Below are 103361 nucleotides of genomic sequence, written 5' to 3' on the forward strand. Positions count from 1 at the left end.
GTTTCTGCACTGAATATGGTCCATGGGTTGCCACTTTGCAACCTCAGCTTTAGGGCTTATCTCCTCCCAGGAAACTGATTTTAACTTTTTAAGTTAAAAATGTGTATATAAGTAATACATGTTTATTTTGGAAATTAGAAAATACAGGCCAGGTGTGGTGGCTCATGCCTGTAATCCCAGCATTTTGGGAGGTTGAGGCGGGAGGACTGCCTGAGCCCAGGAGTTCGAGACCAGCCTGGGCAACATAGGGAAATTCCATCTCTACAAAAAATTAAACATTAGCTGGGTGTGGTGGTGCCCACCTGTGGTCACAGCTACTCGGGAGACTGAGGTAGGAGGATAGCTTGGGCAGGGGAAGTTGAGGCTACAGTGAGCCATGATCACACCAATGTGACAGTGAGACCCTGTCTCAAAAAAAAAAAAGAAAGAAAATATAGGTAAACATAAAGACAAAAAAGCAGGGCATGGTGGCTCACACCTGTAATTCCAGCACCTCGGGAGGCTGAGGCAGGGGGATCACTTGAGGTCAGGAATTCGAGACGAGACCAGGCTGGGCAGCATGGCGAGACCCCATCTCTATAAAAAATACAAAAATTAGCAGGGCACGGTGGTGTGCACCTGTGGTCCTGCTACTTGGGAAGTTGAGGTGGGAGGATCGCCTGAGCCCTGGAGGTTGAGGGTGCTGTGAGCCATGATGGCACCACTCCACTCCAGTCCAGGTGAAAGAGCCAGATCCCGTCTCAAAAAAAAAAAAAAAAAAAAAGTGGCTGGACATGTAAACTTACCAAGGAGACATGTCTTGAGATAAAGGAAGGCAACTCAAAGGATGGACTTTCAAACACTTGCAACCAGCATTGGGAACAGTAGTAGGTTGGAGAAGAGGGAAGTCTAGAACTCATGCCTGAAAACTGCCAGTCATCCAGCCCATTTTTCCTTACAGACATTTGGAAATAAGTTAATGGAGCCATTTTGGTGAGAGCCCTCTGTTCCCTTCAGGAGGCCTTTGTCAGGAAGAGGGTGGGGCAGGGTACTCATCCCCCCACCCAAATCTGGAACTGAAACCAGCTTCAAAGCCGAGTGCAGAGCCAGCGAGGTGGCTCATGCCTGTAATCCCAGCACTTTGGGAGTCCAAGGCAGGCCTCACTTGAGGTCAGGAGTTTCAGACCAGCCTGGCCAACATGGTGATTGCACCACTGTGCTCCAGCCTTGGATGACAGAGCAAGACTCTGTCTCAAAAAACAAAACAACAATAAAACAAAGCAGAGTGCAGGAGTGGCTGTGGACTCTGGATGCCCTGCTAGGATTAGGATGGGTGTTCCTGGCTCATGGGCCTCACTGGTTCTTCTGATGCCCTGCCACCCCCACCCCAGACTGGCTTTGAGCCCCGGAAACCTTGACAGCTTTCTAGAGGTGTCTGTCAGTGAGGTTGTGCCACGCGAAGTTGCCGTTTCTGCAGGTCAAACAGTGGTGGACTATTGGCAATTTCTAGGCACCTCTGGTCTGGTTGATCCAAATCCTCCAACCTGTGGCACATTTATTTAGCGCTCATTTTGTGCCAGCCTGCCTGCTAAGCAACTTATAGCTATTTTTATTTGTATTTATTTTTCTTTTTGAGACAGGGCCTCGCTCTGTCGCCCAGGCTAGAGTGCAATGGCGCAATCTCGGCTCACTGCAACCTCCACCTCCGGGATTCAAGCGATTCTCCTGCCTTAGCCTCCCAAGTAGCTGGGATTACAGGGGTGCACGACCACGACCGGCTAATTTTTGTTATTTTTAGTAGAGACAGGGTTTCACCGTGTTGGCCTGGCTGGTCTCGAACTTCTGGCCTCAAGCGATCCACCCGCCTGGGCCTCCCAAAGTGCTAGGATTACAGGCATGAGCCACCGCGCCCCACTATAGCCATTTTTAAACTGTCGCAAGTTTCTGAGAAACCGGGATTGTTCACCATTTGACAGAGAAGAAAACTCTGGCTCAGATACTCCCCTTTTAGAATTGTTTCGGGGGCTGGCTCGTCCGTCAAACTTTAAAAAAATAACAACAGCATGCTGAGTTGAAGTTAAAAGAGCTGGGGTCTGGAGGTCGCTGGGCTCAGGGGCGCTGCCACTCAACAGCTGCGCCGAGCTGGGGACGCGCAGGGGAAGCAAGTTCCCAGCTCTGTGGACTCCAGGTCTGAGAAAAATCCTGTCGGTATTCACCCACCCAGTGTTCCCATCAATACGATGAGAATAATGGGGACAACAGCCACCAGGTCCGGGAAAGTCAGGCGTGAGCTGCGAGGAGTCGGTACCGCCCGGCAGGGGAAAGCAGGGCATGGAGGCCGAGGAGCCCCACCCGCACCCACCACGTGGAGCCGGCCGGGCCTGCGGCGACGCCGCAGGGCGACTCCCGGGGCGCGGAGCGGGGCGGGGGCGGGACTAGCACGGCCCCACTCCGCCGACGCCTCTCCCAGGCCGCGACACCGGCGAGCCGCTCCCCCCGGCCACCGTGTCCCTCAGCACCCGCGGACGCCGGGAGAGGAGGAGGTGGCGAGGGGCACGGCCGGGAGGCGTGGCCTCCGCTTCCCTTTTTTTTTTGGTCCGCCTAGCTAAGGAAAGGTTCCCCTGCGCCTTTAAGAGGCCGACGCGGGCAGCCGATTGGCCCAGAAGCCTCGGTGACGTCACGCCGGGGCCGGAGCCCTCCCCCTCCCGCCGCGCCGCGCGCTCGCGGACAGTCGGCGCGCGGGCCGGGCCGGGCCGGCGCCCCTCAGCCTTGCGGGCTTGTAGCGTTGCCCCGGGCTCCGGGGGATGCCCCCGGCCGAGCCCTTCTCATGGCCGCCGACGTCTTCATGTGCTCCCCGCGCCGGCCCCGCAGCCGGGGCCGCCAGGTGCTGCTCAAGCCCCAGGTGCCCGAGGACGACGACGACTCGGACACGGATGAGCCGTCCCCGCCGCCCGCCTCCGGCGCGGCCACCCCGGCCCGGGCCCACGCGAGCGCCGCGCCACCGCCGCCTCGGGCCGGGCCGGGCCGCGAGGAACCTCCGCGCCGCCAGCAGATCATCCACAGCGGCCACTTCATGGTGTCGTCGCCGCACCGAGAGCACCCGCCCAAGAAGGGCTACGATTTCGACACGGTCAACAAACAGACGTGCCAGACCTACAGCTTCGGCAAGACTAGCTCCTGCCACCTGTCCATCGACGCCTCACTCACCAAGCTCTTCGAGTGCATGACTTTGGCCTACAGGTAGGGACCCCCGCGACCCCCTGAGGCCCCGGCCGGAGGCCCCTGTTTGACAAAACAAGCGTGGAGGGAAGGGCCGCCTGGCAACCCCGTGGCTTCGTGTATTCCCTTTGGGTCTTCCTCCTTCGGGAGGGTTTATGGATCTGGGGTTCCCCGCGTTGCCAGAGGGGCCGGGGTCCTGGCCTCTTCTCCTGCCAGCGGTGCCGGGGTCCTTTCGGGTTCACGTTCCCCATCCAGGCCCTCCCCTCCAGTGTCCTGGGGCCACCGATCTTGGACGAGGAAGAGGTATAAACACTGGCTGCATCTTGTGTTACCCGACTCTATCGACTCCTTCCTCCAAACGCTTTATGTGTTTCCCCCATATCCAGCAGCGGTCAGGACCACCTGTTCGGGGTAACTGGAGGCCGGCTCTGCTGTTTAATGGTGTTGTAACACCTCGGAGCCTGTTTCCTCCTTTATAAAAGGGGAATGACTGTAGTGTCTGCTTCCAAGGGGCTGTTGTGGGGATGGAGTGAGATAGGTAAATTGCTTATTCCAGTGCTTGGCCAGACTTAGGTGTCCCTGCACCTGGAGGCTGGCCCCCTTACGACCTCATCGGGAGGCCCTCCCCCATCTCGGGAGGGCCTTGGGTGCCTCCTAAGAAGACTTTTGGTGCCACAGCTGTTGGAGGTGCAGTCTGTCCTTCTGGCAAGTTGGAGGGTTTTCTGGCCGGTCCTGAAACATTATATGAGGGAGATGTCATTGTTGAGGGCAGATATCCCAGACACCATTCTGACATGTGGATTCGGCTCTGGGCAGAGATTCCTCTTTTCCAAGTCACAGAAAATGCCTGGCCCTCAAAGATTAAAGCACTTTTTCACTCTCTCTCCCTTTCCCATTATGAATATTAGGTATTTGCTGCAGGTAACTTTTCTGTCTGCGCAACAGAACTTCTTTGGACCGGCAGCAGCGGCCTTGAGCAGCTTGGCCCTGCAGAAAGCTCATGATAGGATCTCTGCTGAGTTAAGCTTATTGCATTAGGAGCTGGACTAGCGGGGGCTGTCTTAGGTCTGCTCTGGAGGCATCTCGGGAGAAGTTTCCTAGGAGACTCCATAAACAGCGTAATAAAAGAGCAGGAATATCTTGCCCCCCTCACCTCACCTTTTTAAGAGAGCTGTGAGCCCCAAGCATATCCAGGTTTAAATGTTATGCTTTTACCTGGAGTTAAAATATTAGATACTTAGCCCTGGATGGCACCCCCCTCACCGCCGCGGTCCCTGGAATAAACGATTAGTCAACTTGTTCTTTGTTATGTTCCTGAAACACCCCTATTTCCTCTCTTGAAAGTTTCCCTGATGATCTGTTCCCGTAGCTCCTCCTCCGATCCCCCTTACCCGGCACATTGGTCAGTCTGTGCTGATTCTCTGGTCTTGCCAGTTTGAGCTGGCACTGAGCCTGTAAAGATGTTCTGCTTTTTAAAAAACAAATGGTGTTGAGGCTGCAGCCCTGTGCGCCCTCCAGTCTGATTTTGAGCAGTTCCATTGGAATCAAACCTGACTGGATCGCAGCATATGCTATGCCTTGAGAGAGCCTTTTCAAACAAAGCTCGAGGTGAAAGACTGGAATGTATCTTATTAAGAAACTTAATCCTCTTCTTTATTTTAATATAAACTTCTACATATACAGTGAGAGAATGGATGAGTCACGGGGGGCATGGACTGGAAAGGTCTCACTTAAGTAAGCTCTGCTAAATGAAAACTAAGTCAGTCTCCCCTTTGCACTCTGTTTGGATAACCTAAAGGCTTATTAAACAACACCAAAGAATTTTAGTAATGGCATTTTTTTTTTCATTTCTCTCAAAAATATTTTGGCAGCTGGCCATTGCTCAGTTAACTTTCTTGATTGCAAAATGCACCATCAGTTTGGTGCAAGAAGGTTACCTTGCTGTCTTGGCTCTCTCACTTTCGCTGCTTTTCCCTGTGCCTAAGGTCTCCTGCTGTCTAAGGTCGGCCACCTAAGGTCTAGCACCACAGGCCCTCAGATGGGATCTGTCCAGTCATTTCTCATGAAGATGCCCTTTGTCTGTCTGTGTGAGGCTGGTTTGTCCAGCGCTGGGTTTAGTTGGCAGTGTAGAACTTTGGTATGGATGACAGACGAATGACTCAAAACCAGTTGTCTGGGCTGTAGTCTGTGGCACAGAAAGAAGCTAGAGGAAGGTGAGTTTCTGACCCCAGCTCTCCTAGTGAGGACTGCTACCTGGCTTTCAGGGAAGGAAGGTTGAGATTGGAGGCAACGTGGGGCGTGGTGGCTCATGTCTGTAGTCCCAGCACTTTGGGAGGCCGAGGTGGAGGATTGCTTGAGCCCAGGAGTTCAAGATCAGCCTGGGCAATGTAGCAGGACCCCCATCTCTAAAAAAGAAAAAGAAAGAAGAAAAAAAGGGATTGGGGGCAGGGCAGAAAGAAGACTTAACCTCAGAGCCTGTCTGGCTTCCATCCTGGTGGGGTTCGTGCCTTCCCTGCTGGCTATCTGGGTCCTCCCCTCCTGCCCGAGCTGAGGAAGGCCAGCTGGGTCTCCTCTTCTGTGTGACTGTTTCTGGCCTAGGTTCTTTCTAACTTCAACTTCCTGTCTGTCGCCTGGCCTCTTCGTTCTAGCTGTCTAACTCTCCGTGGTACACTCTGCTTTTTTTTGTTGTTGTTTGATTTCCTGTTAGCTGCCGCCTCCCAGCTGTTTCCAGATGAGGTTCAACAGCTCTTTGGGGAGGAACCAAGTGCAGGGGAAGTTGTGGTTATTTTTTACCGAGTCCTGAGAAGTGGCCTAGGGATTCTGACTGTGATCCATTCCTGAACTGGCAGGGCTTCACTTCCTGAAGGGTCTTTGCCCGGGGCTGACTTTGGGTGGGGAACAGGGTGTTTGAGGACTTGGATGTGAGTGTGCCCAGGGCCTGCTGGGTAGGGAACCGTGCAGATGGGATTCCTTGTCCTTCTCACTTTGTTTTGCTGAGAAGCCCTGTGGCGAAGGGTCTTGATTTGGTCCAGAAACATGTGCTCAATTATTGGGACATTTTGGAGAGAAGGGGTTGCCTTTCCCCGAGGCAAACCAGGTGTTAATGATGGAAAAAATCCCTAAGCATACATTTTCTGAAGTCTAAGAATGCTATTCAATGGGAAAGATAAAATTTCCCTGCAAGGTGGAAGTGAGGATCAGCAGAGATAACCTCTGGGAATGCAGCTGGGAATGGGGCTAGTGCCTGGCAAGTAACACACAAGAGGAGGGTTTAACGGGCTCCGCATAGCAAGTGGGTTATGGCAGAATTTTAGTTCTGCATCTGCATTCATCAGTTCTATGAACTGAAGGAAATAGTGTATCTAACCAGGGTCTTAGCTGAGCTTTCGAATGCCTGCTTGACAAATACTAAATAGAAGCATTCTTGATTTGGCCGGGTGCTTTCTGAGGCTCTACAATGGAGCTATGTACTGTAGAACATAGTTCATGGTTCTTGCCCTCTTAACACTGTAAGGAATGTCACACATGTATATCCTCCACACAGAATTTCCTTTTTTTGAGATAGGGTCTCGCTCTGTTGCCCAGTCTGGAGGATAGTGATGTGATCACAGCTCACTGCAGCCTTGACCTCCCAGGCTCAAGCAATCCTCTTGTCTCAGCCTCTTGAGTAGCTGGGACTGTGAGCATGCACTACTATGCCTGGCTAATTTTTTATTTTTTGTAGATATGGGGTGTTGCTATGCCTCTCAGGATGGTCTTGAACTCCTGGCCTTAAGCAGTCCTTCCACCTCAGCCTTCCAAAGCGATGAGATTATAGGAGTGAGCTATTGTGCCCAGCCCCCACCTACAGATTCTGAACACTTGAGTGTGTACCTTTTTGTGGTTGGTTTTGGTTCCATTTCTTTGCCTTTTTAGAAACTCCTTATTTCAGGGAGCGTTGGTATGAATATTTCCGGTGGTGGGGGGAAGAGATAGTCTTTTTCTGTATTTAGAGATAAGCAGTTTCTGGAAAATAGGTTTCTGTTTAAGAAGTGGGTGTTTGGAGAGACTTAAATTAGGGCTTGGAAGATAGCCTTGGGATGTAAGTTTCTAAAAAGTGGCCCCCTCCACGAATGCTTTGTATAGTAACCCTTCATTCTTTTTTTTTTTTTTTTTGAGACGGAGTTTCGCTCATGTTGCCCAGTCTGGAGTGCAATGGTGCGATCTCGGCTCACTGCAACCTCCGCCTCCTGAGCTCAAGTGATTCTCCTGCCTTAGCCTCCCAAGTAGCAAGGATTACAGGCATGCACCACCACGCCCAACTAATTTTGTATTTTTAGTAGAAATGGGGTTTCTCCATGTTGGTCAGGCTGGTCTCGAACTCCCAACCTCAGGTGATCTGCCTGCCTCAGCCTCCCAAAATGCTGGGATCACAGGCGTGAGCCACTGCGCCCGGCTAACCCTTCATTCTTGATCAAAGCGGGAATCTATGCCAGACTTAAGGAGTAGCAAGGGCTAAAGGTTAGAGCGCTGTGTCCTCCAAACTTTGAGTTTTCAATAGAGGTACCGTCTAATGCTAGGCACAGTTAACCAGTTGTAAGTGGAAACCTTTCATGCAAATACTAAATTGGTTTTTCTCTTTTGCAGTCATACCGAAGATAAGCAGTGTTTCTTCTCCTGCATTCTTCAGTCTTTAACCATTAGATAGTGTGCCATTGCAGGGTGTGCACTGAGGTGGGAGCCGGGGCTGCAGAGATGAAACTGAGTTGGGAGCCGGGGCTGCAGAAATGAAAAACACAGTCTCTCTCCTCAAGGGGCTCACAGGCTAGGCGTGGGGACAGATAGACAGTTATAAAACAGTTAGTAAGGGCTGTGATAACTGTGACCAGGTCTTGTGACACTACTGAGAAGGATGTCTCAGCCAGATTGTGTGTGTGTGTGTGTGTGTGTTGACATGACCAGGAGCAGTGCGGATGGTTTTCCTGACATCAGGGTTTAATGTGTATCTCCCCTTTAGCTGTTAACTCTCAAAGATTACCGATTACATTACCCAACAGGAAGCCCCAGTGCTCCCCGCTTTAGTGGTGCGGGACCAAACTTCCATTGCTTGTAGACGCTGGTTGGTTCATTGCCCACATGCTGGAAGGGGAGGAAGGAGAGGAAGGGGAGGAAGACTTGGGGAAAGAGTCCAGGTGACGAGGTTAGAGGAGAGGATGGAGGGAGGTTATTTTCCGGGTGGGAGAAGAAAAGAGAATTCATACAGACTGAACATTTACTATGTTCCACATTCTCTTTCCATGACCTTTTTTGTTGTTGTTTGAGACGGAGTTTGGTCTTGTCACCCAGGCTGGAGGGCAGTGGCGCGATCTCGGCTCACTGCAACCTCCGCCTCCCAGGTTCAAGCGATTCTCCTGCCTCAGCTTTCCAAGTAGCTGGGATTACAGGTATGCATCACCACGCCCAGCCAAGTTTTTGTATTTTTAGTAGAGACAGGATTTTGCCATGTTGGCCAGGCTGATCTCAAACTTCTGACCTCAAGTGATCGGCCAGTCTCAGCCTCCCAAAGTGCTGAGGTTACAGGCGTGAGCCACTGTGCCTGGCCTCTTAACATGATCTTAAGCAACTCACACAACAACCGTCTCAGGTAGGTGGTGGTGGAATCCTCATTTTAAAAAATAAATAAGTAAATAAAAAATAAAAAACCAAAGCTCAGAAGTTAATTAGCTGTGTTGCCGAGAGGTTACACAACATGTCCACGGAAAAGTGTCTCGAGGAGAAGAGTGACCTACCTCATCTGCCCACAAAAGCCCGGCTTCTGTTAGAGGAGAGTGCAAATGCCAGTTCCTCTCCAGAGGGGGAAACCCAGATGGGGAAGGTGGATGCCTCGGGCCACTCCATGTCTCTCTGTGGCTGCCCTCCCTGCTGGTGAAACCGTGTGCTTCCCAGAGTGCATGAACGTCACATCCCCCTGGAAGCCACCCTGATGTCATTCAGCCTGTGTCATTATGTGATCCTGGCTTATCAGAATCCCTGCCGTCTTCACCTTTGACTTCCCCGCTAAGCCTAACAGCTTCAGCACATCCTAGGAGATTAAGAATCATCTGTGGATTGAAAGGGACACTCAGGGACCTGGAAGCCAACTTTATAATCTGTAGCTAATTTTTTTTTTTTTTTTTTGAGATGGAGTCTCGCTCTGTCGCCCAGGCTGGAGTGCAGTGGCGCGATCTGGGCTCACTGCACTGCAACCTCCGCCTCCTGGGTTCAAGCGATTCTCCTGCCTCAGCCTCCTGAGTAGCTGGGATTACAGGCACATGCCACCACACCTGGCTAATTTTTGTATTTTTGGTAGAGACGGGGTTTCACCATGTTGGTCAGGCTGTTTTTTTGTTTGTTTGTTTTTCTTTTCTTACTTGCAGGCTAACAAGTTAGGTGAATTGTGTTTATCTTGAGCTCTGCAGAGACAAACACAACCTTTATGGAACGGTGCTTTAGGGGACATTGGTGTGGAGTGGGACAACAAGAGAAGTGCTTTTGCTGGATGGTGTTTGTATCGTGGCTTGCTTGGACAGGTGTGGTGGGCAGATTAATGGCCCCCCAAAGATGTGCACATCCTCATCTACAGAACCTGTGACTGCGCTAGGTTATATGGCAAAGGCGAATTAAGGTTACAGATGGAATTAAGGTTGCTGGTCTACTGACCTTAAAATAGGGAGATTATCTGGATTATCTGAGTGAGCCTGGGTGTAATCACAGGGGTCCTTAAAATTAAGAGGGAATCAAAGAGAGAACCAGAGAGTGAGCAGCGGAGGAAGGACGTCAGCTGCTGTTGGCAGCTTTGAAGATGGAGGAAAGCCACGGGATTGGGAATATGGGCCCCTCAGAGCTGGAAAAGGCGAGGGGACGGGTTCTCCCCCAGAGCTTCTGGGAAGAACGCAGCCCTGCTGAATCTTGTGAGACCCAAATCAGACCTCTGACCTCTAGAACTGTAAAATCATAAAGTCTGTTGTTCTAAGCCACTAAGTTTGCGGTAATTTGTTACAGTGACAACAGGAAACTCATCTTCACTCTTCTCCCACCACAGGAGAGCAGAGGAGCCCACGCCGGGCTTAAGATTGAGCTATGCCGTGGGTCCTCGGCACCAGCGAGGGGATCTAGTGATAGGAGGGCCCTGGTTATAAAAGGAAAGGTTTGTAAAGTGGATCCTTGTTCCCTGGTATAATTTCTATAATAGGGTATTGTAGAAAGTTAATTTTCCTTTTTTTAAAGGATTTATGTGATGGCTGATGAGAGCCTGAGCTCGCATTCCCTAGAATCAAATTACTTCTTGGGTGTAAAATGTGCAGTCCAGATAGCCAGTGTCTTAGGTGATTACTTTCTGTATTTTGTTGGAGTTCTCTTGTCTGTGATTAGAATTCAGGCCACAGGGTGTGTGTTTTTGGCAGAGTTCTCTGGCCGCGTGGATCAGGGACCCTCGTGCTGGCCTGTGGAATGGGGGTGCCGGTCACCTCATGCTAATTCCAGGACTGTGAGGACTGGCCGATTTCAGTGGAGACTGGTCCTGGGTTCCAGGCAGTGCCAGGTCCCCCGCAGGGGAGATGCTCCTCTTCACTGTCCGGCCAGACGCCTTGAAGAGACTGGCTCTCACAGGCCAGCCCTGCCGTCTTTGCAGCCCTGCTTCTTGCGCTGCCGCCGGCTGTCACCCACCACCCTGTTTCTTTTCTGGTACAAAGCTCTGCTCCTGGGAGCTTCTGGATCCGCCCAGCTTGAGCCTGCCATGGCCTGTATCTCACATATGGACCTTGCTATGAGCTTCCTGGGACCATCAACACTCTTGGCGGTTGTCTAATTGAATTAGCCCTATGAGGGCTAATTGAGAGGGAGCCTGGCTGGCCGGGCCCTAGAGCATGAGGCTGGCTATGAGCTGGGTTTGGCCGCACCAGCACGAATGCTTTTTCCCTCCAGAAGTATTAATCAGGCACATCCTGTTGTGTGCAGGCACGGTTCTAGCCCTTGGGGATACAGTGGTAAGCAAGGCGGGTTAGTCCTCTCCCCTCATGGGACTTCCATGCTAGTGGGGGGATTGTCAGCACATCAGGTCTTATATTGTGAGTGCAGGCAAGAATAGAAGATGAAGGCTTGAGAGTACTGGAGGGTGGGTGGCTACTTTAGGCTGGGTAGAGAAGTCCTCTGGAGGAGGTGACCTTTCTGGGTGAACTCTGAAACCTAAGTGTCAAGTAGGAGCCAGGCACAATGGTCGTTCCAGGTGCGGGAAGAGGCCCAGGCAGAGGCCTTCGCTGGAGTGAGCTTGGCGCATCGCAAGGTTAGAAAGAAGGCCGACTTGGCCAGAATGTTGAGGGCAGGAGTGAGTGGCAGGAGGTAAGATAGAAGAGGCAAGGGGCCTTGTGGGCCAGGGTAGGAAGTTAGGAGATGGTTTTGGTGGCACTGGGGAGTACTGGTTCATCTCCACAGGGCGGCTTGGGCCAGTCTACAGGAGACGGGTCTAGGGAGGGTGAGAGCAGGAGTGAGGCTACCAGTTGGGCGGTTGTGGAGCTCCAGCCTCAGACTAGGACGGTAGCAGCGAGGTGGTGAGGAGCTGGATTCAGGGTGGTTTTTGGACTTGCTGGTGAATTGGACCTGGCAGATGAAAGGAAGAAAGGAATCAACAGTGACTCTGAGGTTTGGCCTGGGCAGCCGGGGCCATTACTGAAATGAAGAAGGCTGGGGAAGGAGCGGTCAGCTGTGAAGCTGGGGTATGTCACGCTGAGGACACCACAGTGCACAAAGCTCGGCTGCCTGGGGGCTGCCCTGACAGCCAGAGCTGTGGGCGGGCAGCTTCCCTGAGAAGGGCTGAGGGCTGTCAGTGTGGTGGACATCACAGCCGCCTACTTTGCCCTACCCAGGTGCCCTAGGTTTCTTCTTGCTCCCCTGCCCCTCCCGCTCTGCTGTCCCTCTCCAGGGGAGGCTTTGGAGTTTGGAGCTTGCGTTCTGAGTGGCGTGGAATATGCACCTCCTGCGGGCTGTTTCTGCTCAGCTGAGTCTGGTGGTGCTGGAGAAATACTGTCTGCTTTGAATACCCTAGAGACCTCTCCAAGCCCAGCATTCTTGATGTATTTGGGAGTTGACTGCACCATCAGAAAAATCTCCTAGAAGGAGGCAGTAGAGAAGGGGTGATTTTGGTAGCTCCAGAAGGGGCTCCAGCATCTGGAGAAAGAATTCTAGGAACAGGATTCCATGTCATCCACCTTTAAGTCTCGGAAGTAAGCATGAAGAATCCCAATGGTGAAGAGGAAAGACTGAGGAGTCAGAAAAAGCTCCTACAAGAAGATGGAGCAGCTCCTGCAAAGAGGTGGCTGTGGGTAGAAGCAGCCACCTGGGGCAGTTTTCAGGCATTGGAGAGGAAAGCAGCTTCTCTGTTGAGGAATATTCTACGAGTGGGCGATCCACTATGAAAGCTGGTTACTATTCCTTCCTTCTAGGCCTGTGGGCAGGGAAGGAGGGCGGCCGTGTTTGCTCTGCTCCCATGAGGCAAATTCGGTCACCAAAACAAAAAACAGCTTCTTATGTAGAAAGTAGGGGAATTAGCCTGGTTTTCGGATATTCACCCAGTATTCTAGCTTTTTAAAGAACAGCCTGAAGAGGCTGGGTGCAGTGGCTCATGTCTGTAACCTCAGCACCATGGGCGGTTGAGGCGGGAGGACTGCCTGAGCCCAGGAGTTTGAGACCAGCCTGGTCAATGTAGCGAGACCCCTATCTCTACAAAAAAAAAAAAAAAAAAAAAAAAAAAGAAATTAGCTGGGTGTGGTGGTGCCTGTCTGTAATCCCAGCTGCTGGGGAGGCTGGGGCAAAAGGATCCCTTGAGCCTAGGAAGTGGAGGCTGCAGAGCTATAATCATACCACTGCACTCCAGCCTGGATGACAGAGCAAGACCCTGTCTCAAACAAGCAAACAAACAAATAAAACAGAACACCCTGAAGAACCTCTTCATATGGTTACATGGTCACATGGTAACCAGCACGTTCACAATGGGCTGCCTCATTTTAAGACTGGCAGTTGGGACCTGCCCAGATAACTTGATACTAAGCTTTTTAGAGAAAGTGAATCAATAAATTCCTTTTATTTATTAAAAGGAAACGCTTTCAGTGCATTCTTAAAACAGTATATAATTATCCTAGCTTGGTGTTTTAAACAACTGTTTTCTAGTTGAGTAGCAGGGTCTTTTAAATTGCCTCTTTTGTCTTTAAATTATCAAGCAGATCTTTCTCTGCCTTGAAGCAGAAAACTCTTTCATCCGTTTGTAGTCAGGCTTTTTTCTTTTTAACACAACTTTCTGTAAGTGTAATTTACATAGCATAAAATGCACCCATTGTAAGTGTAAGGTTCAGTGATTTTTTTTTTAGTTGTGCAGTCATTGTCACAGCCCAGTGCTGGGACATTCCATCACCTCAGTAAGATCCCCAGAGTACATCCATGTTGTAGCACACATCAGGTATTTAGTTCATTTTAATGCTGAATAGTCTTCAGTTTTTTGGATGTACCACATTTTGTTTTCCTGACATGTTTTTGAGGGGACACCTAGTACCTTTGTGATTCGCGTATTGACTTCCCATTTCCTATAATAAGGCTCTTATAGAATCAGCTAGGAACTTCCTTACAGGATGAGAAGAAGGAAATGGCTGTGAGGTATGTGGAAAGATGATGGGATTGGAAGCCACAAGACAGTGGTGCAGCTGATTAGCATGTGCCCCTTAGCTCCTCTAAGTCTTGGTGCCCATGAGGGTGGAGGATGCAAGAGAGAGGCTTAGACTGGAGCCATGGTTGCCAACCTTGCTCTTCTTCCATGGCTTTCTGTTTTGAAGGATGTTACCTTAGGAACAAAGTGCACTCCGTAATGTAAAAAGAAACAAACTACCAGTATATGCCACAACATGGAGGAATCTCAGAAACATTATGTTGAATGAAATAAGCCTTACCCAGCCGGGTGTGGTGACTCACACCTGTAATCCCAGTACTTTGCGAGGCCAAGGCAGGCAGATCATTTGAGGTCAGGCGTTTGAGACCAGCCTGGCCAACATGGCGAAACCCTGTCTCTACCAAAAATACAAAAAATTAGCTGGTGTGGTGGCACACACCTGTAATCCCAGCTACTCGGGAGGCTGAGGCAGGAGAATCTCTTGAACCCAAGAGGCAGAGGTTACAGTGAGCCGAGATCTTACCACTGCCCTCCATCCTGGGCAACAGAGCGAGACTCTGTCTCAAAAAAAAAAAAAAAACAAACACATAACAAAATAAGATGGATTAATGGATGGAGAGATGGCTTAGTGGTTATAATTGTAAGAATTCAGGTGGTGGGTACTTGAGTATTCATTGTACAGTTCTTTCAACTTTCCCTGTATGTTTGATAATTTTCTTAATAAAATGTTAGGAAAATTGCATTTATTTGAAGGATGACCATCATGGCTTTATCATGAGCAAGTAAATACTTTTAAAAACATTGATCTACCTGAAGCTATCTTCCCAGAAATAAAAAATATTGAAAACAACTTTTGCAGTGAAGTACTGATACATGCTGCAACATGGAAGAACCTTGGAAACGCTGCACTAGGTGAAAGAAGCCAGACACAAAAGACCACGTATGTGATCTATTGATGCGAAAGGCCTAGAGTAGCAAACTCATAGACACAGAAAGCAGAGCAGTGGCTGCCAAGGGCTGGGGAAAGGGAAAATGGATAGTCACTGCTAATGGGTTTTTTTTTTTTGAGGCTGTGATGAAAATATTCTAAAATTAGGGTGGCGATGGTTACACAACTCTGAATATATACTGAAAACCACTGAACACTTTTAAAGGGTCACTTTGATGGTATGTAAATTATGTCTCAATAAGCTGTTATTGTTTAAAAAATATTGAAAACAGTTCTGATTTTCAACATTATCTTTAGGAATCTGACTTGGGAAGTGCAAGATCAGATGATCTTGGAGATCTTAACTATGTCAGTGTCTAGAAATTCCATGATTCTTTATCTTTACTGTGTACAGTAAGTGGAGGAGTGTTTGGGAAAGTGACCTCTTTGGAGCATTCCTTCTAGACTGAAGATGACGTGGGAATTGGTTTCTCCAGCTTGCACCAGAGCTTGCCAAATCACTCTCTGTAAAGTTAGTTTGTTAAGACCTTTATGGCCGGGTGCAAGTGGCTCAGGCCTGTAGTCCCAGCACTTTGGGAGGCCAAGGCAGGTGCATTGCTTGAGCTCAGGAGTTTGAGACCAGCCTTAGCAACATGGCAAAACCTTGTCTCTGTTTAAAAAAGCAAAACAAAACAAAAAAAGACTTTTTCTTCTTTTATCTGGGTCAAGGGTCACAAACTTAAATGCTCACAAGGGCCAGGAAATAGGATATCTGTAAGGCTAAAAAGACCTTTTCTGTTATTTATTTGCCTCCTTTTCATGAAGTCATGGTGATGGAGAGGTCTCTCTTTGTTATGGAAACTGTAAGCATAAACTGCAGTTGACTTGGTCTCAATGACAGGCAGTGGGGAGTAGTGGAGACTGTGGTGGTGAGCTACAGAGTGTTTGCTGAAAGAGCAGCTGTCACTCAACTTCAGGTGATTCTTGCCACGTGGGAATGTGAGCCTAGCGTTATGAGATTCGACATACTTGAAAAACTGGAGGAAATCTGGCTTTAAGGTCTGAATTCAGCTATTAGGTATTCTGGGGGTGTGAGTTTAATCTAGATTGAATCTAGTTTAGAAGTGAGTCTTGGCCTAAGCGATGAAGGCGGTGTGCTGTTTGCCACAGAACGGCTCTGGCACAAGAAATATTTTTTTTTCCTTTTCTTTTTCTTTTCTTTTCTTTTTTCTTTTTTTTTTTTCTTTGAGACAGGATCTCTCCCTGTCACCCAGACTGGAGTGCAGTGGCGCAATCTCAGCTCATTGCAACCTCCACATCCTGGGCTCAAACTGTCCTCCTGCCTCAGCCTCCCAAGTAGCTGGGACTACAAGGCATGCACCACCATGCCTGGCTAATTTTTGTATTTTTTGTAGAGACAGGGTTTTGCCATGTTGCTCAGGTTGGTCTTGAACTCCCGGGCTCTAGCAACTCATCTGCCATGGCCTCCCAAAGTGTTGGGATTACAGGTGTGAAGCACTGAGCCCGGTCCAGGTAGATTTTTTTTAGGTGTTCTTACACTATGTCTACCTTCTTGGCCCTGCTCTGTTTAAAGTCACAGGACCATAATCTTCTGAATACCAAATCTAAGACTGCCTAGTACACCCCAGAGGTATGCATGTGCCTAGGAGACAGTTAGTTACTCTGAGTTATGAGGAGCTAGGGTGATGATTTTAAGTATTCTTGTTCTGGGAATGGAGGGTATATTCTCCATTTTGTGAAATTCTTGGACTATAGGTTACATTCCATTTTAAGCTATCACCCCTCAGCATCACCACCATACTTGACTAAGGTGGGACTGTTTGCATAGGGTAATTTTGGGATGGGGGAAAGGGACAATACTTTGAATTCTATAAACAGTTGATTTGGCTGGAGTTGAAACAAAATTACAACATTAAGTTAGACTGAGGAGGGCTCTGTCTTGGCTCTTGTTTAGTTTCTGACCTGCACATTTTATGTTATGTTACATATCTTCGGCTTTGCTTCCCCAGTGTATGTGTTGTTGTGTGGGATGTGTGTGGGGTCTGTGTTGATGTGTGTGTTGGCGTGTGGGGTGTGTAGTGTGTGGGGGGTGGGTGTCTGTGGGGGGTGGGTGTTGGTGTGTGGTGTGTGTGTGAGGTGTGTGGGGTGTATGTGTTGGTGTGTGTGCAGTGTGGGTGTGGGGTGTGCGTTTGTGCTGTCTGTATGTAGTGTGTGTATGGTGTGGGTGCGTGGAATGTGTTTGCAATGTCTGTGTATTGTGTGTGTTGGTGTGTGGTGTGTGTTGGTGTGTGTGGTGTGTGGGTGGTTATGTGTGTGGTGTGTGTTGGTGTGTGTTATATATGTGGGGTGTGTGTGTGTTGGTATGTGTGGGGTGTGTGTATGCGGTGTGTGTTTGGTGTGTGGTGTGTGTGGTGTCTGTGTTGGTGTGTGTGGAGGGTGTGTTTGCGGTGCCTGTGGTATGGGTGTAGTGTGTGTGTGTGTGGTGTGTGTTTGTGGTGTGTGTGTTGGTGTGTGGTGTGTTGGTGTGTGTGTGTGTTTGCGGTGTTGGTGTGTGGGGTGTGTTGGTGTGTGGGGTGTGTTTGCGGTGCCTGTGTGGTGTGTGTGGTGTGGGTGTAGTGTGTGTGTGATGTGTGTGTGGTGTGTTTGCAGTGTCTGTGTGTGTTGTGTGTGGTGTGTTGGTGTGTGTGTCAGTGTGTGTGTGGTGTGTGTTTGCGGTGTCTGGTGTGGTGTTGGTGTGTGAGGTGTGTTGGTGTGTGTGGTGTGTTGGTGTGTGTGTTGGCATGTGTGTGTGGTGTGTGTGTGTGGTGTCTGGTGTGGTGTGTGTGGGGTGTTTGGTGTGTGGTGTGTTGGTGTGTGTGCGGGGTGTGGGTGTGTGTATTTGCGCTGTGTGGTGTGTGTGTTGGTGTGTATGGTGTGGGTTTGTGGTGTCTGGTATGGTGTGTTGGTGTGTGTGGTGTGTTGGTGTGTGTGTGGTGTGTTTTGTGTGTTGGTATGTGTGTGGGGTGTGTGGGATGTGTGTGTATGTTTGCAGTGTCTGTGTGTGGTGTTGGTGTGTGTTGTGTGTGTTGGTGTGTGTGGGGTGTGTGGGTGTGTGTATGCGGTGTCTGGTGTGGTATTGGTGTGTGTGTGTTGGTGTGTGGGTGTGTGTTTGCGATGTCTGTGTGTGTGGTGTGGTGGTGTGTGTTGTGTGTGGTTGTTGGTGTGTGTGTGGTGTGTATGGGTGTATGTTTGCGGTGGGTGTGGTGGTGTGTGTGTTGTGTGTGTGGTGTGTGGGTGTGTTTGCAGTGTGTGTTGGTGTGTGTGGTGTGTTGGTGTTGTGTGTGTGTGGTGTATGTTTTCAGGGTCTGTGGTGTTGGTGTGTGTGGTGTGTTGGTGTATGTGCAGGTGTGTGTGCGGTGTCTGTGTGTTGTGTTGTGTGTGTAGTGTGTTGGCGTGTGTGGTTGTTTGGGGGGGTGTGTATGTTTGCGGTGTCTGTGGTGTTGGTGTGGGGTGTGTGTTGTGTGTGGTGTGTTGGTGTGTGTGTTGGTGTGTGTGGGGTGTGTGTTTGCAGTGTTTCTATGATGTGGTGTTGGTGTGTGTGGTGTTGGTGTGTGTGGTGTTGGTGTGTGTGTGGTATGTATGGGGAGTGTGTGGGTATGTGTGTGCGTTGTCTGTGGTGTTGGTGTGTGTGATGTGTGTGTGGTGTATTGGTGTGTGTTGGTGTGTTTGTGGGGTGTGGGTATGTGTGTGCGGTGTCTGTGTGGTGTGGTGTTGGTGTGTTGTGTGTGGTGTCTGTGTGGGGTGGTGTTGGTGTGTGTTGTGTGTGGTGTGTTGGTATGTGTTGGTGTGTGTGGGGTGTGGGTATGTGTGTGTGGTGTCTGTGTGCGGTGTGGTGAGTGTGTGGTGTGTTGGTGTGTGTGTTGGTTTGTGTGTGGGATGTGTGGGTATGTGTGTGCGGTGTCTGTGTGTGTGGTGTGTTGGTGTGTGTGGTATGTTGGTGTGTGGGGGGGTGTGTGTTTGCAGTACACACTCACACACATGCACACTTACTGCTTGTGTAGCCACCTTGCACAGGTTCCTTAGGATTCCTGGCTCTGGCTTTTGGATCTGATTTGGAAAGGTGTTGGCAAGTAGCTTTATGGTTCTTAAGTGCTTTAGCATAGGCCTCTAATCCAGATTCAAATAGCGTTTGTATTTATCCGCGACACAGTGCTTCCTCTGCGGAGACATGTTTGCTGAAAAGTTGGGGAATTCTTTAAAGCTTAGGACCTTACTTTTTGGAATTTGTCCACATCTTTCAGGCCTCCTTCCAGATTTTACTCACTGTTATTTCTCTATGTTCATAGTATAGTTTTTTTTTTACATTTTAAAATTAAAGTTAACCTTTTCAAGTTGCATTTCAAATTATCATAGAAATTCAGAAATACAGGTAAAGCTAAAAGAAAGAAATAAAAATTACAACACCCAGAGATAACTTGTCAGTTCTCTAGTGTTTATCCTTATAGACCTTGTTTTTTAGTTTTATTTTTTGCATGGTGAGTATATATATTTTTTCCTTACTTTTATTTTTATTATTATTATTTTTTTGAGACAGAATCTCGCTCTGTCGCCAGGCTGGAGTGCAGTGGCGCGATCTCGGTTCACTGCAACCTCCGCCTCCCTGGTTCAAGCGATTCTTCTCCCTCAGCCTCCCGAGTAGCTGGGACTACAGGCTTGGGCCACCACGTATTTTTTCCATTTAATAGAGTGTGAACATCCCTCCAAGCCACAAAATATCCATCTGCAATTTTTTATTTTTTAAAGATAGGTCTCACTTTGTTGTCTAGGCTGGGCTGCAAATGTGTGATCATAGCTCACTGCAGCCTTGAACTCCTGGGCTCAAGCAATCCTCCCGCCTCAGTCTCCCGAGTAGCTGGGACCACAGGTGTGCACCGCCACACCTGGCTTCTGCAGTGTTTCTTAATGGCTGGATAGTATTTCATTGTGTGGATGCACTACTGTTTATTTTCTCTCTCTCTGTTGATCACTGAGAATATTTCCCTGGTGTTTTTGGTAACCCCTCCCGTGTTTCTGGGCCCCTGTTCCATTCATCTCTGTTTTCATACCCCTGGTTGGCTACTTTCTCTGAAAATATCTCTGCTTCCTCCTCCTTCCTGACAGGAGCCTTTACCCTGGGAAGCTTTCAAGTCTCTACAAATGGCAGTAATTCTTATCACCACTTTAGGCACCCCTCCTTGTCCCACTCTCCCACCCTCCCGGGACAGGCGTGTCTAGGGGAATGGTGGTCAGCAGGCACGGAGCTGAATGGTGGCCTGTTTATTCTGAGTCCGGGACTGAAAGCTCCTGCGCTTTCACGTTTGTCCAGCAGCCTGCTGTGGGGCAGGGGTAGAACGCACAGTCAGCAGCATGCCCGCAGGACTGATGCCGCAGCTTACATGCCTTGTGGTGCTCTGCTGACAGACCCCCGAGGCTGTGACCGCAGTGTCCCCGAGGTGACTCCTGCCCTTGGCTGTTTGTTGTGCCTGAGGTAGGCAGAGCAAGGCTCTGTGAGAGTTGTGATTCCAGGTGTGAGTCCCCCCAGCCGGCGTGAGCTCTCACGTGGAACTGGAATGCTGCGGGTGCATGTCCCTGCGAGTTACAAAACTGGGGAATGACTTGGTACATGGAAGGAAGAGCTGACTCAACGCTCTGAAAAATGATTTAAGTATTTTTTATCAGATTGTGTCCGGAGATGCCGCTCTCTGGCTTGGCAGCCTTGCTTCTCAGCTGCTCGCTTGTGGTGCTTCTGTGGGTCTGTCTGTCCTAACACTTGCATTGTCAGGAGAGTGCTCGGCAGAGGAGCTGTTGGACGAAGGTATGAGGACTTTGGTTATGGGTGTGTTTTTTGGGCGGACAGGGTCTCGCTCTGTTGCCCAGGCTGGAGTGCAGTGGTATGATCACAGCTCACTGCAGCCTTGAACCCCTGTGCTTAAGCAATCCTGTCACCCTGGCCTCACTACAGGTGTGAGCCATTGCACCCAGCCTCAATTTTAAAACATAACCAGGGCCAGGTTCGGTGGCTCACGCCTGTAATCACAGCACTTTGGGAGGCTGACGTGGGAGGATCACTTGAACCCAGGAGTTCCAGATCATCCTGGGCAACATAACGAGACCCTATTTTTACAAAAACTAAAAAATTAGCCAGGTGTGGTGGCTCACACCTGTAGTCCCAGCTACTCAGGAGGCTGAGGCGGGAGGATCTCTTGAGCCCAGAAGTTGGAGGCTGCTGAACTATGATCACTGCACTCCCACCTGGGTGACAGAGTGAGACCCTGCCTCTAAAAAAAAAATTAATTAATTAATTAAAATTGCTCAGGCCCAGCTGTGTGAAGGCCGGTGTCTCCACACTGCCCGCCATCCTCCTGCTGTGTTCTTGCTGAGAGCTCCTTACTGAGGGCTCCATTTCCTGGCCCGGTGGAATGCCTGCTCCCAGCTCCCTACTCTCCCAGGCTGCTCCCTTATCTATTGGGCCAGTCTCTGTTTCCCTTTAGTTTTGGAATCCATGGGTTTCTCCCCCGCTACGAGAAACCTTGGCAGAAGGTTTTGTCCATAGGGAAGCAAAGAACTCAGCAGCTCAGCTCTGGCCTGGCCTTGGCCTTGACCTTGCACAGTACTGTGAGCCAGCAGGTAGGTAAGCTCACCGGTGCTATGCACGGCCTCCTTCAGATCCTTCTCAGGGCAGCCTACCAGAGACTGTACTTGCAGAGGAGCTGGCAGGGCCTGTGTGGAGCCAGCTGCGCTGCGCCTGATAAGTTTGTTTGCTTATCTTTGTTTGTGTGCTTGTTGCTGGCTCCTTGGAGCTATGGGTGTGTTTGTGGGGTGTTGGAGATGACTGACCCTGATTGGTAAAATAGGGATGAAGCGAGCAGGGCAGGGTGTGGTGTGAGAAATTATGTCATCTATTCTTCCGGTGCCCCCCACTTCTTCCCCACAGAGAGATTTTCCTTCTGTTCCCTGTCCTAGAGGGCCCTGGGGCAGCAGCTTTTAGGTTGTTGGAAAGATGGGGAGCAGCCACCCCTGCTGAGCAACTCAGATTGAGATTGGGGTGTGCTACCCTCCCAGACGACTGGAAGATTGACACAACAGTGCTGTGTTTCAGCTCTTTGTTCTTTGTTGGCTGGGATCACTGGAAATAGATCAGTGAGACTTAAATGTGTCCTGGGAGCTTGAGCTGCCCAGTAGGCGACCCATGGCTGCAGAACAGCCAGCTCCAGCAATGTGTCATCCTGGAAGGGCAGCTGGCCTGCCTTCTGTCAGGTCACATGGGTTGGCTGATGTTGGTTTCTGTGTAATTTTTTTCCTCCTTTTTAACATGGTGCCTCAAAGTCACGGGGACTTGAGGGTAGAAATTAGGAGGGAAGGGCAGGTTTTTCAACTGGCTCTTGGGCTGTGCTTGACAAAGCCATCATTGTTTTGAATAAAGTGCCAGTTGGTGTGGTTTGCGTCGCTCCGGTGCTCTGAAATTGGCTTCTCTTCTTCCACCTCTGCTGCTGATCCTGGGGGTGGGCTGGGAGGAGGACCACTGGTTCCAGAGGAGAAACCACTTCCCTTTGCCTCCCTGCTCAGCAGGAGCAGTGGGAACAGCGTCTTAGGGCAGTGAGTTAACTACTGCAGAGCACCTGGGTGTGGTGGCTCGCGCCTGTAATCCCAGCACTTTGGGAGGTCAAGGCGGGAGGATCACTTGAGCCCAGGAGTGTAAGACCAGCCTGGGCAACATAGCAAGATCTTCTACAAAAATTATTTTAAAAATTAGCCAGGCATGGTGGCATGTGCCTGTGGCCCCAGCTACTTGGGAGGCTGAAGTAGGAGGATGGTGTTAGCTGGGGAGTTTGAGGCTGCAGTGAACCATGATCGTGCCACTGCACTTCAGCTGGCCTAGGCAACAGAGCAAGGCCCTGTCTCCAAAAAAACCAAACCAAACCAAAACAAAACCCCAAAACAAACAAACACAAAGACCAAACTATTGCAGAGCAGATTGCTGTCTCTTGGTCCAGTGGGCATCCTGGACCCCAGCTGTTGCAAGCCACCCTTGCCTCTTGGTAATACCCTGGGGGCATTGCCCTTCCAGGCATCATGCTGCGTGCTGGTGGCCCCAGCCTCACTTGGCCCTTGCCTGTTCCAGACATGAGACCACCTGCTCTGGTCAGGTTCCCCACCTGCTGTCCCTGCAGCCCGGACTGATTTCCCCAACGACCTTTTTGGTCTGATGTCTGTCCCTATCATGTGTATGATGCCTCAAGCTACAAATAACAAGCAAGAGAGAACAGTTCCTCTGCTGAACTCCTTCCGGGGGAGAAGCAGAGCCTCAGGGCTTTGGCTTTCTGATGCCAACTTAGGTTGCATTATCCTACCTCTGCGCCTCCTTGGTTTCCTATTTGTGTGGCTATATGAGGAATATTCCTCATATCCAAATATATTTGTGGAAATCCCAGCCCTGAAGGAGTTTAGGGCATTAGGAGAACTCCCTTGGTGGGTGGGAGGGTGGAGGCGGCTCACATGGAAAGGTGTTTGTAGTGAGAAGATGGAGACTCCATTTCCTCCCCAAGTCAGGAACTTCGTTTTTCTGCATTTGAATCAATAGCTCTCCAAGTGCAGTGTGGTTATACCCCGACATTTGAAGAGCTAGGAAGGAGGAAATGCAGAGTGCAAAAACATGTCAGGTCTCTGCCCCAGACGGCCAAGTTCAAGTGGTTTTTTTTTTCTCAAAGATGGAGCTGCAGTGCAGGAGGAGTGTAGACCTGGTGGACAGAGCTGGGTGGTCAGGTGGCAAGATGAAATGACCTTATCTACAGGGTTAGTTATTCAGACAGACTTGGGAAGCACCTCTGTGGTACCATTTGAGGAGCACAGAAGAATCTGTGAATGGATCTAAAATGACTTCTTTAGGTCAGTCCTTTGAGTTTTATGGGATTAAGGTTGGCTTGCTATTAAAATGTGTTTGCAAAAATACCTAATTTGCCCCTCTGTTAAGGAATAGAGCTTCCTTTGATATTAACCAGTTTTCTAGATCACTGTTTATTTTGTTTAATCATCTCTTTTACAAAATTAACCATTTTTAATGGGAAGTAGAAATCTGTCTCAAATGCATACTCATTTTTGCTGTTTTCTTGAACATATTGAACATAACTTTTGATTATTTAGAAACATATTTTTGAATATTATTTATTGCACTATTGTGGTAATCTTTCATTGTTAAGGTATATTGAATTCTCTGTTTAACAGTCCCAGACTTTCTCATGAGTTAGGTTTTCAACTTGAATAATCGTCTCCTCTAGGCTTTTGGCTGTCACTTGCTCAGCAGTGAGTTTCCCTTTTTGTCTGGTGTCTCCCATTTTCTATTGGTTTGCATAACTTGTTAAATTGAGTGTAAAATAAGGGTAATTAACTTAGTGAGGGTTTAAGACTCTCCTCTGAGTCAAGTGCACAGACCTTTGTTATCTATCTTGAATTACTTTTACTTACTTCTGGATAACTAAATTAAGCTCCAGATAATTGTGAGATAATGGTATACATACAGACTCCTTTTACAGAATACTCCGAAGCCATTATTGGCCAGTTATTAGCCAGTTACATCAGTGAATGTTGTTCACCAGATTAACTTGTATGTGTAATAGAAATTATCTGCAAATCTTGTGAAAGGGCAAAGATCCTAAACTCTTCAAAAAAGTATAATATATTCTCATTTTTGAAATCTGGCAAATAAGTAAACTCAATCAACAGGGCAGACTGTGTCCCCGGGCTAACTGAATTTTACTTTTTCCAATTATGAGATGGACATTCACTTCTTCGCCTTTGCCAAGAGGAAATCATTCTGTGGAGGTTTTTTTCCTTCCTCCTCCCTCATCACGTAGAGGTGCATGCTCATGGTCGAATGCAGGATTCAGACATTTCGGAAAGACAGGAAGAAAAGAGCCCTGGAAAGCTGCTCTTAGAGTTACACCCTGTTGTTTTGTCACTTTGCTTTTTTTTTTTTTTTTTCTGTGCCCATGTAGGTAAAATTAGACCTGCAGCATCGTTTTCAGTTGTCTTTTGAAGAACAAAAGTTTTTAATTTTGAGAAAGTCTAATATATCTGTCTTTTTTTTTCTTTTCATGCTTTTTGTGTTGTATTTAAGAAATCTTTGCCAATCCAAGGCCTATAAGATTTTTCTCCTGTATTCTCTTCAAGAAGTTTTATAGTTTTAGCTTTTACATTTAGGATGTGAACCATTTTGAGTTAATATTTGTGTATGGTGTGAGGTAAGGGTTGTGATTCAGTTAAATAGTCCTTTGATGACTATCCTTGTTTATAGCTCTTCTCATTACACTTCTTAAATTATTTCTTTGAGATATATTCTTAAAAGTGAAACTACAAGGTCAAAATAGGTATTCACACTGAAGTCTGATATACATTGCAAGAGTAGTTTTCAAAAGTTGTATTAATTAGAAAAGACAGCCCCTAGAATGGGAGAACATATTGGCAAATTATATATCTATTAAAAGATGTATATTTAGAATATATAAAGAATTCTACAAATTAAAAAAAAAACAAATAACCCAATTTAAAAATGGACAGAGGACTTGAATAGACATTTTTCCAAAGAAGATATACAAATGGCCAATAAACATGTGAAAAGATGTTTAATACCATTAATTGTTAGGGAAATGCAGCTCAAAACCACAGTAAGAGGCTACTTCACAGCATTAGCCTATGGAAAGTGTGGGAGAGCATCGAGATCCATTCCCTCTGCGTGCTGGTGGGAATGTACAATGGTGCAGCCGCTGTGGAAAACAGTCTGGCAACTCCCCAACATGTTAAACATGGAGTTACCATGTGACCTATCAATTCCCTTCCTAAGAATCTCCCCAAGAGAAATGAAAATATAGTTCCTACAAAAACTTGTACACAGATGTTCACAGAAGTATTAATCATAACAGCCAAAAGTTGGAAATAATGTAAATATCCACCAGCTGATGAATGGATTAAACAATGTGATATATCCGTGCATAGGAATATTCAGTGGCAAACAGGAATGGAATGCTGACACATGCTACAACATGGATGAGCCTTGAAAACATGACGCAGAGTGAAACAAGTCAATCCCAAATGGTTACATATTACATGACTCCACTTACGTGAAATATGAAACGTCCAGAATATGCGTTCATGTAGAGACAGAAAGTGGATCAATAGTTGTTTAGGGTTGAAGTGGAATAACTAAAGAGTGTGGGCATTTCTTTTAAATGCTCTAAAGTTGTGATGGCAGTTGCATAGCTCTCTGAATATATTGAATATATCTGAAACACGATTGAATTGTACACTATTTTTTGAGACAGGGTCTCGCTCTGTCACCCAGGCTGAAGTGCAGTGGCATGATCACAGCTCTCTGCAGCCTCGACCTCCCAGGCTCAAGGCATTCTCCCACCTTGGCTTCCCAAGTAGCTGGGACTACAGGTGTACGCCACCACGCCTGGCTAATTTTATATGTATGTATGTATGTATTTATTTTTGAGACAGAGTTTCGCTTTTCTACCCAGGCTGGAGTGCAGTGGTGCAATTTTGGCTCACTGCAACCTCTGCCTTCTGGTTTCAAGCGATTCTCTTGCTTCAATCTCCTGAGTAGCTGGGATTAGAGGCGCCTGCCACCATGCCTGGCTAATTTTTGTATTTTTAGTAGACACGGGGATTTACCATGTTGGCCAGGCTGATCTTGAATTCTCGACCTTGTGATCCACCTGCCTTGGCCTCCCAAAGTGCTGGGATTACAGGCATGAACCATCGCACCTGGCCTTTTTTTTTTTTTTTTTTTTGAGACAGAGTCCCGCTCTGTCGCCCAGGCTGGAGTTCAGTGGCACGATCTCGGCTCACTGCAACCTCTGCCTCTCGGGTTGAAGCAGTTCTCTGCCTCAGCCTCCCAAGTAGCTGGGATTACAGGTGCCCACCACCACACCCGGCTAATTTTTGTATTTTTTTTTTTTTAGTAGAGACAGGGTTTCACCATCTTGGTGAGGCTCATCTTGAACTCCTGACCTTATGATCCTCCCGCCTTGGCCTCCCAAAGTGCTGGGATTACAGGTGTGAGCCACTGTGCCCGGCCTAATTTTTTTTTTTTTTTTTTTTTTTTTGTAGAGACAGGGTTTTGCTGCGTTGCCCAGGCTGGTCTCTAACTTCTGGGCTCATGTGATCCTTCCGCCTTGGTCTCCCAAAGTGCCGAGATTACAAGTGTAAGCTACCATGCCTGGCCAAATTGTACACTTCAAATGAGTGAACTGTGTGGTATGTGAACTATATTCCAATAAAGCTGTTACAAAAAGCATGTGGTACCAATTTATAGTCCCACTAGTGTTATTTAAGAGGGTCCAACTCCATATCCCCAACCCTGGGTATCATTACTATAATTTAAAAACTTCAGTCAGCTCTATTAAGGTATAATATGTAAACAATAAAAGTCACCCTTACAAGTGTACTGATCTATAGTTTTGGCAAATGTATGCACACATGTGACCACTGCAATGAATATACAGAACATTTCCATGACCCCGGAAGGTTCCCTCGCGCCCTTCCCAGGCATCCTCTCCTTCCCTATCTGTGCACTATCACTGTGAATCAGATTAGTCTTTCCGTGTGTTTTGTATAAATAGAATGAGACGGTTTGTATCCTTGTGTCTCGCTTCCTTTGTTGGGCATGTTTTTAAGACTGATCCATGTTGCTGTCTGCACCTGTAGTTAATATTCTATCGTGTAGATATAGCAATGTGTTTTCTCCATTCATCTGTTGGTAGATGTATTTGACTTATCTTCAGTTTTCTTGTTTTTGGCTTTACCATAATTACTTTTTTTTTTTTTTTTTTTTGAGACGGAGTGTCATTGTCTCGCCCAGGCTGGAGTGTAACGGTGCGATCTTGGCTCACTGCGACGTCTGCCTCAGCCTCTCGAGTAGCTGGGACTACAGGTGCCCGCCACCATGCCCGGCTAATTTTTTTGTATTTTTAGTGGAGATGGGGTTTCACTGCTTTAGCCAGGATGGTCTTGATCTCCTGACCTCGTCATATGCCCACCTCGGCCTCCCAAAGTGCTGGGATTATAGGCATGAGCCATCGTGCCCGGCCAGCCTTTTTTCTTATAGAAGAATTCTTCTGCCTTCCCCCCGTGGCTCTGACCTTTTGAAGGGTCTGGCTCAGTCGTCTTGAAGTTCATCCCACAGTCTGCATTTGTCGTTTCCTGGTGAACATGTTTCCTTGCTCCCCGTGTTTCCTCTAAACCACTAAATCACATGAGTCCTGAAAGGCTTTGTTAGATTTAGGTGAAACATTTTTGGTGGGTGCTTCATGGGCGATCACATCAAAGGTCCATACTGTCAGGTGGACTCACTGTTGGTGGTGCTAAATTGGGCCATTTGGTTCAGACCTTGACAGCCACATCCTTTTTATCTCTACAGTTAGTCATTGGGGAAGCTTCACTGATTGTGGAGCTCCTTACACCTTAAGGACTAAGCTTTTTTCCTAATGCCTCTCTCAGTTTGACACTTACCTTCCAACTTTGCTTATTGATTTTTTTTTTATTTAGAAGAGATTTTTCACGGTTTTTTTTTTTTGAGACGGAGTTTCACTCTTGTTGCCCAGGCTGGAGTGCAGTGGTGAGATCTCTGCTCACCACACCCTCTGCCTCCCAGGTTCAAGCGATTCTCCTGCCTCAGCCTCCTGAGTAGCTGAGATTACAGCCATGCCCGGCTAATTTTGTATTTTTAGTGGAGATGGGGTTTCTCTGTGTTGGTCAGGCTGGTCTAGAACTCCCGACCTCAGGTGATCTGCCTGACTTGGCCTCCCAAAGTGCTGGGATTACAGGAGCGAGCCACAGCACTCGGCTGATTTTTCACTTTTATGTGGTCAAAACACCCATGGTACAAAAGAGGTATCTCTCAAAAACTTCCCTTTTACAAGCCCTTCCCCCCCTTCTTTTCCTCCTCTCTCTCTTGTTCCCTTCTTTCTCGGTCTGCTTTACTTTAGAACCTGGTGTGACAGATTAGCTTTGATTCCTATTCTGTCATCTTTTTGGACTATAGGTTCAGAAAATTACACTTAAGTGTGAGATGTTGGCCAACTGGCATTTCCATGGCTTCACTTGCCCTTCTTTTTCAAGGACTTGCCTGTTGCCCAGGCCAGCCCCTGGCTGGGAAAAGTAGCAGCAAGGTTGGGACTTTGATCCTAGGCTCTGCACCATGGGTGGTGTTATCTCAACTTATCCTCTGTCTTCAAAGCTACAGACCCATTTATGGTGGTGATGGAGAAGGGAGAGAAGAGCATGGGCCAGAAGCCAAAGCTGCTCGTTTCTGGAGAAGGCCTCCTGATTCCGTCTGCCTGAAACCCTTTTCTCTCCTTTCTCTTTCCCTGGTTAACTCCTGCCCATCCTTGGAGACTCTGCTCAGGCATCCTAATTAAGGAAAACACCACTGGGTGCCCCTCCATTGCACTTCCGTACACTCCACACATGCCTTTGCTCACTCAAAGGAAGACCTTTCTGTCTTCTGCATATCGGGCTTTTGGTAAGTGTTGCTGGGATGTTCCACTCCCTGGCCTGCAGAGGGTTTCTGTATGGTGTGGATGCATTTGATTCCTGGTGGTGAAAGCAAGATGGAATCGCAGGTTCTTTTTTTTTTTTTTTTTTTTTTGAGATGGAGTCTCGCTCTGTCATCCAGGCTGGAGTGCAGTGGCGCGATCTCAGCTCACTGCAACCTCCACCTCCCAGGTTCAAGTGATCCTCCTGCCGTAGCCTCCTAAGTAGCTGGGACTACAGGCCTACACCACCAAGCCTGGCTAATTTTTGTATTTTTAGTAGAGATGAGGTTTTACTATGTTGGCCAGGCTGCTCTCAAACTCCTGACCTCAGGTGATACACCCACCTTGGCCTCCCAAAGTGCTGTGATTACAGGTGTGAGCCACTGCACCCGGCCTTCACTACTCTTGATTCCCATAGATTCATAGAGCTGAAAGAGATGTAGCAGCATCAGCTGCACTAGCTGCCGGGTGCAGGATTCCAACTGGGCCCGTGCCTCTCCTCTGAGAGCACTGGCAGGGGTTCACACGTCACCAGCCCTCTTCCTTGTGTTCTCCTCTGTCTGTCGCCCTCTCCCAGGTTGTCCACTCTCTAGCTTGACTAAGAGGCACTTGATAAGGGTCACCGCTGTGAAGTGTGCCTGAGAGCTGATGCTGCAGGCAGTCATCAGGCCCTTGGTGGCATTTCCTCACTGCAGGAGCTGGGGGTGCAGGTGACAGGACAGCTGTGAAACCCCCAGCTGCGAATTCCTGTGTAAGGGCTAATAAAGACATTTCTGCCTGTGCTGTCCCTCTTGGTGGGATGCGTTTGCATTTTCCTGGATGTACCTAATCTCACAGCTCTGGTGCTCTCCAGCTCCCCAGCACCTTTGTTCAGCATCCCCCCACAGTCGTTCCCCCTCTTCCCATCCAGAGTCATGGTGAGGCTTGGCCACAGTGGCCTAGAGGCTTTAATTGTGCATTCCCACAGCACAGTGAGTCACACAGCCCTGAACGTCTTGGGAAGCATCAGCTGAATTTATGAATTCTTTTTACTGAGAACCTCCTGTGTTCCAGATAGAAAGTCAGTCTGCTCTAAATACCTGGCTTCATTTCATTCTTACCACAGCTCTGTGAAGTAGTTTTCTTTTTTTCCCAAAGAAAGTGAAGTTCTGAAAGGCCAGGTGTCTGTCTAAGGCTGCAGAGCTGGCAGGCGGTTGGACACTGACTGCCCTCTCCCGGCTCTCCCGTGGCTGGTGGTGACGGGGTGGTTAGAAAAGTGTCTTTTCCGAGTTGGCCCTGATTGAAAAGGGGGATTTCGGGGGACACTGTCCTCCCCCAGCTCTCCTGTGACCAGTGGTGACAGGGTGGTGATAAAAGCATCTTTCTGAGTTGGCCCTGATTGGAAGGTGGGGGGTTGCAGGGACACTGCCCTCTCCGGCTCTCCCCTGGCTGGCGGTGACTAGATGGTAATAAAAGCGTCTTTCCAAGCTGACCCTGATTGGAAGGTGCGCCATGTGTCCCCTGCGAAGGGCAGCCTGGCCTGTGATGCTGTTGATGGAGAAGATGAATTTTTGTGACATTAAGACAGAATCAGGGCCAGGAGGGGTGGTTCACACCTGTAATCCCAGCACTTTGGGAGGCTGAGGCGGGTGAATCACGAGTTCAGGAGATCAAGACCATCCTGGCCAACACGGTGAAACCTCGTCTGTACTAAAAATACAAGAATTAGCCAGGCATGGTGGTGGGCATCTACAATCTCAGCTACTCAGGAGGCTGAGGCAGGAGGATGGCTTGAACCCAGGAGGTAGAGGTTGCAGTGAGCCGAGATCACACCACTGCAACTCCAGCCTGGCGACAGAGCGAGACTCCATCTCAGAAAAAAAAAAAAAAAAAAAAGACAGAATTAGATTTCCTCAGTAAAATCAGGGATTTTGCCTTCAGAGGAATCATATTATCATTCTCCCTTATGTCAGAAAAGGGTAGCAGGCCCTTGTACATAACACGAGGACTGAAACTTTATAGTAAAAAAATCAGCATAAATGGTTAGCTTCAAGTTTTGTTCATAATTACTCTCTCCCTGCTCAACTCCTCCCCACCTCTAAATGCACGCTGGCCCCCAAAGATCTGCAGGAAGGAGAAGACACAAAATCTCCTTCCCATGTGGGTCACGCCCTTTCATTAGTCTGTGAGCTCCTGCAAGGCCTGTGTTTTGGTTTCGTTTGTGTGTGGAGGGAACCAGCAGTACATCAGGGACTTCAGTTTTGAGAATCAGTGCCCATCACTGTCCAGGCAGACTTCTTTTTCCTGCTCTGTAGTTTTTCTTAAATTATCTGTGTCTTACAGATTCTCATTCCATTTTAGTCTATTCTTCCAGGAGGACTTCAAGCAGGGGTAAATGAAAGAGAGAGACATTAGTCACTCTGACCTTGACTTTTAGTGACTAAACGCGTGCTCACCCTCACGTGAAACTATAAAAAAGATAATTTCCTTTTTAGGTGGCACAGTCTCAGCTCACTGCAACCTCTGCCTCCCAGGCTCAAGTGATTCTCCTGCCTTAGCCTCCTGAATAGCTGGGATTACAAGCGTGCACCACCACACCTGGCTAATTTTTGTATTTTTAGTAGAGATGGGGTTTCACCATGTTGGCCAGGCTGGTCTCAAACTCCTGACCTGAAGTGATCTGCCCACCTTGGCCTCCCAAAGTGCTGGGATTACAAGGTGTGAGCCACCACGCCCAGCTAATTTTTGTATTTTTAGTAGTGACAGGGTTGCGCTGTGTTGGCTAGGCTGATTTTGAACTCCTGACCTGAAGTGATCTGCCTGCCTTGGCCTCCCAAAGTGTTGGGATTATAGGCATGAGCCACTGTGCCCGACTACTTTTTGTATTCTTAGTAGTGATGGGGTTTTGCCATGTTGGCCAGGCTGGTCTTGAACTCCTGGCCTTAAGTGATCCACACTGAGATTACAGGTGTGAGCCACCGTGCCTGGCCCAAATTGTTGCTTTTCACAGACAGGAAAGAAATGTAGATATATGGAATGCTGACAAAGATGTAATCCATTCATACGTCTCGGGAGAGACAGAAGGGCTGTTTGACCTCAGATGGGTTGGCTGAGGAGATTTGCAGCATGTCTGAAATAAAAAAACTGTTTCTATAGCTTGCCTTTGATTTAGAGTAGGCTCCAACTCTTCTGCCCATCCCAAACTCCTCTGCTACTTGGAAGGTTAATAAGTTGACTAAAAAACACCCATGGGAAGAGGATGAAAAGGAGAGATTTAGGGTGACAACTGATTCTCAGTAGCAGATGGGAGAAATCATCTTTAGCAGGCAAAGGAAAAATGGATTTTATTTTGGAATTTCTATTATGTGATGAGGGCAGTACAAAGTTGTTCGTATGCTTTTTTGAATCCTCTTCCTCAAATAAGCCAGAATCCTGTGGTTGTAGTGGGTGTTACAGGATCCAGCTATTCTTCCTTTTGCCGAATGGAAGTGGGTGTGACCCCAACGCATCCCTGCTCTGGGTGCCTCTCATTTTTATTCTTTAGGGCCAGGAACTCTCTTTCTGGGGAGGAATACAATTCCAGACCCTTAAAACTGAAAATAATTGGGAACAATCTTTATTGAATTATCTCTTGTCTCAAAAAGGGAAAAACCTATTTAAAGCCTATTTAGGTTTAGGGTCAGGCACGGTGGCTCACATCTGTAATCTCAGCACATTAGGAGGCCGAGGCAGGAGGATCGCTTGAGGTCAGGAGTTGGAGACCAGCCTGGGCAGCATAGGGAGATGCTTATCTCTCTTTTTTTTATTTTTTGAGACAGAATTTTGCTCTTGTTGCCTAGGCTGAAGTGCAATGGTGTGGTCTTGGGTCACTGCAACCTCCGCCTCCTGGGTTCAAGCGATTCTCCTGCCTCAGCCTCGTGAGTAGCTGGGATTACAGGTATGTGCCACCACGCCCGGCTAATTTTGTATTTTTATTAGAGACAGGTTTCTCCATGTTGGTCAGGCTGGTCTCAAACTCCCAACCTCAGGTGATCCACCCGCTTCGGCCTCCCAAAGTGCTGGGATTACAGGTGTGAGCCACTGCACCCGGCCTGGGAGATGCTTATCTTTACCAAAAAAATTAAAGTTTAGCTGGGCATGGTGGTGCATGCCTGTAGTCCCAACTTCTTGGGAGGCTGAGGTGGGAGGATCACATGAGCCCAGTAGTTCAAGGCTGCGGTGAGCTATGATCATGCCACTGCACTCCAGCCTGGGCAACAGAGCTAGATCCTGCTCTTCAAAAGAAAAAAAAAAAAAAAAAGGGCTGGGCGCAGTGGCTCACGCCTGTAATCTCAGCACTTTGGGAGGCCGAGGCGGGCGGATCACGAGGTCAGGAGATCGAGACCATCCTGGCTAACATGGTGAAACCCCGTCTCTACTAAAAATACCAAAAATTAGCCGGGCGTGGTGGTGGGCGCCTGTAGTCCCAGCTACTCAGGAGGCTGAGGCAGGAGAATGGCGTGAACCCAGGAAGAGGAGCTTGCAGTTAGCCGAGATTGCGCCACTGCCCTCCAGCCTGGGTGACAGAGCAAGACTCCGTCTCAAAAAAAAAAAAAAAAAAAAGGCTATTTATAGGTCTTGGCTACCTGGCGAGTGTTACCTTATCCTTTTAAATGCATCAGACAGCTTCAGATTTCTTTGACTTGTAAGTAGGCTGTGTAGCTGGCAGTGCCTTGAAATGACTAATAGTGGTGATAATATCAAATTTGTTTTTTGTCAGTCTTCGTAGGTGCTTAGAAACATTTGCAAGTATGATCTGTTTTTATTACATCTCTGGTAGCCAATTTCTAAAGTCTCGACTCCAGGTGTGTACTCTGGCTAGAGAACGCTGTTCCTTGATTTATTTCCTCTTTAAGCCAGGTGTCTGCAGTTGGGTGGAGTTTTTCATTCTTTACATAAACATTTTACCTTGGTGAATATTTAAACCAACTACCAACTGAATTACCTTCTTATGAAGGTGCTAGGGAAAAGCTGTATTCTTTGGGGACAGTCATGCTTAGTACTGAATATAATGGAAACCTTTCCCTGCTGCCTGTGGCTTAGCCACTTGGTCAGGGTGAGGGTGGCAGTTGCCATATCAGCTAGGTGGGGCTATGTCAAACACAATAAAATGTGGATAGTGCTTGTGTTTGAGTGGTATAACTGCGTAATTTGGTTTTGTTTTGCTGTTTTTTCTTTCTAAATTTCCTTTTTATATTATTTAGAAATGTTAGAAAAATATGATCAGAAATGTGAAGGAGGTTCATGAAGCAAATTATAGCAAACCAGATAGCTTTGGATTTTTCTTACTTTTTAAGTAGGTTAAGTAGTGTAAGTAGAGTAACATTCCTTAATTTGGTATGGCGATGGCCCAATTTGAAGTGGGGTACTGCCTACATTAATTGATTTATTAAACATAATCCCAATCAACATATTAAAATAGTTTTCTTTTTTCTTTCTTTTAGAATAGTTTTATTTTGAGATTTGTCAACATGGTCATAAAGTTCACTTGAAAGAATAGTAGGCAAGAATTCTAAAATTGTTTTAAAAGATGATGGGTGCTAACCTTACTTAGATAGTAAAGTATATCACAGAGTTGTGATGATTAAATTAGTGTGATAGCAGCACAGGATTGGACACAGGTCAGTGGTGATGCAGGGCCCAGAACAAGCCCTGGTGTAGGTGAAGATGCAACATATGTTCATAGAAGTGTCGTAAGTCATTGTGGGAAGATGAGACAATGAGATAACTAGTTGGAATTTGTTTTTGTGAGCTGTGTAAAGAACTAAATTGATTTTCTCCCCAGATGAATCAGAATTATGTAAAAAGTGAAATCATTAAAAATGTATGTACAGGCCGGGCGCGGTGGCTCACGCCTGTAATCCCAGCACTTTGGGAGGCCAAGGCAGGCAGATCACAAGGTCAGGAGATGGAGACCATCCTGGCTAACACGGTGAAACCCCATCTCTACTAAAAAAATATTTAAAAAAAATAGCTGGACGTGGTGGCGGGCGCCTGTAGTCCCAGCTACTCAGGAGGCTGAGGCAGGAGAATGGCCTGAACCCAGGAGGCAGAGCTTGCAGTGAGCCAAGATCGTGCCACTGCACTCCAGCCTGGGCAACAGAGCGAGACTCCATCTCAAAAAAAAAAAAAAAAAGTATGTACAAAACCCATAAGAAACAACATCCAGAAGTGGTCCCAAATTATATGTATCTATGGGAAGGGGGTGTATGATGAAGATGGACCTTTAGTTTAATGGGGAAAGATGGATTATTTAGGAAATCTTACCTAAAGTAGGATCCCTACATCATCCCTGTACATTCATTCCACCAAATAAATCCCAGTTGGCTTTATTGAATTGCATGTAACAAGGGAAGCCGTGAAAGTTCTAGAAGGAAATAGTTAAGTGTTTTCAAAGTCTTAGGCTAGGAAAAGCCTTGTTAAGTACGACACAAAAAACAGAAACATAAACGAAAGGACTTTTAAATTTTGACTATGTTAATGAAAATTAGTGTTTATCACAGTGTTGTTTATTTGAAACAGCACGTCTGTTAATATAAATGTATGTCTATGGGGAAATGGTTAAGTAGATTATGATAAATATGTACAGTGAAATATTCTGTATATAAAAATAAAATAATATAAAACTTTATTGGCATAAGATGTCTGTGACATATAAGTGAAAAATGGGTTATAAAACAAACCTGTTCCTACCTATTTAAGCATTATGTTATTCATATATATATATATGGATTTTTTGTTTTTTTTTTTTCGTTTTGAGACAGGGTCTCACTCTGCCACGCAGGCTAGAGTACAGTGGTGAGTTCACAGCTCACTGCAGCCCTGCAGCCTCCACCTCCTGGACTCAGGTGCTCCTCCCACCTCAGCCTCCCGAGTAGCTGGGACTATAGGCATGTACCACCACACCTGGCTAATTTTTGTATCTTTTGTAGAGATATGGTTTCGCCATGCTGTCCAGGCTGGTCTCGCTCTTCTGGGTTCAAGCGATCCACCCACCTCAGCCTCCCAAAGTGCTAGGATTACAGATGTGAGCCACCACATCCAGCCTATTTATATATTTTTATCTTTATTTATATACATACATAATCAGATGAATATGTATTGCCAAGACTTAAGGGCCAACTACAGAGTTAGAACAGTCTGTATAACTGCCTTCATTTCTTTTTTTTTTTTTTTTTTTGAGACGGAGTCTCGCTGTGTCTCCCAGGCTGGAGTACAGTGGCACGATCTCAACTCAGTGCAAGCTCCGCCTCCCAGGTTCATGCCATTCTCCTGCCTCAGCCTCCCGAGGAGCTGGGAGTACAGGTACCCGCCAACACGCCCGGCTACTTTTTTTGTATTTTTAGTAGAGACAGAGTTTCACCGTGTTAGCCAGGATGGTCTCGATCTCCTGACCTCGTGATCCACCCGCCTCGGCCTCCCAAAGTGCTGGGATTACAGGCGTGAACCACTGCACCCGGCTTTTTTTTTTTGAGACAGAGTTTCACTCTTATTGCCCAGGCTAGAGTGTAATGGCGCGATCTTGGCTCACCACAACCTCTGCCTCCCAGGTTCAAGTGATTCTTCTGCCTCAGCCTCCTAAGTAGCTGGGATTACAGGCATGTGCTACCACACCCAGCTAATTTTTGTATTTTTAGTAGACAGGGTTTCATCATGTTGGCTAGGCTGGTATGGAACTCCTGACCTCAGGTGATCCGCCCACTTCAGCCTCCCAAAGTGCTGGGATTACAGGCGTGAGCCACTGCGCCTGGCTGACTGCCTTCATTTCTAATACCAAATGCAAGTTGGGGAGTTCCCAAAACCACCCTCAGTTTCAATAATTCACTAGAAAAACAGAACACACTGAAAAGTATTATATTCATGGTTGCAGTATATTATAAGGAAAGGATTCAAATTAAAATCAGCCAAGACGCAAGTTTTTACTGGACTTGATCCGTTCTACCCCTGTGGTTGACCTTTAGTCTCTAGCCCCTCCCAGACGTCTGGCTAAGACCTTTAGTTAGCCTCCTCTGGAGGCTGGAACTGATACCCTGTGCTCCAGGCCCCCACTATAATTCAGATTGGTAACTGTTCTGTGGCCAAAGCCCCCAGGCAAACAAAGACACTCCCATCAGGCAGAACTAATTTCTAATTCCAGGGGCCTAGAATTCACCTCCCAGCAGCCCAGGGCAAAGGCTGGACCTCTCTTTGGGAAGGTTACTTCTTTTTTTTTTTTTTGGCAGGGGGACAGGGTCTCACTCTGTCGCCCAGACTGGAGTGCAGTGGCACGATCTCAGCTCACCTCAACCCCCACCCCGGGTTCAAGCGATTCTCCTGCTTCAGCCCCCCGAGTAGCTGGGATTACAGGCGTGCGCCACTACTGCCCGGCTAATTTTTTTATTTTTCGTAGAGATGGGGTTTCATCATGTTGGCCAGGCTGGTCTTGAACTCCTGACCTCAAATTATCCACCTGCCTCGGCCTCCCAAAGTGCTGGGATTACAGGCGTGAGCCACCCACCCAGCCAGGAAGACTACTTCTTTGCTACACAATATTATCACCAAAATGTAACAGGTTATTTCTAGGTGGCGGAATTGAAGGTGACTTTGCTTTTGTTCTGTGCACTTTTCCTTTTTGTTTGAATTTTCTTTTATTATGGATATATATATATATATTTTAATCGATAAAACTACTAAAGCTTAAAAGATAAAAGTGAAAACTAAATCTCTGAATGGGTGGGAGGGCAGACAGGGAAGCAGTACAAGAAATTCTAAAGAAAAACCAGTAGCGGCCAGGCGCGGTGGCCCACGCGTATAATCCCAGCACTTGAGGCAGGTGGATCACCTGAGATCCGGAGTTCAAGACCACCCTGGCTAACATGGTGAAACCCTGTCTCTACTAAAAATACAAAAAATTAGCTGGGCATGGTAGCGGGCACCTGTCATCCCAACTACTCAGGAGGCTGAGGCAGGAGAATTGCTTGAACCTGGGAGGCAGAGGTTGCAGTGAGTCAAGATCGCACCATTGCACTCCAGCCTGGGCAACAAGAGTGAAACTGCTTCTCAAAAAAAAAAAAGACCAGTAGAGATGACTACACAAATATGTAACCTACATTCAAAAGACATGCCATAAAAACAAGTAAAAGACAATGAAAATCCTAGGGGAAACATTTGCAGAAACATCGCAAAGCATTAGTACCACTAATATTATAATATTGCGAATATAAAATAGCATGGGAAACAATGGCTGACACCTGGGCACAGCTGTAATCCCAGCACTTTGGGAGGCTGAGGTGGGCAGATCACCTGAGGTCAGGAGTTCAAGACCAGCCTGGCCAACATGGCGAAACCCTGTCTCTACAAAAACACAAAAATTAGCCAGGCATGATGGCAGTACCTGTAATCTCAGCTACTTGGGAGGCTGAGGCAGGAGAATCGCTTGAACCCGGGAGGCAGAGGTTGCAGTGAGCCAAGATCATGCTGCTGCAATCCAGCCTGGGTGACAGAGCGAGACTCCATCTGAAAACACACACGCGCACACACACACACACACACACACACACACACACAACGTTGACATTTCAATGACTGTAAATGACGTGTAGTCTGTTTACCAGTAATGTCCCAAAGCCAGTTTCCCGGCTTTGACATTGCTCCAGCGATACAAGAGCCACCACTGGGGAAAGCTGGGTGAAGGGTACATGGAGCTCTTTGTTCCATTTGTGTGACTTCCTGTGAGTCTATAATTACTTCAGAATAAGTTTTTTTTTTAATTTTATTATTATTATACTTTAAGTTTTAGGGTACATGTGCACAACATGCAGGTTTGTTACATATGTATACATGTGCCATGTTGATTTTTAGAAAAGGCAAACAGGCATGGGCAAACAGCTCAGAAAATAAGGGGCACATGGCTAACGCACAGGTTTTTAATTATGAAATTTCATTAACAAATGATGCAAATTGAAGTGAAATACAAGTTTGCCTCTTGCAAATCTGGTTTCATCTCCAGTCCGGAGGAGTGGGGAGCACCTTGGGGTCTGATTGGGGTTTACTCTTCTGGCGAGGAAACCTAGGACTCTGGCTTTAAATGGTGCCCTGCCCAGGGGTCCCTGCCCCTGCCTGAAAGTCCACTTATGGCTTGAATCTGACAGGAAACTTAAGAACATGCCCAAGAATCTCCTAAAACTCAGGAGCGTGCCTCACCATGCTCAGCATTGACCGTGTGCTGGGCCCAGGCCCTCATATCTGCAATGGCCGACCCAGCTGTCCAGTGTGGTGGATGTGGTCACTGTTTTGCAGAAGGTGGGCTGGGCCGGGCCGGCCTGGGTGACGAGGCCAGAAATGGAGCCACTCTGCTTTCTTTGTTGGTTAGAAGTGGTCTAGACGTGGTGGTGTCTGTCCTCTAGTGGAAGGCCTGGACATAGCCCATCCCAGGCAGGGTGAAGTCACCATTGCAGGCAGGCACATCTTGCCTGGTATCCACTCCCTCAAGTTGCTCTGTTTTTGGGTGGTCATGGAAATGATTACTCCCTGCTTTTCACACAGAAAAGACAAACATACACCCTCACAAACAAACTGGCACACATGTGGGCGGAGCACCTGCAGGCACTCGAACACTCGCACACTGGAGTGTGCACCAGCCTTCCCGCCACAGCCCTCGGAGCCTGCTTCTCCAACAGGATGTTCTTCGAATGTAAGAAAAAAGATGCCAAGAGATCCACGAGGAGGACGGAGCAGGACCTGAAACCCCCCGGGGTTCCTCCGTAGGAGGCTCTCTGCTCGGGCAGGTGGCCCGACATGCACACTGCCCCTCCTGCCAGGCCATTGGCTGTGGCCCCTCCCGCGTCCCAGCTCCTCAATGAACCTTTGTTCGTCTGTAGCCTGTTAGCTTTGGCTGCTGGCAGCCTGTGGGACCAGGCCCACATCCCAGGACTAGCCGATAGAGACTGTCCTTTTGAAGCAAGTGAATTGGACTCCTGGAAGAGTCATTCCTCCACTCCCTCATTGAAACCACCTAATAACCGTGATCCTCGTATCTGGATCTGGTGCACAGAATTGACTAATTCATAAGTTATATCTGTTTTTGTGATGAATTGCCTTCCGCAATTATCTAGAAGCCCTGGAATGTCTTGGACCTTGCCTGGTCTTTTTCCTTGTTTATTTTGAAAAAGTAATACAGTAGTCCCCCCTTATCTGAGGGGGTGTGTTCTAAGACCCTAGTGGATGCCTGAAAGCTGAGATAGTACCAAACCCTGTATACGGTACATTTTTTCACATATTAGCTATATACTTGTGATAAAGCTTAATTTATAAGTTAGGCACAGTTAAGAGATTAACAACAATAATAACATAGAGCAATTATGACAATCTACTATTCACAATTGCACAGATAGAAAATCTGTTTTTACCATAGATCTTAGCAACCTCAGCCTATGATTTTTTTCCTTGTTAAGTTGAGAAGTTTCACCTTTTCACTTAATGAAAGCACTTTAAGGCTTCTCTAGGGCATATCTGAATTGCCAGCATCACTACTCTTATGCTTTGTGGCCATTATTAAGTAAAGTAAGGGCTACCTGAACATAAGCACTGTGATACCGCAACCATGGATCTGATCACTGAGATGGCTGCTAAGTGACTTAGCAGACAGGTGGCAACTACAGTGTGGATCTGCTGGACAAAGGGATGAGTCATGTCCCAGGCGGGACAGAGCGGTACGGCATGAGATTTCATGCTCTTCCAAATGGTGCACGGTTTAGGATTTATAGATTGTTTATTTCTGCAACTTTCCATGTAATATTTTCAGACAGCGGTTGATCATGGGTAAAGCACAATACTGCAGGAAAGGGAGGAATGCCGTACATTCCAGTGTTATATTTCAACAATACAAAACGGTGACCAGTGAACACTTCTTCTCACTGGACCCCTTGCTTCTCCAGCTCATCTCTGCAAAGGGAAATCGCTATGGCACTCTTACTTTTTCTTGTGTATCCATCCTGGCTGCCTTTTCTCCTCCCTCCTCTCCTATGTGTCTGTGTGGATATCTCTGAATATAAAAGGTAGCCATACCAGGCAGGGCGCGGTGGCTCACGCCTATAATCCCAGCACTTTGGGAGGCCAAGGCAGGTGGATTGCTTGAGGTCAGGAGTTCGAGACCAGCCTGGCTAACATGGTGAAACCCCGTCTCTACTAAAAATACAAAAATTAGCTGGGCGTGGTGGCACACGCCTGTAATCCCAGCTACTCGGGAGGCTTAGGCAGGGGAATTGCTTGAACCCGGGAGGCGGAGGTTGCAGTGAGCTGAGCTTGCCACTGCACTCCAACCTGGCGACAGAGTGAGACTCCCATCTCAAAAAAAAAAAAAAAAAAAAAAGATAATAAAAATAAAAAACAAATGGGCTGGGCACAGTGGCTCATGCCTGTAATCCCAGCACTTTGGGAGGTCGAGGCGGACAGATCACGAGGTCAGGAGATCAAGACCATCCTGGCTAACATGGTGAAACCCCGTCTCTACTAAAAATACAAAAAATTAGCTGGGCGTGGTGGCGGCGGGCACCTGTAGTCCCAGCTACTTGGAGGCTAAGGAAGGACAGTGGCGTGAACCTGGGAGGTGGAGCTTTCAGTGAGCCAAGATCACGCCACTACACTCCAGCCTGGGCGACAGAGCGAGACTCTGTCTCAAAAACACAAACAAAACAAAACAAACAGAAAAAAGAAAAACAAAGGGTAGCCATACCATATATCTTGCACCTTGGTTTTATTTTTGTTTTTTCACTTAACAGTGCATCTTGTAGGTCTTCCCTATATGTTACCACATAGAAATGTGTTATTTTAAAAATTACCCCGTAGTGTTCCACTGTGTAGATATGCCAGTTTTTGTTTTTGTTTTTTTTTTTTTTTTGAGATGGAGTCTCGCTGTGTCGCCCAGGCTGGAGTGCAATGGCGCAGTCTCAACTCACTGCAAGCTCCGCCTCCCAGGTTCACGCCATTCTCCTGCCTTAGCCTCCCAAATAGCTGGGACTACAGGCATCTGCCACCACACCCAGCTAATTTTTTGTATTTTTAGTAGAGACGGGGTTTCACCGTGTTAGCCAGGATGGTCTCGATCTCCTGACCTTGTGATCCACCCGCCTCAGCCTCCCAAAGTGCTGGGATTACAGGCGTGAGCCACCACGCCTGGCGATATGCCAGTTTTGACTGGTTCCCTGTGATGAATATCTAGGTTATTTCCAACCTTTTGCTGCTGCAAACAGTGCTGCAGTTTAATGTCCTTCTCTTCACGTCTTTGTGCCCATGTGAGGTGGATCTGTCGAATCACTTCCTAGGAGTGGGCTTGTGGGTCACAGGGATGTGCAGGTACAATGTTGATGGGCAGTTGTCAGCTTGCCCTTCAAAAAGGCTCACAATTGTTTTTGCCCATCATTCTATCCCCAGCACCAGCTCAGTGATGAGAACTCTTCCCCACCAGAGCTCTAAACTGATTGGGAAATAAAACGGAGGAGTCACTTTGTAGCAGCGCTATTCGCTGTAGCCCAAAGGTGGATACGACCTGTGTCCTACTGATGATGGATAAACAGAATGTGGTCCATCTATACATGGAATATGATTCTGCCTTGAAAGTAATGAAGTTCTGAGAATATTTTTTTCTTTCCCCCTCCCTCCCTTCCTCTCTCTTTCTCTCTTCCTTTCCTTCTCCTTCTTTCTTTTCTCTTTTCTTTTCTTCTTTTGAGACAGGGTCTTGCCCTGTCACCCAGGCTGGAGTGCAGGGGTACAGTAGTGGCTCACTGCAGCTTTGACCTCCTGGGCTCGAGCGATCCTCCCATCTCAGCCTTCTGAGTAGCTAGGACCACAGACACCTACCACCAAGCCCAGCTGATTTTCTAATTTTTTGTGGAGATGGTGGTGTCTCACTACGTTACCCAGACCAGTCTCAAACTCCTGGGCTCAAGCAGTTCTCCTGCCTTGGCCCCTCAAAGTGCTGGGATTACAAGTGGGGAACTAGTAATGGTGCTGGTTATAAAACATTGTGAATGTTCTTAATGGCACTGAATCATCTACTTTAAAATGGTTAAAATGGTAAATTTTATATTTATTTTACTACAAGAAAAAGAGTCAGCAGATGGTGGCCAAAATATTACCTTTATTGTTGACCAAGCTGAGGATATGGCTTGTAAGAGAACCCCAGACTGACCTTCCACCTCCACCCCCTCTTCAGGAGCAGGGGAAGGAGGGAATGACCCCAGCCCAGGTTCTCCTTCAGCACTCACTGTACCTGTCCTGCAGCACTCACTGTGAGATGCCCCACTCTACCTATCTGTCAGGGAGTAGGGAGGAAGCCAGGGATGTTTTGCTAAGGGGTGTCCCTCTAAGAAGCACCAGGAATGGCGAAGAAACGTTGCCCCATGACAAACAAATATGGTTGAATGAACAAATGAATGGGCTCTACCACTGTTCTGAGACCTATAACGACAGCCCCAGAGCCCTCTGCATGCTTGCTTTTTTTTTTTTTTTTTTTTTTTGAGACAGTGTCTCTCTCTCACTCTGTTGCCAGGCTGGAATGCAGTGGTGCCATCTTGGCTCACTGCAACCTCCGCCTCCCAGTTTCAAGCGATTCCCCTGCCTCAGCCTCCCAAGTAGGTGGGACTGCAGACGCGTGCCACCATGCCCAGCTAATTTTTGTATTTTTAGTAGAGATGGAGTTTCACCATGTTGGCCAGGATGGTCTTGATCTCTTGACCCCATGATCCGCCTGCCTCGGCCTCCCAAAGTGCTGGGATTACAGGCACGAGCCACTGCTCCCGGCCTTTTCTTTTCTTTTTTTTAAATTGAGACAGAGTCTTGCTCTGTTGCCCAGGCTGGAGTACAGCAGCGAGGTCTGAGCCTCCTGAGTAGCTGGGATTACAGGCACGTGCCACCATGCCTGGCTAATCTTTGTATTTTTAGTAGAGACAGGATTTCACCGTGTTGGCCAGGCTGGGCTCGTGACCCTCCTGACCCTCGTGATCTGCCCACCTCGGCCTCCCAAAGTGCTGAGATTACAGGTGTGAGCCACTGCGCCCGGCCTCTGGCTGCTTTCTTTTGGAGAGAATGGTCTGAGCAGGAGTCAGGAGTTCATCCCAGCCGGAACCAACAGAATTAGGGACCTCTGACCTGGCCATGCCTGGCCTGCCCTCTCTGCCTGCCCCTGTTGTTACTTCCAGCTTGGTCTGTGCAAGGCTTGCAATTTAATTTCCTTCCATTCCACAGCAGTCTCTTGCCAGACCTCTGAGGAATTCATAGTTTGCTAGTTTCATCCAAGAAAAGTTTTGAGAGAGACTTTTGTTGTACTGTGAATTTCCTGTCTCATGTCAAGAACCTGCCTTCTAGGAAGGGCAGCCGTGGCAGGGTGGTGTAAAGATTGTTCTTCATGGAAAATTTAGCATTCATTTAATAACTGCATATTTAAAACACCTCCCACGTGCCAGGCCCTGTGCTGGCGACCCTAGGCAATGGCCTTCCCACAGAGGGGGAGGAGAGGGCTAGCGAATGAGTGAGTGCAGTCGGCCTTCTCTGTTCTGATGGGCAGATGGCAGGGGCGCGTTCAGGAGGTGGAGGCCGGAGGAGGATTGCGTGTCTTGGGGGAAGCCAGTGGTCTTGCAGAAATGGTCAGAACATGTTTCTGGTCTGCTTTAAAGAAGGAATGGGGCATAATCCAAGTTAGACTAAGAGGTAGCCCAGTCACCTTTGTCTGGAAGATGTTGAGCTGGCAGTGTGAGTTAGGGGAGCAGAAGTCCCCCCAGTCGCAGATGCTTTCTGGTGGTGCTGCCCTGGGGGCTCTGCAGGGAGGGCTGCCCTCCACTGCTGCAGGCTCCCTTGTGGGCTTTTTTAAAAAAAATTTTAGATAGGGTCTCTCTCTGTCACCCAGGCTGAGGTGCAGTGGCACCATGATAGCTCACTGCACCCTCCCAACTCCTGGGCTCCAGGGATCCTCCCACTTCAGCCTTCCAAGTAGCCAGGACCACAGGCACAGGCTACCACTCCCTGCTACTTTTTTTCTTTTTTTTTTTTTTTGGGACTGAGTCTTGCTCTGTCATCCAGGCTGGAGTGCAGTGATGCGATCTCGGCTACTGTACTCTCCGCCTCCCGGGTTCATGCCATTCTCTGGCCTCAGCCTCCCAAGTAGCTGGGACTACAGGTGCCCACCACGACGCCCGGCTAATTTTTTTTGTATTTTTAGTAGAGACGGGGTTTCACCGTGTTAGCCAGGATGGTCTCAATCTTTTGCGTGATACACCCGCCTCGGCCTCCCAAAGTGGTGGGATTACAGGCGTGAGCTACTGTGTCTGGCCTTCTTTTTTTTTTTTTTTTTTTTTTTTAAGAGACGAGGTCTTGTTATATTGCCCAGGCTGGTCTGGAACTCCTGAGCTCAAGTGATCCTCCCGCCTCAGCCCTCCAAAGTGCTGGGATTACAGGCGTGAGCCACTGTACCTGGCCCATTGTGGGACTTTTACAGCAGCTTTTCCTGAGTACCCTGTGAAGAAGGGTCCCCGTGGATGTCTGCATAGGAAATGTCCCCGCTCCTCTCCTTGAAGATTGACGGCGCACAGCCTAACAGCCCTGCCAGGCCCATCAGGAGAGAAATCTACACGAGCCTGCCCAGGGTTTCTGGGCATGAGTCGTCCAGGGCGTCCCTTCCTTTGTGACACCTGAAGCATTCATTGCCACCTTGCCACCTTCTGAGGCATCACAGAACTTAACGCGTTGCCTCCTCAGATCTTGACTTGAAATTGCCATGGGGGCGGGCTGGGGATGCGGGCGGGCTGGGGATGCGGGCGGTCGACACTTTCCGGCCCGCCGTGGCTGGTTTGTTTGGATTTTGAGTTGGACGCCCTTCTTTGTGTTTGTTGAGCGCCACCTGTTGGTCATAGAGATACTACCGAAACTCGGGGTGGAGGGGTGATCCCAGTTGGGAGTTCTGGTCTCTGTGTTGCTGCTGGACTGTGTTTGACGTAAACACCAAAGAAAAGGGAAACATTTCAGCTCACGGAGAGGAAGAAGAGGGGACCCTCAAACTAAACTTTGAGGTTTCTAGCCTGTAAGGCTAAATTTCCCTGCGTCTTGCCACTCCCCTCATCGTGTGTGATTAAAGCTGTTGGTATGACACCCTCTGCCCTCCAGCTTTGTCTGCTGCTACCCCCTGCCTTCAGACTCCCGTTTTTGGTTGGTTGTTTTTGTTTGTTTGTTTTCTGAGATAGGGTCTTGCTCTTTCACTTAGGCTGGAGTGCATTGGTGCCGCCATGGCTCACTGCAACGTCAAACACCTGGGCTCAAGCGACCTTCCTGCCTCAGTCTCCTCAGTAGCTGGGACTACAGACGTGCGCCACCATGCCCAGTTCACACATTGAGGGCTTTTCACTGCCTCGATCAGGCTGAGTTCTGCTCACTGGGGCCACCACAGGCCAGGCAGAAGGAACTGTGTGGGCTTCGTCGAGCTGGCTTTCCCTATCTACTAGGCCTTTGCTTAAACGCCACTTCTTCCAGAAAGCCTCCCCTCGCTGCTCTGGCCAGGTTGGTTATCCACCTTGTGCCCACAGCCATCTGCCCTTCAGGATGCTGAGCGTGGAGGCATGATGTGTGCTCCCACCCAGGGCGTGCTGCATGAGGGGAACCTCCCCGCCTCAGCCGCCCCCGCCTCAGCCATCCCCCACCTCAGCCGCCCCCCCCGCCCTCAGCTGTCCCCCTTCTCAGCTGTCCCCCTCCTCAGCCGTCCCCCGCCTCAGCCGTCCCCCGCCCTCAGTCCTCGGCTCTTCACAGTGCAGAGCAGGTGAGGCTTCTGCAGCTACGCAATCCCACCCTCAGGGCTGGCCTGGCACTCGGAGCTGACGTCTGCCCAGGTCTCTGTTCCTGGTGTTGGCAGAGGGCACCGGTGTCACCTTTTCCACCTGTGGAGAAAGAGGAACCACATGGCAATGTGGCAAACAAGAGAAAGGACTTCAGGGCGGGGGTTGTTAAAAACATCATGCCCTTCAATATATGTACCTACTATGTACTCACAAAAATCAAAACTAATTTTTTTATTTTAATTATGCCTTTTGCCAGGCACGGTGGTGCATGCCTGTAATCCCAGCACTTTTGGAGGCTGAGGTGGGAGGATCACTTGAGGTCAGGAGTTCAAAACCATCCTGACCAACATGGTGAAACCCTGTCTCTACTAAAAATACAAAAATTAGGCCGGGCTTCGTGGCTCACGCCTGTAATCCCAGCACTTTGGGAGGCCGAGGCAGGCAGATCAACTGAGGTCGGGAGTTCCAGACCAGCCTGATCAACATGATGAAATCCTGTCTCTGCTAAAAATAGAAAATTAGCTGGGTGTGGTGGCGCATGCCTGTAATCCCAGCTATACGGGAGGCTGAGGCAGGAGAATTACTTGAACCCGGGAGGCAGAGGTTGCCGTGAGCTGAGGTCGCGCCATTGCACTCCAGCCTGGGCAACAAGAGCGAAACTCTGTCTCCAAAAACAAACAAAAATTTGGCTGATGTGGTGGTGGGCACCTGTAGTCCCAGCTACTTGGTTGGCTGAGGCGGAAGAATCGCTTGAAGCCAGGAGGCGGAAGTTGCAGTGAGCCAAGATCTCGCCACTGCACTCCAGCCTGGGCAACAGAGCGAGACTCCATCTCAAAAAAAAAAAAAAAAAAAAAAATTATGCCTTTCAGTAATAACTTAACTCTAGATCATTGAGATTGTTATTAATATCTTTGTGTTTGCTTTAGGGTTTACCAGTTGTGTGTGTGTGTCTAAGCATGTATGTGTGTGTGTATTTTACTGTACACAAATGTGCTTTAATTTAGTCCTTATTAACACACTCTGGAGGAGGAGGCGTCATTCTGATTTTACCCAGGGCACTGTTGTGGTAGACAGCAGGTACGCCATGACACAGCGGTGGCTGTCTGATGCCGTAGCTGCCTGCTGTACCACCGGTGAGGCCAGGCCATCAACATGGAGGTGGGTTAGATGAGCCTTTGAACTGGGGAGAGAAGGAAGGAAGAAGGCGTGTGACTACTCTGAGTCCCTGATCTGTCGCGCAGAGGCTGCTGCTGTCTGCGTGTCTCTTGTGTGCTGAGGGGATGCACTGTGACATTTTTCTGGGGGAGTCATAACCTTCTGGCCTGTATTGCCCAAAGCCTGGGCTCCTTGGGGATTTGGGTGGGGATAGGCACAAGGGTCCTGCCAGGGGCACAGCCAGGACATCTGCCTTCCAGGGCAGGTTCCAGGTTCACAGAATGTTTATTGCTCAGGCGCTTCCTGTGAAGACTGCAGCTATTGTTGGCAAATCTCGGCTTGCCACGTGGCCTTTCTGAGTGGGACTGGAGAAGGGGCAGGGCTGTGGCCTGTGGTCAGATCAAACCTCCACAGCTGCACTGTGATATGGACCAGAAATAGTGCCTTGCCCATCTCAAGCCATCTGAAAAAGAGAAACCCTATGCGGGCTGCCCAGAGATGGCTCCGGGCCTAGCACTTGGAAAACTGAGCTGCCCAAGACAGCTGTGCCACCAGGGAGGCTGGGTTTACAAGTGCTCTGGACTTATTTAATGAAGAATTGTTAATTGAGCCCCTACTATGTGCCAAGCCACCTAACGTTCCTCCCTAGAGGAGCTGCAGTGTCAACAGGCAAAGCTGCATGTGTGCAGACACTGCTACATAAGAGCTCCCGTGAGACCGTCCCAGAGTGGAAGAGAGCAGAGGGACCCTGAAGGAATCGGCAGCAGCCTGGGAGAGGCCAGGCCAGCTCAGAGGAGATGGTGTCGGGGGCAGCATCTTGAAGGATTAGGAGGTGGCTGAGTGGAGGGCCATCAAGAGTGAGGACCATGTCAGAGGCTCTGGGAGGCAGAATAGGCCCTGCCCTGCAGGCGCTCAGGCCAGTGGGATGCTCGGGGACTTGGATTGTGAATGCCTCATGGGGGCTGGTGGCAAAGCAGGCAGGCCACGACCAGGTCACAGGAGCCTGGTTTTCACTCTGTGGTCAACAGATTTCTTTTAATTTTTAGTTATGGAAAATTTGTAGGATATGCCAAAGTAGACGGAATAATGTAGTGAACCCCACATGCTGCCACCGCACACACCAGTCGCTGTGTGACCCATGACTGTCCTTGGTCTGCCCCTCTCTGGAAACAAGAATGACTTTGAATCCAGGAAGGGAGGCTGGTCAAATGCGAATAACAATGAACAGCCCAAATGCAACCTTTGCTCCTCCTGGAGGGCACTCACTGCATGCCCAGTGCTCAGTTTGTGAGTCTGGTTTATGGAATCCTCCTAGCAGCCCTCTGCAGAGGTGTTTGGGTTAAAGTCCCTTCAACAGATATTGGTGGGTGGCTCCAAGGCTGCAGAACCCCTGCAGCCAGTCCTACCCTCCGCACCCTGATAGCATCCCCGCCACGCCCTGCCCTGTGTGGCTCTGAAGAAATCCCCCAGTGACCTGAATTCCATGGAGCCCAGTGTATGGCTGGGAGTGGATCAGTCAAGAGTTTGGTCCTGGAATGATTGGGTGGCACTTTGTAATTTCACTTCAATTTCAGAGTAACCACTGAGTCCCCCGCTTTGCCTTGCCTTTCAGTGGGAAGTTGGTGTCTCCAAAATGGAAGAATTTCAAGGGCCTGAAGCTACAGTGGAGAGACAAGATCCGGCTCAATAATGCCATCTGGCGGGCCTGGTACATGCAGTGTAAGTGCTGCCTAGCCTGGGCGCCGGTGGTGGTCAGAGCTCCACGGCTTGGAGGCCTGGGCACCCAGGGACCAGAGTCTGCTCCTGGAACCTGGTGTTTCTAACAGAAGTTCAGTCTGTGCAGACAGGAAACCCAAGCCAAGTCCTAGGGGAGTGGACATTTACTGGCCATCAGACCCAGCAGAGGGGTGGCATCTGAAGAGTCAGGGAGCAGGTCTAGGAAGACTCGGGCACGGGCCTTCTCTCTCCAGCCCAAGTGTCATGGACCCGGCAGCTTCTCCGGGAGATGAGTGTGCTAGGGCAGGCTTGTGTTGGGCTGGCCTTTCTCTGAGAAGCCACACTGCCTCTCTGACTGAGGTGTTATTGACAGATTCCTCTCCTTTCACCTGGACTCCTTTATTCCCCTGAAATCTCCTTTTCCTAGGGAAGGAGAAGGAAAGGGTACCTGGGAATGTGGTCCGCCCTGGGGGAGGGGTGCGGCAGACAGGCTGGGGCTCCCTCAGGGGTCCGGATCATGGTGCTAACTCTCACCCTCTCTCTGCTCAGATCTGGAGAAGCGCAAGAATCCTGTGTGCCACTTTGTGACACCCCTGGACGGCTCTGTGGACGTAGACGAGCACCGCCGGCCGGAGGTACTTGGCAGTGACCAAGGGTGGCTGAGAGTGGAAACATACCAGCACCTCACCAGGAGTGGCTCACCGCGGGCTGGTCCTGCAGGAGAGGCTGCCGAGGGGAGTGCAGGGCCTGCCCTGCGCCATCCATGGCCTGGGGGCCAGGCCTGGGAGCTGGTGGCCTCTGGCAACCCCAGGCTACAGAGCCTCCCCCTTCTCAGAGGGACTGGTCCAGGGACTGAGGGGGTTAATATCTTTCTGTTAATTTTTAAAGTGTGTGTCTATGTGTGATTATACATGCACAGGAAGTGTCTAGAGGAATATACAGAAGTGTCTTTATTAAGAGACTTCAGGAACCTCTGGGGAGTAGGATTAGGGCTGCCAGATGAGGGGGAGATGCTTTCTTCACTGCATACTCTTCTGTGTTGCTTTAATTTTGTCTAGGCATGTCTCACTGTTAACGATAAAGGGGGAATTTAGAAGGTAAGCTAATGAAAGACAGTTTTGAGACAGGTATAATCTGGTATTAGACAGTATCAAGGGATATCATTTTGTTGGGTATGGCAATATTGTAATCAGTTCTTTTTAACAGAAAAGCATCTTCGCTATCGACACACACAAAGTGTTTGTAGGTGAGGTGATTTGGGCCTTGAGATCAGAAAGTGAGGCAGCCCCAGGCATTGGGGCTCCTTATCTCTGGAGCTCGAAGGCTGTCATGCAAGGCATCCACACTGGCATCACGCGAAGGTTGGATGAGTGGCCCCTGGAGGGCACATTCCACCTGAAACTTCCTGGAATTGGCCGTTCATTTTTGCCCTTTGAATGTGGCAGAGGCTGCGGGGAAGGAGCATTTATGGGGGGGCTTGGGAATAGCTGCAGCGTTCCCCTGCTTCTTCCTCTGCTGGAGCGTTCTGCTCTCACCCCATCCTCCTGGACAGAGCCTCAGGACCGTGCCCCCAGGGCCTTTGGCTACCTTAGGTCTTGAAATGACAGTGCATTGTTAGCTAGAGTGTCTGCTGTAGCATGGAAGAAGTGGGACGTACTTTCTGAGTGATGTGGTAGCCACCGTGGGGTTTCCCGCTGGATTGCCTGAGGCCTGATTGTAGTGCCGGATACTCGGTATACCAGTTGAGCTTTGCTAATCAAGCAGAGCCCCCTCTTCACTCTGCCCTCTGTCCCTGTCCTAGGCTATCACCACGGAAGGGAAGTACTGGAAGAGCCGCATCGAGATTGTGATCCGGGAGTATCACAAGTGGAGAACCTACTTCAAGAAAAGGGTATCTGGCTGGAGAGTTCAGGCAGCCCGCCTAGGGAGGGAGTGGGCAGAGTCCCTGGTTCAGGGCCCTGGCCGAGGTGGTAGGCTCCACAGCCGCCCCACCTGGACGTGGAGCATCAAGCAATAAATCTGGGGCCCAGCGTGCCAGACTAGCCCAGGCGATGGCCTGCCTCGGTCAGGTCGTCTTTGCTGTCAGTTTCCCCATCTGTGCACTGGGTGGGAGTCTCCTTTGTGCAGGCATCGGCCTGGGGATGGTGTGAGCAGGACCCCTACCTGCCTCCCTGAGAGTTCTATATATTCTAGAGCCTTTGGGCCCTCCTAGGGCCATTGGTGACCGCCGTGTCCTGTCCCTTTGCCCACAGCTACAGCAGCACAAGGATGAGGACCTCTCCAGCCTGGTCCAGGTGGGTGAGCCTGGGAGCTCTGAGGACCTCCACTTTGACATAAGACAGCAGGGACTTCGGTGGCCCACCGGGAAGCCCTGCAAAAGGTGGCAGGCCGTGGGCCCTCCCTGGAGTCTCAGGAATGGCTCAAGAAGCAGTCCAGCTCTCTCTCCTGGGTGGGCTGGAGGGAGCCGCTCTCCAAATGCCTCCACCCTGCTGCCTCACTTCCACGGAGCAGCCCTGTGACGAATTTCCCCACGTGACAGGCGTGGGAATTCTTCGTCCCACTGTTACTCTTTGGTGCTTCCTCCCCTGTGTTGGTGTTGTGTTAGGACGATGACATGCTGTATTGGCACAAGCACGGGGATGGATGGAAGACCCCCGTCCCCATGGAGGAGGATCCCCTGCTGGACACAGACATGCTCATGTCGGAATTCAGCGACACCCTCTTCTCCACGCTTTCTTCACACCAGCCGGTGGCCTGGCCCAATCCCCGGGAAATAGGTAACCCAAACCAGGGCCTTGGGCTTTGAACAGCCAGCCACTTCCTTCTCTGCCAGGCCCCCTCTGGGTCAGGGTTCTTTCAGGGCCATCTCTGAGCTGCTGCATGTCACGGTTGGGGACAGGCAGTAAGGAAGGGAAGGATGGCCGGCCTCATTTGACATCCAGGCCGCACGTACCGAGTGGGTGGGTTCTGCAGAGTGGGCCTACTGGGCAGCTGCCATTCCCGTAGTGCCGTGGTGGGAAGACAGCAGCAGGGTCTAGTCTGAGTCATTGGCACATTTCGGATACCGTTCCCTTCACGGGGTACATGTGCCGTGCCTAAGCCGAGGCGGCCGGGCCATGGCTCATGCTAAAGAAAATCAGAAGCACTCCCGGGTGTGACCGCTCACCTTGGTGGCATTCAGTCTTCCAGTGAACCTCTCAGGGAAGAGCCCAAAGATTGAAAATTAGAACAGTGTTGGGGGAGGTCTCTGTTCTCTGTTGAGCTCTTTACAGCTTCCTGGAGTGTCCATTCCCTGATACCAATTTTACCTTCCTGGCAAAAACTTACTTTCCTGCCTTTTGAGGGTGCAGAATGGCCATGAACCCTGAGAAGGTAGAAATCCCAGCCAGCTCCTTGGAAGACTCTGGGATGTGAGCAGGGCCAGGAAGGTCTGTTCCAGGCCTTTTTTACGTTCCTGCAACATTGTCTGAGAAGACAAAATGGTTCCTCTCTCTGTGATTCTTGCAGCACATCTGGGAAATGCAGACATGATCCAGCCAGGACTGATTCCTTTGCAGCCTAACCTGGACTTCATGGACACCTTTGAGCCTTTCCAGGGTGAGGACCAGAGGCAGAGAGAGCATGGCTGCCTGCATCTCCCCCAGCCCAGCACAGAGCAGATCGCTGCCTTCCTTTAAAAGGCGAGACTTGGTAGAATGGGCAAGGGGGCGAGCACAGAATTTTTTTTAAACTGAACTGTTTTTTGTAGTAACTGCAAGGTCTGGGAAGTTTTTCTGGGACATTGTTCAGCAAGGAAATTGGCTCTGGATTTAGCCGTGACTGTAAGCAGTTCTCCCTCGAAGCAGCAGAGGGCACCGATGACACGGCCAGCTCTCTGCCAAGGCCCTGCAGTTAGATGGGTCCTTGAGCACCTGCCATTGTGAGAGCAGCAGAAACGCCAGGCCTGGGAGTGTTTCAGAGCCCAGGATAGTTGCCAACATGTGTGGTTCCAACCAGAGCCCCCTTTCTACAGAAAAAAAGATGTCTCTGAGGGTAATACCCTCTGGCCATGGCATCCCCCTGGGCCATGTGGGGTTTAGGGGTTTAGTCCTTGATTTGTTTGAGTCTTTTTTTTTTTTTTTTTTTAAGAGACAGGGTCTTGCACTGTCACCCAGGCTAGAGTGCAGTGGCTCCATCATGGTTCACTGCAGCCCTGAACTCCTGGGCTCAAGTGATCCTCCCACCTCAGCCTCCTGAGTACCTGGGACTACAGGCACACACCACCACACCCAGTTCATTTCTTCATTTTGTTGTAAGACGGGGGTCTCCTATGTTGCCCAGGCGATCCTCCTGCCTCTGCTTCCCAAAGTGCTGGGATTACAGGTGTAAGCCATCACACCCAGCCTGTTTTAGTCTTTGTTATTTGGAGACAGAGCCTTGCTCTGTAGCCCAGGCTGGAGTGCAGTGGCACGAACACAGCTCACTGCACCCTCAACCTCCTTCCTGGACTTAAGCGATCCTTCCACCTCAGCCTCCTGTGTAGTTGGGACCACTGGTGGCACCAACCAGGCATGGTGGTTGTGGTTGGCACCTTTTTTTTTTTTTTTTTTCCGAGACGGGAGTCTCGCTCTGTCATCAGGCTGGAGTACAGTGGTGCGATCTTAGCGCACTGCAACCCCTGCCTCCTGGGTTCAAGCCATTCTCCTGCCTCAGCCTCCTGAGTAGCTGGGACTACAGGCATGTGCCACTACACCCAGCTAATTTTTATATTTGTAGTAGAGTTGGGGTTTCACCATATTGGCCAGGATGGTCTTGATCTCTTGACCTCATGATCTGCCCACCTCGGCCTCCCAAAGTGCTGGGATTACAGGCATGAGCCACCGTGCCTGGCCCTGTTTGAGTCTTGATTCCAGCAAATGCTGGGCACACTGAGCTCAGAAGACCCCTGTTGTTGTTTTTCAGACCTCTTCTCTTCTAGCCGCTCCATTTTTGGCTCCATGCTACCTGCATCTGCCTCAGCACCTGTACCAGATCCCAACAACCCACCTGCACAGGTAGAGGAAGCTGGGGGATGGGTGGGGGAAGGGGCTGGCAGGCACAGGGCTGCTCATCAAAGGTTTGCTGCCAGAGCAAGGCTAATGGCATAGCCACACAGTCACCAGCAAGGCGCCAAGCAGTGCTAGACCAGCACTAATGTGCAGAGGCACGATTCCATCCCTCTTTACAGCATCCTTCAGCACCCATGGGGTGGGAGACTTGGTCCAGGTATGCTCCTGCCTGAGTGCCAGGTAACCTATGTGCAGCTAGCTCTGCTACGACTGATTAACACAGAATTAGCTAGACAGAGAAGAAAAACATGGATTACTAATAAAAATAACTTCTGTATATTTCTTTCACGTTTTACTAAGCAATCCAAAAAGTTGCTTACAAGTGCTTGGGCTACAGAGCTGAGTGAGGTACCATTCTTTGTCCTTACGGAGCCCTCATGCTTATGTCCATGACCAGTTAGACACTGGTAACCTGGCACCATCTTCAAACGGGCTCTGGGAAAAATTTCTACTGTAGAGACTGGGATCTGAACCATTGGTTCCTCGTAGCTTTTCTTATTTATGAAGAGGTGGCCTGATGACCAGTTGACACGTGAAATCATCCTCGGGGAGCCCCGAGCAGCTGCAATCCAGGCTGCCTCTGCTCAGTAATAGAAGATGACAGAGACTTTGGGGAGACTCTGCTGGACTCCAGAAACAAGATATTCCCAGGCTGCTAGCCAGCTGTGTGAGGGCCGTTGCCTTATCTGAGCTCTGAGTTATTTAATTTTTAATGGAAACAAGACCCCCGCAGACATGTAGGGGAACACAAATCCCTATCAGATCAGCAGCCATGGGCGTGGAGATGTGGCCTTTGTCCCTCTGTCCCAGCGCCCGGCCTGTGTAGTTGAACTTGGCAGTGTGCAGCGCTAGAAAGGAATTGTCTGACCCCAGCATTGCTTCCTGGCTCCTCTCTTCCTTTTTCAGGAGAGCATCCTGCCGACCACAGCCCTCCCCACCGTGAGCCTTCCTGACAGCCTCATCGCGCCCCCTACCGCCCCATCCCTGGCTCACGTGGATGGGCAGGGCTGTGAACACACCTCCCGGACTGAGGACCCGTTTATCCAGCCCACGGACTTCGGTCCCTCAGAGCCGCCACTGAGTGTCCCGCAGCCCTTCCTCCCCGTCTTCACCATGCCCCTGCTGTCTCCCAGCCCCGCCCCACCGCCCATCTCCCCGGTGTTACCGTTAGTTCCTCCTCCTGCCACTGCCCTGAACCCCCCAGCTCCACCCACCTTCCATCAGCCACAGAAGTTTGCTGGAGTCAACAAAGCGCCGTCTGTCATCACCCACACGGCCTCTGCCACCCTCACCCACGACGCCTCTGCCACCACCTTCAGCCAGAGTCAGGGCCTTGTGATCACCACCCATCACCCTGCCCCGTCAGCGGCCCCTTGTGGGCTGGCATTGTCTCCTGTCACCCGGCCTCCCCAGCCACGGTTAACTTTTGTGCACCCCAAACCTGTATCCTTGACTGGGGGCAGGCCTAAGCAGCCCCACAAAATAGTGCCTGCTCCCACCAAGCCAGAGCCCGTGTCCTTGGTGTTGAAGAATGCCTGCATCGCCCCAGGTGAGCCAGGCGGGGGGACTCAGTGCGGGGCTCCCCCCGACCCAGAGGGATGTTTTCCCATCCCAAAGGCTTTCAAACTTGTGACCGCCACCGCCACCCTGGTGTGCACGTGCCTGCGCACACACACACACTTAAATGAAACAAAAGGGTCGTGAAATAATACATGGCCATGATCTAGTCCGTTTTCTCTGCTCTATCTTTTTTGTTTTTTTGTTTGGTTTTTTTTTGAGACAGAGTCTCTGTCACCCAGGCTGGAGTGCAGTGGCGTAATCTCGGCTCACTGCAACCTCCCCCTGCCGGGTTCAAGCGATTCTCCTGCCTCAGCCTCCCGAGTAGTTGGGATTACAGGTGTGCGCCACCATACTCGGCTAATTTTTGTTTGTTTGTTTGTTTGTTTTTTGAGACGGAGTCTCACTCTGTCGCCCAGCTGGAGTGCAGTGGTGTGATCTCGGCTCACTGCAACCTCCGCCTCCGGGGTTCAAGTGATTCTCCTGCCTCAGCCTCCCGAGTTAGCTGGGATTACAGGCACCCATCACTACACCCAGCTAATTTTTTGTATTTGTAGTAGAGATGGGGTTTCACCATGTTGGCCAGGCTGGTCTCGAACTCCTGATCTCAGGCGATCTGCCCACCTTGGCCTCCCAAAGTGCTGGGATTACAGGTGTGAGCCCCCGCACCTAGTCTCTATTCTCTATCTTTTTTTTTTTTTTTTTTTTTGAGACGGAGTTTCACTGTTGTTGCCCAGGCTGGAGTGAGATGACGCGATCTTGGCTCACTGCAACCTCTGCCTCCCGGGTTCAAGTGATTCTCCTGCCTCATCCTCCTGAGTAGCTGAGATTACAGGCATGCGCCACCACACCTGGCTAATTTTGTATTTTCAGTAGAGATGGGGTTTCACCACGTTGGCCAGGCTGGTCTCGAACTCCTGACCTCAGGTGATCCACCTGCCTCGGCCTCCCAAGATGGTGGGATTACAGGTGTGAGCCATTGCACCCAGCTTAAAGTTAGTCACAACCTACAGTGTGAAAACACGTGGTCCTGGCCATCTCTTTCCTGGGTCTATAGCATGTCTCCTTCAAGAAGTCACACAAGTTTTAGGTGCCTTGGTGGCTTTGTCTTCCTGTCCCCTGGGGTTGAGAACAAGCTGTCTCACTGGCAGAGAGGCAGCCTCTGCAGGGTGGGCCAGGCCCTGTGGCCCAGGGCTGCACCTGAACATCCTCCTTATCCTGGCAGCTGCCTTTTCAGGCCAACCACAAGCGGTGATCATGACGTCAGGGCCTCTGAAGAGAGAAGGGATGTTGGCCTCCACCGTGTCCCAGTCCAACATGGTCATTGCGCCTGCTGCCATCGCCAGGGTGAGGAGGGCCCTGGGCAGACCCGCAGTGTCCTTCTCACCCCGGAGCACCCTGATCTTGAGCGGCCCTCACCTGAGACTACTGGTGTGCCGCCCTGCTGTATATCAGCGGTCGGGGGTGACCTCTCTCCCATGTCACTGCAGGCTCCTGGGGTCCCGGAGTTCCACAGCAGCATCCTGGTGACAGATCTCGGCCATGGCACGAGCAGTCCGCCTGCCCCCGTCTCCCGGCTCTTTCCAAGCACAGCGCAAGACCCCCTGGGGAAGGGCGAGCAGGTCCCACTGCATGGGGGCAGCCCCCAGGTCACTGTCACAGGGCCCAGTGAGTGTTCACTCGGCGGGATGGTTGGGACATCACAAGGGAAGTAACTGGGCCTGCCGTAGATCATGGGGGGTGCTTGCTGGGTCCCCAGGACGGAGCCTGGGCTTAGGACACACAGTGAGGTCTTGTAGGCCTGCTGATAACACAGTCTGGGAACACGCTCTGTGGGTGGCAGGATGAACTGTGGTGGCACTGGCAGGGCAAAAATTAGTGGGCATGTGGCAGTGTAGGTGACCTGTGTGCTCGGGGAGTCCCTGCTGACTGCCCATGAAGGCCTGGTACTGAGCTGCTGTTCTTACCCAGAGAAGGGATTGAGGAACCCTGGGGTTCCTGTCTCTGGGAACATCAGCCTGGGGTTGCTGTGGCCACAGAAGCCATCCAGCCTCATCTGGGCACCAACGTGGCCTTCCCCAGCAGGTCTCAGCACTACAGGTCTGTGGCCCATGTCCACTCTTGGGCCATCCAGGGGCGAGATAGTCAGAGCAGGACTGATTTTGCCCAGGGACATCTGAGGAGCCAACAGGCCAGATCAGGGACAAATGATTTGCCCGAGGCTGTGCTGCTGGTAGAGGGTGTAGGCAGATGGGGCCCCTTCCCTCAAATGCCTGCCATACCAGGAAGGGAAATGGAAATGGCCTCTTTTCTTAAATAAATGCATGGTGTAGGCCGGGCGCAGTGGCTCATGCCTGTACACCCAGCACTTTGGGAGGCTAAGGCAGGTGGATCACTTGAGGTCAGGAGTTCGAGACCAGCCCAGCCAACATGGTGAAACCTTGTCGCTATCAAAAAATACAAAAAAAAAAAAAAAAAGCCGGGCTTAGTGGCATGCACCTGTAGTCCCAGCTACTCAGGAGACAGAGATGGGAGAATCACTTGAACCCAGGAGGTGGAGGTTGAAGTGAGCTGAGATCGAGTCACTGCACTCCAGCCTGGGTGACAGAGCGAGACTCCATCTCAAACAAACAAACAAAAGCATGGTGTAGCTGCTCTTGGAACTCTGTGAGCAAACAGTTGTCTCCCTCTTCCCTCAGGAAGACACGAGTGAGGGAGGGTCTCTAACTTAGTGGGCTCAGCCAGCAGGGGCCTTTTCCAAGGACAGGCTTTGGAGAGTAAGGACTCTTCAGTCCGGAAAGACAGAAACAAGAGAGATGGGAGTCAGGCCCCTCAAATAATCGAGGGAGAGGTTAGGGCCAACCATCGCCTTGGTCTCCGGAGTCTCAGAACACAGAACTTAGAGCCTGCTGCACAGCCTCACGGGGAGTTTGGGGAAAATAATCCAGCAGAGAGGAAAGGAAGCGGAGGCATTTGTTACAGTAAAGCGGAATGGGCCGAGAAGGCCAAGTCCACCTGGGACTGAGCACGGTCACTCACTCCTCTAATCCCAGCACTTTGGGAGGCTGAGGCAGGTGGATCGCTTGAGCCCAGGACCTAGACAATATAGTGAGACCTTGGCTCTATAAAAAATGTTTTTTAATTAAAAAATATAATAATAATAAAGAGCCCACCTGCGAAATATCTCCTAAAGTGACACCAGTGACTGGAACACGTCATACAGGGTTGCTCCATCGTGTTCTGTGTGGGTTAAGGGTGTTTTTGTTGTTGTTATTAATTTAAAATTTTCAGGGAGTGAATAAGAAAAATCTAAGGAAGCATGTGTGTGCAGTTTAAAGAACCAAGTGCAATACGTGGCTAGCAGCGAGCACCTCATAACCCTGCAGAGACCCCAGGCTGCCTCCTGGTGGCGTTGAGGGGCCAGGGCTCCGCCCCTCAGAGGAGTCTGTTCTTACCAGGTCGGGACTGCCCAAACTCAGGGCAGGCCTCTCCGTGTGCATCAGAGCAGAGCCCCAGTCCTCAGTCTCCCCAGAACAACTGCTCAGGGAAATCCGACCCCAAAAATGTGGCTGCACTAAAGGTACCGCATGTCTCCTCTTGGTTCCCTTGGGAGGAGGGGAGAGGAGTGCAGGACATCAAGGATCTGTCTCTGTCTGGAACGGAGACCTCAGACCCAGCCAGAGCTGCCCAGGCAGGGGTGGATCAGAAATGGACTTCTCCTTGCCCCATGCCACGAACCAGCCCTGTGGGGATGGTGGGCCCGCTGGAGGCTTTTGGGTGGGCCCCAAGCCTGGGAGCCAACGCTGAGTCCACGTAGTGTGCAGGTACTGCCCAGGCTGCCCGCATCAGTTGCAGGAGGGATATGGCCACCACCAGAGCTGTGCTGGGGGGAGGAGGCAGGGCTGGGTGGGGAAGGCGGAGCTTGCAGCACCTGGGATGCACCGGTTCAGCCCCGCGGTTCCCAGCCCTGGCTGTGCACCATTCTGCAGAGCAGGTTTTCTATGGTTCCCAGTCTTGTCCCCCCCGGCTCCTCATTGGAGCCTTCAGCTTCTCGTCGTGCCCTCCTCCCACGTAGCTCTCTAGCCCTGGCCCTTGGGCACCCAGGATCAGCGTAGGGGGTGAGGAGGGGTGGACAGCATGCCTGCAATGTGCCTGTCTCAGTGACCAGTGGGTTCTCCAGCAGAACCGGCAGATGAAGCACATCTCAGCTGAGCAGAAAAGGCGCTTCAACATCAAGATGTGCTTCGACATGCTCAACAGCCTCATCTCCAACAATTCCAAGCTGGTGAGTTGCCAAGAGCATGGGCCGTGGCAGGGCAGGGGAGCTGGCAGGACGTGCTCCCTGCGTGGTCATTGCTGGTGGCAGGCCTGCTGGCTGTGGGTGCCGCCTCCAGCCACCTGCCCCTTCTGCAGACCAGTCACGCCATCACACTGCAGAAGACCGTGGAGTACATCACCAAGCTGCAGCAGGAGAGGGGCCAGATGCAGGAGGAGGCCCGGCGGCTGCGGGAGGAGATCGAGGAGCTCAATGCCACCATCATGTGAGCTTCTGGGCCTTGGGGCTCCAACCAGGCACCCCATCCCGACACAGGGCCTGCCTCAGAGGTGGTGGGACCCTGTGGCCTCATCACTGGTCGACGCCTCTTTGCTGCAGTAGTTCTGCTCTTTGTCACCCTCCTTCCACAGACCTCTCTTCTCTGTGCCTGGCTGTGGCCCGGCACTGGGCCAGCCCTGCCCATCTTTTGTCCCAGGGTCCTTATTGGCCACTGTGGCCACTGGCTGCTCCACAGCTCCCACGGCTCCTGTCATTTCAGCTCCTGCCAGCAGCTGCTCCCTGCCACAGGAGTCCCCGTTACCCGGCGCCAGTTTGATCACATGAAAGACATGTTTGACGAATACGTGAAAAGCCGGACCTTGCAGAATTGGAAGTTCTGGATTGTATCTTTGGGTTTTCTTTTTGCTCTTCCCGGCCCTCAGCCAATGCACTGAAGCCACAGACTGTGGCACTGTAGTTACTTTAGAAAGACTCTTTAAATGCTTGTCACCAAGCTCCTCACGACAGGCAGTGCTAGCGTCTGTCTCGGGAGAGAGTGGTCCGGCCTGGCCTGCTGTGTGGGCTGGAGCTGCTGATGCGGCTTCAGGGTGCTTTGCAGGAAGGGCTGGGGAGGTAGAACGGTGGGCTTCGCTTTCTAGGTCCTTAAGAAATCAGGACAACCCTAGAGCCACTTGCAGAAAGTGCAGGGGAAGGAGGCATGGTTCCACACAGCCTGGCAGCCAGCTTGGTCCTCGAAGCCACAGGGAGGGTGAGTGCCACCCCTGCTGTGACAGGCGGAAACCAGGACTCCCTCCACTGAGTGGTAGAGCCCAATTTGAAGCCTAATGGAGCATGTCCACCTCTGGGGGCTCTCGTGCCAAGGCCACCTTGCACTCAGCCTTCCAGGTGGCAGCACGGCTCTCACGGGGAGTGGTTCCTGCCTGGTCACTCCCCACCCTGCCACCGCTCTGCCTCTGAGTAAACGGTCGGCACATGTGTTGGGCTGACCGTGGCATTGGGGCAAGGGTCTGACAGTCAGAGGTGACGGTTGTGCGGGAGGAGAGAATCCCAGCTGCAGCTATCGGGCAGGGCAGGGCACAGCACGTGTGTGTGCTGGAAGGGGCAGGGTGTTTTTGTTTGTTTCTTTTTTCCCCCTGAGACAGGGTCTCACTTTGTCACCCAGGCTGGAGTGCAAAGATGCAATCACGGTTCACTGCAGTCTCCACCTTCGCAGACTCAAGTGATCCTCCTGCCTCAGCCTCCTGAGTAGCTGGAACTACAGGCTCATGCCACCACGCCCGGCTAATTTTTGTATTTTTAATGGAGATGGGGTTTCACCATTTTGGCCAGGCTGGCCTCAAACTCCTGACCTCAAGTGATCCCCCTGCCTTGGCCTCCCAAAGTGCTGGGATTACAGGCGTGAGCCACCGTGCCCGGCCATAAGAGGCAGTTTTTAATTGAAGAGATGACAGGCACCAGCTCTGATTCCCCTGTGTTGCTGTTTTACTGCCTGCCCTGGTCCTGGTCCCTGTCATTAATAGAGCTGGGTGGCGTCTGGAATGAATCGGAGCTTCTTTGATGAAATGGCACACTCCCCATCATCAGGCCGAGGTGGGGGAACTGTGAGTGCCATCCTGATCAAAGTCCGAGAGGAAACATGCCTCAGGCCTTCACTAAGATGGTCTAGGAGACTGGCATGCACTTTTGCATTTAACACAGAAGGCAAATGCCACTTTCAGGCAGATGGCTCCTGCCTTTATTTATTTATTTATTTTGAGAACAGAGTCTTGCTCTGTCACCCAGGCTGGAGTGCGGTGGTGCAATCTCGGCTCACTGCAGCCTCCGCCTCCCGGATTCAAGCGATTCTCCTGCCTCAGCCTCCCAAGTAGCTGGGATTATAGGCACCCACCACCACGCCCAGCTAATTTTTGTATTATTAGTAGAGATGGGGTTTCACCATGTTGGCCAGGCTGGTCTCAAACTCCTGACCTCAAGTGATTCACCCACCTCAGCCTCCCAAAATGCTGGGATTACAGACGTGAGCCACCGCACTTGGCTGGCTTCTGCCTTTCCACCTGCTCTGTGCCTTTGATGTTCCTGGCACTGTATGTAAGAACCATTTTAATTGCGTGTTTGTGCTAGGACCTGTTCCAGACTAGAGACCTTCTGTGTCCCTGTCCCCTGCCTGCTCGGTGCTCGAGCGGCCCTGTTGTCCAGGTACAGTTAGAGCAGAGTGTTTTCATGAAGTGGAAGACACACCTTGCCTAGAGATCTCTCCCCCTTTTTCCTAGTGATCCATTCTCTGTGGGCAGGTACTTTCCAGCCCCAGGGGAAGGGAGTACGCCAGCCCAGCCACCTTCGGGTCTGCAGTCCCCAGCCCCTCTCCGTGCTTGCCTTTTCTTTAACCACACACTGCAGTTCAGCATCATCATCAAGCCGCTCTTTGAGTCGTTCAAGGGCATGGTGTCCACCAGCAGCCTGGAGGAGCTGCACCGGACGGCGCTGTCCTGGCTGGACCAGCACTGCTCCCTGCCCATCCTCAGGCCGAGTGAGTGGGGCGGCGCCAGGGTGGGGGCTTCCTGCTAGTCCTGAAGGGAGGACAGCCCCAGGCTAAGGACAGTATTAGCCAGACTCCACTGCAGGCAGCCAGGCGGGGCCGGGGCAGGGGAAAGTGCTGTCCAGGAGGCCCTCAGTCAGGAGCACCCAGTGGGGCCAGGAGGCTCCTGCCCTTGTGTGTCTCCCAGCTTGTTCAGACCCAGCTTGCATGGATCGAGTGCCCACTATTTGCCAGGCCCTGTATCAGGTGCCTTCAGGTGTGTTTTCTTGTTTAATTCTTATAATAACAAGCAAAGATGATCCCATATGTTAAGGTTATAGAAGCTTAATATCAGAACAGCTGGCAGCCCCACGGCACCAGGAACAGCATAGGATGCTCCACCTACGGCAGCTCCTGCTGGATTTGGGGAGGCTTCTGGAGGCAGAGGGGTGAGTGCCCAGGTCTCAGCGTAGGCCCCCGGCACTCCTTCCTGCAGTCCAGCACGGCTGCTGCTTGCCCCGTGCCTGAGCATTCCCACGTGGGTTGTAGGTACGAAGCCAAGTATGCGGTGTGTGGTGGGTCTGTGTCACTGCCTTTGTCTGACCCTTTCTGTCTTGCAGTGGTATTGAGCACGCTGCGGCAGCTGAGCACCTCCACCTCCATCCTCACAGACCCGGCACAGCTGCCGGAGCAGGCGTCCAAGGCTGTCACCAGGATCGGCAAGAGATTGGGAGAGTCCTAGCTGTTTAGCTGGCACGTGGTCGCATGAGATGCCAGGAGACCCTTCCCTGCCCATGGAGAGTAGGCTGCGCCCCCCAGCCCTTCCTGACGCTCAGCCTCGGGGCCTCTCTCCAACTCTGCCGGCCCACCGTGGTGTCGGGAGGCCATGCTCAGGTCTGAAGCAGGTTTGGGGCCTGCTGACAGCAATAGCCCGCCTTCGGGAACCCCTTGCTGTGAACTCTCTCACTCAGTGACCTCAGTCACCTCCTCTGCCCTCGGGGCAGCCCACACAAAAGGGAAGTGCTGGCCGCGCTGGTCCTGCCCTGCTGGTGGCCTGCCGGGCCCGGCGCCGGTGAGTGGAATCGACGGGATGAGGGTGACAGGGTCTGCTCCTGTCCTGAGGCCCAGCCTTGTCCCTCCTGCCACGTCCTGTCCACATGCATGCCTCTGCCTGATGCCCTGCTCCACTCTCTGGTCTGCCCGTGGGGCAGTTGGAAGGCGTCTTTCTTTGTCCCCTCAGCTCTGACAGCGCCCGGCCCTTGTGGATGGACTTGGGCTTCTATTCAGGCTTATGCATGGGAGGCTGCCAGGGGGAAGTGCCTTCTTCAGAGGCCCTCCAGGACACATGTGTGCAGAAACGGTAGATGTGGGACACACAGGACCAGAATGGAAGCGTGTGATGCACGGTGGCTGCTCTGGCTGAGAGGCCCTGCTGGGCATGTTTCATCTGTCCCCTTTTAGCTCCACCTGACATTGCAGGATCCACGGGGACTCAGCCCAGGGACTTCTCGGATGTCACCTCACAGCTGTGGCCCTTCTGCTGTTCTCCACTTGGCTCCAGCTGCAGCTGTTGACAGATCAAGCATGTCCTGTGGGAGCCTAGAACCCTGATGTTCTAGTGTCTGAAAGATCAGACTCCACGTCCTGCTGTCAGCCTTGTCATCTTGTCTGATGTCTTTCAGCTGGGAGCCCCAAACCGGGACAGTTCTTGGACCAAAGATGCCCCCACACTCAAAAGTCTGTCCCGTCTTGTGTTTGGAGAAGGAAACAATGTTGGTGGGCAGCACTCTGTGGTGGTCAGCCCTCAGAGCTGTTTCTAGGCATCTCTCAGATCAGACAGCAAAGAATCTACCCAGATCTGGGCTGGGTGGAGGCGTGGCTGGGCTGGGGGCCATTCTGAGCCTGCAGTGAGAGTTTGGCCCAGCCTCAGTCCTTGCCCTTCTCTGGCTACCTCTGCAGGGAGCTGCAGGGGCAAGCACTCTCTCCAGCACTCAGGAAGCCCAGCTGAGGGTACCTCCTCGTGGAAAGAATGCACTTTAAAGCTCTGCTGAGGAGTTCGGAGCCCAGGCTTTCAGGCGACCTCTGCCCTCCCTGCCTCTCCTCGCCCTCCCTCTCTGCCTGCAGGGCCTGGGAAGGGCTTTGAGGGAGCCTGGGAGCTGTGTGAAGAGGGGCACCCCTGGGCTGTCCTCAAAGTTTAGATCCAGTTGGAGGTTCTCCCTGGCTCCTGCAGGCCTGCGGGGATCTCTCCCCACTTCAGGCCACCGGCCAGCTGCCTGCCCTCTTGTCTGTGCTTCAGCCCTGCACAAAAGCAGCTTGGTGACACCACTCAGCCACCCAGAGCGCGTGTTTACAGGCTTTCCAGATCACCTTTCCTGTGGGGTGAACGTAAGATGAGGCGGGGCTGGTCCTTGGAATTTCCCCTGGGAAATGGTAATAGACTCCATCCTTGACCCGGGGATAAGCATGAAGGCATTGTCCCAAAGGCAGAGGCTACCATGGTAGGAATTCCACCAAGGCCAGAAGGGAAAAAGGAAGAACCCACCGTGTCCGGCTGTGCGGGCCCTGGGGAGGGTCGTGAGTGCAGCCCCACTCTACTTCCGTGCCTTTGTAAAACGTGTAGATAACCGCAGTGGTTGGCTGAGCCAAGAACTCTCCTAAATCAGTGGCTTTCTCCCCACCCCTTGCTGGGGAGTCATTTTTTTAAAAATCTGTGGGATATAAAATTGGCCTCCTGCTGCTTCAGCCTACCTCTCCCTCTGCTGACTTAATGTCGTGATTCTGTGTCTTCAGATATTTAAGGCTGTTAGGTTGTGTGAGCCTTGAAGTGTGTGTGTGTGTGTGTATGTGTGTCCCAGCGACTGTCCACTGTCCAGGAGATGCGTGTCTTTGTATTGGAGATATTTCTGTAACTCATTCTCTTGGTGCTCACGATTGCCATGGCCATAGGGCCACAGTGCCGTATCTGCTGCAGACGTGATCGTTTCTTGTTCTAGAGGTTTTCTTGTTTTTGAATCTTGCCTGATGAATCCAGCCAGACCAAGGGGCCTAGATTTGATCTCTGTCCTGGGCTCCTGGGCCAGGTGCAGGGACATCTGAGGCCACTCTGCTGGCCACCTCCAGTGGGTGCTGACCACAGGATGGGCTTTGTTTACACTCATTTTCACCCTGATTCTTGTCCCTGCTTTCATAAAAGAAACTTCAAAATGCTGACGCTTTGGAGAGTAAGAAAATCAATCTTGGCCGGGCACGGTGGCTCCTGCCTGTGATCCCAGCACTTTGGGAGGCTGAAGCTGAAGGATCACTTGAGCTCAGGAGTTGGGACCAACCCTGGCAACATAACAAGACCCTGTCTCTACAAAAAAAAAAAAAAATTTAGCCATGTGTGGCAGTGAGTGTCTGTGGTCCCAGCTACTTGGTCCTGAGGCTGGAGGATTGCTTGAGCCTAGAAGTTGCAGTGAGCTATTATCATGCCACACTGTACTCCAGCCTGGATGACAGAGTGAAACCCTGCCTCTAAATAAAAGAAAATAGAGGCAGACTGTGGTGGCTCACGCCTGTAATCCCAGCACTTTGGGAGGCCAAGGCGGGTGGATCACCTGAGGTCAGGAGTTCACAACCAGCCTGACCAACATGGTGAAACCCTGTCTGTACTAAAAATACAAAACATTAGCCGCGTGTGGTGGTACACTCCTGTAATCCCAGCTACTTGGGAGGCTGAGTCAGGAGAATCACTTGAACCTGGGAGGCGGAGGTTGTAGTGAGCCGAGATTATACCACTGCACTCCAGCCTGGGTGACAGAGCAAAACCCTATCTCAAAAAAGAAAAAAGAAAAAAATAGAAAATCCGAAAAGAAAAACCAGAAGTCCTGCTGGCGTATAAATCCCTGGGCGGGTTTCTGATAAATCGCCCTGTGCTGTCAGCCCCTGTACTGCACTGCTGCCTTCCGTGGTGGGTGGGAGACCCCAGAGCAGGGCAGGCGCCACTGAGGGCCTTTCCTGGAGTCGGCCGGCAGGCCACGCAGCATCCAGCACCCCAGGCGGGCTGGCTAGCCGCCTTCTTAGGACATCTCTACTTTGGAGGATTTTACTGCAGGAAGCAACGGCAGCGCTGGCCATTGGTGCTGATGACAGCATTGGGTCTGGTTGAGGGGAAGGGGCTGAAAAGCGGCAGACCCCCCAGCGCTGCGCATGGTCCCAGAGCCGTCAGCCAGGGGAGTGGGGTCAGTGGTCAGTCAGCCCTCCCGTTTCCTGCCCATGGGCCCTGACCATGCTCCCTTTTCTAGAAGTCAATCCTAGGGTTTCTCTGCTCTGGCTAAGAGGATGTAAATTTGGATTCTTAGAGGGCATGGCACCCCCAGTCCCTGCCCAGATAAAGTAGCACAGTGGCATGCAGCACCTCTGTCTGTTGCTGGGGTCGGGGGGCTCACACATCCACCTCATCTCCGTGCACAGCCGTGACTGGCCCTGCCGGCAGCTGGCGTGCAGGTAAGGGTCTGTCAGAGAGGGGAGCTGCAGCTGAGAACTGGCGAGGCCCCTTCCTCCAAGGCCCTAGCTGGCCCCTGGGTGAACCTGAGGTGGCAGGTTCAGGTTTTCAAGATGGCGAGGTCTCGCTGTCTGCTGGACAGGACGTTATGCTCTCAGAACTCGTGGGAGTGGAGCTGGGGCCTGTCCCGGGCCAGTGGACCCCTGTGTGTGGGGGATTTGGGGTGCTGTGGGCCTGGTTCTGCACTGGCAGATGGACCTTGCTTTGGTCCAGCTCTTTCCTGACCCTGGCTCCGACGTGGGAAGGCTTGGAGGGCCCCTCTCATCACCCCCGTTCACCCTCAGCTGTCCCTTTCCCTTGTCGCCTGGCCCTTGCCTCGCCCGCCTGAGGCCTCCTAGCAGGCAGCCTGGGTGTGAGTTGAGCCTCTCTCTTTTCCCTCTGGTGTGGCCTTTCCCTCAACACCTGCTCCCTGGCCCCAGAGGAACCCACCTGTTTTGGAGCTCAGCTTGGCCCGGCATTTCCTTGGGGAAGGGAAAGGAGGGCTGGACAGCACTGATCCGGGCAGGCAGCGTGTGCAGCAGTGGCCAGCCAGGGTGCCAAAGATGCACGGGGATGTGGTGTGTGGCTCCGGGCCCTCGATATCTCTGCTTTGGAGGATTTTACCTTGTCTGCACACCTGTCAGGGGAGAGGGGACAGCAAGGTGGGAGGTTGAAGAGCTTTGAGGCTCAGCAGCATGTTTGTGGCATTCGGTGGACACCGTGGCCTTGGGCGGCTGGACAGGTTTTTGTGATGTGAGGGACACACATGGGGCACGTGGTAAGCTTGGCAAGGGCTCCAGAAACGCTGACGAAGCATTTTAGGACCCCTACTCCCATGCGTGTACCAGGGCTGGCCTCCAGAGTGGGCGAGGACAGAGCAGCTGTGGGCTTTTCATTCTGAGGTCTTGGCCCCCCTGGCCACCGCATGGGACTCTTTGCTTGTTAGGGCTTGCGAAAATCAACCTTTGAGAAAGAAAAGGGAACTCTTCACGTTGAATGTTGACTTTGTGTGTATGTGTGTGTGGGTGTGAGTGTGCACGTGTGGGTGTGAGTGTGCACGCGCGCGTGCACTTGCACAAGCTTGCGTGTGCGTGTTTACTTCATGGAATTTTGTTTTGTGAAATTCCCCTCCAATCGTGTCAGAATTTACCTCCATGCCCCAGTCACACTGTTGGTTCTGCGCTCTGAACCTGGGTGTAGCTCATTTGAAGGACTCTCTTCTGCGTTTCCTAACTGTTATTTGGTGGTCTCAAGAGTTAGTTGAGGTTGTGGAGGGTTGGGAGAAACTGAAGTTCTGTACATTTCCATAGAGTTTACATCCTGCAGTTAGAAGGCAGGAAGGGCTCAGCCCGGGCCCCACAGCTCCAGGCCATCCCCCACGGGCCGCCCACAGTGCCCCCGTTTCTCTAGCTGAATCTTTTTCGAACAGCCCAGGAAAGGAAAAGGGATTCGCTTGCTGATTTTGTTCACAGCGGAAGCACCATGTTCTGTTCCTTTTTCAGGTTCAGTTTGTTGTGTAAATGGCGGTTTTTTTCTGGTGTGAGCTTTGGTGATTGTGGCAGGGCTCCTTTGAGGAGACGGTTCCACCTCGTGGTCTGAAGAACAAACCAGAGGAGTCTGGTTTGGCCAGAGGCCCCCTCCGGCCCACGTCACCCTGAGTACACCCCTCTGCTGTCAAGAAGCGCGTTTCCACCAGCTGTATTCAACACTACAATGCATTTTTTAAACTATATTTGCATCCAAGACAATAAAGAAACCTTATTTTTTTTGAAAAGCCTGTGATGTGTGGCCTTAAATACTATCCTGTTGCGCAGTGGAAGAGATGGGAAAATGAAAAGATCTGAGCGTAGCGATGCCCTTGGCTAGCTCACCCCTTCTAACCTTGGGAGGTGTGATCAGCCTGGGATGGAGGCATTTGGGTGGGGAAGAGGCCCAGGGTGGGAGGGCGATTCTGGAGTTGTGTCCAGAAAGTCGGTGCTCCTCTCCTAAAGACAGGCCTCCCCACAAAGGCTGATGAGAAAGGCCCAGTGTGGTGGGTTCTGCCTGTGGCCTCAGCAGGGGCTAGTGAGACAGGCCACTGCTCCAGGCCGCGCCCAGGTGGACAGAATTCACTGGTGCCCCTATAAACCTCCTGTTTCCTCATCTGGGACTTGGGCAAAGAGCACCAGGCCTGCATGCTTGACAGTTTCACGTGAAATCATGTGTGTCCGAGTGTTCAGTAGCCCATAGAGCTCTGTGCTTAGAGAGTGCAGTCATCAGCACAGCCAGCACTGGCCCAGCTCCGCAAGATCCTCAGTCACAGTGGGAGCCTCCAGGCACTGTGGTTCCTCTGCTCGTTATTGACCCAATACCAGAGATGGGAAAGACTAGAAAGCTGACCAGTAGAAATGTTCCTTTGTTTAAGTGCTGAGAAGGTTGGCTCATCTTCGTTTAATGTAGAAGCTTTTCTCTGTCATTTTCCTGGGCCCCGTACCCACCCATCTGGCTCCCTGTGCCTGGACAGGGTGACCCAGCGAGAAGACCCAGCCCCGCACAGAGCCATGGGGTTGCTTCACCAGATGACTGCCCAGATCTGGATCTCGATGTAGAATGCAGTGGGTTGATACACAAGCTCTTGTCTGATCAAACCCCCATACCTCCCCTGAGGAGACACGAAGCAAGCCTGGGCCTTGAGAACCGGGGGTCCCAGAGGGAAAGATGAGCACCTCACAGACTCCTTTGGGCTGGAAGGAACTCAGTTTCCACTGAGCTCAGCAACAGGTGTCTGTGTTAATGTTTTGAGCGCAGCTCCATACCTACCTGGGATCCTAAAAGATGGTAGGGGCATGATTGGAGGAGAAAGCAGAGTTTGGATGGGTTGGGGAGGAAGTAGCAGCGACAGGAGCGGGACAGGAGCAGGATCCGGAGGGAGCGAGGCCGGTGTCCTGGAGTCCTGTTCCTCGATGTGCACTGGGCCCTGCTCAGGCTTAACATTTCCGGCTGCTGCAGGGGCATGTACAGCTCTGCACAGTTCTCAAGGTGGTGGCGTGGTTAATTCCATTACAGACAAACCAGTCATGTCCGAGGTAGCAAGGCTATATGGGTCAGAGAAGCCTAACAGGGCTTTTCCCTCTCGTAAGTGGCCTCACCATCCACCACTCACCCAAGCCCAAATCCAGAGAATTATCCCTGAAGTCCTTCCTCTCCCCTCCCAATACCAAGTCCTGCCAAGTTTCTCTTCTCAGTTTCTTCTAAATACACATCCGCTTTTCTCCATCCCCGCTGCCATCACCCTCATCCAAGTCACGTCATTGCCCAAGCAGCTCAAGTAGTGGCCTCATCCGTCCTCCACATCATAGCACAAGCTTTAAAAAGCCCAAGTCCAGCCAGGTCACTCTTCTCTTCAGTCCTTCCAGCGCTTTCCAGATAAAGGCCCAGGCCCTCATGGAAGCCCCTCCCCTGCTTTCTTTGCTTTTTTTTTTTTCGTTTTCTGAACACACCAGGTTTGGTTTGGTTTTGCTGTTTACAGTTTTCCCAAGGTCTGTCTCCTCTGTCCAAGCACTTCCCCATCTCCACTCTTTTCCTTCAGGTCTTTCCTTAAACATCAGATCCTCAGAAACCTGCCTTCATATTCTCTCCCCACCACACAGGTGCACGCACACATGGAGACGGGCCTTGGAGATGCTCTCAGGACACCGATCGTGTTGAATTACTCAGTTTCTCTTCCCCACCAGATTCCGAGCCCACTAGGACAAGGGCCTGGTGCCGTACCTCACACAGACCTGGCAGGAAGCAGATATCCAGACGGCCTGTGGATGAACCCTCCTGGAGCCCATCCTGCTCCAGCTACCTCTGCCCACAGCCCTGGGACTGGTGGGGCAGGGGAGGAAAGGGGATCAGAGGGGGCAGGTTGAGCAACAGTAGGCGTTGACTCTGAAGACTGCGTAGGTAATTTCAAAACTTCAACTTGAGTAATTGTAGCTGTGAGACTAATCTCTAAATGGCGTGAAAAGCATTTCATCTTGATGTGGACTCGATTCTGTAGAACATGGTTTCCCTTATTTTCGGTAAAGATCTGAAATTAGACTTGTATAGGGTGGTGTGATTGAACTTATCCTGAAGTTTAATGCATGTACTTTCTACCTTTTTAGTTCAGAAAATCTTCAGTACACACAGAAGTGGAGAATAGTGTAACGAGCCCCTTCATCATAATGAATGCTCACCATCCACTTTAACAATTATCAACTCGGGGCCAATTTTGTTTTCTTCTAAGACCTCTCGCCCACCTCCATTATTTTGAAGCACATTCCAGACACCATATGGATTTCATCTGTTAAGTATGCCTTTTTTTTTTTTCTTTTTGAGACAGAGTCTACTCTGTTGCCCAGGCTGGAGTGCACTGGTGCAGTCTCAGCACACTGTAACCTCTGCCTTCCCGGGTTCAAGCAATTCTCGTACCCCCTCCTCCCGAGTAGCTGGGACTACAGGTGCCTGTCACCAGGCTGGGCTAATTTTTATATTTTTAGTAGAGACAGGATTTCACCATGTTGGCCAGGCTGGTCTTGAACTCCTGGCCTCAAGTGATCCACCCCCACTTCGGCCTTCCAAAGTGCTGGGATTACAGGCATGAGCCACGGCACCCGGCCGTAAGTATGCTTTTTAATACCATTTACAGAACTGCATATATACCTGCAAAGTTGGTCATTTAAAAGTTCCCAAAGGCTTTGTGAAAAGCAACAAAATCACAGTTAATGAGAAATCTGGGGAATGGGGCATTCTGATTGATCAGATTTTCTGTTTCACTGAAAATCATTAGCTAGAAAACCCTCATTGTGTAGAGAGGGGAAAAGCTTTTTAAGATAAGAGTCTACTTTCCTGCCTTAATGGGCTTGGTACAGTGAACAGTCTAATCTCTTCATCTAGTCTGACTGATTTTCACTCCTGGGGGAAGTACTGAACAGAGCTGGTTGGTTCCATTACAATTTTGCATTGGGGGTGAAGCCTGAGTGATCAGGGGTTAGCGGTCCTCCCCAACTTGCCCCCCACACCTGTCCCACAGCCCTGATTCCAACGTGTTGGTGTCTCCCAAGTTCCCAGCGCCACCCATCAGTGGACTATAATGACGCTGTGTCAACTCTCCTGTATGTACTGAGATCTGTGTTTCTCTAGTTTCTGTCCCTCCTTTCCCTAATTAACTTGCTGTGTATTTACCGACTCTTCCTGTTTTATTCTCTGACCAAGATGTGGATACTGGCCAGGTGCGGTGGCTCACGCCTATAATCCCAGCACTTTGCGAGGCTGAGGCGGGCGGACCACTTGAGGTCAGGAGTTTGAGACCAGCCTGGCCAACATGGTGAAACCCCATCTCTACAAAAAATACAAAAAATTAGCTGGGTGTGGTGGCAGGCGCCTGTAGTCCCAGCTACTCAGGAAGCTGAGGCAAGAGAATCACTTGAACCTGGGAAGTGGATTCCCAGGAAGTGGATTCCCGGGTTCAAGTGACCCGGGATTCTCGGGTTGCAGTGACCCGAGATTGAGCCACTGCACTCCAGCCTGGGCGACAGAGTGAGACTCCGTCTCAAAAAAGAAAAAAAAAACCACCCACAAATTAGCCAGGCATGGTGGCGCACATTTAATAATCCCAGCTACTTGGGAGGCTGGGGTGGGAGGATCACTTGAACCCGGGAGGCAGAGGTTGCAATGAGCCAAGATCGTGCCACTGTACTCCAGCCTGGGCAACAGAGCGAGACTCTGTTAAAAAAAAAAAAAAAAAAAAAAAAAAAAAGGCCGGGCGCAGTGGCTCCGCCTATAATCCCAGCACTTTGGGAGGCTGAGGCGGGTGGATCACCTGAGGTCAGGAGTTCGAGACCAGACTGGCCAGCATGGCGAAAGCTCATCTCTACTAAAAATACAAAAAATTGCCAGGCACGGTGGCTCACGCCTATAATCCCAGCACTTTGAGAGGCTGAGGCGGGTGGATCACCTGAGGTCAGGAGTTCAAGACCAGCTTGACCAACATGGAGAAACCCCATCTCTACTAAAAATACAAATTTGCTGGGGTGGTGGTGCATGCCTGTAATCCCAGCTACTCGGGAGGCTGAGGCAGGAGAATCGCTTGAACCCGGGAGGCAGAGGTTGCAGTAAGCCAAGATCACGCCATTGCACTCTAGCCTGAGCAAAAAGAGTGAAACTACAACTCAAAAAAAAAAAAAATACAAGAAATTAGCTGGGCATGGTGGCAGGTACCTGTAATCCCAGCTACTTAGGGTGCTGAGGCAGCAGAATCGCTTGAAACTGGAGGCAGAGCTTGCAGTGAGCCAAGATGGTGCCATTGCACTGCAGTCTGGGTGTCAGAGCAAGACTCTGCCTCAAAAAAAAAAAAACCAGATGTGTGTACTGAAGGTTGTATTTTAATGAGGCTCAGAGAATACAACAGTGACTTTATTGTAAATACAATAAAATCTTTGTTGATACCTGTGATAGGTTGTGGTAGGTGGCTTCTGAGCCAGGAACCAGCCAGATGAGCAGAGATGGACCAGCAAAGGGGTTGGGGCCAGGGCGAGGAGGCAGAAGGGACCTCCCATGCAGAGCCCTTTAGGGAAGGACAAACTTCACAGAAACAGTGGCCAAATCTCACATCTGCAGAGGTTTTGTCTTTTCCTGAACCATTCCCTTTGCTGCCGCCTGGGTCTTTCTCTTGTCAGTTGTCTTCTCTGTCCCTTGCATTTTTCTCCTTTTTCATTGACTCATTCCTCTCTATTCACAAGTTTCTCTTTCTCAAGTCCCTCTACCTCTAACTAACCTTACTTTCCATCTCTGTGCCCAAAACTTGTTCATCCGCAAACACTCTGCATCCCGATAAATGGCATTGACGTCTCCCCAAATGCTCCGGCCAGAAACTCAGACTTCACCCTGGCCTCTTGCTTTCCCTCTCTTGCCACGTTCAGCCTATTAGCAAGTCTCGCCAATAACATCTCCAAAATACAGACGGCCCTGACTTAGGATTCTTTTTTTTTTGAGACAGAGTCTTGCTCTGTAGCCCAGGCTATAGTGCAGTGGTGTTATCTCAGCTCACTGCAACCTTCACCTCCTGGGTTCAAGCGATTCTCCTGCCTCAGCCTCCCTAGTAGCTGGGATTACAGGTGTACAGGTGCCCGCCTCCACGCCCAGCTAAATTTTGTATTTTTAGTAGAGACGGGGTTTCACCATATTGGCCAGGCTGGTCTTGAATTCCTGACCTCAAGTGATCTGCCCGCCTTGGCCTCCCAAAGTGCTAGGATTACAGGTGTGAGCCACCACACCTGGCGATTTAGGATTTTTTGACTTTAGGATGGTGTAAAAGCAATATGCACTCAGTAGAAACTGTACTTAAGATGTTGAATTTTGATCTTCTTCCAGGCTAGTGACGTGCCGTATGATCTCTTCGTGGTGCTGGGCAGTGGCAGTGAGCTGAATGAAGGCAGACAGCCAACACTCCTGCGTCCTGGGCTGCCAGGCGCTTTTGCCCAGCTGTAGGCTGCTGTGAGTGTTCCGAGGCCTTTTAAGTCAGGCTGGGCTGAGCTATGATGTTCAGGAGGTTAGGTGTATTAAATGCATTTTTTACTTAACATTTTCAACTTACAGTGGGTTTATTGGGATGTGACCCCATTGTAAATCCATGAGCATCTGTAATCACAGACCCAGCCACCTCTCCCCATCCCCACTGCCATGACAATAACCCTCTTGCCTGGACAACTTGAATATTCATGTTGTTGTTGTTGTTGTTGTTGATGTTGTTTTGAGACACAGTTTCACTTTGTCACCCAGGCTGCAGTGCAGTGGCGCAATCTTGGCTCACAGCAACCTCCACCTCCCGAGTTCAAGCGATTCTCATGCCTCAGCCTCTGGAGTATCTGGGATTATAGGCACACGCCACCGCGCCTGGCTAACTTTTGTATTATTAGTAGAGACGGGGTTTTGCCATGTTGGCCAGGCTGGTCTTGAACTCCTGACCTCAAGTGACACACCCACCTTGGCCTCCCAGAGTGCTAGGATTACAGAAGTTGGCCACCCTGCCTGGCCCATGTTTTGCCTCTTGCTGCTTTCAGTCAGTTCTCTGTACAGCTGGAATGGTCTTTTTAAAAGATGCTGCTTCAACTTCCAGGGGCTTCCCATTACATTTAGAATGAAATCCAAAGTCCTCATCATGAAGTGCTGTTAGTCCCACGAGATTTGGGTCCTGAGTGACTGCCTGAGTGACAGCTGTCTTGTGCCTGGAAGTCTTCTTCTGTGAAGTGTGGATAATAATCACACCTCAAATTTGCTGAGTTTGTAGTCAGCACCTATAAAGGCAGCAACTTTTCTTTTTCTTTTTCTTTTTCTTTTTTTTTTTTTTTTGAGATGGAGTCTCACTCTGTCGCCAGGCTGGAGTCTAGTGGCATGATCTTAGCTCACTGCAACCCCCACCTCCCAGGTTCAAGTGATTCTCCTGCCTCAGCCTCCCAAATAGCTGGGATTACAGGTGCGTGCCACCACACCCAGCTAATTTTTGTGTTTTTAGTGGACACGGGGTTTCACCATGTTGGCCAGGATGGTCTCGATCTCTTGACCTTGATCCCAAAGTGCTGGGATTACAGGTGTGAGCCACCGCACCTGGCCTAGCAGCAACTTTTTTTTTTTTTTTTGAGATGGAGTCTTGCTCTGTCGCCCAGGCTGGAGTGCAATGGCGCGATCTCGGATCCCTGCAAGCTCTGCCTCCCTGGTTCACACGATTCTCTTGCCTCAGCCTCCCAAGTAGCTGGGATTATAGGCACGTGCCACCATGCCTGGCTAATTTTTTGTATTTTGTTGGTAGAGACCGGGTTTCACTGTGCTGGCCATGCTGGTCTCTAACTCCTGACCTCGTGATCTGCCCGCCTCGGCCTCCCAAAGTGCTGGGATTACAGGCGTGAGCCACTGTGCCCAGCTGCAACTTTCCTTATTCTTCATCTCCGTTTCCCCATTCCTGACAAAAATGTCTCAGTTTATATCAAGGCTACCATGAAGACTGTCCAGCTCAGTCAGTAACACCCTGGCAGCATTTCTGAGTTTTCTTTTTTCACGGCAGCCTGTCCGTCCCTTCCCATTTGTCAAATTTTGGGTGGTGAATTCTTTCTCCAAAATGTTGCTAACTGTGGTCCCATCCCATGCTGTGCACACAGCTGGTATAAGTCAGAATTCACTTATCTCCTAACAGAACTCTCCCAGCACTGATCAAAAAAGATCAGGAAACATCATCCTACTTTCTAACACCCATCCCTTTTTCTTTTTTCTTTTTTTGTAGAGATGGGGTCTTCCTATGTTCCTCAGGCTGGTCTCAAACTCCTGAGCTCAATCATCCCACCCACCTCAGCCTCTAAAAACACTGGGATTACAGGCGTGAACCACCACACCTGGCCTTTCCCCATTCCTTTTTCTTTTTTTTCTCTTTTTTTTTTTTTTTTTTTTTTTTGTTGAGACGGAGTCTCACTCTGTTGCCCAGGCTAGAGTGCAGTGGCACGAACTCGGCTCACTGCAACCTCTGCCTCCTGGGTTCAAGCGATTTCCGGCTAATTTTTGTATTTTTTTTAGTAGACAGGGTTTCACCATGTTGACCAGGCTGGTCCCAAACTCCTGACCTCAAATGATCCACCGTCCTTGGCCTCCCAAAGTGCTAGGATTACAGGCAGGAGCCACCGTGCCTGGCTTCTTCTTTTTTTTTTTTTTTTTGAGATGGAGTTTCGCTCTTGTTGCCCAGGCTGGAGTGCAGTGGTGCAATCTCGACTCACCGCAACCTCCACCTCTAGGGTTCCAGTGATTCTCCTGCCTCAGCCTCCTGGGTAGCTGGGATTACAGGCAAGAGCTACTATGCCCGTTTACTTTTTTTTTTTTTTTTTTTTTTTTTTTTTTTTTTTTTTGTATTTTTAGTAGAGACAGGGTTTCACCATGTTGGCCAGGTTGGTCTCAAACTCCTGACCTCAGGTGATCTACCTGCCTCTGCCTCCCAAAGTGCTAGGATTACAGGCATAAGCCACCATGTCCAGCTCCCATTCCTGTTTCAAAACTCTGCCTCCCTCCACGCCTGCCCTCAGCAGGAGCACTTCAATTTACAAGTCTTCTAGAATAAGTCCCCCCACCCCGTCCATTGCTCGCATTCAATACAACAGTAACTTCAATCCCATTGCTTCCCGATTACGATTATGATTACGCAGCCCAGGTCCCAGCAAGAGGAGCTCTCTGTGGCTACTCAACCGCACCCCACACTTCTTCCCTCTGTGCCGCTGTGCATTTCCCTCCCTGGAAGGCCCAGCGCTCTCTCTCCGCTGTGGCCTGGCCCGGCCCTCCCTGCTGTGCCCCCGGAACCACTGCCAGTGCTCCATTTCTGCTGCTGATATCAAGTGCGCTGTAGCTGTCAGTACCACATTTTATCTCTCCTTTTTCAGGACAAGGACCACATCTCATTTTATCTGTCATCTATCATAGCACACAGCTTCTATGTCCCAGGCACTTGGTAATCTCGCAATTTAAGTCACATCTACCACTGCCTGCCAATGTGAGCCCTAGGAGGTAGACACTTTATAATACCCATGTTAGAGATAAGGAAATTGAGGCTTACAGGGTTATATCAGATACACCCCAGGCGTGAGCCACTGCACCCGGCCTTATGTTATCCCATTTTCAACTTCAAAAAACTCTCCATATAGAGATTGTTGTCCTCATTTTACACATGAGAAAACAGGTTTACCTTTCAACATAAGAACATTTAACGAACCAGGAGTAGATGGAGTAGAACTTCCCCAGCCTGATGAAGAGCATCTACAAAAAGTCCACAGCTAACATCATGTTTAATGTGAGAGACTGATGCTTGCCCCTAAGATCAGGAATAAGAAGTGGATATCTGCTCCTTCCCCTTCGATATTGTCAATATCAGTATCGTCCTGGAGGTTCTGGTTAGGGCACTTGGGCAAAACAGAGAAATACAAGATTTGGCCAGGCACAGTGGCTCCCGCCTATAATCCTAGCACTTTGAGAGGCCGAGGTGGGCAGATCATTTGAGCCCAGGAGTTCCAGACCAGACTGGGCAATAGTGAGACCTCGTCTCTACAAAAAATAAACAAAATTAGCTGGGTGTAGTGGTGCATGCCTGTAGTCCCAGCTACTTGGGAGGCTGAGGCAGGAGAATCTATTGAACCCAGAGGCGGAGATTGCAGTGAGTCAAGATCGCGCCACTGCACTCCAGCCTGGGCAACAAGAGCGAAACTCCATCTCAAAAACAAACAAACAAAACATAAAAAAGAGGCCGGGCATAGTGGCTCACACCTGTAATCCCAACACTTGGGGAGACTAAGGCAGGTGGATCACCTGAGGTCAGGAGTTCGAGACCAGTCTGGCCAGCATGGTGAAACCCCATCTCTACTAAAAAAAAAAAAAAATACAAAAATTAACTGGGTGTGGTGATGGGCATCTGTAATCCCAGCTACTCAGAAGGCTGAGGCAGGAGAATCGCTTGAACCAGGAAGGCGGAGGTTGCAGTGAGCTGAGATCGCGCCATTACACTCCAGCCTGAGTGACAAGAGCTAAACTCCATCTCAAAAAAAAAAAAAGAAGAAGAAAGAAAAAGAAATACAAGGCCTTCAGATTGGAAAGGAAGAAAAACCATTTGCAGATGATACGATGGTATGCGTAGAAAGCCCTAAAGGATGCACACACTTTAGAGCGAGTGAATGGGATCAGCAAGTTGCAGGACATGGGATCAGTATACAACAATCAGCTGTCTTTTTTTTTTTTTTTTTTTTGAGACTGAGTTTCGCTCTTGTCTCCCAGGCTGGAGTGCAATGGCGCACTCTCGGCTCACCGCAGTCTGCGTCTCCCAGGTTCAAGCAATTCTTCTGCCTTAGCCTCCCGAGTAGTTGGGACTACAGGCATGTACCACCATGCCAGGCTAATTTTGTATTTTTAGTAGAGACAGGGTTTCTCCATGTTGAGGCTGGTCTTGAACTCCTGACCTCAGGTGATCCACCCGCCTTGGCCTCCCAAAGTGCTGGGACTACAGGTGTGAGCCACCGCGCCCGGCCAATCAGCTGTCTTTCTGTACACTGGCAAGAAATAGCCCAAAAATGAAATTAAGAAAACAATTTCATTTTCAATAGCATCAACGAAGACAAAATACTTAGGAATAAATTTAACCAAGGAGGTGCACTCAGTATCATACTGAAAGTTATACAACAGTGTTGAAGAACATTATTCAACCATACAAAGGAATGAAATACCGATATGTACTACAAAGTGGAAGACCCTCAAAACCATTATGCTGAGTGAGAGGAGGCAGACACAGAAGGCCACATGTTGTGTGGTCCCATACAAATGAAATATCCAGGGCCAGGCGTGGTAGCTCACACCTATAATCCCAGCACTTTGGGAGGCCAAGGCAGGTGGATTGCTTGAGCCCAGGAGTTTGAGACCAGCCTGGGCAACTTGGCGAAACCCTGTCTCTACAAAAAAGTACAAAAATTAGCTACAAAAAAGTACAAAAATTGTGGTGGCACACGCCTGTAGTTCCAGCTACTTGGAAGGCTGTGATGGGAGGATCACTTGAGCCTGGGAGGTCAAGGCTAAGATTCAGTGAACCATGATTGCACCACTGCACTCCATCCTGGGTGACAGAGTGAGACCTGTCCCCCCCCAAAAAAAAATTAAAATTAAAACTAAAAAAAGAGAAATGTGCCAGGCACGATGGCTCATGCCTGTAATCTCAGCACTTTGGGAGAGTGGATCACCTGAGGTCAGGAACTTGAGATCAGCCTGGCCAACATAGTGAAACCCCATCTCTACTAAAAATTCAAAAGTTAGCCAAGCGTGGTGGCAGGCACCTGTAATCCCAGCTACTCGAGAGGCTGAGACAGGAGAATCGCTTGAACCCAGGAGACGGAGGTTGCAGTGAGCTGAGATCACGCCACTGCACTCCAGCCTGGGCAACGGAGTGAGACTATCTCAAAAAAAAAAAAAAAAAAGTAGGCTGGATGTGGTGGCTCACGCCTGTAATCCCAGCACTTCAGGAGGCCGAGGTGGGTGGATCACGAGGTCAGGAGATCAAGATCATCCTGGTTAACACGGTGGAACCCTGTCTCAACTAAAAATACAAAAAATTAGCTGGGTGTGGTGGCGGGCGCCTGTAGTCCCAGCTACTTAGGAGGCTGAGGCGGGAGAATGGCATGAACCCAGGAGGCAGAGCTTGTAGTAAGCTGAGGTCGCACCACTGCACTCCAGCCTGGGGTGTGTGATCCAGAGCTGGATTTAAAAAAATAATAATAAAAATAAGAAGTAGTGTTGAAATGTCAGTTAAAGTATAGAGATATTGAAATCCTCATACATGGCTAATGGGAATGTGAAATGGTGCAGCCACCATGGAAAACAGCCAGGCATTTCTTCCAAAAGTTAAAAGTAGAGCTACCATGTGGCCCAGCAATTCCACTCCTGGGTATATACCCAAAATAAATGAAAACAGGGGCTGGGCACAGTGGCTCACGCCTGTAATCCTAGCACTTTGGGAGGCCGAGACGGGCAGATCACTGGAGGTCGGGAGTTCAAGACCAGCATGACCAACATGGAGAAACCCTGTCTCTGCTAAAAACACAAAATTAGCCAAGCGTGGTGGCGCGTGCCTGTAATCCCAGCTACTCAGAGGCTGAGGCAGGAAAATTGCTTGAACCCGGGAGGCGGAGGTTGCGGTGAGCCGAGAGCACACCACTGCACTCCAGCCTGGGCAACAAGAGCGAAACTCCATCTCAAAAAAAAAAAAAAAAGTAATAATAAATGAAAACAGGGATACTTGCAGGTAAATGTTCGAAGCAGCATTATTCACAATGGCCAAATGTGGAGACAACTCAAGTGTACTTGAAGTGATGAAAGAATAAACAAAATGTGATCTACCCATACAATGGAATATTACTCAGCCGTCAGAAGGAATGACGTGCTGACACACGCTGCAACATGGATGAACCTTGAAAAAGGGAAGAAGTCAGACATAAGAGGACAAATACTATATGATTCTCTTTGTGGGAAATTGTGGAGTAGGCCAGGCACGGTGGCTCACACTTGTAATCCTAGCACTTTGGGAGGCTAAGACAGGCAGATCACCTGAGGTCAGGCATTTGAGACCAGCCTGGCCAACATGCTGAAACGCTGTCTCTACTAAAAATAGAAAAATTAGCCAGGCGTGGAGGTGGGCCCCTGTAATCCTAGCTACTTGGGAGGCTGAGGCAGAAGAGTCGCTTGAACCTGGGAGGCAGAGGTTGCAGTGAGCAAAGATCTCGCCATTGCACACCCCCCTGGGCGACAGAGCAAAACTGTCTCAAAAAAAAAAAAAAAAAAAATTGTGGAACAGGCAAATCCATCGAGACAGAAAGCAGATTAGTGGTTTCCAGACACTAGGGAGACTGAAAGCAAGTGGGTAGTGACTACTAATGGGGAGATAAGAATGTTCTGGAATTATATAGTGACGATAGGTGCACAACTCTGTGAATACACACACACTGCTAAATTGTATAATTGTTTAATTGTAACTTTTAGAGATGAAGTTGTTTGTCTAAGGTTATGTCACATATAGTAAGTAAAGGACCAGAAACTGAATGCAAGAATTGCTGCTCTTAGCACTAATGCTGTTGGGGGAAAATGTTTCCAGGGCCATTGAATAGGAAATTAATAACATTGGGATCTTGAAGAGCCTCAGAATTGTCATTCTAAGTATTCCTTCTCACTATAAAGTACTGTCATTTTGGGTAGTGCATAAAAGGGCTGAGAGAAATAATATTGCATTGGTTTTACTGCAAAATTGGTTCTACAAGGAGTCACGCCAGGGGACTGCTTTGTCCATTCAGCGGGGAGATCCAAAGAGCAGATGAAGAGTTGGGGACAGTGGAGCTGAGCCTGGTGTCAGAGATGGTTGAGGAGAAACACTGATGTCACAAACCCACTGCTACAGTAAGACATCTGGGGGTGCTAAAGCCTTTTATTCCCTTATTACCAACACTTGGAAAAGCCTTCGCACCTCTCCATTTCTCACCTTCTTCTCTCTAAGAGCTATTTCTTTTTTAAAACTTGAATTCATGTTTATTTGACTGATTTCTAAAATAACACATACTAACTTTAGAAAATTTGGAAAATACATTAAAATATAAAGAAAATTCTTGGCCAGGCATGGTCGCTCATGCCTGTAATCCCAGCACTTTGGGAGATCGAGGTGGGATCACCTGAGATCAGGAGTTCGAGACCAGCCTGGCCAACAAGGTGAAACCCCATCTCTACTAAAAATACAAAAATTAGCCTGGTGTGGTTATGGGCACCTGTAATCCCTGCTACTTAGGAGGCTGAAGCAGGAGAATCGCTTGAGCCTAGAAGGCAGAGGTTGCAGTGGGCCGAGATTGCACCACTGAGATCAAAAAAAGAAAAAAAAAAAGAAAAATTCTCCCCCTGCCCGAAGATCTTTTTTTCTGGCCAGTCTTGCTTTCTGTCTATATGTAAGATAAGTGGACACACACACACACAGACACTTTTTTTAAAACTTATATTTTAGGTTCAGGGGTACATGTGAAGGTTTGTTACATAGCAACATGGTATGGTTAGGCTTTGTGTCCCCACCCAAATCTCATCTCGAATTGTAATCCCCACGTGTCTAGGGAGAAGCCAGGTGGAGGTGATTGGATCACGGGGGCAGTTTTCCCCATGCTGTTCTCGTGATAATGAGTGAGTTCTCACTGATGGTTTTATAAGGGGGCACTTCCTCCTTTGCTCACCACTCTCTCTCACCTGCGGCCGTGTAAGAAGTGCCTCTTCCGCTTCTGCCATGGTTATAAATTTTCTGAGGCCTCCCCAGCCCTGCAGAACTGTGAGTCAATTAAACCTCTTTTCTTTATAAAATACCAAGTATCGGGTATGTCTTTTTTTTTTTTTTTTTGAGACGGAGTCTCGCTCTCTCTCCCAGTCTGGAGTGCAGTGGCGCGATCTCAGCTCACTGCAAGCTCCGCCTCCCAGGTTCACGCCATTCTCCTGCCTCAGCCTCCCAAGTTGCTGGGACTACAGGCGCCCGCCACCAAGCTTGGCTAATTTTTTTGTATTTTTAGTAGAGACAGGGTTTCACCATGTTAGCCAGGATGGTCTCGATCTCCTGACCTCGTGATCCACCTGCCTCGGCCTCTCAAAGTGCTAGGATTATAGGCGTGAGCCACCACGCCCGGCCCCAGGTATGTCTTTATAGCAGTATGAAAATGAACTGCTGGGCGCGGTGGCTCATGCCTGTAACCTCAGCACTTTGGGAGGCCAAGGTGGGTGGATCACCTGAGGTCGGGAGTTCAAGACCAGCCTGACCAACATGGAGAAACCCTGTCTCTACTAAAAATATAAAAATATAAAACATGTGCTGGCAGCACATGTCTGTAATCCCAGCTGCTTGGGAGGCTGAGGCAGGAGAATCACTTGAACCCGGGAGGCAGAGGTTGCGGTGAGCCGAGATGGCGCCATTGCACTCCAGCCTGGGCGACAAGAGCGAAACTCCGTCTCAAAAAAAGAAAATGAACTAAGTAAACTTGTGTTACGGGGGTTTATTATACAGATTATTTCATCACTCAGGTATTAAGCCTAGTACCCAACAGTTATCTTCTCTGTTCCTCTCCCTCTTCCCCCCCTTCCTCCTCCCCGCCTCCACCCTTCCCCTCAAGTAAACCCCAGTGTCTGTTGTTTCCTTCTTTGTGGTCATCGGTTCTCATCATTTAGCTCCCACTTAGAAGTGAGAACGTGTGGTATTTCGTTTTCTGTTCTTGCATTAGTTTGCTGAGGATGATGGCCTCCAGCTCCATCCGTGTTGCCCCAACAGACATATTTTTTAACACAATGGGGGATCGTCATAAATATATTTTATAACCTGCTTGTATAAATTAACATCATACTTGAAGCATTTTACCCTGCCATTAAACATTCCTTGAGAAAATGACTTTGAACGGCCACTGTTCATTGCCTTATTTTCAGTCATCGGGGTTGTATAGCGGCCGTGAAAGTGTGCCCCTCAGATTTCCCACCCTGGGAGGTATAATTGACCCAGGGCCCCAGCTGCTGTGCCCCGAAATCCATCACCCAGCACATGGAGACCCCGCTTCCCACAGGCTTCTCCCATCTAGAGACAGCATGGCAGGGATGCTGAGGCTGGCTCGTTCCTGGGAGACCCAGGCTTCTCTGAGGATTTTCCCACGTTCGTGCTGAAGTCTCCCAGGATGGCACCGTAGGCTGAGACGCTGCCCACAACCTCCTTTCCTTCCTTCCTCCTGTCCTCCAGCAAGAGTCAGACCTGCCTGTGGTGGGACAGCTCCGTGAGACCCCTGCTCCCTCCTCTTTTCCCTCCCAGGCCTGGCTCTGATGAATCTCTTTATTTATTTAGTATTTTTTAGAGACAGAGGTCTCACTCTGTCACCCAGGCTGGAGTGCAATGGCACCATCTCTGCTCACTGCAACCTCTGCCTCCCAGGTTCAAGTGATTCTCCTGCCTCAGCCTCCCGAGTAGCTGGGATTACAGGTGCCCACCACCACACCTGGCTAATTTTTATATTTTTAGTAGAGACGGGGTTTCACCATGTTGGCCAGCCTGATGTTGAACTCCTGACCTCAGGTGATTCTCCCGCATCCATCTCCCAAAGTGTTGGGATTACAGGCATAAGCCGCCACGCCTGACCTTGATGAATCTCTTGCATGGCAAAGAATCCCGTCTTGGTCCCTGCTGCTAGAGGACCTGGACTGACACAGGTCACCTCCACTTCGGTTTGTTTGTTTGGTTTTGGTGTTACCCTCAATGCTATTATGAGCATGTAAGTGCGCATATCCCAACCAAATCTAGGATTATTCCCTTAGGAAATTATGTGAGGCAGGAATTCCAGGAGAGGGTTACTGGGTAGAGAGATAATCCCTTTGTAAGGCTCTGATTCGTGTTTCAGAAGTGGCTGAGTGGGCCTTTCTCACCCTCAAGCCTTCTTACTTGTAAAGCTCTGCTGATGTGAAGGCATAAAAACCCTCCTGTTTATTTGCCTTTCTTGGTTACTTGTGAGGTTGAGCAGAGTTTCACGTTTACTGCTTATTTAATTTCTGGTTTTATATGTAAGCTTTTCTTTTTTGTTTTGTTTTTTTGTTTGTTTGTTTTGAGACGGAGTCTTGCTCTGCCATCCAGGCTGGAGTGCAGTGGCGTGATCTCAGTGCACTGCAACCTCCACCTCCCAGGTTCAAGTGATTCTCATGCCTCAGCCTCCCGAGCAGCTGGGATTACAGGCATGCACCACCACTCCCAGCCAAGCTTTTCTTTTGTTTTTCTCTCCCCTCTCCTCCTTCGTTTCTCATTTGTCTCTCTTTATCTGATTACATCTTCTATTTGCTTTGTCTCTTTTTTTTTTTTTTTTTTTTTTTTGAGACAGAGTCTTGCTCTGTCACCCAGGCTGGAGTGCAGTGGTGTGATCTCGGCTCACTGCAACCTCCACTAGCCGGGTTCAAGTGATTCGTTTGCCTCAGCCTCCCAAGTAGCTGGGATTACAGGTACCTGCTGCCATGCCCAGCTAATTTTTGTATTTTTAGTAGAGACGGGATTTCACCATATTGGGCAGGCTGGTCTCGAACTCCTGACCTCAGATGATCTGCCCACCTCCATCTGCCAAAGTGTTGGGATTACAGGCATGAGCCACTGCGCCCAGCTTCTTTTTCCTCTCATCTCTTAATTCTCCAGAATAGGAAAATGATATTCTTTAAAATTGTTTTGTTACAGCTCTGTATTCCCTGTTCTTCCTTGATAAATTGGGCAGGTTTAAGCTTCGACCCCATCTTAGAAAGGTTCCCCTGAAATAAATAAATCATATTATCATATTACCATTTTGTTCTCTGTGACTCTTGATGTTTTGTTTGTTTGTTTGTTTATTTTCCTTTCCTCTCTGAGTTGGTGGCACTGAATTTTTAAAAGTAATTATTTTGGACTGTTTCGATCACACGACACACCCTGGAAATTGGTGTCTTTTTGCCTCTTTCTCTCTTTCTTTTTCTTTTTTTTTTTTTGACGGAGTCTCACTCTGTTGCCATGCTGGAGTGCAGTGGTGTGATCTTGGCTCACTGCATCCTCTGACTCCTTGGTTCAAGCCATTCTCCTGCCTCAGCCTCCTGAGTAGCTGGGATTACGGGCACACGCCACCATGCCTGGCTAATTTTTATATTTTTAGTAGAGACGGGGTTTCACCATGTTGGCCAGGATGGTCTCGATCTCCTGACCTCGTGATCCACCTGCCTTGGCCTCCCAAAGTGCTGGGATTACAGGCATGAGCCACCACGCTCGGCCTTTTTTTAATTTTTATTTTTTTGAGACAGAGTCCTGCTCAGTCACCCAGGCTGGAGTGCAGTGGCGCGATCTCTCCTGACTACAACCTCCGCCTCACAGGCTCAAGCCGTTCTCCTGCTTCAGCCTTCCAGGTAGCTGGGATTACAGGTGCCTGCCACCATGCCTGGCTAATTTTTGTATTTTTATTAAAGATGGAGTTTCACCATGTTGGCCAGGCTGGTCTTGAACCCCTGACCTTGTGATCCGCTGCCTCGGCCTCCCAAAGTGCTAGGATATTACAGGAGTGAGCCACCATGCCTGACTTTTTGTTTGTTTGTTTGTTTGTTTTGAGTTGGGTTTTGCTCAGTCGCCCAGGCTGGAGTGCAATGGCACGATCTCGGCTCACGCAACCTCCACCTCCTGGATTCAAGCGATTCTCCTGCCTCAGCCTCCTGAGTAGCTGGGGTTACAGGTACATAGCATCAAGCCTGGCTAATTTTTGTATTTTTAGTAGAGACAGGGTTTCACCATGTTGGCCAGGCTGGTCTTGAACTCCTGACCTTGTGATCTGCCCGCCTCGGCCTCCCAAAGTGCTGGGATATTACAGGAGTGAGCCACTGTGCCTGACGTTTTGTTTTTTTGTGTTTTTTTGAGACTGGTTTTGCTCAGTTGCCCAGGCTGGAGTGCAGTGGCATGATCTCGGCTCACTGCAACCTCCACCTCCTGGATTCAAACGATTCTCCCGCCTCAGCCTCCTGAGTAGCTGGGATTACAAGCACCCGCCATCAAGCCTGGCTAATTTTTGTATTTTTAGTAGAGACGGGGTTTTACCATGTTGGCCAGGCTGGTCTTGAACTCCTGACAGCAAGTGATCCAACTGCCTCGGCCTTCCAAAGTGCTGGGATTACAGGCGTTAGCCGCCGTGCCCAGTCCTTTTTGCCTCTTTCTAGGTTTTGGCAGATTATCATCAACATAAATTCTAGTGACTTGAGAGTTTGTGCTAGTTGCATTCCAGGTAACTTAGGAGTTATCACACTCACCCCTGTGGTGGGTTCTGTCCCATGCTGTGTCTTTCGGGAAAGGCAACTATGAGTTAGGTTTTTTCCTCTTGCATATGTTGTGGGAGGTGATCTTGATTTACATACAAATGTCTGCCCCTAATCTCCTTCCCTATCTCCCTTTGACATTTTTCTTGTTTCTGAGAATCTGTGGGGAAAACAGGCATCAAGGCAAACGTTTCCATACGGGTAGACCGCCTGCATCAGGCCTCAGGGTCTTGTGCCAAAAACAGCGATCACCATGAATAGGAGTGCTGCTACAGGAGGCAGCCCGGATGAACCTTGAAGACACCAGGCTACGAGAAAGAAACAGCCACAAAAGACCACATGTTGTCTGATTCCATGTATATGAAATGGCCAGACAGGCAAACCCATGGAGACAGGGAGTGGCTTAGTGGTTACCAGGGGCTGAGGCTAGGGAGGGATGGGAAGCTCCTGCCCATGGGCATGAGGTTTCTTTATTTTTATTTTTTGCAGAGATGGGGTCTTGCTGTGTTTCCCAGGCTGGTCTCGAATTCCTGGGCTCAAGCGATCCTCCCACCTCGGACTCCTGAAGTTCTGGGATTACAGATGAACCACCATACCCAGCATGGTACAGAGTTTCTTTGGGGGATGATAAAAATGTCCTGGAATTAGATAGTGGTGATGTGGCACAACTGTGAATATCTTTAAAAACATCAAATTGTGGCTGGATGTGGTGGCTGTTGCCTATAATCCCAGAACTTTAGGAGAGTGAGGTGAGAGGAAGGCATGAGCCCCGGAGTTTAAGACCAACCTGGGCAACATAGTGAGACCTCATCTGTATAAAAAAACAAAACAAACACAAAAGACATCCAATTGTAAACTGTATGTATGTATGTATTTATTTATTTATTGAGACGGAGTCTCACTCTGTCACCCAGGCTGGAGTACAGTGTCATGATCTCAGCTCACTGCAACCTCCATCTCCCAGGTTCAAGCAATTCGCCTGCCTCACCCTCCTGAGTAGCTGGGATTATAGGTGCAGGCCACCACACCTGGCTAATTTGTGTATTTTTATTAGAGATGGGGTTTCCCCATGTTGGCTAGGCTGGTCATGAACTCCTGACCTCAAGTGATCCGCCTGCCTCAGCCTCCCAAAGTGCTAGGATTACAGATGTGAGCCACCACACCTGGCCCAATTATACACTTTAAATGGGCTAACTTTACAGTATATAAATTATATGTTTTAAAAAACTGTTTAAAATACTGATTCTGGGCTGGGCGCGGTGGCTCATGCCTGTAATCCCAACCCTTTGGGAGGCTGAGGTGGGTGGATCACATAAGGTCTGGAGTTCGAGACCAGCCTGGCCAACATGGTGAAATTCCATCTCTACTAAAAATACAAAAATTAGCCGGTCCTGGTGACACGCACCTGTAATCCCAGCTACTCGGGAGGCTGAGGGAGGTGAATTGCTTGAACTCAGGAGCCAGAGGCTGCAGTGAGCCGAGACTGCGCCACTGCATTCTAGCCTGGGCGACAGAGCAGGAATCTGTTAAAAAAACGAAAACAAAAACTGATTCCAGGGCCCAGCCAAAACTACTAAATCAGAACCTCTGGGTGTAAGCCTAGGAATCTGCATTTCACCTCCCTCTCAGCAGTACCGGCTGTGTACTTTGTTTAGAAATCACTAAGCATTTCAAGACAGTGATGAGAACAGAGGGTGAAAACAAGCTCGGGGCCCTCTGAGCTCTGGGCCCCATGACTGAGTAGGTCACAGGCTCGTGAAGCTGGCCTTGCAGCCCGGAATGAAGCCTGCATGCTCTACCCAAAGGACGGACAGAGCATTTGGTTAGCGGGTTTGCCTCTTCATCCAAGGACCTGGAAGGAGAGGAGAAACTAGCAACTTCTAAAGGTTTCCTCTCCCTGTAAGAGCAATGCGGTGGTTTTAGTGAGAAGAGTGCAGCGGAGTCCCCCAGCCTGTGGCTGAGTCATCTCCAGAACTGCGGGCTTTCAGTGACAGAAGGAGAAAGGCTGAGCCTGCGCTAGATCTGCGGGAGCTCCTTGGTCAATCCATCAATCCAATAGCATTAAATGACTCTTCTGGCAGATTGAATCAGAATGGGAATTCATTAAAGGAGACCAGGTGGTTCGCGGAATCGCTGTGAGCCTGTTGCTCATGGGAACACGTCTGGGGTGGGGGATACCAGGCGGCCACTGAGAGCTCAGCCCCTGTTCCTCCAGAGAGGGGATCTTGTTGCAATTGCCACCTCTCCCTGCAATGAAGCACCTGCCACCATCTCTGCTGCTTCATGTCACCAGTGTCTGATTTGAAGTCTGATTGCATTGCCGCGGTCTCAGGCCCACAACCTAGCTACGAGGGAGGCTGGGAAGACAAGTGTCACATTTCAGTTTCTGCAGCAGACAGCAGGCCCTGCTGCCCACCAGACAACCCTTACCCAGAATGGGCACATGTCAAGCTTTTATCCCACCAAACAACCCTTACCCAGAGTGGGCACATGTCAAGCTTTTATTCAACTCAGTGTTGAGGGAATCAGCATAACGCAGCTGATTCAAAGGAGGAGATGAGAGACTTGTATTTTGTTTCTCATCTGTCTGTCTGTCTGTTGTCAATGAAGATAAAGAATGCCAGAATCAAACAGCTCTGTTAGATGCGAAAGTGGTTCATGCTCTACAGTAAATACAACCATAACCTTTGGAGTCATCTTCTCTACTGGGTAGAGATCATTTGCATCTTATCTGTTTTCTCTAAGTTCAAAGACCCTGGGGCCTAATGAATAATACATAATACGTCAAACAAAGTTCCATTCTCTGAGAACAATGCCAAAGTTCCATTCTCCGAGAACAATGCCATCTAATAGAACTTCCTGCCGTAATGGAGATGTTCCGCGTCTGTGCTATCCAATAATGTCGCCACTAGCCGCTGCAGCTGTCGAGCACACAAGATGTGAGTGACACTGAGGAACTGAATTTTTTTTTAAAGTTTTTTTTTTTTATTTGAAATGGAGTCTCACTCTGTTGCCCAGGCTGGAGTGCAGTGGTGCAATCTCCACTCACTGCAACTTCTGCCTCCCGGGTTCAAGCGATTCTCCTGCCTCAGCCTCCCTAGTAGCTGGAACTACAGGTGTGCACCACCACACCTGGCTAATTTTTGTGTTTTTTAGTAGAGATGAGGTTTTACCATGTTGGCCAGGCTGGTCTCAACTCCTGACCTCAGGTAATCCACCAGCCTCAGCCTCCCAAAGTGTTGGGATTACAGGTATGAGCCAACGCACCTGGCAAAAAAAAATGTTTTAAGTAATTAAAAAAAAAAATAGAGGTGGGAAGGCCGGGTGTGGTGGCTCATGCCTGTAAACCCAGCACTTTGGGAGGCCAAGGTGGGCAGATCACTCGAGGTCAGGAGTTTGAGACCAGCCTGGCCAACCTGGTGAAACCCCATCTCTACTAAAACTACAAAAATTAGCTGGGCGTGGTGGTGCATGCATGTCATCCCAGCTACTTGGGAGGCTGAGGCAGGAGAATTGCTAGAACCCGGGACGTGGAGATTGTAGTGAGCCAAGATTGCATCATTGCACTCTAGCCTGGGCAACAAAGGCAAAACTCTGTCTCAAAAAAAAAAAAAAGAGGTGGGATCTCACCATGTTGGGATCTCGCCATGTTGCCCAGGCTGGTCTTGAGCTGATCACTCAAGTGATCCACTCACCTCAGCCTCCTAAAGGGCTGGGATTACAGGGTTGAGCCGCAGCACCTGACCTATTTTTGGTGATTTTAGATTTATAGAAAAGTTATAGGCAGTAGAGAGAGTTTCCATATACCCTTCACCCAGCTTCCCCTAAGTGGGAATTTCTTAAATAACTGTGCAAGTTTAAAAAAACTAAGCGATTAACACTCATACGATATTAATCACTAAACTACCAGCTGTCTGAATTTTCTCCATTTTTTTCACTAATGTCTGTTTTCTGGTCCAAGAGTCAGTCCAGGTTCCCACATTGTGCTTAGTGCTTGTATCTCATTAGTCTTCAATCTGTGACCATTTCTTAACCTTTCCTTGTTTTTCATGACTCTGACACTTTTGAAGAGTGCTAGTCAAGGATTTTGTGAAATGACCCTAGGTTGGGCTTGGCAGGTGTTTTCTCCTGATGGGACTGGGGTGGTGGTTTTGGAAGATCACAGAGAAGTGAGGGAGGTACCTTCTCATTGTGTCATGGGAGGGGTGCGTGATACCCAAGCGTGGGCTCACTGGCCGGAGATGGTGTCTGAGACACATCTCCCCTGCCGCCTTGCCATATTCCCTCTTGTGCTCTGTCCTTTAGAAGGGAGTCACCAAGTCCCACCCATCTTCAAGGGGAGGGAAGTGAAGCCCCACCTCCTGGAGGGAGGAATATTGAAGATTTGTGGACATATGTTAAGGCCACCAGCATGGTTTGAGGGGAGATTCTTTGAGGCTATGCAGATTTCCTGTTTCTCCTTAAAGTTTCACCAGCTAACTTCAGCATTCTTCTGTGGATCCTGCCTGAGGCTGTTATTACTGTGGTGTTCTAATGATGATTTTCTATTTCCCTCATTCCTTCTATATTTATGATTTATTAATTAGAATTCTAGCTGGGCGCAGTGGCTCACGCCTGTAATTCCAGTACTTTGGGAGGCCGAGACGGGTGGATCACGAGGTCAGGAGATCGAGACCATCCTGGCTAACACGGTGAAACCCCGTCTCTACTAAAAATACAAAAAAATTAGCCGGGCGTGGTGGCAGGCGTCTGTAATCCCAGCTACTCTGGAGGCTGAGGCAGTGGAATGGTGTGAACCCGGGAGGCAGAGGCTGCAGTGAGCCAAGATTGCGCCACTGCACTCCATCCTGGGTGACAGAGTGAGACTCTGTCTCAAAAAAAAAAAGAATTCTATAAGGAACATTTGTCCCTTTTCCCTCATTTATTTATCTCATCAACCATTTTTGTTGTTGTTGTTGTTTTTTATTTTTTATTTTTGAAACAGGGTCTCACTCTGTTGCCCAGGCTGCAGTATGGTGACGCCATCTCGGCTCACTGCAACCTCTGCCTCCCAGGTTCAAGCAAGTCGTACCTCAGCCTCCCAAGCAGCTGGGATTACAGGCGTGCACCACTACACTTGGCCAGTTTTTGTATTTTTTTATGGAGATGGGATTTCGCCATGTTGCCCAGCCTGGTCTCGAACTCCTGACCTCAAGGGATGCTCCTGCCTCAGCCTCCCAAAGTGCTGGGATTACAGGTGTGAGCCACCATGCCTGGTCCAACTATTTGTTTATATCACAATGAACTTGTGGGTATTTACTTTATTCTTCGAAAGGACATACGGTCATCTTTTTGCCTTATTTCCCAGTTTTAGATAATTTTTCTAATATGTGTAAAGGTGTTCTGATGTAGGACAGTCAAAAAGAGAGAGAGAAGTCCACCACACTGAATATTTTCTGGAAAGATCACGAAAACCTTGTCATTGAAAACTAGGATATCTGGGGGCTTAAATGCCTGCTATGGGGCTGAGTGTGGTGGCTCACACATGTAATCCCAGCACTTTGGGAGGCCAAGGCAGGTGGATCACGAGGTCAGGAGATTGAGACCATCCTGGCTAACACGGTGAAACCCCGTCTCTACTAAAAATACAAAAAATTAGCTGGGCGTGGTGGCGGGCACCTGTAGTCCCAGCTACTTGGGAGGCTGAGACAGGAGAATCGCTTGAACCTGGGAGGCAGAGGTTGCGGTGAGCTGAGATCGTACCATGCACTCTAGCCTGGGTGACAGAGTGAAACTCTCTGAAGGAAAAAAAAAAAAAGCCTGCTAGGGGCTGCAGTAGAAATACCTGTGAGAATAAAAATGAGAAGTCCAAGACTGAAGTGCATGTCTCAGAGTCCTAACCACATCCCCCCTTACATGTGGACTTGTGCAAACCACACCTCTTCGGTCCTCGGTTTCCCCCGAGATAAGATGAAGATATAGGTGCTGGTAGACTCAAGATTAGTGGTTCTCAAACTCGAGGGTGTATTAGAATCCCCTGGAGGGCCCCATAAAGCCCAGATTGCTGTCTCCACCCACAGACCTTCTGATTCAGTAGGTCTAGGGTGAGACCTGATGATTGACATTTCTAAAATGTTGCCACGGGCTGTTGCTGCTGCTGCTGGGCCAGGGACCCCGCTTTGAGTCCGGGTGAGCTCTAAGAAGCCTTAACAGTTGTGGACTTAACATTGATTCAAATGACAAAATCTTTGGACCTGGCTAGGAAGAAGTCCCCTAGGCCCTGAAAACCCAGTGGGGAGTTGTGCAGAGGACACTGTAAGATTGCTGCATGCCGCGCCTGGCATCGAGGGCCTGTGAGACCCAGCCACTGCCCGGGGAGGGTCAAAGCCTGGGTAAGGCGGAGAAGCTCAGGCTGGAATCTGGGCTCCACCCCTTAACAGCTGTGTGGCCTTGAGCAAGTGACTGACTGACTTCCTGCCTCAGTTTCCCTACCTGTGAAAAGAGGATGGTGCTTAACATGACCTGGCATAAAGAAAATGCTCCATGAGTGTTTATTGCTGCTGAGGTCTTGCTTTGTCTCTGGAGTGAGTGGTGCTGTCCTAGCTCACTGCAGCCTCGAACTCCTGGGTTCAAGCAATCCTCCCACCTCAGCCTCCCAAGTAGCACACCACCATGTCTGGCTAATTTTTTTGTTTTGTTTTGGTTTGGTTTGGTTTTTTTAGAGACGAGATCTTGCTGTGTTGCCCAGGCTGGTCCGAAACTCTGGCCCCAAGCAGTCCTCCAGCCTTAGCTTCCCAAAGTGCTGGGATATCTCATCTGTGTTACAACCCTGTGAGGCTGTGGCCATCACCATTGCCATTTCCAGACGAAACTAGCCACCGTGTCCCACCAGGGTCATTATTTCTTTTCTCTTTCTTTTTTTTTAAATAGAGATGGGGGTCTCACTATGTTGCCCAGGCTGGTCTGGAACTCCTGGGCTCAAGTGATCCTCCTGCCTTTATCTCCCAAAGTGCTGGGATTACAGGTGTCAGCCACAGTGCCTGACTCAGGGTCATTATTTTTTATTGAGCCTGTCCAGTGGGAAGAAATGACAGTAGTAGAAGCGATACCTCTTTCTAGAGCATGTCCATCTGCCCTCTGCCACAACTCTACCCAGCTTGGAGTCCCATTTGCCAATGTCAAGCCCCTCACAAAATGTGTCACAGACTATGACAAAAATTCAATATAATTTATTAAATAGATTCCAAGAGCTCCCCCAGGGAGCATTGACAACTCTTAGTACAATAAATATCAATAAATTAACATAGCTACCACCTCCTGCCCTCACAAGGGTATAATAAGTAAGATTTAAGCCTGCAGAAGAAAAGCATTCCATAAATACCAAGACTAATAACAATAACCTAATGTTTTTCAAGGTAATTCACAAATTCACATCTCAGCCCTCCCGGGACTAGCCCATATGAGGGGTCCCTGAGATTATTCATTGGAAAAATGTACTTAAGGAATCACGGCAGAGTTCCCACACTTAGCTGTCGGTCATCTTTTTAAGGCTCCTTAAGTTCCTGCCATTCCAAAAGGAAGAGATGGCCTTAAGTGGTGGCCTGTTGGGCTCCAGAGGTCAATGATTTTAATGCGAGGTCCATGCACTCTGAAAACTGTTGAGAAATAGTCAGGATGAAGCGTTTACATTCATGGGCGTCTGCTGGCACAGAAATGTTTGTTTCTGGTGCATCTTGAAATATGAGTTTGTCGAGGTGCTCTATGATCTCATCAATAACAGATTTGTTGTCTAACTGTCTGATTGTCTTGAGATATGCCCGGATGGCTGGGCTGTGGATGTTGTTTGGCGGCTGGGCGTCAGGGCTGAGACACGGCAGCGTGTAATTCTGGGACACGAGCACCCCCTTCTCTTCCTCCACCTGTGGAATGAGGAGAAATGGTGAGTGTTGGGTTTGCAATAACAGCTGCAAGTCCTAACAGTGAATGTTTGCATGCTTCCTTCATAAACCGCCTGGATGGTATATTTATCTAATCAGTGCCACAACCCTGTGAGGCTGTGCCATCATCAACCCCATTTCCAGATGAAACTAGAGCTTAGGTGGCTGCAGTCCTGAAGCCTGTGCTCAGAACCACTGATCCATCCAGCTGAGGCCTCCCCAGCCTTCCAGAACCCACTCTCACGTGCTCAGGGTGGTGGGAATTGCAGCACATCTGGCCTTCCATGGCGGCTCCCCGCCCTTTGGGACTCTGTGTTAAAGCCACGCACGCCCCACTTACAGAGGAGAGTGTTGGGCTTGTCCGGAAAGGCCTCCGAGATGCAGGCGAGGATTTTCCCAAACAAACCAAGGAGACCGGACCACTCCCTCCCTTCCTCTTTCTAAGGACTAACTATTTTTGAGTCAGACCAAATTGCCAGCAGCACCTCATCAACCTGAACTGCCCAGTCATTTTGGGTTGGTAACAACCTCTGCCTTTTACAAAAGCCAAGGCTAAGGTCTAAATACCAAGGCAGATGGGAAGAGTAATGCCAATTTCATGAATTGTTTCCAAGTTTGGGTATTTGTTCGTTTGATCAAAGCTATCTTGGCTGGGCACAGTGGCTCACGCCTGTAATCCCAGCACTTTGGGAGGCCAAGGCAGGCGGATCACTTGAGGTGAGGAGTTCAAGACCAGCCTGGCCAACATGGAGAAACTCTGTCTCTACTAAAAATATGAAAATTAGCCGGGCGTGGTGGCACGTGCCTGTAGTCCCAGCTACTCGGGAGGCTGAGGCAGGAGAATCGCTTGAACCCAGGAAGCAGAAGTTGCAGTGAGCCAAGATTGCACCACTGCACTCCAGCCTGGGTGACAGAGTGAGACTGTCTCAAAAAAAAAAAAAAAAAGCCATCTTTGCCTGTCTAGTTTCCCCCATCCCTTCCTGGCATAGCTACAGCCCTGGTTTCAGGTCTGGAGAGAGGAGCCTCTTTGGAGGGCAATGGAAGGCATTTTTAAGAAATCGTTTAGAAAAGAAATATCTAGGGCACTCACGTCTTTCAAAAGCATCTTCGAGAGGGACTGTAATTCCTCAAGTATTTTCTGTACGTCATCACTTGGTCGTAGCAAATGGACGGGCAACGTGTGGGAGTCCAGCCAGCCTCCCAGGCAGCAGAGCAGAAACAGCATTGACGTCGCGGGGCCTGGAGAGAGAACGATGCCGTGAGCGCATGCATCACACACCCCTGCTCACCCCGGCTCCATCCCTGCAGCCGCTGCTGAGCCAACCCTGGGGGCGGTGCTTCCAGAATCTTCCTGGTGAGATAAGATGATGCCCAAGACTCCAGAAGCACCAGGACCAGCGATACCTGAGTGAGAGGCCATGGCGAGAGAGAGCAAGGCCAGCTTCGGTGGGGGCTTCTGGAGCCAGATGTGTTCGCCATGGCTGCCTGGATGTATATAAAGGGCCAGGGTGAGGAGGAAGAGCAGTCAGCGTCCCGCCCATGGCAAAACCATTTACTCAGCTTTTCTCCAGAAAACACTCAAAGTTCTACTGGCCACGGCTGAGTGAAAGGGCTGAAAGGAAATGCTGAGGTTACCCTCCAGGTGGGCAGATGCCTGACTCAGACACACACATACTTCACAAGAAGGCACATGAATGCATCTTTACCATTCTTCTTGGAAGGAGCCTGTTGATTTGACTAGACAAAATTTTGAAGCCCAGGGTTGACAGACACGACCATACCACCAAGGAGCGGGTGACTTCCAGGAGTTCAAGGCCAGCGCCCACAGGGAATTTCTGGGGAGGAAATGCGAAGCTGGCATGAGATGTGCAGAATGCGGTATCTCTGGAAATTTCTGCAGCATATGCCCACGCCGGTGTGCAGGGACGGCCCCATAACTGCTGTGAATGTGGCGGGTCGAAGGCTTCATCTCAACTCCGTGTGGCCTTGGACATCACTGGACTCTCCATCGTGCCTCTGCAATCTCAGGGCCCGGAACCAGAGACTGTGCTCCAGAGTTATTGCTTGAAATCCTTGTTCATATCTTTTTTTTTTTTTTTTTCAGGGGATCCTGTCACCCAGGCTGGAGTGCAGTGGCGTGATCACTGCAACCTCCGCCTCCCGGGCTCAAGCAATTCTCATGCCTCAGTCTCAGCCTCCCAAGCAGCTGGGACTACAGGCACGCACCACCACGCCCAGCTAATTTTTGTATTTTTAGTAGAAATGGGGTTTCACCATGTTGGTCAAGCTGGTCTCTAACTCCTGACCCCAGGTGATCTGCCTGCCTCGGCTTCCCAAAGTGCTGGAATTACAGGCATGAGCCACTGCGCCGGCCTAGAAACTTTATTGCTTTTTTTTTCTTTTTCTTTTTCTTTTTTTTGAGACAGAGTCTCTCTCTGTCGCCTGGGCTGGAGTGCAGTAGCGCAATCTCGGCTCACTGCAACCTCCACTTCCCAGGTTCAAGCAATTCTCTTGCCTCAGCCTCCTGAGTAGCTGAGATTACAGGCGCCCACCACCACTCCCAGCTAATTTTTTGTATTTTTAGTAGAGACAGGGTTCACTATGTTGGCCAGGCTGGTCTCAAATGCCTGACCTTGCGATCCACCTGCCTCCGCCTCCCAAAGTGCTGGGATTACAGGCATGAGCCACCACTCTGGCCTTAGAAACTATTTCTAAGTTCATTAGCTTTCTTTTTTTTTTTTTTTTTTTGAGACAGGGTCTCATTCTGTCACCCAGGCCAGAGCGCAGTGGCATCATCACAACTCACTGCAGCCCTGATCCCCTGGGCTCAAGTGATCCTCCCACCTCAGCCTCCCAAATAGCTGGGACCACAGGCACAAATCACTATGCTAATTTTTTTTTTTTTTTTTTTTTTTTTGGAGACAGAGTTTCACTCTTGTTGTCCAGGCTGGAGTGCGATAGCGCGATCTCGGCTCACTGCAACCTCCGCCTCCTGGGTTCAAGCAATTCTCCTGCCTTAGCCTCCCGAGTAGCTGGGATTACAGGCACCCACCGCCACGCTGGGCTAATTTTTGTATTTTTAGTAGGGATGGGGTTTCACCATGTTGGCCAGGCTGGCCTTGATCTCCCGACCTCAGGTGATCTGCCCGCCTCAGATTCCCAAACTGCTGGGATTATAGGCATGAGCGACTGCACCCGGCCTCCCTATTCATATTTTAGTGCCAGCTTTGATCAGGCCCTTTTCTAGGGTATCGGGAATATCGGTGAAGAAGTTAGAGTTCCTGCCCTTGTGGGCCCGGCATTGCTGTGGGCTGTGGACAATAGCAACAACATTCATAAATAAGCTAGAAAGCACTGTGACGGTTGGAGAGTGACGGGCAGGATACTTTAAGTCAGGTGATCAGCAAAAGTCTCTCTGAGAGGTGACATTGAAGCAGAGACTGAAAGATAAGAAGGAACTGGTCGTGGGAAGACCCGGAAGAAGAGTATTCCAAGGCGATGGGACATGAGTGCAAAATCCTCAGGTGAAAATGAGCTCGATGCTGTTCCTAGAACGGCAAGAGGGTCATGGCAGCCGCAGTGACGCGAGAGGACAGGAGGGCAGTGGGGAGGAGGGCAGTGGCTCCATCACAGAGGCCTGAGGCTGGGACAAAGAGCCTGGGTTTTATTCCATGTGTGACGAGGCAGTGCTGGGCAGCTTTCAGTAGGGAAACATAGGATCAAATGCACTTTATTTTTTTCTTTTCTTAATTGTTTTGTCTTTTGTTTTTTTTTTTTTTTTGGAGAGAAGGTCTCAAGCGATCCTCCACCTTGGCTTCCCAAAGTTCTGGGATTACAGGCATGAGTCACCATGCCTGGCCCTGATGAACGTTATTTATTATTGGTAGTAGCATTTTTTTTTCTTAAGACAGAGTCTCACTTTGTCACCCAGGCAGGAGTGAAGTGGCATGATCTCAGCTCACTGCAACCTCCACCTCCCTTGTTCAAGCAATTCTTGTGCCTCAGCCTCCTGGGTAGCTGGGATCACAGGCATGCACCACCAAGCCTGGCTAATTCTTGTATTTTTAGTAGAGATGGAGTTTCACCATGTTGGGATGAGGTCAGTCTGGGTGGCCCACAGAACTCAAGATGCACAGAGGGGACACAGCCAGGAAGCCCTCCCACCCATCATCCCAAGTGCCCCTGCCGCCGGCCACCACTGACTTTTTCTTTACTTCCCAAACCGCCGCAATATGGCTTTCACCACCCCACTAATTTAATCAAAATCCTCTAGCGGAGTCCATGGTAGGCATGACCTTCATCCACAGGTGTTTACTGCCATAATTATGTTGCATTGCATGGCAAAAGGGATTTTGTGGATGTAGTCATGATTACTATTCAGTTTACCTAAAATAGAGAGATTTTCCTGCGTTCCCTGAGCCGCCCCAGTGCAATTCCATGAGCCCATAAAGCAGAAGAGGAGGTCAGAGAGATTCCGAGCAAGAGAAGGGCTCACCTGCTGTTGCTGGCTTGAAGATGTTGCTGGGGGGCAGCGTGGAAAGCACGAGAAGGAAATAATTTGGTCAATAACCACTGAGCTTGGAAGAGGATGCTGAGACCTAGATGAGAACCCTAGCCAGCCCACACCTTTATTTTAGCTCAGTGAGTTCCTGAGCAAAGAATCTATCCATGGCATGCTAGACTTTGACCTACAAACGCTATGAGAAAGAAAATGTGTGTGTGTGTGTGTGTGTGTGTGTGTGTGTGTGTGTGTGTGTGTGTTTAATAGAAAGGATCTTGCTCTCTCACCCAGGCTGGAGTGAAGTGGTGTGATCACGGCTCACTGCAGCCTTGACCTCCCAGACTCAAGCAGCCCTCTTACCCCAGCCTCCCAAGTAGCTGGGACTATAGGCCTGCACCAGCATGCCTGGCTAATTTATTTATTTATTTATTTATTTATTTATTATTTTGAGATGGAGTGTGGCTCTGTTGCCTAGGATGGAGTGTAGTGGCATGATCTTGGCTAACTGCAACCTCTGCCTCCTGGGTTCAACCAATTCTCCTGTCTCAGCCTCCCAAGTAACTGGGATTACAGGCATGCACCACCATGCCTGGTTAATTTTTGTATTTTTTGTAGAGACGGGGTTTTGCCATGTTGGCCAGGCTGGTCTTGAACTCCTGACCTCAAGTGATCCACCCACCTTGGCCTCCCAAAGTGCTAGGATTACAAGTGGGAGCCACCATGCCTGGCTGCATTTGTGGTTTTAAACTGCTGTTTGTGATATTTGTTATGGCAGCAATAGAGAACTAATACAGTACCCAGAGACCACATGTTGTCAGCCTTGCTGGGGTTTCAGCCTTCATTTTACATGACCGCTCTATAGCGTGAAACATTGCCAACCACTTCCACCTTCTTGACAACCTCTTGTTCCTTTCCTGTAACAACGTCATCCTGATCCGTTTTGCGCCTCTCCCTAGCTCCATGGTGTCCACCCGTGATCTGGATTCCTCACACTTTAGTGTCTGTCTCCTTCACACTCCAGACCTGAATGTCCCAGTGATACCTCAAAATCAACATGCCCAAAGGTGAGGGTGAGAACAGGGTAATAGTGACAGTGGAGATGAAGAGGTGTGGATGGATTGTAGAAATGTTTAGGAGGAAAAATACATAAGAGGTGGCTTTTTTTTTTTGAGACAGCGTCTCGCTCTGTCATCTGGGCTGGAGTGCAGTGGTATGATCTCAGCTCACCGCAACCTCTGCCTCCCGGGTTCAAGTGATTCTCCTGCCTCAGCCTCCTAAGTAGCTGGGATTACAGGCGTGAGCCACCACGCTTGGCATTTTTTGTTTGTTTTTCTTGTATTTTTAGTAGAGATGGGGTTTTGCCATGTTGGCCAGGCTGGTCTTAAACTCCTGAACTTGTGATCCACCTGCCTTGGCCTCCCAAGGTGCTGGGATTACAGGCGTGAGCCACGGTGCCCGGCCAGAGGTGGTGTTTGATTGGATATGGGGATAGAGAGGGAAGAGTTGAGGACAACCTCTAGGTTTCTGGTTTGGGCAACTGGATAAATGATATTGATACAAACTGAGAGGATCACAGGCCTGAGGCCTTTGGGGCTTGGATGAGGTGATGAATTCTGTCTATTTGCTTGTCGGTTGGCTGGTTTTGTTTTGTTTTCTTTTCTTTAAGAGGCAAGGTCTCAGTCTGTCACCTAGGCTAGAATGCAGTGGTGTGATCACAGCTCACTGCAGCCTCAAACTCCCAGGCTCAAGAGAGCCTTCTGCCTCAGCCTCCTGAGCAGCTGGGGTTACAAGCACACAGCATACCACCAGGCCTGGCTAACTTTTTAATTTTAACTTTTTGTAGAAATAAGATCCTCCTCTGTTGCCTAGGCTGGTCTTGAACTCCGGGGCTCAAGCAATCCACTCACCTTGGCCTCCCAAAGTGCTGGGACTATAGGTGCGAGCTGAATCAAAAGCTGATTCAGCTTTTGACACAGTGAATGGGAGGTGTTATGGATGCTTAGCTGAAGAGACACAGTAGGCTGCCGGACATGTGGATCTGGAGCGTGAAGGAAGGAACTACAGATGGAAATGTGGGTGCCATCAAGGTATTGTGGCAGATGAAACTGTAAGCCAGTAAGAGATGAGCAGTGTGAAGTGTGGAAGTCAAGCGTGGAGCCCTAGGACGTGCTTCCATTAACAGGACAAAGAGAAGATGATGATTTAATCTAGAACATGGAGAAGGCACTCTCAAGAGAAAAAGAAGGCTGGGTGCAGTGGCTCACGCCTGTAATCCCAACACTTTGGGAGGCCGAGGCGGGT

The 103361-nt window shown here is 49.8% G+C and overlaps 2 protein-coding genes across 5 annotated transcripts; one reads left to right on the top strand and one right to left on the bottom strand.

Moving 5' to 3' along the window:
* The first annotated feature begins 2692 nt into the window (after positions 1–2692).
* Positions 2693–70065, top strand: MLXIP (MLX interacting protein). 4 transcript variants are annotated; one of them, XR_008512414.2, is made up of 18 exons: positions 2693–3219; positions 49952–50058; positions 50605–50690; positions 51857–51946; positions 52308–52349; positions 52661–52832; positions 53563–53652; positions 54997–55088; positions 56049–56691; positions 57925–58046; positions 58190–58367; positions 60158–60279; positions 60880–60984; positions 61113–61240; positions 61514–61637; positions 63652–63781; positions 64390–64841; positions 69794–70065. XR_008512414.2 is itself a non-coding variant. In XM_024256780.3 (17 exons), the coding sequence occupies exons 1-17, from the start codon at positions 2807–2809 to the stop codon at positions 64509–64511; spliced, it is 2766 nt and encodes a 921-aa protein (XP_024112548.1). In that variant the 5' UTR covers positions 2693–2806; the 3' UTR covers positions 64512–70065. The 4 variants fall into 4 exon arrangements, 2 of the variants coding, with proteins under 2 accessions (XP_024112548.1, XP_024112549.1); XR_008512415.2 differs by having other exon boundaries at positions 2694–3219; positions 60883–60984; XM_024256780.3 differs by having other exon boundaries at positions 64390–70065.
* A 25764-nt stretch (positions 70066–95829) lies between these two features.
* Positions 95830–98028, bottom strand: IL31 (interleukin 31). Its single transcript, XM_002823901.3, has 3 exons — positions 97964–98028; positions 97650–97798; positions 95830–96541 (listed from the first exon to the last, which is right to left on the bottom strand). Exons 1-3 carry the CDS (start codon positions 97977–97979, stop codon positions 96212–96214), a joined length of 495 nt encoding a protein of 164 aa, XP_002823947.1. The 5' UTR covers positions 97980–98028; the 3' UTR covers positions 95830–96211.
* Positions 98029–103361: the final 5333 nt, after the last annotated feature.

Source organism: Pongo abelii, chromosome 10, assembly GCF_028885655.2.
Source record: "Pongo abelii isolate AG06213 chromosome 10, NHGRI_mPonAbe1-v2.0_pri, whole genome shotgun sequence".
In the NCBI taxonomy this organism is placed as follows: Eukaryota; Metazoa; Chordata; class Mammalia; order Primates; family Hominidae; genus Pongo; species Pongo abelii.

Coding starts and splice junctions, on each gene's coding strand:
- MLXIP (XM_024256780.3), top strand. CDS start 2,807: ATGGCCGCCGACGTCTTCATGTGCTCCCCGCGCCGGCCCCGCAGCCGG. Junction 52,833..53,562: donor GCCCAATCCCCGGGAAATAG/GTAACCCAAACC, acceptor TGATTCTTGCAG/CACATCTGGGAAATGCAGAC. Junction 58,368..60,157: donor GGTCACTGTCACAGGGCCCA/GTGAGTGTTCAC, acceptor TGTTCTTACCAG/GTCGGGACTGCCCAAACTCA.
- IL31 (XM_002823901.3), bottom strand. Junction 96,542..97,649: donor CGAAGATGCTTTTGAAAGAC/GTGAGTGCCCTA, acceptor CTCATTCCACAG/GTGGAGGAAGAGAAGGGGGT.